We start from the raw sequence: 102,529 nt of genomic DNA on the forward strand, positions 1-102,529 counted from the left end.
ACTGTTTAATCCAATTTCATTGTCATATGTCTTAAAGCTTAAAGGTTGCTGGGCATATGGTAGTTGCCTGTACGTGTTCGTTAAATGAATATTTGTGCATATAGTGTTTTATAGGATTTATACTTGTGCTTTAGGGGAAAGGACATTCTTTCTAGCATTCACCAGCACGTGGTCTGGACAGAGAATACAATTTATGGGGCATGACCTCATTGTGATCCTGGGAGCTACCATCCCTTCAATCCCAGATATTATAACTGAAATATTCCAATACCTGGTGCTCTGAGGGCTTTGCTGATTGGCTTCAACAACAGAAATTCATCACCTCCCAGTTCTGGAATCTGGCAATGGAGATCAAGGTGTCAGCAGTGTTGGTTTATTCAGAGGGCTGTTGGGAAGGATCAGTCCCTTGGCTCTCTCCTAGCTTGTGGGGATTTGATGATAGTCTGTACCATACTTTGGCTCATAGGAGCATCACTCTGATTACCTCCTTTAGGTACATACGAATTTGTGCACCTTGAAAGGAACTGTGGGCGAGAAGCTGTGGTGGGCACAGGGACAGGTCTCGACCCATCCTCTATGCACTCACCCAGCCCCTCCTGTGGCAGCCCCTAGTCCCCTGTCTGCCTGCAGCCCCGCTCCTGCCGCTGCCGCTCCCACACACTGATGGTGCAGGCCCCACTTGCACCCACTGACTGTGCCAAGCGATTGGGACTGGTGCCAACAGTGGGTGTGGGAGGCATCTGCCAGCCCTGATCTCCCCACAGGAGCAGGGGGAGGTGGAGAAGCCTTGAGGGGCAATTGGGGCCTGCAGCCACCGCTTGCAGACACTGACTGCATCTAGCGACTGGGGCTGGTGCAGGGGGCCAGCAGGGGGTGTGATCAGTGGCTCCACTGCTGGCAGCAGGTGCAAGTGGGGCTGATGCTGGTAGCAGGTGTGAGTGCCAGGTGTGACCGAGGCATGCAGGAGCAAAGAATTTTCAGTAATCACCAGAGGCCCTCCCTAATGATAGCAATTGGCACTATGCCTTGTTCTGGTGCCCCCGCTCACCTGCTCCACCATCCCACCATAACCAACGCCCACCATGTTCTGCACACACACCCTGGTGGTCATCGCACGTCATAGCAACTGGTTGTTCTGCTGTTTGGTCTATTTGCAAATTAGCTTTTTATTAAATAGGATGGTGTTCTCCGTGTATGCATATCTGTGTCAAAATTCCCTTTGTAGCCTGGCTGGTGTGGCTCAGTGGTTCAATCCCTGGTCAGGGCACATGCCTTGGTTCCTGGCTCAATTCCCAGTGTGGGGCGTGCAGGAGGCAACCAATCAATTATTCTCTCATTGATGTTTCTATCTCTTTCTCTCTCCTCCCTTCCTCTCTGAAATCAATAAAAGCATATTTTAAAAAGTTTTTAAAAATCCCTTTTTTATAAGTACTCCTGCCCTTGGCTTAGGGCCTACCCTAATTACCTCATTTTAACTTAATTATTTCCATAAAGAGCCTCTCTCCAAATAAGGTCACATTCTGAGGTACCAGGCTAGGACATCAATTATGAATTCCGAGGGAATGCAATTCGACCCATAGCACTGTGTGGCCTTTGCTTCTCCAGACCTCCCTGTCCTTGGGGACAATGGCACTCCAGTGTGGGGAGGAGTGTCCCCCTCTGCCAGCAAACAGCTTTTATATTTGGGGAGGGGGCACTAAACATGCAGTGGCCTGGCCTTGCACTATTAGATGCTCTGATCCCTGTTTGAAAAGTAGCCATCTCCTTTTGGAGGAACTTTGGCTACAGTCTCCAGACCTAGAGAAATGTGGGCAGATGATAGAGTACTTCTCCCCTATTGCCCTTGAATTTTTCCCAGGGGTCGATTTTCCTTCCCTCATTCAAGACATAGATCATTCTCTGCTTCTCAGGACACCCCTAACCCCCTAAGTTAAGGGCAGTCTTCATTTGGTTCTCTAGGAGTTTGTAACTTTCCAAAATTCACAACCTCATTTTTCCAAGACCCTGAGGAGCTCTCATGCAAATAGACATCCTAGTAGCCTGCTGTGATACTCATGATTTCCCAGGGCCAATGTGCAAAGGAGGTATCATCCATCCAGCTCTCGGTATATGAGAAACAGCTTCACCTGCTCTTTGGAGTCTGTGCCCAGAACAAGCCAAGGAAACCTACCCCTTTCAGACATAAAGTAGATTTCTACCTAGACGGGCTGTGTTCCTAATTGCAGTGCTTCCAAAATTAGAGCTAGAGAGATGGCAGCTTCGGACTCATCTTCTCTTAGCTAAAGGGCGCCAGACAAGCATTAGTGCAGAACTTTCAGATATATCCCCGGTCACCAGACAATAGTAATAACTGCATGCTGAGACCTCAACTGCAAGAAAAGTGAGTCACCTGCGGGCGGAGACTGGATCAGGAGCAGGAGAACCAAGAAGAGACCCAGAAATCCCAATGGCACATCCCTGGGATGCGGTGTGGAAGGAAGAAAGTTTGGCTTGGGTTCACTCAACTCCAACCTAAGTCAGTGTCTGAGGGTGAGAAGCTTCTAAAGCCAGACAGGCTTGGGTTCAAATCCCACATGCCATCTCTTACTAGCAGTACAAGCCTAATGATAGCTTTACCTCAGCATCTTGGTCTGTAAAATGAAAGTAATAAGAAAACCTGCCTGACAGGTCTGCTGTAATGAATGCACCAGAGGATGTGTAGTAAGAAGTGCACAGCATAGGGTTTAGTACAGAGGATATCTTATATAATAAAAGTCTAATATGCAAATCGACCAAATGGCGGAATGACCCGCGGAATGACCAGTCACTATGATGCACACTGACCTCCAGGGGTCAGATGCTCAATTAACCTCTTTTCAATTGGTGGCAGCAGTGAGGAGGGGGTGAAGGAGAGGGGAGGGAGTGCAGCCAGTGATCAGGGCAGTGCCAGGCCAGCCAAGGTGGTGCCAGCGGCCACTCCCCCTCCCCAGATCGCCCTGCCAGTCACCCCACAGATTGGCCATGATCACCAGCCAGGCCTAGGGACACTACTTGTGCAGGAATTTCTGCACCAGGCCTCTAGTCTATATATAAGATAGAGAAATATGTTAATTAACCAAGACACCATAATGGGTTGACCTGGCAAGAAGGGGTTCCGTGTGCAGCACTGGGAGCGGGGTGGCAGCGGCCTGCATGCACCTGTGCTGGCAGAGGGCCTGATCAGCAGCGGCTGGAGCTGCTTCAAGGGCCGGAGAGGGAGGCAGAACCGGACCAGGAGAGCTGGGCAGGGCCAGACTGGTGACTCGAGAATGGGAGGTGCCGTGCAATTTCAAATCGCACGCTGGGCTCCTAGTGCTCAATAAATGTCATCATTGTTGTTGTATTAAGTCTGAGGTGCCCTCGTGTCCTGAGGCTCTGTTCTGGAGAAGAAACAAAGATAACTCCTTTGGCCTTGGATGCTGTGTTTATGTACAAAGAATTCCCTCTCTCTACACTCAAATGAGCCCCTTCCGGTCAGGGTGATCCTATGACACACAAGCTGGCACCTTCCCCCCAAAGGCCGGGGCAGAGCTGCTGAATTCCCCCGGCATTTTGTAAGACGGGAGGCGCGTTTCCCAATATTGCATTTCATCATCACCCCCTCCTCACACCTCCTGCAAACTCAGCAAACGATGGCTAGCTCATCCTTCTCCCCAGATAAAACAAACATCCACAAAAGTGGAATTGTATCCCGGGAGGCACGGCTGGAAGGCCCCGGAGCCCTAGCTCTCTCTGATTGCAGGTGCTGACAATGCAGCCTTTTCCTTGCAAGTCACAAGCCTGAAACTCTAGCTGCAGCCACCCAGGTCAAAAGGCCGTCGCCATGGTTTCTGAGGCAGGAGCCGAGGCAGAAATTCCATTTTTGTACTAATAGATAGAAAAGATAAGCGATCGCCCTGTGTGTCTTTAGAAGGGCAGCAGCAAGTGAAGAGAAAAGAGGAAATACCTAGTGAGAAGAAAAACAAATGCATTTACCCTAGGGACAAAAGAGAAAATTACTTATTTTTCTCTTAGGCCTAAATAATTCATCATTCTTACCAGAAAATCACTTGACGGGCTGGCAGTTGATTGTATTTGCCATTAACCTCTCTCCCTGACCGACTGGTTTTGGCTCACGCCCCAGGTCCCTGACTCCCTTCATGGGTGCTCCCTATGTGGGTGAACTGGCGGGTGAACCGTGCACCTTGGTTAATCAGCACGGTGACCAGCCTCAGCCTGTTTCCCTCTGAAGGGTATTCGTTCTTCCAGTTGAAGGAGCCCAGATTTATGGTCCCAGAGTGTGGCACGAAGTAAAAATCTTTAATCTGGGTTTGTCCCTGTTACATCAAAAATGAATTCGTTTAGGCAGGTTAGCTAAAGTGAGGATACTTAGTTATCAATCTTTTGTGAGTCTCAATTACAGTTTTAAAACATATATATATATATATATGTTTTAAAACTGTAATATATATATATATTGCCAGATTATTATGATCTCTGAACGCATAATAATCTGGCCACTCAGTGCATATCCTATATAATAAAAGGCTAATATGCAAATTGTCCCATCAACCAGGAGTTCGACCAGCAGGCAGGCTGGCCAATTGCCCATGCCCCCTCCCCCTGGCCAGGCTGGCTGTACCCCACCCATGCATTTGGCCTCTAATGTGTGTGTGTGTGTGTGTGTGTGTGTGTGTGTGTGTGTCTGTGTGTGTAGAGAGAGAGAGAGGCCAGATTATTATGAGTCCAGAGATCATAATATATATATATAATTGATTTCAGAGAGGAATGCATAGGAGGGAGAGAGAACCATCAATGATGAAAGATTCATTGATTGGCTGCCTTCTGCATGCCCCAAACTAGTCCACCATTCTGCCATGTGCCTGACTGGGAATTGAACCATGACTGCCTAGTTCATAGGCTGACACTCTATCATTGAGCCACGCCAGCTGGGTTCAGCTGCAGTTTTGACCCAAGAGGATGACACTACAAAGAAATGAAAACAAAACATGTAAAGTGGTGACTGATGTGTTTCAGTGTTTGTGCGTGTTGTTGGGGGTGGGGATTGAGGGGACAGGGAGGCTGAGGTGGGGTGTGCCCACTGAGTAATAATTGCCAGGCTGTTTTTCTTTCAAAGCCTCCCAGATACATTTTCAAGCATTTTGCCTTTCCTTGTTTCCTAAAGCTTGACTCCAAACAACAAGGTATTTAGAACCCATCTTTCGTTCATGAGCGTTAAAACCTCCATTCTGCTGTAGGAAACATAACTTTGACATGAGGGGGAAAGGACAGGAGACACTAAAATTTAGAGTAATTCCCCTGTGGTCTCAGCTCCACTTCTTAGGACGGCACCTACCACCCAAGACCTTCTTTCTTTTCCACGTACCACCCTTATGAGGTGTGTGAGTGACACGGAGGCAAGCTCTCCCTTTGTTTGCCCAATATCCTAGTGCACTTTGGCAATCTCCATTATTTTAGCATCTATGTCATCATGAGTTACTCAGAGTACCAGCGCCCTGAGAATCAAAGGAACCCGGACCCTGTCCCAGGGGCACCAATGCTCTCAAGGAGGGCAGGAGGGTGAGCAATGAAACAAGGTTGTAGCAGAGATAGAAACCCTCATGATTTCAAGTTTCCTTGGTCCTTCAGAGCGATGGTCATTCTCATTAGCCCCAAAACCCCTTCTTACAACAAACATTTTGAAACACCCCCTTAATATCCGGAAGTGGAATTCATAGATAATACAACCAGCCTACATACTTCCAGAACAATCAATATCATACCCTAACTGGAATATAAAAGAGAAAAGCAGGGAAAATAATCTAATAGGTCATATGTATTTTAACATGTAAATACCCCAGCACAGTTTTTCACTGAGACATATGAAAAGCCAGCTGCTTGTACCCACTACATTGAAAATATCTTACCTAATTTTTATGTGTTCATATTACTGTATTTAATATTTCATTTATGTATCAAAATATTTAATATATTAATGTATTTAATATAATAATGTGTTGTTATCTATTTCCAATAGTCTGTTTTTTTACTTTAAAACTATTTGACATTTTGAAATCAGGACTAAAATAGTATATCATACATATTGTGAGGTTTTATATAGATAGATAAATAAATGCATGTAGATAATGACTAAGAATGCAGAGAAATACAATGTGTTGATTTGGTGACTCAAATATCATGAATGGCTTTGTCATCTGTGATGTGATTGCTTTTGTTATGATGAACAAGCACTTAATAAAGCTGGAACACAAGGAAGACATTTTCCCTCAACTTATATCACAGAAAACTTCAGTGTATGTCAACAACCAAGCAAGAGAACGCTTTGTAAAGTTTAGCTTTAAACTCTACCCATTATAATTTGTCTTCATAAATTCCCAGCAAAACACTTTAAAATTGTGTGTGAGGCAATGCACTTCTTTGTTGAGAAGGACTGTCCATTCATTGCAGGATGTCCCCTATTCTTGTAACCATGCAAAATCTCCTAATAGCATCTAAACAGGCAAATAGCCCAATTGCCACAATGGTTGAATGTCAACCAGGAGGTCACAGTTTGATTCCTGGTCAGGACACATACCCATCTTGTGAGCTCGATTTCCAGTAGGGGGCATGAAAGAAGCAGCCGATCAGTGATTCTTTCTCATCATTGATGTTTCTATCTCTTCCCCCTCTCCTTTTCTCTCTGAAATCAATTAAAAAATATATTAAGCTCTAGCCAGATTGGCTCAGTGGATAGAGCATTATTAGTCTGTAGACTGAAGGGTACCAGGTTCAATTCTTGCCAAGGGCACATGCCTGAGTTGTAGGCTTGGTCCCCAGTGAGGGGCGTGCAAGAGGCAGCTGATCAATGATCCTCTTTCATTATTGATGTTTCTACCTCTCTCTCTTTCTCCCTTCTTCTCTGAAATAAAAAAAGAAATTATAAACCCTCCATAGGTTCCCAAAAAGTCCCCGAGGAGACACCATTGTTCCCACCAAGAATCCCTGCCCTAGGATCCCTGCTTGCCTCTGAAGTTCAGTGGATCTGTTTATATACTTCATTCTAAAACTTAATGTAATTAATTATATTGAATGTCTGATGTGTTCCTTGTTGCTCAGGCAGGCAAAGATAAACTTGTGTCTATTCCTTTACAAAGACTTTCAGATTTATCCCTAATGCCTAACACAGCTCCTGATATATACTAGGTGCTCAGTAAATATTTTTGAATGTATGCATATGCATAGGGAGGATGCTCAAACAATATAAATAGACATGAATATTTTCCTTGCATTTTAACTGGAGATGTCATACATTTCCAGCATCCTACTTGGGAAACTAAGAACAAGATGCGACAACAATAAATTATCAGTACAATGTAATACTTCATTAAGGGGTGCAGCTTACGGTAGAAGCTGTAAGCGCAATAAAGTGGTAAGAGAAATTGCTGATTTTAAGAGAAGGTAAGTAGGTGTAGTAGAGTCAGTGGAATTGGAGCAGGGCCCTGAAGAAAGGGTTGAACATGGGTGAGAAAGGGGGAAGGCTTCCCAGAGAAACAGAGAGGATGCTGGGCCCAGAGTCAAGAATGTGCAAGGTCTGAGTGAAGAGCAGGGCAGGGAGGCGCCTGGCTGGACTGGAAGTGCAACAAGGTTCACATTAATGAGGTGTGGAAACTCTGTGACTGGGTGTGCAGGGGCCAGATTTAGAAGGACTGCGAATACCAATTAGTTAAGACTTACTTGAAAGATTTTAAAGTTGTACACTATTTTAGAAACCCAAGCAAAATGCTGACATTGTTGGGGAATGGAAAAAATGTGTATGGCTGAGGGCAGAAGTGATAATGTGCTGAGGCCAGTTTATACCCACTCACAAGAGCTGATTATTACATTTTCAGGAATTTTGTTAGTTGGCTGGTAAACACAGCCATTATTAAAAATCAAGCTATATAGGCAAATTAAATAAATTCCATTAAAATGAAGGTAGTACATACTCAAAATGCATCACTTCCTAATTATTTTACCACATTTCACTATTTCTATGCTTTTGAGGTTATTTACCAGTACTTACCAGAATGGTGAAAATGACACAGAATGATGTGCAGCTTAAAATCAGCCGAGGAGGGAGTATGAACACTACAGAAATCAGAAAATGCTACATATCACAACCTGATTGTTTTGTTGACTGTGGACTTAAGAAAGTGACAGAGAAAATGTTAAGAATCTAGATGAAAACTTTAAAACTGTATCATGTCTCTACTGTTGCTTAGAGCATTCCACAAAAAAAACTTAGGAAATCATTTTTCCAGTATTTAGAAATCTTATAGCTTTATTGAGGTATAATTAACAATGTTATAAGGTATTTAAAGTGTATAACATGATTATATGAAATATATGATATGATTATATATATATATATATATATATATATATATAGAGAGAGAGAGAGAGAGAGAGAGTGAGAGAGAGAGAAAGTATTCTCCCATCAACTTAATTAACATATCCCTCATTTCACATATTTGCCTTTTTTGTTTTTGTTTTAATTTTTTATTAAATCTATTGGGGTGACATTGGTTAATACAATGTAAAGTTTTCCAGTGCACAATTCTATAATACATCATTTATATATTGTATTGTGTGTTCACTCCCAAAACCAAGTTTCCTTCCCTCACCATTTATCCCCTTTACTCTCCACTAGCTCCCATACCTCCTTTCCCTTTTGTAATTCACCAAACTGTTGTCTGTGTCTGTTGGGGAGCACCCAAGACTTGGTTGGAAAGTTTGTAAGGAGGGCATTCTGAGAAAAGGAAAACCTGCAGAAGTTTACCAGAATTCTGGGCTTAGGGGAGTGCCAAAGGCAGTGCCCCTAATTATTCCTTGACCTTTCCAAACAAGTCTGTGCACGTGCAGACCACTGAGTGTTTATTGGAATCCTTATGCTTACTCTTTGAGTGTCCTTGCTTAAAGAACATTATAAACACATGTGTCCTCCCAATATTACTTACCCTACTGATTGTATCTAAAAGATAAACTATCTCAAACTGCTGTTACAATAAAAGCCTAACGAGGCAGGCAATCAAGGCTGTCTAGTTCCTTTAGCCAGGCAGTCCTTTAGCCCTCTCTTTCACAGCAAAAGTGTCAGAGTAATCCATTCATAGCTGCTTTATTCACAATAGCTAGGAGACAGAAGCCACCAAAATGCCTATTAATGAGTGAACAAAAGGTAGTGTGTACATAAAATGGAATTTATAAAGGGAGGAAATTTTGACACATGCTACATGGATGAACCTCGAGGACATTATGGTAGGTGAAATAAGCCAGTCCCAAAATAATAAATACTCTGTAATTCCATTTACATGAGTTACACAGAATAGTCAAAATCATGGAACCAGAAAGTAGAATGTGGTTGCCAGGAGTTAGAGAATGGAGAGTTATTTAATGGGTGTAGAACTTTAGTTTTTCAAGATGAAAAAAGTTCTGGAGACTGGTTGCACAACAGTGTGAATGAACTTGCTATTGAACTGCACGTATATAAATGGTTAAGATGATAAATTTTATGTTATGTGTATTTTATCATAATTATAAAAGATATTTCATGCCATGTGGAACTCATAAAAGTGACTCATATTTATGTATAAAATGTTGACATTTGAGGTTGCTTTGAAACAGGATACTGCTCACACCAGGAATCAGAGCACTACACTGGGCGTGAGGAAACCTGAGGCTGCTCTTTTCTGACTTCATCCATGATCCACACGTGTGAAATGCAGTCATTGGACCTTTTGAGGGCTTGATCAAATGCTATTACTGCCTTCTAAAAAAATGTGTTTCAGGTATGGGTGAGGTAATCTTTGTAAAACCACAGAGGTTCTTTACCAAAAAGAAGACTAAATAAAGAAAATATATATCATTAGCATGGTTATGCTACTTCTGTTAAACATTGTTACATTGTTCAAATGAATTCTGTTCATTTTAACGGGTCAGGACTAAATATCTATTAATGATAGACCTTTTGTCACAGCAGGTAATATTTAGTTTCCTGAAACCAATCTTTAAAAGTCTGCTTTGTACAACTGTTGAGATCTATCATTACAAGAACTTATTTTTGGCACCAGGTCCTGGAGCTTTGGCTAATAGCAGTCAACTGAGGTAATTCTAGCTTACTTCTGCAAGTGTTCTAATGGCAGGAAAAATATGTTACCCATGAATCATCATGACACTCAACAGAACAGCTCAACATTTTACAGAGCCACAAGAGCATAGTAGCTGTCGCTCCCATTTTCCAAGATCCATCCATTGTTGGAAGTCTTTCTATTATTTGGAGATACACAAATAATTTGGAAAAAAAAAATCAAATTCCATTACAATTAATACCCACATAACAAAGATGTGTTCAATTTTGGAAGTTTTTGTGGTTGGCTAAGTAGTCTAGATTCAAGTCCCTGGAAGAGTTTTTATATTGAGATTTTGGTCCCTTTCCCTCCACAAAAAGAAAAACCCAAACCAAAAAACAACACAAAAACCACCATCAATAAACAATTTACAAGTGCAATTGTTTAAATTGACTTTCCTGTTTGAAGATAAAATGGCATGTCTTCGTGTTGCTTAGTCTATTTTCTTTTCTTTACCTTGTCAGTTAGTTTTCCTGCTTAGTACTTAGGCTGTATCAGTGGTGAAGAGAGAGGATCAGGGGAGTCATGTAGAAGAAACAAAAGTGGCTTTCTAAATCTTATAAGATTTTAAGTTATAAGACAAGTTAATAAGTAATCTTATATTTTAATGGAGATATTAAGAAAAGTGAGACTTTTAAAATTAAGGAAATTAAGAAAAATAACTTAAAATTAGTATCTAAAGAAACTGTTATCCACTTGTGCAATATATACAAGGTAGGGCAAAAGTAGGCTTATAGTTGTTTGTATGTAAAATAATACAATAATTAATAAATAATAAATTATTATTTACTGTGTTTTGTGTACTCACAACTGTAACCCTACTTTTATCCCATCCTGCCTGAGCAAGAGATGAATCAAAGTTCACTGCTTCAATGCATTACCTTCATAACAATACAGTAATATACTTTATAGATATGAATATATGCAAATCAATGTAATGTATGTTATAGTAAATATTTTCCTTTGTACAAGGCTTGATAATTGTTAGAAGCATTATAAAATAGGATCTAGTAATTTCAGAAGAATGTATTTAATGCTACCACCATATTTTTAACAAATGAATCACAATATTATTAAGCTAGAGATCCCAATGTTTTAGTTTTCTTAAATCATGCTCACAGTTGTATATCAGGAAAGTCCCAGAAAGTCAGAAAGAAAGTGACCGGGGCATCTATATTTTGGGCAAAGAAAGAGAGAACAGATGAAGAAGGGATATTTCCTATTCTTTCTTTGCAAGTCTTGTTACATGAGGGAAAAAAAAGTGTTCTTGGAATAAATCCTATTTGCGCTCCATTTCTATACTTACATGATTAATTTCCAGAAATAGAGCTGTCAACACTACTGGAGAAAATAATTTCAAGGGCTTGGTAGATCAGAAATGTGTCAGCATCAAAACAAATGATGATTTAAAATAGCTCAAAACAATTTTTATTTTCCAGTGTATCCTCACCGCACCCAGAAAAGCCACTGATGTGAAGTCAGTAAGACCTTTAGCAAGAACAGCATTTGAAGGTAACTCTATGTTATTTAAATAGATGGGGGTGATACAAAGATGTGAAGCCACAAAGGCAGAAGCCACTTCTTAAGAAGGCTCAGAGGTGGGGCCATGAGGTTTATTGCGACAGGAAAGGAGGGGGTGAGAACTTTCATCAACAAAGAGGCTAGGGTAGGCTGGCTTTGAGTCCCACACCTTTTTTCATTGACTTAATTGAGACATTTGTACTTAAAACTAGGCTTTGTACAGAGAGAATAGATAACTTAATTCCAGATCATCTTCATTGGTTAGCATATCAAGGGCTGGGACTGGAGGGCTGCTCACAGTTGTACATCAGCAAAGTCCCAGGAAGTCAGGAAGAAGGTGACCTGCCCTTTCATTCCAGGGGCACCGGGCATTCTGGAGTCCAGGAGAGGAGTGCTGTGCTAGGTGAGCACAGAGGACTTTTATTACACGTCTCGTGTGGTTTCCTAGAGGAACACTTCTGAGCTAGGTGCCCTGGAGCAATCCAGGATTGCCAAGAGGCCAGGCAGAGGGAACCTGCATTATTGTAGCTTCTCTGAGTGACCCTGAGTGGCATGAATGGAAGGCCCTGCAAGTGCCTGCGTCCCCTTGGGTGATAGAGGAGTAGTAGAGACTCAGTCTGGGAAGCTTGCTAGAGAGGGTCTCCAGGGCTATGCAAAAATAACTCTGCGGTCAAGGGAGATGAAGGGCCAATCCACAGTGTCAGATGCTGAGGCAGCAGGCAGTAATGCATCTGCAGGCTGTGCAGTGATGCTGCACAGGGAAGCCAGCAGGGCCCTGAGCCTGAGGGAGCAACAGGAGAGCAGAAGGGAAGAATATGGTCCCTCAACTCTCTCTGAGATCCGCTCCCCCACTCCTTCACCACAAAGGCACTGCACGCTGTCCACCCCTCAAGGAAGAAAAGGAAATGGAGAAGAAATCCAAGGGAAATAATTTAATCTTGGAATTGACCATGTTACCTGAAAAACACTGATTCTTTATATTATTGGGTAGGTTTAATTTACCAGATTGCACTAAGCATAGTTTCTCACCTCTTATCCAGAGAGTAGGACCTTGGGAGGAGACTAGATCAGATGCAGGGAAATAAAGAGGCTTTTCTTTGACTGAGTGTAGGGTACAAATTTACAACAAATCACCCCCAAGGCCACTGCTAGCCTCTCGTCCTCATCTGCTCCTCTCTTCCTGTGGAGCTTCTTCCAATCATTCTCATAATAGCCAGGGCCCTCTGGGCCCGCCATTCCCCTCCTGAGGCATCACTCTGTCAGAGAACACAGTTTTCAGCACTGCGATCTCTCACTCTCATTCAGCAACAGTCAGCCCAAGTATGGACCAATTCGATTGGAGTGTGGTTGGGGTGCTAGAGCAGGAAGCTGCAGGCCCACGCTGTGTTAGGAACTACCTTCAGATGCTATACTGTGTGTGGGTGTCTCAGGGGAGAAGAGGAGCAACCGCTCAGGAGAGCTACTTTCCAACCACTATGGGAGAATTTCAATATTTTAACAGTCAGCACAGCCAGACTGGAATGTATTAACTGGATATTAGAAGCTTCTATGTCTTCTTTCTCTCTTTCAATCAGAGTCCAGACTCTCCAGAAGCCCACTATTTTTCTTACTCCCTCCAGGTCAAGGTTTTTAACCTCTCTCCCTTCCTTCCTTCCTTCCTTCCTTCCTTCCTTCCTTCCTTCCTTCCTTCCTTCCTTCCTTCCTTCCTTTCTTCCTTCCTTCCTTCCGTCTCAGCCCCAACCTCATAGCAGGAGCTGGTGTAGGGGAGTAAGAGAAGTAACAACTGCAAGTGGGGGTCTGGAAACTCATCCAGTGTTGGATCAGGAGAAACCCTGTCAATTCATGAACCCTCTGGTACATCTGAGCACATTTCCAGAACAGAATAATAAATGGTAGATTCACATTGAAATGAGGACTGCTGTTACACTGCTAGGTAGGGTCATATGGGCTGACAGGAACCTAATTACCCTTTAGGATGTTGCTTGTACAAAAACAATGCATTTACAAGTTCCCATTGAGCAATGTGTAAACAAGCCTCTTAGACACAAGCTATTCTAACTTGGGTACTATCAGAGTGATGAAATCTCTCTGTGTTTATTCTTCACTAGAGGCCTGATGCACAAAATTCATGCAAGAGTAGGCCTTCCTTCCCCCACTGCCATCACCAGCTTCCCTCTGGCACCTGGGACCCAGGCTTCCTCACAGAGGAAGGCCCTGCTCACCTGCCACAGCCCGCCAATCGGTGGCCTGGGCCTCCCTCTGCTGGGCCCACAACCAATCGCATCGCATCGGCCTTGGCTTGCCTGGCCTGGTGGCAGTGGGTGTCACAGTGTGGTCATCTGGAAGGTCATTCAGTCTAATTAGCATATTATGCTTTTGTTATTATAGTTTAGCAAAAACATCAAAATATACATATAATACAATGAGAAAGACAGTTAAATAAAGAAATTAAGGCAAAGGGACACTAATGTTAGAATAAATAAATTAAAGCCATACTTTCTGGTTTTAAAATGCATGTCTAAAGGCAAGTGAAGATTACTGCTAGCCAATAGAAAGAAAAATTCACTGGCTGCATAATTCCTGAGATTTTGTTTTGGCCTGATTACTCTGGAAAATGCTCAGTGATGCCTAGTCCTGCAGGCTGAGAAAAATCTCTCCCATGGATCCTCAGCCGAGGACTCCATGCACTGCTGTTACCTAGCATCATAGCTAACACTTAGTGGGGACTATACAAGTACTTCTCTGCACTGTTGCCTTCACATCTCAAAAACACTCTCTGAGGCTCTCCTGAGGTGAGGAGAAGGTGGCTCAGAGAACTTCAGCAAGTTGGCCAGGCCGTGCAGCTCAGAAATGGTGGGCCTGGGACTTGACTGGGTCTGTTGGTCACTGAAGTCCCTGCTGTTGTACGCTGTTTTATGAACAGTGACCCTGGAGTGACATCAGCCCGTACTTTCTGCTGTTTCTTAAAATGGCCTCAATAGCCAATGACAAAAATGTGTGTCCACAAAGGAGCAAATGATCTTCACACAGGAAGCCTAAAGCATGACTTGTAACACTTAAATTTTTTTATATTAAATTTTATACTTTCCACTTAGTAGGAATAAAAAAAAAAAGAATGTTATTTTTCAAGGCTACAAATTCTCTATTTCTTTAGTAAACAAGTCGAATTTTCAAAGTTCCATGTTATCTCTTTTGTGTAGGTTGTAGCTCTCCCACAGACTCTGAAGGGTTTTTTCACTCTCTATGCAAAGTCAAGTACCCTTGTCAATGCTAGAAGATTCTTTCTTAGTCTGCCATCTTTTGTTTAATCTTGCAGCTCTGCGGAAAGCAGCTTTGTTCTTTGTCCTACTTGCAAAAGGAACTTTCCACTCACACCAACTGGGAATATGAAATAGGTTATGTTTCCATCAAAGAAGAGCTTATTACTCGTTTGTGTAGTGTTCTCCCTTTGTGTCGAAGGGCAGCATTAAGTGAAGGCCCACAAAGCACCTTAGAGGCTAAAGAAGGATTACGTGGAAGGCTAAACCCCGAGGCAGGTTTATGTTCCCTGTAGTGCACTTTCCTGGGGCTTAGCATCTTTCCTCCTGGCTGTCGAGGACACCGGAGGGCACCGTATCTGTCATGAAATGGGACTAATCACCTTAGCTGAGTTCGTATTTAAGGCCAGGTGAAGTGACCGAGGCAGTGTTTGCTGCAAAGATCAGATGTGCTTTCCAACCTGCAGGCAGAGAAGCGTCTGCAAGGTAAAGGCAGAAAGTCTTCAGATGGCTTTTCCATGAGCAATGTCAACACCGAGACGTCTTCCCAGAGGATGTGAGTACACAAGTCTGCACACTGGTTAGTCCAGACTGAGGCTAGTCGCTTTTACCAAAAACATTTGCGTGTGTGAAATAAAAGGACAATTTGACCTTAAAAGGAATATAGTTCTATAGGAGTCTAATGAAAAATAGAGAAGTAAGAAAATAATCTTGTATAAGAATCATCAATAGCATTCCTCCCATAACCACTGGTAGGTACAATATAAGAAATATAAGAAATATGAGAAATATATATATATATATATATATATTTTTTTTTTAACACAGTACACTTTGGAAACATAAATTTATATAAAGTTTTATCTATAAATGTATTGGCTCCGTTACCAGCAGTATGGTAGTTAATAAATTCTTATTTGTCTGAAATTACTAACAAGTAAAGATAATATACTGCTCCCGCCAAGTAAAGAAAGAAATACTACCTTGCCTTCATTTGTTTAATATTTTAAGTGAAGGCAAAAGGAAGTTTTAAAAGATAAAGTGGGTTTAAAGTTACATATAAATTTAAGTGTTTTGTCATCTTCAAATATATTAAGTATCTGCCTCTTTGTGTTACTGCTTCATAGTCACTAGACATTATTATTTTAATGGCTTCCCTCCCATTCCAAAAATTGTCATAATATATAGACTAGGAAGTGTCAAAGTAGATAATTTCAGGGGGGAAAACATTGAGGAATAAGCAATTATAATTATGATATTATTTATATATTTTATGTTACTATTTCTTAAATCATTCTCTGCAACTATCTAAAATACCTAAAATTCAGTTCAGCTATGTGAGTACTCCTAGAATTTCTTTAGTCTATGTATGAATTTATATACAATAGATTTTGGTTCACAACCTTTTGAAGGAGGTGAACATAATTTATACAAACTGTAATAGCACATAACATACATTAAATTCAAGTAGAAAGGGTATTAATACATAATTTCTACTTGTTTAATGATGTCAAAGGTTTATCTCTTGTGCCACAATATCTGCAAATGTGCCTAGAAGTTTAAGAAGGTGTGGATGGATCTACTGACAATGAGCTTCCAGAATGAAAAGCAGTAGTCCTAACCGGTTTGACTCAGTGGGTAGAGAATCAGCCTGAGGACTGAAGGGTCCCAGGTTTGATTTCGGTCAAGGGAATGTACCTTGGCTGTGGTCACATCCCCAGTAGGAGGTGTGCAGGAGGCAGCTGATCGATGTTTCTCTCTCATTGATGTTTCTAACTCTCTATCCTTCTCCCTTCCTCTCTGTGTAAAAAAAAAAAAAAAAAAAAAATCAAAAAAATCAATAAAATGTATTTTAAAACAAAACAGAATGAAAAGAAATAAGTGGTGAGGGAGCCATGCACATACCATTTGCCTTCAACGACACCTCCTGGCTATATTCACTGTGATGAGCTATGTTTAGAAAGTGCTAAAGCACATGCCTCTAGCAAAAGTGAAATATATTTTATGGTCACTGCCAAATGCTTCTGTATTAAGTGTCTTTGCTGGCAATGCTACAGTGATAACTCTTGTTTATACTGTGTTAGAATAACAGAAAAGGTGCTTATTGTTATTTAAAACCAAAATTGAGTCTAGCTGCCTTTTAAAATGGGATGTTAGTGACTTAATTCAAGTCAGTAGACAAGAACTCCCTAAATCTCCTGTCTTTGGAAGAGATGGGAAGGAAGGGAGTCAGTAGTGACCCAGAGTGGAGGAACCATTGAGGAGAGGCTCAGAGAGAGTCTGGGAGAGGGTCTAGAGAGGTCTCTGAAAAACAAACTGGGAAGAACTGGTTTGGAGCTGTTGGGGTACCAGCTGAAAGAAGATCAAAGAAAAGAACAAGAAACCAGAGCCCCTGATTTGTCAAAAGAGGAATGGAGAAATCAGATTCACTTTTAAGTTGTTTTTGACATCCCCCTCCCCCCAACCAACTGGCCAAAACCTCAGTGAAGTCGGCTGCACGCTGAGAGTGGTTTTATGTGGTTATTGAGAGAAATGGATTGCATTCTGAGTCAGTGAGGCATTGGGTAGACTCGGAGCCCCACAAGAGCAAAACTGTTTAGACAGCTTGCCCACAGGGATAAAGTCCCTGGGAACAGATAGAAGCCTTGTGGAAGATGAGGGACGGGGGTGAAGGTGGTATCAGTGACTCCAATTTTAAGGAGCAATATCATTTGTCCTGTTATAAATTACTGTGATGCACATTGGAGATGGAAATATTTTAAACTATTTCTTCCACTTGAAATGAGTGCTTGGATAATTTTAGAATTCCCTTGTAATCTTCTCAAGAAATATGTGATTCTAGAATTAGAACAATCAAATATTTTAGGCCAATTTATTCATCTAGTCTTACCTTCAACTTTACTTCAATTAACAAATGTATTTTGAATATTGATATAATAATTTGTATTTTATTGTATTTAACACAATACTTTATATAAACACTCTAAAACTTTTCCCATGTTGGATATAACAATAGGTTTTTCACACTTCTGGCTATAGCTATGAGCAAAGAGCATGATGGTCTCTTATCACAGCCAATTCTTCTGTTAGAAATGTTTGATAAAGAAATGCTATAAGGCAACTCTTTTGGCTTTCCAAGTTTTAAAAATGATTTCCCATGCATTATTTTTAAAAACTAAAATATACTGAAGGAAGTATGAAATATACTTTAGCATTAACATGCTTTTCAGAACTCACATTAATATAGGACACTTAGGACTATGTGAGGATTGTTTTATGCCTTAAACAAAAGACTTCTAAGGCTATCTCTTTCTAATTTTAATTTAAGAATTTATATTTTTTTTCAAGAATTGTAGAAACACTTGATCCTCCTAATCTTTTTTAATGTAAAAAAAATTACCAAATACAGCAGTTATTTTAAAATGTACTTATTTAGCCGAAACCAGTTTGGCTCAGTGGTAAAGCGTTGGCCTGCGGACTGAAAGGTCCCGGGTTCGATTCCGGTCAAGGGCATGTACATTGGTTGCATGCACATCCCCGGTAGGGGGTGTGCAAGAGGCAGCTGGTCGATGTTTCTCATCGACGTTTCTAGCTCTCTATCTCTCTCCCTTCCTCTCTGTAAAAAATCAATAAAAATATATCTAAAAAATAAATAAAATGTACTTATTTAGAATGTATGTAGCCTACAATTCAAGCATCATACATGCAACGAGTATTTTCTATATAACTGCTCAAAATCAGACTTGGCCAAACTCAAATTGCACTGACTTTAATGAATAGCCACTTCATTTTATGTCATTCCATTTCGGTAAGAAAGTGAAACAGAATCAAATTTGCAGCTAGCTACTGTGCACCAGGCAAGCGTTCAGTAAGTATCTGCTGACTTGGCAAGGGCTACAGTTCATGAAATTCATGTCTTACTACAACTGCCCTAATCAGTTGAGACAGAATTAGCACTAGCTAAGTCGCCTTGGTGCTGCCTGAAGGAGTTTGTTGAGGGTAAGAGTCTGAAGACAGAGATTAAGGAGTCCTCATCCTCCTAAAGTGCTGGGCATCCCGGCTTAGAGCCCTGGGTCAGAGAAATCCCGCTGAATGCAGACCTCAGCACAGGGCACTCCCGCTTTGGGGACTGCCAGACACGCTCCGCATTTAAAACGGATATCCCAGTCTGCACTTTGAATCAAGAGCATTTCATCTGCCATAGCAAAGTGACCTTGGCTCACAATTTGTCTACGTATGTGTGTGTCTCTTTATAAAGAGGATTCCTGGAAAACATGAAAATTAGTGTTTAAAGACTCATGAGACAGTAGCTCCAAAATAGTGTATGTACAGAAACTTAGATTTGGAGCTTCACGTATCTATCTGGCTGATGAAAGGAAAGATCTGGCCAATTCCAGAATATTTCCTTGGAAGTGTCCTGATAGTATTTGCTTTAAAATATAATTTGGTTCAGGGGAGTGAAACTGTCCTGTATTTTGGTGAATACATGTCATTATACCCTTGTCAAAACCCATAGAATGTACAACACTAAGCACGACCTCTAAGGTAAACTGTGGACTTTGGGTGGGAAGTGATGTGTCGATGTAGAGTCATCAGTTGTAACAAATGCACCACGCCAGGGAATTCTATAAATTGTGGGGGAGAGGTATATGGCAAATTCTCTGTGCTATCTACTCAATTTTGTTATGAACCTAAAAATAAAAATATAAATGCTACCATATATATATAAATATATATATACACTAGTGCCCCAGTGCACAGACTCATGCACATTGAAAGTAAATTAATTAGAAGGTGTCCAGCAGGGCAGGACTGGGTGAAATGGGCTGGACGTGCCCTGGAGCCAACCTCTCTCAGTCCCTCCCCGGCCAGCAGTACCTAGGGCCATGCCAGGGCTCTAAGGGCATCTGCAGAGTGAGCGGGTTCCTATGGCAGGGAGGTCCCTCAGCCAGGCCTGCGAGGATCAGGCCAAAACTGCCTCTCTGACATCCCCTGAGGGGTCCTGGATTATAAGAGGGTGGTTCTCTAGTAATACATCCTGGAATCAGGCTCCCTCCTCTCTAGGGTGCATTATCCTAGAACCATAGCTGCCAAATCACCGGAGCTCAGCAGCTCCTGCATTGAACGTCTGCCCCCTGGTGGTCAGTGCACATCATAGCTACCAGTTGGATGGTCGAAGGGTCGCTTAGCCTTTTATATATATAGATATATGTATAGTTTTGGAAAACAAAAGAAGACAGGCACAACCTGAAAAAACCGAAGCATCTTAGTCCATTCAGGCTGCTGTAACCAAATACTAGAGTCTGAGTGGCTTATAAACAGAAAATCCCCAGAGGCAGGAAGTCCAAGATGCAGGTGCCAGCAGTCAGTGTCTGGTGAGGACCTGCTTCCTGGTTCATAGATGAGCATCTTCTTGTTGTGTCCTCATGTGGCTGAGGGGTCAAGGAGATCTCTGCGATCTCATTTCTAAGGACACAAGCTCATTCATGAGGGCTCTACCTTCATGACCTAATAACCCCCAAAAGACTCCACCTCCAACACCATCACATTGGGGATTAGGTTACAATAGAGGAATTTGGGGAGGGGAAGCAGAACATAAACATTCAGTCTATAATACCAGGCAATGTTGTTGTTGTTTTTTAAAGAAAATCAGGGCAGCAATAGATATGATCGTGGTAAGTAAAGAAACACTCCCTCACCAAAGAAACTAGGAAACCCAAGTGGAGCCCAGAATCATAACACTTAGATATTGCAGATGCCAGTGACTCATTGTTCTCTCCAGAGACCTCCATGATATAGGAATATTTCCCTAGATATTGGAAATAAATTACATTTTAAGTAAATCTTGGTGGATTGGATTGATTAAAAAATAATAAACTACCATATCAAAAGTGTAACATTTTATAGATTACATTCACTTCCCTTGACATAGCATAAAGAGAAAAAGCCAGACCCAAGAACCATAGAATCCAGAACAGATATGGTATCAAGAAGGGCTTTAAATTATATTAAATTAGGTAAGACTTGTCTCTGGGGTCTCATTTCTTTTTCTCCATTAGCCTCATAGCCTTGGGTCCCCGCTTATTTCATTGAATATGTGACTAACAGGGGGGGAAAAATCCTGCTGTGTTGTTGCAGACAATGGACCCTGCAGAGCCTCATAGGTATATGCCTGTGCCCGGTACCGGTGAACCTGGCAGTCCAGAAGAAAGGTATCTGTGCCGACTGTCTAGTGGAATGACACTAGAAGGTAACCACTTTGTCTCAATTGCGTTAGACACTGTTGCTGCCCTGTCCCATATCCCCTTGGTCCACTACTGAGTTCACCTGCAACTATGGAGGTCATCTTCCATCTCGAGCACATGCATTGCTCAGCTTCTCAGTCTGAAGGCTTTCTTCTGCACCATAGGACTTTGCTGGATCAGGCTCAGGCATAACCCAGATGCGAGGGAGAAGTGTCCTGACAGAAATTGCTGGGTAAATAGCCAACTCTTTGGCTTTCAGTGGGACATTTCTGAGGTGTGTGCCACGTGGATTTTTAGAAGGTCCCAGCATCAGTTGCCCACAATAGTAACTCACACATAACTCACTCTTTATTGGCTTTTTCCTTCCTCCTTTTACTTTCCCACTCCCTTTTGGGAAAATCTCTTGTCTCAAAGCCTGCTTAAGGGGATCCCAAATAAAACAGTCTCATCTACTTTTGGTGACTAATCTCCATGGCATTTCCCTAAATTGGCATGTGTGAGGAAGAGGTCAATGTCGAGGCAATCCTTGCTCCAGAGGAATTCTGCACTGCTCCCTGTCTTCCTTCCCCTTCCTCCTGATTTGTCTCAGGCGTCCCATAAAATGCAAGATGAGCACTGCATTTTATAATTTCAAAGATTCTATCTCATTCATGGGTAAATTCAAAGTTCTTCAAAAGACAACTTGTGACAGAAATCGAAGTTCATAATGTTTCAAAATGAACCACCAGGTTGTATCCCACATCATTCTGTTGTGTACTGGATAGAGGGGAAGAAGGTAGCTGTGCACAAAATTTCAAATGGAGGACCTGCGATTTCAAGCCACAGGGCAGTGTCCCTGCCAAAACCACAAGCCATGTCTTACATATGCCCAGCCCACATTCTTTGTTGGCATGCTTACCATGGCTGGCAGGCACCTTGTAGATATTTTTATTCTAATCCTGACAGAAATACAGTGAAAATAAATCAACACAAAAAAATATTAAAACATTTATAGATATACTAGAGGTCCGATGCATGGAAATTCATGCAAGAGTAGGCCTTTCCTTCCCCTGGCTGGCAGCACTGGCTTCCCTCTGGCTCCCAGGACCTGGGCTTTTCTCCTTCGGCTGACAGCAGGCACCCAGGACCTGGGCTACTTCCCTCCGGGCCTGGCTTTGTCAGGAAGGATGCCCGGAATGACATCCAGAAGACATCTGGTCTAATTAACATATTATCCTTTTATTATTATAGATTATTATTATAGATGGTGAAAGCAAATGTTAAGTGACCCATGGACTAGAATTTACAATTTTGTCAGTAGGTTTCTCTGATAAAGAAGCTAAAGAAGTGATTGCTTATTTAAATACCATTATATTTTTAGTTATTGAATCATATGATTGTATTAACTATTTAAAATTTAAATCAAATGTACACACAAGAAAGGAAGAAAGAAAGATCACTACTTTAAAAGCAGAATTTGTCTTCCTAATTTCCTTTTTTTTTTTCAAACATAGTTGTAGGCGTCTTGGTTTGTTTATTTATTTTGAGTACAACTGAAGATGCAGGAGAAGCTAAAATAACCTGTTTGACCTATATTTATTTAAATTTAAAATTATCTAAAGGACATTAAAAATTAACAAGAAAATGTAAGGCAAAATATTATCCCCAAAATAACGAACAAGAAAATGTAAGGCAAAATATTATCTCTTTTTCTGATCAGTAGTCTCTGAAGAGAAAGTTATAAATCCTTGTGTTTAGGTATGTTTGAATATAACTTGGTCACTTGTATTAGTTAACTATAGTCTCATGCTTTTAGCCTGTATCCTTTCTAATTAGATGTATTATTAGCCATTAAGAAGATTTCCCCTTCTTCTTCTTCTTTTTTTTTTTTTAATCCTATCAACTACTAGGAATATTTTTCCAAAGACTGAACACAAGAAAGTATTTGCATTTTTACCTCTAGTAACACACAAATCAAATTAAGCTGTAAGAGTGGAAGCTGGTATTTCTGGAATCTTGCAGGGCTGGTTTTATTTTGTTATTGTTACCTGTGGACTCTAAAACAAGTTTCAAGGGCACATGGATCAAACACAGCTCTACAGTTGTTGTCTGGGTGCTGACAATGGAGGGGTTTTTGTGTAACTGAAAGCAATTTCCCCCAAGTGCTGGGAAAACACAAAAGGTGTTCATTGTGTTAAGAAAAATTCAAATTGTTCTCAAAAAGTAGAGTTACTTATTAACAGATCTATCTGCTTCTTTTTAGAATTCCATCAGTGGCGAGAGGTATTGATGATAAATCCCACGGTGGCCATGAACCCTTTACTGACAGCATCAGGGCAGCAAAGGATCCCACTGGTTCCCTCACCATTTGAACCTCTGCCCGTGGATAGGTATTTATTTCCAACATAATATTATGGTCGAAGGAGAACATGGAACATCCTTAAGTTTTTGGATGATTTTAACCTCGGCGTTGTCTTATGGTCCAATGTTATTTCAGTGAACAGTGGTGCAATAATTCACGTCAAGATACTCTGCTGTACCTTCAACACGCTTCCCGCCATTTCCCCTTTGAGGCCTTGACATACTCAGCAAATAGCTAACAAGCACTTTTACCATGCGACAGGAATTGTGCAGGGACGGACATTGGTAGAGTCTATGAGAGCTGCCGTAACAAAATATCACAGACTAGATGGTTTCAACAACAGAAATTTATTTCTCCCAGTTCGAAAAGCTGAAAGCCCTATATCAAGGTGGCAGCAACATTGATTTGTGGTGAGACCTCTCTCCCCTGGTCTGCAGACAGCTGCCTTCTTGCCAAGTCCTCACATGACATTTTTCTCTGTACTTGTGCACCCCTGGCATCTCTTCCTCTTCTCATAAGGACAGCAGTCCTGTTAGATTAGGGCTCCACACTTTTGCCTTCATTTAAACTTTAATTACCCCATTAAAAGCTTTATCTCTGAATACAGTCACTTTGTGGAGTAGGACTTCAGGATTTGGATTTAGGGGACACAATTTAGTTCATAATAATTGGGTACCCTGGATTCCCTGTGATAGAACAATTCTTTCTTTTCAGGAAAAGTGACAGTATTAATATTTATGTTGCACACTTTGGCAGTTTCTTGTTTTACCTTCTTTAGAATATTCTGAGGAAAGAGTAAACATCTATTATTTATTCTTGTTCATGAAGTAGGAGCAATAAAATTGACTTCTAGAGAGCACCGAAGTTTGGCAAAATAAATAAATTACTTATCCAGAAAGTCAAACTTTGGTTCCAGTTGTCAAAATCCAAGTTAAATGTCTCCAGTAAAGAATAAAAAAATGTTGTGGTCACAAGTGTATGTTGGGTAGCTCTAACCCAAGACATGGCCTCTCATCGTCCTCCCAGACAACATAAGCTGAGCACCTACTCAAGTTTCTCCACAAACTACCGAACCCTGGGCTCCATGCAATCACCCAACCACCAGCCAGGCTGGCCAGCAGCATGGCTGGCATCTATGCAGGCCCTGGGGGCTTGGGCTCCTGGATCTCTGTGTTCCTCTCCATGAGCATGCAGGGTAGCTGGGGATCCAGGGTAGCTGGGGATCGGGGATCTGATGGGCATAGGGGGCATCCAGAGCAAGAAGTAGACTATGCAATGCCTGAATGATCACCTGGCCTCCTATCTGGAAAGGATGAGGATCCTGGAAGTTGATAATTGGAGGCTAGAGAGCAAAATCCAGGAACCTTTGGAGAAAAGGGGACCTTTGGTTAGAGACTATCTAGGATGTGTGGCTCAGATCTTTGCAACTTCTGTGGACAATGCCCACATTTTTCTGCAGATTGACAATGCCAGTCTTGCTGTTAATGACTTCAGAGTCAAGTATGAGACAGAGCTGGCCATGTACCAGTCTGTGGAAAATGACATCAATGGGCTTCGGAAGGTCACTGATATCATTATCACTTGGCTGTAGCTGGAGACAAGACAGAGATCGAGACTCTCAAGGAGTAGCTGCTCTTTTTGAAGAAGGAACACTGTGAGGAAGCTGGTCTATGAAACCAAATTATCAACTCTGGGTTGACTGTGGTGTTGGACGATCATGGTGGACATCTGGACCCACTATCGCCAGATGTTTCAGAAGAACCAAGAGATCTAGACAAGTACTGGTCCCAGCAGATTGAAGAGAGCACCACAGTGGTCACCTTGCAGACCACTGAGATAGAAGTTCCTGAGATGACACTCATGGAGCTAAGACATATGATCCAATCCTTGAACTCTATGAGAAAATTTGAAGGCCAACTTGGAGAACAGTTGAGGGAAATAGAGACATGCTATGCCGTAAAAATGGAAAAACTCGGTAGGATTTGCTCCAGCTGGAGTCAGAGCTGGAGTCAGAGCTGGAGTCAGAGCTGGCCCATACCAGGACATGGGATAGGGGGGGGGGGGGGGGGGGAGGCAGCTCAGCACTAAGAGTATAAGACAATGCTGAACATCAAGGGCGAGCTGGAAGCTGAGATAGCCATCTACCACCCTCTTTCTAGAAGAAGGGAAGGACTTTGATCCTGATAATACCCTGGACAACAGCAACTCCATGCAATCCATCCAAAAGACCATCACCTGCAGGACTGTGGGTGGCTAAGTGGTATCTGAGATCAATGACACCAAAGTTTTGAGGTGTTAAGGTAGCAGAAGCAGGGAACTCCTTGAAGGCGGGGGGGAGGGGGGGAAGGAAAGGGGGGATTAAAAAGTTCAAAGATTGTTAAAGATTTTTTTTTTAAAAAGGAATATTATGTTGGTCATGGAAAATCAGATGTTTTCTTTCAGACAATCCTAAAACTTTTCTTTCCTATTTTCTCTGTTGTTGTCAGTTGGGTCAATCCTTTCTTAGCAGAGTCCTTCCTCCAATCTTCCTTACCCTATTTCTATTTAAACCAATAGAGAGTGCAGGACTTCTGTACTTCATTTTGGGAAGAGATGATAGAATCCAATATGGCAATAAAACAAAATCTCATTGCCTATGCAATGGAAATTTTGTACAGTTACCTTCTCATTTTATCTATTTCATATCTTTTTCCCCCCCTAGAGATGCATTGCCCTCCACTGTGGCTCCAACTGATCCAAGACAGTTTTGCATTCCATACCGATTTGGATCCTCTGTTCAACCAAATGTAAATATGCCAAACATGATGTCCAATCGTGTCTACTCAGGTATGAACAATGGATCTCGTATGTGGAGCCACTGTGAACTGGAGGCTGAAGGATATAGCAGTTATACTTGTAGTTTCTTCAGTTAGTACTTAGATTTAAATTATGGTTTCACCACTGTGTGACCAAGTGGAAATTGTTTCGCTTCTCCAACTATCAATTTACTGATAAATAACATGAAAATCTGCAATATTACTGTCTGTCTTACATATAAGGAACTGATGAGTTCAGGAGGAAAGGAGAGTTGAGAGTTAAAGGGGCCGAAGGAAGTTTATATGTGGCCTAATAGGCATAGTGAGGACTTACCTTTAAAAGAAAAATTATTGATTTTTTACAGATAGAAATGGAGAAGGATAGAGTTAGAATCAGCGATGAGAGGCAAACATCGATCAGCTCCCTCCTGCCAACCCCCTGCGATGTGCCTGCAACAAAGACACATGTCCTTTGACTGAAACCATTTCCATTTTATAAAACATCATTTTGTTGTACTTTTTAAAAGGATTGGTCCATGTTGGAGTGGAAATTTAAAAAGAAAAGAATTATCTCACCATAGATGGTTTGAGAAGCACCAGTATAGATGCTAGGTGCATAAGGAGTGCAGATAAAGAAAAAGTCCATATAGTGTTAACTTACTAGTCAAGAATAGAGCCTTGAGTTCTGATTATGCTGCCATTATTTCAAGACATTTTAGTAGATTGACACAAGGAATACAATTGCTACCCAACTCCGTTAAAATCATTTAGGAAAAAGTATTTTCCTCAGATGCACCAAGATGTCCAGATAGAGAACTACATATTTTATCCTCTTAGCTCATGCACTTATTTCCAGGGATTTCAGTGTATCAAGGAAACACTTAGTTACATTTTTTTAAAGGTAAACTAATTCCTTTTGTACCAAAAGTGTGTGGGGGGAGAGGGGCTATCAATTTTTACTTCAAAAGCAAGAGATCACAGGATCCACAGTTCATTTTATAGATTTCCTTTTGGTGGCAGGAAATGTCACCAATCATGGACCAACCTTAAAGAAAAAGTATCTAGTGTTATCATGATGCCCTCACCAACATGATTCCAAGGTGCTGACTGGCAATGGTACTGTTTCCAACATGGTGCTCAACTAGTGATTTTGCAATACTATTTTAATCAGTATACTTTATTATTTTCAAATGAATGTTGTTAATTTGTTTGTGGGGCGGGATGTTGATTTTCTTTCTTAAGGTTGGGGCATTTTACCACCGGAATCCGTAAAGGCCATGGCCAGGAAGAATGAAATGATCCAAAGGCAGCATACTGCTAGGTAACGTAATAATGCTGCTTTATTTATCTTTTATTCATTCACTTGTTTGTTTATTCATTTGTTTTAGATAGGTAAATAGAGTTATATATATACTTTTATATACGGTATACATTCATTCATTTATTGTATTTGTATATTGTTGTATTTGTGTATGTTGTTATATGTGCATATATATATATTCTGAATGAATATATGTATATATCTATGTATACATCTCTATATGTAGATACACACACACACACACACACACACACACACACACACTCTGATTAATTATGGTTACCTAGAAAAATACTTCAAGAATATTACAAAAAAAAAAAATCTCCTGAATAATAAAAGGCTAATATGCAAATCGACCGAACAGTGGAATGACTAGTCACTATGATGCACATTGACCATCAGGGGACAGATGCTCAACACAGGAGCTGCCCTCTGGTGGTCAGTGCCCTCCCACAGGGGGAACGCCACTCAGCCAAAAGCCCTGAGCTGGACTCACGACTGGCAAGAGCAGTGGCACTACCACCTCCATAGCAGCACTAAGGATTTTGATTGTTGGCTTAGGCCCACTCCTCACATAGAGCAGGCCTAAGCCTTCAGTCAGAGATTCCCCCAAGGGCTCCTGGGCTGCCCTCTAGTGTATGTGTGTGTGTGTGTGTGTGTATGTATATATATATATACTAGAGGCCCAGTGCATGAAAAACCCCCTCACAGTCTGGGAGGGCTCAGGGGTGGAAGGCGACCCAGTGATCAGGGGGAGGTGACGCCCCATCATACCTCTGCTGCTGCCATTGCTGGCAGCACAAGCCTCTGCCAGCCCTGGTTACCTGAGCCTCAGGCAGCCCTGGGAAGGTGGGCAGCCACCATCCAAGACTTGCCTGCACCTTGGGCCTGCCCTAGGCATCTGGGCAGCTGCCATCTGAGGTTTGCCTGTACCTTGGGCCAGCCCTGGGCAGCTGTGGGGCTGAGGGAAGGTCTGGCTGCACCACGCACCTGCCAACCCCCAGCCAAGGCTGAAAGGACTGGGTCCTCCAATGGGGCTGAGGGGACTGTGCACCGCCATCTTGTGGCCCTAGGCGCTGCCATATTTGTGATGGTGTGATGGTCAATTTGCATATTCCCTCTTTATGAAATAGGATACACACACACACATACACACACAAACACACATACAGGTTGGTTAAAGATAAAAGCATGATTAGAAATTCTGTAGTGAACCTAAGTTTACAGACTGTAATAGTTTGTGGATGTCTCATGATTAAAATGCCTAGCAGAGATTCCTCTGAAATTCATGCTGGCATTTTTAACTTAAATGACTTGAATTCTGCTCAAAAATAGAAGTCAAGGTTGCCACTCCCATTTCAGACAACACCAGCAGAGTTCAGGCAGCGCCCCCCCAGCCCCCACCCTTCAGCCCAGCAGTGCCCTTTAGCTGTAGCTACCAGGAGAAAGGAAATATAACAGTAATGACTGGGGTATGGCTGTGGGGAAAGAAGGCTTCAGGGTCAATTTTCTTACCACCAAACCTAAGGGGCCCAGGTGATAACCAATAAGCCATGTAAAGTAAGCAGAACACTCTCCTCTTCCACCCCAACTCCTGGAGTAATTTGTGACTGTTGAGACTTGCATGACTTACTATGGTTCTTGAGTCCCACTAAAATTGTATGGCGGGGTTTAAAAACCTCTTCCAGAACTTTAGTTCCTTTGAAGATTAATCTCTGGTAAGAAACGTCCCAGGGCTGCATTATTAACTTATAGTAGAAATGTATATAAATGTAACAGGCAAACTTGTTAAATTGGTCAGATCTATTAGAGTAAGTCTCTACAGACTGGCCTTGGACTACCATTGTGAGAGTCAGCCATGCCCTTCACTTTATGGGGGATTCGCATTATATACGGTATACATTCATTCATTTATTATATTTGTATATTGTTGTATTTGTGTATTTTGCTATATGTGCATGTATATACATTCTGAATAAATATATGTATAATATATACCTATGTATACATCTCTATATGTAGATATATACACACACACTCTGATTAATTATGATTACCTAGAAAAATACTTCAAGAATATTACAAAAAACTTCAGATAGCGTGAATTGCAACAAACTTCAGATCGTGTGAAGATTCACAAGAAAAACAGAGGTGCTAGGGAAGGCAGAGGGCCAATAAAATTATATTTAAAAAATTTTTTTAAATTATTTGGGCTGATACTGGTTAATAAATTATATAGGTTTCAAGTGTACAATTCCATATATACATGATCTATATATTGTATTGTGAGTCTCCTTCCATCACCATAAAATTCTATTTCTAATGGTTTTCTTGGGTTGCATAAAATACTTTGTTTTGCTTTAGGTTGGAAATGGAAATGCATGCCATCTACCAGCAAAGGAGAACAGACAAAGTGAATCCCACAGGATTTGCGGGCCTGGGGGTACCATTCCCCTATGGCTCCAGTATCTCCAGTGGCCCAGCCACCTGCCATGGCAGGAGCATGCTCCCTACCGGTGACCTGCATTTGCACAGACGCTCCCTGAGAAGTCTTCATGGAAACCCCATGCTAGTGGCAACTGGTCCACGCTATCTAGAGGGCTGGGGGCAGAAATGTCGTCATCTCAGGAGAGGTACCGGGAATCAGAAAGTTCTAGACAGTGATATTGAGAGTTCCAAAAGTCAAGCAGGAGAAAAATCCGTAGGCCAGGTTCATGTGATTCCCTATGAAGAGGATGAGTATGCCAAAGACCCAGAAACGGAAGCTCTCAGCAACCAGAAGTCAAGCGAAGCCAACGAGAAGCCAACTGCAGTTCTCACCAATACCTGTAGAGAGTTAGAGCCCACCCAGAGAGAACCCTGGGGAACTCATGATGCAAAGGCCTGGGATGGTGGGAGAGACAAGGTTTCAGAGCAGGTGTTTGCAGCCTGTGGTGAAAAGAACGGGGTTTACCCTCCAGTTCCTCAAACATCTTTGCCAGGTGGGTATCCATGAGCAAGGTCAATGGCAAATTCTCATGAACCACAGATCCTCAAGTCCTTAAGTAATTACATAGAGAATTAAAACCATCATGCTTCCTTTTATCCTTTATTTTCTTAATCCCGTTTAGAATGACCTCTTTTTGAAGTCATTTTATTACTTTAGTTCTAAGAAGCCATACCGGTGAAACTAATCTCTCTTTATACAGCTATGTAGAGAATTTACAGCAAAGGTTAGGTAGGCAAATATGAGGAAGATGGGGCAACCTACCAGAATTTTTCATTAAAAATTTAATTCAATTTGCTGTTAATTTCTTCAATACAAAATAGAGGGGCTTCTTGCTTAAAAATATGAATTCTATCTGTATTTACTTTCAGTATTAACTTTCAGTGCCCATTACTGTTAATGATACCTTCTGACCTAAAAATATTAATGCACTTTTCCCCTCCAAACACTAAAGTTCTAGTTTTCTAGAACTTCTTTAGATAAAAATATTTTAAACTACAGGAATTGGAGGGGATCATGATCTGGCCACCAGACCAACTGCTTCCTTACAAAGTGTGAATTTGCTGTTTTGATGAAGATGCGACTAAATCCCTACATTGCCTAGAGAGCATGATAAATTGCAAAACGTCATAGGACATGGTGGTGTTAGTCTCCAGAATGAAATCCACAGGGCATTTCTATTGGAATCTAAGGGAAGCTGCTCTGGGACTTCTTTGTTTACTTAAGATAATGTTGTCATTAAAGAGTTTTTAGATTTGCAGGGGTGGAAAACCTTCTTTTTGCCAAGGTCATTTTGTTATTTATGACATTATTTGAGGGCCATACAAAATTATCAACTTAAAAATTAGCCTGCTATATTTGGTCATACTCCCCCCACCCAATCTTTATTGTTGAAAGTATTACATATGTCCCCCATCGACCTCTTCTAGCCCACCCACCTCACTGCTAAGGCCTTGACAGGGCCAGATCAAATGATTTCGTGGGCCTTATATGGCCCTCGGGCTGGATGTTCCCCTTCCCTGTTGAGAGGAAGAAAAGAAAAGAGGCAGCTAAGCTTTTTAGAAAACACCTCTCAATAACTCTTAATATTCTTGAAGGAGTTCACATGTAGATCTCTACAAAAGGGCCACTTCATGGTACTAAAATTGATGTAGCTGTACATAAAACAGTGCTCTTAGTGTCCTCCTTTCCCCTGGAAATTTTATACCACCCAATAACTGTCTTTCCGTCTTAAAGGAACACATGTACTGGTTACAAGAGGGGAGACTCTGTCTGTGGGTGAGGATATTCAGAAGTGGAGTGTGAGTGATGTGCACAACTTCATCCGTGGCCTTCCGGGTTGTTCAGACTACGCTCAGGTGACCTGAATTTAAGTATTTTCATAGGAATTCATAAGATACTTTGAAATATATTTCCTTTATAATGAGTTCAGTCAAACTTGCACTTTTTCACCCTCAAGAGGATTCCTAATAATCTCATCCCTTTTGGGGCATTGGCTATTTTGGCACAGGAGCTTCTGTTTGGTGGAGGGATGGTCCCATGCCCACACCCCAGCTGGCAAAGTTTCTGTCCTATCAAGACTCCTGAGAGGTGGGAATTCTCCCCAAATTAGGAGATTCAGAGTCCAAAGATGGAAAAAGAATGAGAAATGTCTAGTATCTTCCCTGCTCCTCCATAAACAATTATCTTAGGAACATATACTTCTGTACCAGAAGTTTTAGGCTACTCATAATAGGTAACAGAAATATATACTTCATTTTAAAAGGACAAGACAGCCCTAGCTGGTTTGGCTCAATGGATAGAGCGTCAGCCTGCGGATTGAAGGTTCCCAGGTTCCATTCCAGGTGGGGGCACATGCCTGGCTTGTGGGTTCCATCCCCAGTGGGAGGACATGCAGGAGGCAGCTGATCAATGATTCTCTCTCATCATTGATGTTTCTATCTCTCTCTCTCTCCCTCTCCCTTCTTCTCTGAAATCAATTTAAAAATAAAAAATAAAATAAAAAGGACAAAAGCAGATCTGAAAAGCTGGAGATTAATTGTTCTTAAATTCGATATTCATGCTAGAACAATATACAAAACTGCACAGATAAATACTACTTTCTTAAAAATTCCATTAATGTCAGGATAGGTGGGAAGAAGAGTACTTTCATTCATATAGGAAAATCAGTGACAAAAATCATGGGTTGGCAAGTTTTTGAAGTTTATGTCAATGCTACATTTTCATGCATATGGTTTACTTTTTCAAATGATTTAATAACACAATTTCAAGCAACACTGTGCCTATTAAATCATGTATCATTGTCTTACTATATATGTTTATGTATTAAAGGGGGGAAAAAGCAAGAAAAGGACATTATGATTTAACAACATCATAATTAACTGATGTTAGAGATCATGGTGTTTCAATGGTGTGAGAATATTTTTCTTTTTTTTTTTTTTTTTTTTTTTTTTTAGATTTTAAAATTTATTCTTAGAAGTGTAAAAATTTCTTAATTAAAAAAAAAAAACAACAACAATAAATAAGGATGCCTATAATTAATATGTGATCACCCCAAATCACTCACTCTACTGAATTCTTTTTTTTTTTTTTTTTTTTTTTTATGCTCCTTTGACAGGTTTATTCTCTTTTTTTTTTTTTTTTTTTTTTACATATTTTAATGATTTTTTTTGCCCCCCTCCCTCCCTCCCCCATAGCCCCTCCCTCCCCATAGTTTTATGTCCATTGGTTGTACTTATATGCATGTATACAAGTCCTTCGGTTGATCTATTATCTCCCCCAGATCCTCCTCCCCTCCCCGCTGTAATTTGACAATCTGCTTGTTGCTTTACTGTCGGTGTGAGAATATTTTTCTTCATGTATTGCTGTTAAGTATTTTTCGTTTTTGGCTTTGTTTATGAGACTTACAAAAAAGTTATATGGAGTAGTAATTAAGAGTGTACTTATGAAACCAGAAACTGTAAGTTCAAATCCTGGCTTTTCCACTTTCTGGACATGTGATCTAAGATAATTTTCATCTCTTCTCTGTGTCTCAGTTTTCTCATCTGTAAATAGGGATAGTATAATATTCTCTCAAGGAATGTTATAAACAATAAAGAGTTCCTGGCATCTTGTCAATACTGAATAAGTGCTAATTTCATCATTATATCAGCCAGAAATAAGCAACCCACTATATAATGTACATGTCATTAATGACTTTATTTTTATGGCTGACTTCTGATGGATTGTATCTGTTTGAACTCTCATTATTATTAATCAGTCAGTGATTCAACCATAAAAGTTTAGTTTATGTCCAGCTGGTGTGGCTCAGTGGTTGAGTGTCGACCAATGAACCAGGAACTCACAGTTCAATTCCCTGTCAGGGCACATGACCAGGCTATGGGCTTAATCCCCAGTGGGGGATGTGCAGGAGGCAGCTGATTCTCTCCCATCATTGATGTTTCTCTCTCTCTCTCTCTCTCCCTTCTTCTCTGAAATCAATATAAAAATTTTATTTAAAGTGCAGTTTATAAAAACCACTCTTGTAAAAAATAATGTTACGTTTCAAACCTTATCATCCAAATGTTCTCTTGGAAGTTACATAGAAACCAATACCCAAACTTTGTTGACTCATTATCTCTCACCAACAGGATGTCAGTTCTCCCTTCCCCAGCCCAAGAAGCAGAAATGATTATTTCTAGATGTTTCTCAAACACGCTTAGGTCAAGTCCTGCTCTTGTTTTCTCATTAAAGCCCATTCCCTCCCAGGAACTACTGGCGAGGTCGATTACAAGAGCGCTGCTGCTCTCCTGGGTACGGCCCCAGCACGGAGAGTGACCGTGTTCTGTACAGAAATGGGAGAATTCTCCTGGATGCAGAAGACTGGGTGCAGTCTGGTTGCAACAAACTCCTAAGCAGCACTGCCTGTGCACAACTTTCACAAGTACCCTTGTCCAAACATGCCTTAGGTTTTTATTCACAGCCCAGACACTTGTCAGGGTTACAACCACTGTTCCCTACCCTCTTCTTCCTCACCTCTGCCTTAGGTATCTACTCAGCAATCTCCCTCCACCTGCCTCCTGCAGATAGAAAAGGAAATCCAGAAAAAACATAACCACAGCTAAAACCCAAGCCCCAATGTAAACTAACCCCTTTATTTATTTTTTTCCCCTTTCAAACGAACCCCTTCAAACAGGTGTAGAGAAAGAGTTGTTTAGGGACATCCAGGAGACCTGCAACATGTTTTGTTTGTCTAAGGAAATGAACTCAGCAGATACAATCTTCTCTCCCTAAAAATAACTGGAATTAGTAAAACCATGTGCACATTTAAAAAAAATATATATATATATTTTATTGATTTTACATAGAGAGGAATTGAGAGGGATAGAGAGTTAGAAACGTCGATGAGAGAGAAACACTGACCAGCTGCCTCTTGCACACCACCCACCGGGGATGTGCCCACAACCAAGACCGGAATTGAACCTGGGACCTTTCAGTCCACAAGCCGATGCTCTATCAACTGAGCCAAACCGGTTTTGGCAAACCATGTGCACATTTATATAGTGCTTTGGGCCCTAACTGCTCGCAGGAGAATGAGAATGAGACATCTGAGAGACAGTGACGTGTTCTGAGTCTTAGCCTCAGGCCCAGGGCTCATCTGGCAAGGCTGAGGGTTCAGGCCTCACGCATGTCAGTCCCTGGCGGCCACACTGCCTCTGAAAATGTACCCCTGTGGTATCTCTCTCTCTCTCTCTCTCTCTCTCTCTCTCTCTCTCTCTCTCTCCCACCCCTTTTTCTTTTTTCTTTTTTTCTTTTTTCTTTTTTGTGCTTTCTGATAGTCCCTAACTGCTCACTGGAATTCCTACCAACAGGGAAAAAATAAGCAAAATTCCCACCATCAATATACTTTACTATGTTCGTCAGCACTCCTTTTTCTGAATGGCAGTGGAATTAAGCAGGGGAAATCCTGGCTCAGAATCAAAAACTATATGCTATTTTGTAAGTTCTCTAACTGGCAAGCTATACTTCTTAGGCAACTCCCTAACCTTCTCTACATTGCTCTCTCGTTTATTAAAAAAAATAATAATAAGAAGAAGAATAATACCTATACTTTATTGGGTTGACTAGATGCGAGGCACTATCCTAGGCACATCATTTACAGATTAGCTTTTAAATTTAGTCTATAGCATAATTTTGCAAAAATAGGGGATACTAGCCCTATTTTTCAGTTAAATAAGAATGACATCAAGGTGGCTAAAAGAGTAAGTACTTGAAAAATGTGTATGTGACTACAAATCCAGCTCTTTCCATTCTACATTGAGGATATTGAGCCAGATGGTTTCTAGTCAAGAGCCCCTAGGAGTTCTCAAAGAGGTAAGAGACCCTTGAGTTATCCTTTATATTTCAGAAAACCTAAGGGAGATCATCCATTTTCCCAAGAGAAGGCTACAAGACTAACCTAAATTGCCAGTTTTCTTTCTTAGGCCTAAATGAAGTTAATTTATATTAGCCATCCTATGATTTGCTTAATTAAGATAAGAAGAGAAACAATTACTTAATAAACATATTTTTGCAAATAGCTACAATATGTTAGCACACAAAGTTCCTGGCACGGAAGCTTCCCAGGCAGATCCCAGTTTTTAGTTGACTCCATGGCATCCGGTCAAGGCCTGGACACACAGCGGAAACAAGACAAACGTGGTTCCCCTCCCTGGGAGCTTGTATCCCAGAAGAGGGACACTATTAAGGGGTTCACGTCAGGGCAAGACGTGCAGGGAGAGAGGGCAGGTATGCGCCTCGTGGCTTCCTGCAGGAAGAGGCATCAAAAGTGAGACCTGTCAATGAGCTGACCAGCTGAGGAAGAAAGTGAGGCAGCAGAGAGGCAAAGGAGGAATTTCTAGGAAGGACTAGGGAGCCAGAGAGAAGGTAGAGAAGTAACTAGTTGGGTTTTTGAGAGCAGTTTCTAGTGGCCCGCAGAGGGCCAGGGCCAAGGTGAGAGAGGAGAGAATGGCAAGACAGGAGACGGGAGTGGGGAAAGGGGCCAGGTCACAAGGAGCCTTGAAGACTCAGCGATGGACTTTATCCCAGAGACGATGGAAGTTTAAGAAGTTTAGGGGGCCTGATGCAGTGGGGGCCAGACATGGTGGGGATCTCCCTTTTCCACGTCCCGCATGGAAAGAGAGATGAACGAACCGGTTCTAAGTGGAGGTGGCCAGGGATTGAGAAATAATAGAAATAAAGAGAGAAGACACAGAGATATATTTTAAGCTGGGAGCTGGGTGGGCCACCATCCTGTCTGCTGGAGAGACAGGAAGACTACGACAACGACGACGACACTGGCCCCTCCCAGCGCATTCATTTTATACCCCCAATACCAGGAAGTAACACCAATTTATTTAGGCATTCTTAAATCTAGCATGCCTGGATTTACATATCTAGTCCCGCCTCTGCTGACACTTGGGCTGATATGAAGGCCAAGCTGACAACATGACCACCATCTTGGGGAAACATGTTCCCCAGGCGTGGCTCTGCCTACACTCTGAGTTCAGCTGACGATAATTAAAGAAAATTGCCCATGTGCCTTCCCAGGCGGCCCTCTACAAAGAAGTGGTGTGATTAGCTTTATTTCAGAAGGATCACTCAAGTTACTTTTATGAAAATAGGTTGAAGGTGGCCAGACTAGTGGGAGAGCCTCCTCAGAGGAGCAACAGTGAAATTTGATTCAAGGCTGAAACAATGGGGCTGGCTAATAAATACGCCATCTAAGAGGCAGAATTGCCATCATTGGCCTCTAAGTTAGATGTACATCGTAGAGCCTGCAGTGAGAGACACTCACGGAAGCCCAGAGAGAGACCGAAATGAATCAGAAACAACAAAGGGGACCTGGGTCAGATGCCTCAGAGATGCTAATATACAAGGATGGACAAGGAAACAGTTGCCACAGAGAGCCGAAACCGGTTTGGCTCAGTGGATAGAGCGTCGGCCTGCGGACTGAAAGGTCCCGGGTTCAATTCTGGTCAAGGGCATGTACCTGGGTTGCAGGCACATCCCCAGTAGGAGGTGTGCAAGAGGCAGCTGATCGATGATTCTTTCTCATCCATGTTTCTAACTCTCTATTCTTCTCCTTTCCTCTCTGTAAAAAATCAATAAAATATATATAAAATATATATTTATATAAAATATATATAAAATATATTTAAAAAAAATATATATATATATATTTTTTTTTATAAGTCACCACAAAGAGTTATTGAAGAGCATGAACACTGTGCTACTGGGGCACAGAAGAGAGAGTAACTGAAATAAGAAATGTTATAAAATGTTGTGTTGTTCCCTGGCAATGTTTCCTCCAAAACTAAGCTACCTGCACATAAAACGAGAACTTTTTAAAAAAAGATACCGAGACAGTGTTAATATCTTTTGTGTTTTCTAAGGTATTTAAAGATCATGCAATTGATGGAGAAACTTTGCCATTACTCACAGAGGAGCATCTTCGAAGCACTATGGGGCTAAAGCTAGGGCCAGCACTAAAGATCCAGCTGCAGGTATGGCCATTTTTTCATAGCTAGATATCTACTAAGGGTATGAAGCTTAGGAGAAATATGTTACTTTCATCCTGTTGTAATATTCCTAATACCTATTTAACCTCCTTCCCCTCTTTGGATGGGGGCATAGTAGAAGTGAGGGAACCTGAAAGCTCTGGAATGGAGTAGTAGCATGCATTCCTAGGTGTAGCTGGGAAGGCAAAATGCAATGGTGTGCTAGCAAATGTTTAACAACCAGCTCGCTTTAAAATCAAAATGAACCCAGATTTGTAGCACCTGTCAATTTCTACAGTGTAAATATTCACACCATGGCTGACAGACTCTCAGTGTCATGTCACTGGATACAGACTTGGGAAGAGATGCACAGAGCATCCCATTGTAGAGTGCCACGTGAAGAGAATAGACACAAGTAGCCTCAGCAGCAGAGATAATGAATGAGAAGAGAATTAGGTAAAGACAGTTTGGAAGTGATGAGTTTTAGGTTTTTATTACTTTAGTTTCCAATATAGAATTTTACATTGTAAATTTATATAATTTAATTTTTTATTATAGTCTACATGCACTCTTATAACATCATGTATTTACTTGTAAGTTTATAAAATTAAAATTTTAACAATGGCATATTTAAAATTTGCCAATTCCTGGCTTGCAAATTCCCTAGAGATGTAACAGTTGACTCTCAGGACTGGAACAAGCCAGCTCCAGTGCAACACTTCTCACCATCTCCACCTTCCACCATCTCCACCATTCATTCGGGTCTAAGGCTCCATCGTCTTTCACTGGGTTCCTGCATTCGCCTTCTCACTGTTGTCCCTGCTCTGCCCTCGCCCAGCCAGAGCCTAGTCACAAAGCAGTGAAGGATTATTCTTCTAGTACAGTCATGCACAGCTAACAATGGGGATACTTCTGAGAAATGTGTTCTCAGGCAATTTCACTGTGTGAATGCCATAGAGTGCACTACACAAACAGAGATGGTATAGTCTACTACACACCTAGATTATAGGCATAGCCTATTCCTCCTAGGCTACAAGCCTGTGCAGCGTGTCATTGCACAAAACATGGGATTAAAGCAAGCGGATGAGGAAACAGTAAATATGAGATGCATGAGGTTGCTGCCACCATAACACGGGCATACAGTTTCATAGGAAACTTTTTTCTATAAGTAGAAATAGTACACTCTAAAATAGGGGTGTCGAACTCAATCAGAGAAGGGGCCAAAATCTAAAATCCAGACTAAATCGCGGGCCGAATGGTTTACTGAACAGTCATAAACTGTCATTGTGATGGAAACGCAGCGGAGTGCAGTGATGACAGCGCGGTGCGGGCCACATTGCAAGGCCTGGCGGGACAGATTTGGCCCGCGGGCCTTGTGTTTGACACATGTGCTCTAAAATAATGCCAATGTTGTGGGTTCAATCCCCGATCAAGGTGCATACAAGACTCAACCAATGAATGCATGAATAAGTGGGACAACAAATCAATGTTTTTTTTCTCTTTTTCTCTCCCTCTCTCGCTCTACAGTCAATCAATAAATAAACATTTAAAAAATAACAGTAAAAATATAGTCAATACATAAACCAGTAATGCAGTCATGTATTATCAAATATTATGTTCTTTACATAATTGTATGTGCTATAATTTTATACAATTGGCAGCTCAGTAGGTTTACACCAGCATCACCACAAACAAATAAGTAATGCAACATGACAATGGCTTGCCATCCCTAGGCAAAAGGAATTTTCCAGCTCCATTATAATCTTATGGGACTAGCATTGTATATGTGGTTTAATATTGACTGAAACCTTTAGTTGTGCAATGCCTAAGACAGACCATGTTATTCTTCTGCTCAAAAGTTTGCAATATCTCCCCATCTCCTTCAGAGTACAAGCCAAGGTCCTATTTATTTTCACTCCTCCCCTCCCACCACCACCCTAACCTTCCTCATTCATATACTTTTCTCCCCCACAGTTACTGCTTCTGCTCACACACCACTGGCTACTTCAGCGTGTAGGCAGGCTCCACCATAGGGCCATTCTCTCCACCTGGGATGCTCCCCCTTCTGATAGACTCATGCTTTGCTCTCTCTACCTTCTCAGTGAGGCTTGCTTTGATCACCCTACTTAAAATTGCACACAGCCCAGCTCATGCATACTACTATTCCCTTTTTCTGCTCTCTCTTTTTTTCCTAATAGCACTTATCACCTTCAATCATACGATCTAATTTATTTATTGGTTATGTTAATGTTCATTGTTGATTTCCTTCTGCCCCCTCTAGAATTGTTTGAAGGCTAATGAAGGAATCCAGTGAGAGCAAAGATCTTTATTTGTTTTGTTGACTCATGTATCCTTAGAATATGAAAGCTCTGTAACAGGTAGAAAATTATTTGTTGAAAGAAGGGGTTTCCATGAAGCATCAACTAATTCTTCCCAGAATTTATACTGCATTATAAGGCATCTTTTTATACTACATGTTTATGCCAGGAGCTGAGATTTCAAATATTCTTCAAAAGCCATTTTTATCTGCCTAAAAAATTTAAGGTAAAGAATGTTGTTGTTGATAATGCAAATACTTTCATATTTCCATTGTTATTCTTTTTTTAATCTTTTTTTGGAATAATTTTAGATACAGAAAAGATGCAAAGATAGTACAGAGTTCGCTCAGCTTTTGCTAGTATTAAAATCTTACATAAATCTTACATTTGTCAAAGTTAAGAAATTAACAGTAGTAAATATAGTATTCACTTTTACGTGATTTCTTTTTTGGTGAGGATGCTATATCTCTTGGCATGCTTAAATGACACTACATGGTTTTTACTTTGGCTTTGATTTATTTCTTTAGAAAAAAATTTTTTGACTTTACAATGTGGCCAACTCCAAATCATTTTTAAGCTTCTCCTCAGTTGCTGTTAGCATTGCTCCCTATATAATTTTCAGGAGGCTGTGCTTGGATCTGATATGTATAAGTGCTTCCATGAAGCGCAGCTGAGCTGTTAGAGCCATCTGCCAGCATAACAGGACTGGGCTTCCACAGAAGCTGGTAAGATGGTGGGGGAGTGGAAGTCTAGCTGATCCCAGACATTCAACCAAACAGAATGGTTGTGGAGTCCTTGGGATTGGGAAGGCCCAGGGGTTCAACTGAAGCAGCAGAATTGTAAGATTCTGAGGAACCCCTGGAAGACCTAGGAGGTGAGCAGGCAGGAGGTCCTCAGATAAGATATCTTGGTGGATAAGATAAAGTCTCAATCTCCAAAATGGTAATCAACGGCAATATTGCATTACAGAGAGCCTGCTAAGAAGGAAACACTTTCTCCAGAATAGAGGCTTAGAAGGTGGACCTGAACTGAGCATGAAAGGGGTAGGAAGAAAAAAGAATTACTGGCATTTGAGAACTCAAATATTATCAGCATGGAGGATGCTGGGTTTGAGCTGTTACATTGTAAAAAATACAGAATCTCCTGGGTCCCATTCAGGATCAGGTTTGTGTAGGAGCCCTATAGTTAGTATTGGACACTAACTGTCATAACAGCTCCATTTCTGTCTCAACACTAAGCTTTGTGCTGAGATTGTCCAAAAACTTCCAGCTGTTAGCCAGGAGAAGGACCAGCTGGGTGTTAGAGAAGGTGGAGAGGGTTGCCTGTGGGACCTCTTGTGAGACCACTGAAAAGGGAGAGGTGGAGTGAACTCAAAGTGAAATAATTATGTGTGCAGATGAGCCACAGCAGAACTAGGGATGGGAATTGGAAAGTTGCTACCGCCTTGATAGCCAGTTTCACAGCAGTGGCCACTGTATGAATCTGAGAGAATGTGTCCCAGAATCATGTCTCCCACAACAATACAGATGCCCGTGCCTGAAATTACCCCATCTTCCCTGTCCTCTGTGGCCAATCAGAGTATGCTGGGTTATTGAAAGAACTCAGAGGCTTAATTACTATAATTATTTTGTCTTCAAAGGTATCTCAGCATATGGAAAGTACATTCTACAAGAAAAGTTTTTCACTTCCTACCCACACAAAACAAGCGTTTGATCAACCAGCAGCCACGTCCCTTCTTCTGGATTTTAATTCCTGGGGTGACACAGTGGACAGGACCTGTTCGCAGGATACAGTAATTCCTAAAGGAATGGAGCGAGATAGTATGAAAAACTAAAACCCTCAAGAAGCAAGAACAGTCTTAGTTTTCCAAAGTCTAGGGTATTCTGAAGGGTGTGTGAGGGCCTCCTGGGACCAGGTGGAAGCAGAGAGAGAGAGAGAGAGAGAGAGAGAGAGAGAGAGAGAGAGAGAGAGAGAGAGAGAGAACGCCCCAGTCCTCCCAAAGTTGTCTTGGAGGAGGCCTTGCCCAAGAGGACTCCGGAGGTGACCTCAGCACAAGGTGACTGAAGGCAAATTCCTGAAAGCCCAAGCTAAATGCAGGAGAGAATGTGCAAACACTAACAAAAACCACAGGTGGATGTTTCCTTAAGAAAAATTCTGAAGAAGCCAAAACAGCTGATACTGGGGGCTGGGGAATGGGACCAGCTCCTTAACCTCTCTTCACTCATTTCCCAGCTCCCAGAAAGAGACAAAGACAGAGAAGGCAGAAGAAAATGCGAAGTACAAAGTAGAGAAACAGAGAAGCTGACCACAAGCCTTCCACCGCAAAGCCTCTGCTTTAAGGTAGGAAAGGGAAGACCTTTCCACCTCAAAGTTCGGAGTCAGCGATTAGTCAGCATTTTCTTTCTATCTGCCATAAAACTACGTTTTGGCTAAAAATAGCGGGCAGGCTCCTCCTTATCTGAGAGGGCCATGAAAAGGCATAATGCCCACCTCAGGTTTCAGCCAAGGGGTGGAGTGCAGTTATCCCTGCAAAGCAGGCTGAACCGGCAGGATGGAGGGGAGAAGATTACAGTGGCTTTCTGCGTGCACCCTGTGGAGTTCCACGCTCATCTTCATGCCCAGCAGAGACCCTCTGAGAGGATGCACAAGGAACTGGCACAAGTTTGCTCAAGGCAGGGGGTGGGGGACCCGGTGACTTTAGTCCTGCGGGAGGCTTGCTTCTTACCCTCTTATACATTTTGAATTTCTAACTAATGCAATGTTTTCTTTTCTTTTTTTTTTTCTAATTTACATTTAAAATAAAGAAACAGTAGTAAGCAGCCTCTAAGGTGGCCCCCAATGATCTCTGCTTTCTGACCTTCATGTCCTTAGGCAATCCCCTCCTCTTTGGACTGAGCTGGACTTGACTCTTTTCTAATGAATGGAATATGAAAGGCATGATGGGAGGTTCACTCTGGGGGGGTTCTGTCTGGGGTGCTCCCTCACTCCCTGGAATACTTTTTCTTGAAGTAGCCTCTGGGCAGCCCCAGAGAGAGGCGCGGGGTGATTGAACTTGGAAATGGATCTTCTGAGGGCTGCCAACAGCCACAGGAGGGAACTTGAAGGTGGCTCTTCCGAGAATCAAGCTTTCGGATGACTATATGGCTCCTGCCCCCAGTATGAATGGCAGCCCTGAGCCAGGGCCCCCAGCTTAGCTGCTCCCGGATCCCTGACACATAGGAACTGTGAGATAATAAATCGGTGTTGTTTTCAGCCACTAAGTTTTGGAGTAAATTTGTTTCATAGCAATAGATAACTAAAACAAACGAATTACACCGATAAACATATATAACATGCTTTTCTATAATATATTGGAAGAAATCAGGCTTTCCCAGAGTGTGGGCTTTTTCTCTGATTTAAAGAATGGGTTCTTAAAGTCATTCTGCTACAAATCAATCTAATTTATTCGGGCTTTTCTTCCCTTTATTTTTAATATAAAAAAGTTTTTTCCTGCTTTTATATTATATTATACTATCAAATATGCATATGACTTGCTTGTTTACTCTCTCTGGAGATACACGTTTGCATGTGCGCGCGCACGCGCGCGCGCGCGCACACACACACACACACACACACAGAATCCCTTCAAATTTTAAAATTCTAAAGAAGTTTTGTCACATGACCTTTCAACTGCTGTAATTCCCAGCATACAGAAGTTTCACAAGAAATTGCTGTATACCAAATGTGAGTTAACAGATGCTATGGTGTGGATAGAAAGAGAAGCTTAGTACGTATTTTTAGAGGCAAAGAAGTCATGTGGTTCAGTACATAGAATGGCTTTTGAATTTGTTATTCCTGCTAGATGAGTCAATTGAACTGGTAACTGACTCATTTGAACAGATGTGTCTCCTTGTTGCTCTAAGAAAATATTCCGATATGCCATCCTGGTATGCACCATCACCAAAAAAAGCTCTGTGATTAATTTTAGGTCCTGCATCAAAAAGGGCCAGGGACACATGCAAAGAGGCTCTCCCTGGCTCTCAGCACTTTTCTTTGGAAGAGAGGGAGATTGAAATGGCTTGTCACACTAAGATTGCTTTCTTTCCGGGTTAATGATTTGTAAGATAACTTTCAACAAAAAGACACACGTTTGTAACAGAAATTATTTTGGAGGGTGAAAATTTCACTCATATGGAAAATTCCATAAATGCTACTTTAATCCTGAACATGCTCGGTACCCCTTTGAGAATTAAACAACAGCAATGCCAGCAACAAAAATCTCGCTCATGTTTGAAAACCAAACACAATAAACTATGTTTGCTAAATAGATTCTTCTGACTTATAAAATATTCTGTTTAGACAGACTGAATAAATGTGTGTGTGTGTGCGCGTGTGTGTGTGTGTGTGTAACAATATGCCTGCTTCTTCTATGGAAGTATTAGAGCTAGTAAAAAGCAGTAATAGAATTCAAATATCACCATTTTGCACCTTTAAAAAATAAAGTATCTAGACAATAATCACAAATGGTTGCTGACATCACAAAAAAAGAAACAACCAGACATTATATGCCTCCTGATGGAATAGTTATGAAATAGAAAAATGCAAACTCTGGGAAAATCAGGTAATAGTAAAAATTGCCTGATTTTCTTCAACAAATAAATTGCAAGGAAAAACAGAGAGAGGGAAAAGGAAAACCAGTAGATTAAAAGATATACTAAAGATTCAAATTACCCAGAGGTAAGTTTTGGAAACAGGAGTGATAATGGTTGCACAACATTGTCAATGTAATTAATGCCCTGGATTATACACTTAATAATAGTTAAAATCACAAATTTTATTATATATGTAGATATAAGTACTTATTACAATAAAACGTTTTAAAGATTCAAGTCACCCAATATAAATATTTGGATGCCTATTGAATATACTGTAAAAAATAAAACAATTGGAGAAAATTTAACACAATTAGAAATATTAAATTCTATTAAAGAATTATTGTATTTTTTAAAATGTGATATTAGTATTTTGGAGGATTTTTAAAATTTTAATAAGAACTTTAACATGAAAATTTTCCTCTTAACAATTTTAAGTACACAATAAAATACTGTTAACTGTAGGAACAATGTTGTACAGTAATTCTCTAGAACTTACTCATCTTACCCATGTTTTTTAAAAGTGTTATACATACATTCCAAGAGATAACACTTTTAAAAAACATGGGTAAGATGAGTAAGTTCTAGAGAATTACTGTACAACATTGTTCCTACAGTTAACAGTATTTTATTGTGTACTTAAATTGTGTACTCTTCAGTATTTCATCAATGAGAGAGAAAATATGTACAGATGCTGGATCTGGGATTACCTTACCAACAACATAATAAATTTACCACTCACTAGTATCATTTTTTGGAGGTTGGCAGAATACTCAAGACTCTTGGGTCAGAGACAAAGGACTTTATAACACACAATACAATAAACATCATGAATGTCAATATATTTCTTTTTGTCCTCAAGTGTCATGGGGGCAACACAGATAAGACATGAAGTGGGTTGCCTGCCCATGCAATGGATTGCTTCACAGCTGAGGAACACTGAGCTTGGGGAACCCACTAATTTTATAGCAAGCAGTAAACAAGCATGCTCTTTTTCCAGGGGTGGAGAAGGAGTGTGGAAGGGTGAGGAGATATTACCTCATTTCTTGAGGTTATCAGGTGCATAAGCAATAAAGCTAATTGTGACCCAATAGCCTAAGCACCTATTTTTAAAGCTAATTTCCCAGCCACCAAAGGAAAAACAACACTGACTCACACCTCATTTTTGTAGTCCATTCTTGGCCAGACCCTTTACTTTGACTCATAGGAAAAGAGAAAAGCTTATTATCATTATTATTACTGACCCAGTGCATGAAATCGCATGAGACCCATACCCTGGGAAATTGTGTGAGACTCGGGACCCCAAACCCTGCGATGCTGTGGGATTAAAGTAATTCATAACTGTAATTTTGCTACTGTTAATGAATCATAATTTTGTTAGTAAATCATAATTTTGCTACTGTTAATGAATCTACAGCAGCGGTTCTCAACCTATGGTTTGTGACCTACAGGTTGAAAACTGCTAGCAGGGTTGCCTAAGACCATCGGAAAACACAGATATTTACATTATGATTCATAACAGTAGCAAAATTACAGTTATGAAGTAGCAATGAAAATAATTTATGGTTGGGGGTCACCACAATGGGTCGTGGCAATAGAAAGATTGAGAACCAGTGGTACAGACCCTTAATTTTGTTTTTCATTTGCAATAACTCATCTCACCCTTTTGGTTATTAGCCCATTGAGAGCAGCAACTATGACTTCTAAATTCGTGCATTATTTCAAAGTACCACCAACAACAAATGGTCGGCAAATGGGATTAAGTTATATGATGTGATGATTATAATACTAATCTTTTAAATTGAGAAGTACTTTTAAAAAAATATTTTTTATTGATTTTTTACAGAGAGGAAGGGAGAAGAATAAAAAGTTAGAAACATCAGTGAGAGAGAAACATCGATTCAGCTGCTTCATGAACACTCCCTACTGGTGATGTGCCCACAACCAAGGTACATGCCCTTGGTACTTGACCGGAACCAAACCTGGGACCCTTCAGTCCACAGTCTGATGGTCTATCCACTGAGCCAAACCAGTCAGGGCAATACTAATTTCTTTTGATTAATTGTTCTCTAGAATCCCAAAATACATTGTAAAAAATATATATTAGCATCATAAGATGATGGTTTTCCATCACCCTTCCAGATTCTCTGTCCATCTCTCTCCACCATGCTCAGTGCCCCAAGAGGTGGGGTTGATTGGACTTCATCAAATGGCCTTCTTTTGCTCTGACTTTCACTTGGGTTTGGCCAATAGGAAATACCAATAGAGAGGGAAAGGGAATAGGAGAAAAAGAGGTCAGAGTATGTATTTCTTAGGTCCATTCCCTGCTAGGCTGCTTTCCTCAGGAAGGCCATAACTCCTGGCAGGCAGTCCCCTCTAGCAACCACAGCGATGGCTCTTCCCAAACCCTGGATTCTGGGAAGCCAACCTCTTCCCTTGTCACTTCAGGCCTAGCAACGGGAAGGTTCTATTAGTTTTTGTTGGCTTCCATTAACCCCACCCACACCTGTATTTAATTCTCCTTGATTGTCTTGTTTAATAAGTGTGCTCATTCACACACACACACACACACACACACACACACACACACACTTAGAAAACCCAACTCAAACTGGCTTAAATATCAATGGAATTTACTGAATCATGTAACTAAAAAAATATAGACATCTTGTTTCCAGCCAATGTAGTAGCTCAAATGATGACATCTGGGTTATGAGAACTGGGAGGGACTTCATTAATCAGATTGTTGCCTTAATTATTATATAATAAATCTGTGTGCAGGAGAAGCGAGAAAAAGCTTTCTTGCTCCATTTTGCTGTTAAGAACATTCTAAAGAGACAAGTTGTTTACTGCTTGTTTCTGAATTCGATCTCAGCACTCTAAATATTTGAAATAAATATAAGAACGTCAGAGGCCAAAAGCAAAAGCTAACTCCACTGAAATATATACAGAACCTAAAGGGGAAATAAATAATTGGTTCATCATCTACATCTTTGCACATTATTAACTTTTTTCATCTTTGATTCCCGGTATCTAACAATGTCCCTACAGGGTAGGTGTTCAGTAAATTGATGAATAATGGAAAATTCAAACTAAGTATTTTCTTTCATGTGATGCTGGAGATGGTATACCTCTCCATTCCCAAACATTTATTGGTTCCTCCTGCCAATTTTATATAATGGAGATTCTGAGAGAGACCAAGGGCACTATCAGTAAATGATGTATTAATTGTAACCAAAGACCGCAAAATGCACACCAGTTCTGATTTTTTCAAATGAAAAGGCTTTCACTGTGGGCACAATGTTTCTAATAACACTGTAATCTCAACGTTAAAAAAAACAAGATAATGTGAAGTGTGCTTAAAAGCGTCTCATTGTTCCAAACACTTTGTTTTTCCCTGGGGAACAATGGACAATTGCTCCCATTAAACTTTTGAAATACTTGTATGAGATACAACACAGCTGACCTCTCAAAAAAAAATTTTTTTAATATTTTACACTTTCTAAGTTAGAAAAATATTTTTTAAATGTTTTTGACTCATTAATCTCTCCTTTAGGTAAACAGTGAGTGTGTCTCTGTTGTCCCATGTTATTCCAATGACAGCAATTTATCTCTTATTAAGCACAGCCAGGTATAACAAGAAGAGAGTAAAGTGGCCATAAGAAATAGTGCAAAGCACCTGTTGCCCAAGAGGTGGAAGATGGGGTAAGACAGGCCGTGCAAATAGAGGAACAAGCCCGTCCTTGCCCATGTTCTCTCAGAGCCTCAGTTCTGGGAGAAACGAGAGACCACCCAGGGTGCCTTGGCCTCGGGCTTAAGAAAATCTAAGCACAGCCCCACTTGGCTCTCTGAAGAACTTAACAACTGAAGGAACAGAAATCCTAATATCAAAACAGGTTGAGACAGGAAAATGATTAGTAATTCAAGTGTCTGGGAGGAAAGGGATTATGAATTATCACCACCTAGCCATTCCTTCCCGCCAAGCTCAGAGCCATTTCCAAACACCATACTCATTGCTTGAGAGCATTTCAGAAGCGAGATGTTTCCAGCATGACCTGGGTTATGCCGACGTCTCCTCCCTGTACATGTCTCTTCACCCTGTCTCAGCGGAGGGTAGGTTAAACATGGGAAAGGGAACCACGCTTGGAAAACCTTGCTTCTAGAAGTTTGTCCATGCAAGTGCGCTGTGGCTTTGGAACAAATCACTTCCGGAGTGTCTGCTTTTTCCAAATAATCAATCAGAACAGACTTGAATGCACTCAATTTTTATTAATTTCCTCTAGATCGGGACACATGGCCCCCGTGCTTATAGCACCAGTGCTGGGCCAGCCTGGAAGTGTTGTCAGTGATTCTGGGGCCTAGGCCAGCCCTTGCTGTCCCGGCCACCACTGCTGTGGCCAAGCAGGATGTGTGATTAACTTAACAGCTGGACCCTCCAGTTCCTGCAGTGATGGGAGCACTGCTGCTTACCTTACTGATAGAGCAGTCTTCTGTCTTTAGCCACAGTCACTGCTGCCACTTCTCCTACTTCTTTTGCTTTTTAAATTTACGTTTTACAGTTTTAAAAAAATTAGTGCCTGCTCACGAGGGTATGCAGTGATAAACCTCCTGAACTCCAGCCACTAATTGCCCTCCCGTAATATTGATAACTAAAAATGAACAACTATTCTTTTACTATTTTTTTGCATGTTAACATACTGCATTTGGGAAGGGTGTGTGTGGGGGGGTGGGGGGAGATGTGTGTGTGTGTGTTTCATGTAACAAAGAAATAACACTGTCCCCAGCAATGAGTGAAGGTCTGTTGGGCCAGCTCTCCCAACACAGTTTTATAAAAACTTTTGATCTTTGTTTTTCTGGTAGGTGAAAAATATCAGTAGAGTTGTAATTTGTAATACTTCACCATAAGAAGTAGCAAAAAACAAACAAACAAAAAACCTGTTCATTCTCTACCTCTGGAAGAAGAGAGAACTGACTCTGAGTGTTTCCTTCATTGAGCCAGTCCCACCAGGAGGATCCTTCCCTCTGAGCAGGAGTCCTTGAGCCAATGGCATGCAGCTCCCCTGTCCTGGGATTTGGCTGGCAATCTCCATGAACTCTGAATAACTACCTGTTATTCTACATACCTTTGCCAGCTTCTGCTGATACTCTTCTTTCTAAGAAAGCGTTTGGTCTGTGTCCTCTTCTCAGGCTCATAGCAGCTGGAGCCTAAGCCTGAAAGGCCGAGGGTAGGGAAATGTTTCAGAACCCCCACTGAGAGATCTGAGTGGAAGGATCACCAGCAAGAACAGTGACCTTCAACCAAGGACACAGCCAGACCACTGTCTCCCAGCAGAGAGGTTAGCCAGCAGACTAAACAAATCTCTCCTCCCACCTCCTCCTCCTGCTGATGCTCTCCATTGGCTGAACATCACCAGAGCCAGAGGGGGAGGGAGATCACTTGTAGCCACTGAGGCATAAAGTAATGGCGAAGGACAGGGAGGGAAGCTGGGGGAGCAAACAGAAGAAACCCAGCGCACACCTAAATGGCAAGTCCTGAGTTTCTTTGGAACTGGTTCCCTCAGACTCACTTTGCCTCTTGAATTTTTCAAGCTCTGGGAAGTCAAAGGCTGATGGGTCTTAGGCTTGCAGTCATGACAGTCCATGCTTCCCCTCATGTAATATTTTTCTAGTAGATGGACACTCAGCAGCACATTAGCCATACTGCCGCTGGGTTACTTGTAAAGCTTTAAAAGCTGAGCATATGGATCTTGGATTAACATAGAGTTATATGGGGGGGGGGGGGAATACCTGAATAAAGTGGAGGCAGTTGTTATAATCCACTTACAACTAGCAGATAATGTTTCATGGAGAACTTTTTGTTTTACAGGTTGAAAATAGCTAATGTGTGTGTTCTAGAAACCAAGTACGCTAAGACAAATTACTGTTTTAAGTCTAGAATCCTAGTGTTTCACTATTTTAAGACCATGTGTGCAAATGAGACCCCATGGATATATATATATCTGTCAATAATACTTCACTTCCACTTGCTCAACTGTATTAAGAAGTCTAATTTTTAACAGTTCCTTGTTTCTGGAAATTTGCTAGAATTATCAGGGATTGTATATGTGCCCATGAGTCAGTCATGGTCATTATTTTCTAGTCTGGTAAGATGAACTAGGTAAGATGAATGATGGTTCCATAGAAGTATCACACAGAACTGAAACTACTCCTGTTCATGGCTGTCCCTGAGGACGAGTAGGGCAGGAACTCAACAATACCTACAGTTATGTCTAGTGTCATTGAGCTGGAGTCAGGCAGCTAGCTGGTGTGGTGGACCTGGACCTGTAATGAGGCCCAGGGGGTTAGGGGTCCAAATATTGATCTCACAACGTACGAAGGAGAAGAAAGAGAATACTCCTTCTAGGTTCCACTCAGGTTCGACAATAAGGTTGTATGGGCCCGAAGTATTAGAACGTTTAGTCTCACAGTTATTTTAAATAATACACTATGCAACTTTTACCCAGGGTCATAAGTACTGGCAGAGGTCTTTGTGGAGATAACTCCTAAAGTCCACACCCTTCTGAGGGGCGTGCTTTGTTTTGGGTCTGACCTGCTGGATCAGGCTCCTTTTTCTCTTACAAGGAGGTCCCATTATTCTCATGCCTCACACTGTTCTTTCAAAACTCTGGCGCTTGTGAGGCCGGTCCCTTACACATGCTGTGCATGTCTTTACAGAGTCCAGAATCTTTTTCTAGGAAAGATACTGGGTCCTGATATACATCAGTGGATGCAAACAGATTCATAGTGAGAGACGTTCCCTAGGTTCTTTCCAAAAAAATCACATGAACACTGGGGTGACATACTGAGAGCAGCACAGTGAGAGGCACACAGTTTATGAACACTCCCCCATTTCAAAAGATTCGGTTACACAGATATCCTCAAAGGGAACAGTTCTTTGGGGGAGGGATGGAGAGTAACCCCTGAGGGTTACCATGTTAAGTCTCATTCAAACACCATCCCTCAGGGATGGCCTCTAGAAAGGCAAGCCAATTTAATAAACAAACAAATTAATTAATTTAAAAAAAACAACTCTTTCCTACAGTAGTATCCCAATTAATACATGTAGAAGGAATGATGACGATAGAAAATAATCATCTGGCAGACACAACAGTAATACTTATTTTAGGGAGAGGCAATTAATATACACTAAAAGGAGCAGGCAAAAGTATGATGAAAAGCAGAACATTTACATAATTTCAAAGGCTCCCCTGATTAGATACTTACTGATTTTAAAGAGAACAGTAACTTTACAGTGATTAAACCTAGCAGGGGCCACCTTAACTAAGTGATCAAAATAAGCCCCACTGGTGATGGAACACACTGACTACGTTCCTTCTGATACGAAACATTGAAATGTTCTTGCAAAAAATGTGTAACCTGAATGTAATCATGAAGAAATACCAGACAAACCCAAGTTGAGCAACATTCTACAAAACAAACAAACAAACAAACAAACAAAAAACCCATACACACAAAACCCCACACACAACAACAAAAAACCTTCCCAGTACTCTTCAAAAAGTCAAAGAAAGACAAAGAAAAACTGAGGACTGGTCACAGATTAAAGACTAATGAACCAAAAAGGATCTCTTACCCTTTGAGACAGCATGGAGGGACCTAGAAAGTATTATGCTAAGCAAAATAAGCCAGTCAGAGAAAGACAAGTATCTCATGATCTTATTCATATGTGGAATCTAATGAAATAAACTGATTAACAAAATGGATCCAGAGACATGGTAGCATGGAACAGACTGAGGAATCTCAGAGGGAAGGGGGTGGGGATGGAGCTAGGGAAGAGATTAATAAAAAAACATATGCATATAGGCATAACTCATGGACACTGACAATAGTGTGGCGAAGGTGGGGGAGTGAAGGGGGGCAATGAGGGAAAGAAGGGAGCATCTGTAATATTTTCAACAATAAAGATACATTTTTAAAATATATATTTTATTGATTTTTTACAGAGAGGAAGAGAGAGAAAGAGCTAGAAACATTGACCAGTTGCCTCCTGCATACCCCCCACCGGGGATGTGCCCGCAACCAAAGTACATGCCCCTGACCGGAATCGAACCCGGGACTTTTCAGTCCACAGACCGACGCTCTACCACTGAGCCAAACCAGTTTCAACAAAGATACATTTTTAAAAAGACTAATTAAACAGCCTTGGCCAGTGTGACTTATTTGGTTGGTTGGTTGGTTGGTTGGTTGGTTGGTTGGCTGGAGCATCATCCTTGTACAACAAAAGGTGTCAGGTCCGATTCCCAGTAAGGGTATGTTTGGGAGGCAACCAACTGATATTTCTCTCTCATATATATATTTCTCTTTCCCTCCCCCCCCCACCCCCAGTTTCTCTCTCATTCTAGCTCTCTTTCTCTCTCTCCTCTCCCTCCCTTCCTCTCACTAAGGTATTGATAGATTTTAAAAAATACTAATGAAAATTACTTACAATGCAAGATCTTGGATTAGATCCCGAGCAGAAAAAGTACATTAGTAGGACATGATACAATTTGAATAAGGTCTGGAGATTACTTTTTTCCAATTAATTTCCTATTTTGAAAATGGTGCAATGGTAATAAAAGATAACATTTGTAGAAACTGGGTGAAGAATACTATATAGGAACTCTTTATAGTATTTTGTTGCAACTTTCTCATAACTGAAAGTATGTCAAAATTAGTAGTTGGAGAAAATTAAAAATAAATTTTGCTATGGCTAAGCAAAATTTACTTATTACAATATTGGTATGTGGGCAGAGTAAAAAAAAATACATATTAATAAAAGAAATATCTTTATTCTTGAAGTTAAGATTAGGCAAGCAAACCTTGCCTTTGATTAGTCATGTGCTAGATTATTCAAGCATTTCTTAAAAGCACAGTCTAAGCTCTCAGCATTTATTTTATTACCAAAAGTTGAAGGTCAGAATAGTAATTGTATGTGAAAATATTTAGGTGATCCTGTTCTGTTCTGAAACAAAATGAATAGACCTCTGCTGGGAACTGTTTTAGTATAACAAACACTAAATACAATGGCCTTTCAGGCCAGCAATTCCCGGGTGGAAGGCAGGTGGAAGAGGAAAGTTTTCCATTTGATTAAAAATCAAGACACCCAAATCCCTCTCCTTAGAAAGTATATGTTAGGGAAGGAATATAGTATAATACTTTTCCCTGTTTGGTCTGAAAATATATATCACCTCTAATGTAGTGAGTTCATTTCCAGGGTTAATGAAGAAATCCTGCAGAACTCAGAAGCAACATGTTGAAAAATAATTGGAGCCACTGGAAGAAGAACATTTTACATGTCGCATAAGAATATAAAATGTTATACAGTATTTTAGTAATTTCTTAAAGAGATATACAAGAAAAAATAATTGAATAACTAGTAGCTTTTTTAAATTGGGGGTTAACCCATATTTACCACTACCTCTACCAAATTATTTAATTACCTAAAAGTTAAAATACTCACTCCATAAAATTTACTGGTATATTGTTCTTTTTATTTCAGAGAAATCAGCATTATTGAACTAGCACTTGAGAACAAGAGCTGTCTGAAATTTATTTGAGGCCAATATGAGAAGGAAAAATATTAGGATTTTTCTCCCATGTCCATATCCAAATCTAGAAGCCCTGGTTTTCCTTTGGAAAAAGAAAGAGGGGCAATACTCCTCGTTCAGAAAAGAAATAAAAGTCAGATGACAGGAATGATATTCAAATTCAAAGGAAAATCAGAGCAAGAAGTGGCTAGAAGAAACTCTCCACCACCACCATCAAAGATACACTAGTAAATGGGGCTTTGTCAAGAGTATTTGAATCATTTTATATAAATACTAGAGGCCCGGTGCACAAAATTCACGTGCAGATATGGTCCCTAGTCCTGGCCTGTGATCAGGACCATCTTCCCCGGCTACCTGCAGCCAGCCGTGCCCCCACCACCACCCACCCTCCGCGATTGGAGCCTGATGGCCAGGGGAAGAGGGAACAATAGGTTGGCCATTCTGCCTGCTCACTGGCCCTGCCCCTCCCCCTCCTGCCACCACCATTTACCCCAATTCCCCATTTGCCATCGAGCAATTGGAGCCTGCTGGCCAGGGAAAGGCACCAAGAGGTGGTCAGTGCACCTCATAGTGACTGGTCCAGAGGTCGTTCTGGTTTTTCTGCCATTAGGGTTAAATTTGCATATTACCCTTTTATTATATAGGATAGAGGCCTGGTGCATGGGTGGGGGCTGGCCTGGGCGAGGGGCCATGGTCATTCTCGTCTCTGGTCATTCTGGTTGTTTTGTCATTTCAGTTGCTGGGCTTTTATTATGTAGGATTAAATGGAAGGAGGATCCAGAAATTTGACACTTGGGTGAGAACATTAGCCATCCTTAATGCTGCTGTGCACAACTGGGGAGTAACAGTGGGTGGGAGCAGTGGTTAAACAAAGGGATGGAAGGTAATCTAAAGTGTAGAGTTGGGAAGAATGATTATGAGGCTCTTGTAACAATAGTTCAGGTAGGCACTGATAAAGACCTGATCAAAGCAATGGCAGTAGGAGTGATGAGGAAGGTTAGAATGCCAAACATCTCAATTGTAAAATCAATAGGACTGGTGACTCCTTGACCGAGAAGCATGGTTGAGATACTTCCAAAGTTTCTAATCATGAGTAACTGAGTGAACAATGCTGCAGTGATCAGAGTTTTAAAATAAAAGGGAAAGGTCTTGTGGGGAAAATGGTGATATTTAGTTGGACATTTAGGAGATATCCAGAACACAACTGGAAATAAACATATATGCAGTATTTTGGAATTAAGCTGTAGGATGAATGAGAATTCCCAGAATGCATAGAGAAAAGAGAAGGGAAGAAGCTGAGCAAGGAAGCATGGTTGCCAAAAACATGTGAGAGCTGGGTAAAGAGACAGGGGCCCAAAAGAAACAAACAGGAAGGAAGAACTTGATATAAATGCCAAAAAAGAAGACTAAGTCAAGAAATGAATAGTCACTGTTGTCAAGTGCTTACTAAGATAGTAGTAAAAAAAAAGAAGCTATTGGATTTGATGGGAATTATTAATGAACTAGAGGCTCAGTGCACAAAATTTGTGCATGGGGCGGGGCCTCAGCCCATCCTGCACCCTCTCGCAATCCAGGAACCCTCCGGGGATGTCCAACTGCTGGTTTAGGCCAAATCCTTCAGGGGACATCCCTCTCACAATCCAGGACCGCTGGCTCCTAAACGCTCGCCTGCCTGCCTGCCTGTTTGCCCCTAACCACTCCTCTGCCTGCCTGATCACCCCTAACTGCTTCTGCCTCAGCCCCCACCATGGCAGCTTTGTCCAGAAGGACATCCAGAAGGACATCCAGAATGACATCCGGAAGGTTGTTTGGCTGCCTGGTCTAATCAGCATATTATGCTTTTATTATTATAGATGGTGGAGGTAGAAACCAAATTGTTGTAGTCTCTAAGAAGTAAATGTCAACTAGAACATGGGGAAAGTAAATCAAAGCTCTTAGGAAGAAAAAGGTGATAGAGTAGTAGCTTGAGAGACAGTAATTGTCTACAAAGGACTTTTGTTCCCCATCATAGCTCTAGGCACTATCTATTCAATATTAAACACAGCATTTTCATTTATAAACCAGCTCTCTGGTGTACAAAACAGATGCATCATTTTGGATGGGAAGAGGGCCTGAAGGAAACAGACATTTCATAATCTATATTATGTTTTGGGATCATTGGTAAGAATCATCACTTTTTCCCCCCCTCCCTGACCACACACACCCTAACTATAGATTACAGAGGGGAAAGGAACTAAATGGCTGGCTGGTCCTGTCCTGAGTGCAGCAGTGCATAATCCAAAACAGAACTTTAGCTACCTTACTTTACAAAAAGATGCCGCTACTTGCCTTAGTTACAGTTACACATTTAATTTTTATTAGGTTACATATTTAATGTGGGAAACTTGAAAAATTCTGTAATGATATAATAAATGCTTGCAACAGAACATAAAATGAAAAAAAAAAGGCCACCATATTACATATACAGGGGAAAGAGGAAAATGTATAAATATAAAAACAAATACACGCACAAAATAGGAATACATACGAAAAGAAAACAAACTAAAATGATCATCTCTTTGAGTGGCAGAATTTGGGATTTTTGTTTTCTTCATCTTACTTTCCTGTGTTTTTCTCAATTTTCTGTAATGAAAAATGCCTTAAAATCTCCATCAAGTCCTGGGAGTTTCTAAACACTTAGTAGCAACCTAAGCCCATTCTCCTTGTGTCTAAAATAATAATAATAATAATAATAATAATAATAATAATAATAACTCTTTGCAATAGTAATTCACCAGACGTAAAGAATCCTCAGTCTTCTTCCCTCGCAAGTTTTTTCTCCTATTCGCCTTACTGGTTGCTTCTGCTGCCCTGGGTTCTCTCTGACTCTTGCATTCTACAGGTGAGTTTTAAGAAGCAACCCGGAAAACAGAATGCAGAGAGGTTTGTTTTAGAGGAGCCCTGCGACCCGGTCCACCCTCTGGAAAAGAGTTGGCTTAGGTCTCCGCTCCGCCAGGGACCACCTGTGGAGCATTAGAGACCTCCCTTCAGCTCGCCGCCCCGGCCTCGGTTTTCCCATCTTTGAAATGGAGCCAGGGGAATTTGCTGAGGGGAAGAGGGGGTTTGGGGGGGAAATACATGGAGCAGGGCAGTGGGGAAGACAGTGGGTGCCGCAGGTCTCTGCAAATCGCCCCGAGACAGGCTCCCCGGCGCTCGCCCTGACTCCTAGGGGCGGGGCCCGGGAACCTGTATTTGAGCAGCGATTCCGGCGCTCAGACAGTTTCGACCGCCCTCCCGCGCTGGCTCACTTCTCCTCCTCCTCCTCTTCCTCCTCCGGGCCCCGGCCACTTCCCGCCCCGCCGCCGAAGGCGCCGCGGGAGGAGGGGAGGGGGGCGCCGCCAGCCCGGCCCCTCGCCCGCCCGCCCGCCTCCCCCCGGCGGCCCGGCCCGCGGGTTACATAACGGGCCCGCGGAGGGCTCTCGCGAGGTTTCCACCGCCCCCTCCTCGCTCCACGTCAGAGGGAACCGGGCGGAGCGGCCAACATGGCGGAACGCAGGCGACACAAGAAGCGGATTCAGGTAGCAAAGCCGAGGCTCGGGGCCGGGGGCTCCCGGGCGCCGGAGGGCGGAGGGAGCGGGGGAAGGAGCCGCCCGGAGGGGCGAGCTGAGCGGGCGGCGAGGCGAGGCGGGGCGGGTCCTGCCCCCGGCCGCGGGCCGCGCGCGGCGGGGCGGTGAGGGGCCCGGGGGGGGGGACGGCGGTGCTGGCGGCGGCGGGGAGCGGGGCGGCCGGGGGGCCGAGGCCGCGCCGGGACGGCGGCCCCCTCCCTCCGGCACCCCAGGCCCTCGCCTTAGCCACCTCGGAGGGAGGGCCGCGGTAACGAGGGTGGAGGCCGGCGGAGAGGGACCCACAGCAGCCGGGTCTTTGTGCGCAGACGGGGCTGTGGGAGGGGAGCCGTCTGGGTCTGGGCAGCTGCCCCCGCAGGCCCGGGCGCCGACCTGCCTGCAGCCCAGCTGTTCAGTGGCGTGTATACCCTCCCTGTTCTTCTCCATGGCGGCAGCCATGGGGGAGTCCGGCTGGAGCTCCCCGGCTTTCTTTCAGGCGACACAGTGTAAACAAACACAGCCCTGCTGGCCCTGCGGCGAGCCGGTCGCGCCCAGAAACCTCACAGTGTGTCATCTTCGTAACCTACATAGCATCATCCCTCCCTCGTCCCACACGTGTGTCACCTGGGCCTTTCATCCCTGCGGTCCCCCCCTCCCGTCCCTCCCAGCCCTCTTCCTGTTATTCTTGCTCTTTACCAAGAGGATTAGCTATATGGCACCCCTCAGCCTGGGGATGTTCCTTGTCTCACCAGCTCCAGTGCCTAGAAACCTTCACAGGTCATCACAAATGGATAGGATGTGTTGCAAATGGTGAATGTACTCATCACAGGTTGTTACACTTGTCTTTCTGTTCCTTACTGTTGCATTGCTTAGAATGACTTTTTCTGTCTAATGTTTTATCTCCCCACCACCACCACCCGCCCACACGCACACACATTGAAAAAATAAACGACCTCTTCATTGGTCTCCATCACAGGTGACTTGAGCCTTTTTGCAAGTTAGAATTCTCCTGAAAACTTTGGAATTTTGGAGTTGGGCAGAAATGCAGAAGGGTCTATAAACGGTTCTCTCCCGACTGCAGGCAGGTCATGAAAATCAAGGCTTAAAGTTATGGAAGAAGTTTCTAATTATACTATTTGTGGTCTTTCACAATTGAGTGTTATTGATCAGGTGTAAATATGGAAGATTTTTATTAGCATTTGTCTCGAATTTGTCAAATTTGTGCCTACTAGGCTCCTTGTATTTACACATATGCAGCATTTTATGCCTTTTCATAAACCATGTTTTTACTGTGTCAGTTTTTGTAAAAGTGGTCTTAATTCACTTTTTGAATAGCTGCTCTATTTCGATTGTGATTTTTATCTTAAATAGAAAGGTAGATTAAGAAGCTGTGTGGTAGTGATTAGTGGTGAGGAACTAAAACTTGAGCCAGACTGCCTGTTTGTACCCATTTCACAAACTGTTAGCTGTGTAACTTTGGACAAGTTACTTAACTTTTTACCTCAATTTCCAAATCTGTAAAAAGGGAATATGTACCTTAAAAAAAGGGGGTTGTGGGGGAAACCTCATAGGGTGGTTGTGAAAAAATGCATTAAAAGAGTGTTTGGCACAGAACTCCTTCCTTTGCCCTCTTCCCAAGTATGAAGGATTTATGATCCTTTGTTTTGGTTTTTATTAAGTAATCTGATATGCTAAAGAAAGATTAACTCCTGCTGATTCATTAAGTAAACCATTAGACTGTGAATAATGTATAGGTTTTTACTTCCTATTGTGTATTTGAAGACCAGATAAGTATGTGAGGATCTGATTGTTAAAAATCAGCTTGGCATGCTGCTAAATCAAACTAATTTTTTTCATTATAATTTTTTTCTAGATGTAGTTTGCTAGAATGTTGTGAAGATCTTGGGAGTACTACTTGGAAGACTATTGTTCAGTCTTAACAAATTAGAATAGATAATACCTTAAACAATTTCTTATTTATCCAAGAGACTCAGAAACTATACTATTAGCATCACTTTAGACAGAGAAGCATACTCTCAGATTCTGTATCCCATCAAAGTTGGAAGCAAGAAGACTATTTTGTCACATTTTCTTCTTGGATTCACTTTACAGGTCTCTGAACACCAGAAGTAAACTACATGTATGCATTGACATTATATTGGAAAATGTTTAATGATTGGGATTCTCAAATGAAAGTGATCTCAATCTAAGTTGATGAAACATTTAAAAATAATTTTGTTCCTTAATGCAATTACGTAAATTTTTAACGGCATACAGTAAGTGCATTTAGGTTAAATGAAAGTGCCGCTTACCAGAAAGGTTTGATTTAGAATCCTAGTACAGTACCATGAAATGTTAGAGTTCAAAAGAATTTTCAAATAGTAGGGTTTGTTTGGAATCCTTTTGCACAAATGTGGTTCTTATATAAAAGCAGAGTGATGGCCCCAAAGCCCTATCACTTAAGTACCTCACTACTGTCACCCCTACATCCCACTGTCCTTTAATCTATTTTTAGGACCTCAATCAAAAAATATTACTAGGTATACACTTCCTACTCTAAACCATTATACTTATTTTACAGATAAACTGAGGTATATTTCTTCACCCAGGATCACTCATCAAGATAGTAAAACCAGATTTAGACCAAGTGTTTTAATTCTCAGTTGAATATTCTTTCCATCTCACCATTGATAAAATAAAAATAAATTGTTCTGAAATACTTTAATCCTAAACTTTATATTAAATTGTATAACCTACTTACCATGACTTGCCCATGCTAATGAGAGAATTATCCCAACTAATATTCTGCTTATGGAAGTATCTAATTGAGTTTTAGAAAATGAAATGGCTTACTAATTCCTATAACTTTTATCACCTGCATCTCAGTTAATTTGGTTGCACCCAACTGTACCCTGGAAATAAAATTCTGCCTTATCTTGGGCCAATAGGCTTAATTTCAGAAAAGAGAAAGTTTAGGGATATATAATCTGACTCCCCAGGGCCTTCTGAAGAAAGAAGAAACCCAGGAAGTAGGTCCTAAGTGAGAACTATCCCAGAAGTTCAATGGAGGGCTTACAGTAGGAGTGAAGCAAAGAGGGTGTTACAGAAGGGCACTGTCAGAGTTAAGATACAGAGACTTGTCAAACTTTATTAATGTGCTGTGTGACTTTAAGCAAATGATTAATCTAAGGTCCCCTCCAGCTTTCAAATTTTATTCTGTTAACCTCTGAAATTTTGCATTTTCACCAATATTTTTATAGTACTTGTATGAAGATACAAATTCTGTTTGTGAACTAACCTTTTTCTTTTTTGCTCAATTCACTCGACAATTCAATTCAGTTGGTTTCTATTGACTAGCAATTTTTAAAATTCTTCTAAATTAAAACTTATGCAAGATTGAATGAAGCCTAAGGCTTACTGACTTGATCTAATTTTTTTTTTTCTAAAAAAGATTACCTTAAGTTCTTAAATACTGGCTATCTATATTAATAAAAAAGTAACATGCTAATTAGACCGGATGTCATTCTGGGCAAAGCCGGGGTGTGGTTGGCCTGCAAATCACTGGTGGCCCCTCATCCCGGCCAGCCCCACCCCCAAGCGGGGACCCCCCCTCTCCGATCCAAGGCCCCCTTTATGGTATGCCTGCTGGCCCCCAACCGTGCTCCAGGCCTCTCTCCTATATAATAAAATGGTAATATGCAAATTGACCCTTACAGCAGAATGACCATTGGACCAGTCACTATAAAGCACACTGACCATCTCTTGATTCCTTCCCCTGGCTGTCAAGCACTGATACCCAATAGCGAATGGGGGACTGGAGGTGGATGGTGGTGGGGGTTGGGGCTGGCTGCGGGCAGCTGGGGAAGATGGCCCCTATTGCAGGCCAGGCCTAGGGACTGTACCTGTGTGCCGGGCCTCTAGTATATATAGAAAAAGTAATTCTTATCTCATTATAGTATTTGAGTGTTGATGTAGTCCAAAGTAAAAATAGCCACGGGAGCAGACTCTGCCGACCTCCTTGGCTCTCAAAGAAGACAGGGGTGAAACAGTAATGCAGTTCTGGGGCTGGGGCTGGGGAGGTGGAGGGATTGAGCAAAAAGAAAAAAGGAGAACTTTTGGACATGACAACAGTGTGGTAACTGCAGGGGTGGTGGGAGGTAAGGGGGTGTGGAGAAGGGCATAGAGGGAATAAATGGTGATGGGAAAAAATAAAATTTAGAAAAGAAAATTTAACAAAGTAAAAATAGTATTTGTTAAATAACTTGAGAGTGTTCTAACCAGACTTTCAATTTATATAATTTTGGATTGTGAGTTACAGCAGCTAGCATCTTGGTATTTGATTGCAAAGATGATAGACCAGCCTCAAAACATTGGTTTTTCACTTCCTCATTCTAAGACATTTGAGCTCATTCATTGAGCTATATAAAGTTCGTTTGAGGTTTGATGAGTTGGATTCTCAAAAGGCCTTCACTTTTTGTTAGGTTTCTAGAAAAGTTACAAAATTTTCTGAAGCTTTGTTCACATCAAAAGGGAATAAAAGGGGACATGCTGTAGTCTGTACATAAACAGGAAGAGGGTAAGACTTTTATACTCTTCAGGCTGCAGTAGGGGAGCAGTGGGAGTGAAACCTCCATGGCAGATCTTCGGTATTACCAGCTTCATGGGCATGTCCCAGGGGCATGTCCCCTTGGCAAATAGCACTCAGTCTTTCTGGCTTCAAAGCCTCAGCAGGTGGCACAAGTTCTATACTTTCATTAAAGACAGCCTAAAATATGTATAACTTATATGTGGCGTAATGAACATTTATTTCATAATTCACAAAGGAAAATAGAAACTTAGAATTTGAAAGTTAAGGAGCAAGGAAGGTGTCAGTTCTATTAAACCAATATCTTGATAGAATTCACTAGTTACAGTTTCAAGCGAAGGTTACTGATACTTTTAAGTATAAATGGATAAGTAATTGTATCTAGTTGGGATAGATTATCCAAACCCATGTTTTCAGGGTCTGTTGTGTTTATTGTTGCTTAGTAGTTCGTTGTTACTTTATTAAGGAGGAAAAGGAATGAAAATGGATTACAGTTGACTCTTAAACAACATGGATTTGAATTGTAAATTCAAAAACGCAAATCTTTTTCAATAAATATGTTTCCCTGGATTTCATGTGTGTGGATTCAAGCAGTGGATCCACAGTTTTGACTGTATGCATTTATTGATCTGTGCCATTTAATATATAGAACTTGAGCATCCAGTGATTTTGGTATCCGTTGGGTTTTCCCCCATGGATGCCATGAGACAACTGTAACGTTTTGGGGTAGTCAAAAATTATATACAGATTTTCAACTGCACAGGAGTTCTACCCTAAGGCTGGCATTATTCAAGGGTCAACTGTACTTAAATCTGTTTTGCAGTGTGGGAATGACTTTGGTGAACTTTAAGTTAATTGTTAAAATGAGGTTTAAAAATGTTGTGAATTCTTGTAGTATCAGATTCCCTATTGTATAAAACTATAATAGAATGGACTTTTCAGTTTCTTGTGTATCTTAATATGAGGTTTTACATGTTGATGCTCCATCAACAATCAGTAGATTAATGCATTTATGCCTGTGTTCAGTAAATGAGTGTTAGCAGGAGTGCCTAACTTGTCATGCCTAAAGTTGATAATGAATTTTCCCCCCAGAATTACCTTCCTCCCCAAATTTCTGTTATTGGAAAACTGTGCTTTCAGATCAAATTAGAGGTCTGACATCTTTGATTCAGCCATTTCATTCATCCTTTATCATAGAGTTTTATCTGCTCTACATTTCAAATGTCCTCAATTCTTCTCATTCCTAGTCTAGAACGACATCGTGTTTTACTTGAATACTAATTAGATGAAATTTCTCAAACTGTCAGGAAGAATCTTTAGCCCTGTTCTGCTTTAACTTACTAACATACTTAGCCTCACAATGCTTCCTAACTTGTTTCTATTTGGAGCCAAATTTTGTGCTCATTCTCAGCCATAATGTTTATGTTGTCTGTTCAACTTACCCCAAACTTGTTCTTTTTTGAAAATCAAGCTCCCTTTTCCAAAAGGTCTTCCATAGATATTTTTATCCACTTGATAATCCTACTTCTAAAACATTTTTTTCCTACTACTTATTTTGAAAAATAATAATTGCTGTTTTAGATAGTTGTAACAAAGTATAGGTATCATGCTTTACAGAATTTTGGCATTAAGTGTAGCACCCAAAGATAACATAGGGTAAACACTCAGGAAGTATGTATTTGAATGATTTTTGTTTATTGAGACTTCTCATCCACAATAATTTTTTTTTAATATATTTTATTGATTTTTCACAGAGAGGAAGAGAGAGGGATAGAGAGTTAGAAACATCAATGAGAGAGAATCATTGATCAGCTGCCTCTTGCACACCCCCTACTGGGGATGTGCCCACAACCAAGGTACATGCCCTTGACCAGAATCGAGCCCGGGACCTTTCAGTCCCCAGGCCGACGCTCTATCCACTGAGCCAAACCGGTCCCGGCACATCCACAATAATTTTTAATGAAGCATATCCTGGTAACAACTTACCAGTTAATTAGATAAACCTTTAAATTTTCAAGAGATATGTCAAATTAGGGGGGAAATGAACATATATGGATATGATTATAAAATAGAATTTTTTATAAGCCAATTATAGTATCTCATTATTTTCAACTATTTATAATAATACTTTTTTGATTGTATCACAAATATACAGGATATTAATTACTAATCCATGAGACTTCTGGAAGTGCAGTGTATTCCACAGGCATAATTAAGTACTATCATTCAACATATGAAACTAACATGTTAGTATATTTTACTGTGATTTCAAAAATTGCAGTATAGAATTTTCACTGTTTAGCATGTCAGAAATGTATTTTGTGATTAGGCTCCAAACCACATCATTATGAACCTTATAGATATTAGTAAGCTTAGAGTGTTAGATTTTGAATTTTAAGATTTTATTTTTCTGTGATACATATCTATATTAATAATAGAGGAATATGCAAATTGGCCAGGATGCCATCACTCAATGACCAAACTGGATGGGGGCAGGGCCATGGCAAAAAGCTCTCAGCACGCCTGCCTGGGAACCCAAAGAGCGTGGAGAGGAAGTGAGAGAAGATAGGCAGTTAGGGGGATCAGGCCAGGGGGGGAGTGCAGATAGGCAGTTAGGGGAATCAGGTCAGGAGGGAAGAGCAGTTAGGGGCATCAGGCAAGCAGGCAGGAGAACGTTTAGGAGCCAGTGGTTCCAGATTGCGAGAGGGATCCCAGATTGGAGAGGGCGCAGGCCAGGATGAGGGACAACCTTCTCTCCCCCCACTCCGTGCATGAATTTTGTGCACCAGGCCTCTAGTTTTTTATATATAAAGCAAAAGGTTTTGTAGTTCTATAAATATTTGGGTTTATCTCTAGTCTTTATTTGTATTGAATAGTTTGTGCTTTTAATTTTTATTGACACAAATTATAACCTACAAATGGGGTAGTAGCAGAGTGTAAGAATCATACACTGACAGTTGGGCTACTGGAAGTAGAGCTGGGAAGTTCAAAGGAAGAAATATGAGAAGTAGCTGCCAGGTGACTCAACTAAAGCACAGGCTTTTACTTCATCTAACAAATCACCCCTTTCCAGGATAAAATTAAAGCTGAAACCTTGCTTGGTTACTTGTTCCTTAGCATCATCAAACATAGCTGAATTCAGTCTTATCTGTAATATGTGGGAAAACTGACTCAAAAAACAGATGGTTTAGGTAATTTATTTTTTTCTATTGTATGTTAGTTGAATGTCTTGCCTAAAATATAGGTATCTTTAGCATTAATTGTTCTCAGCATCCTAGATTTTTAGCAAATAATTCTTTACTATTATTTGGCTCTTTATTCATTCAGAAACAGACTTTCCTAAAATTAGTCACATTTAGATTATATATTGTTTAGAAATATTGTTTGTGTGCTTTATGCTTAAACATGTATTTAAAGACTACTTTTTTTTTCAATAGCTTACAGCAATAAGATAACTTCTAAACGTTTGTGTGTGTGTGTGTGTGTGTGTGTGTGTGTGTGTGTGTGTATGTATCTACACTAATAAAAGAAAGGTGCAAATTGACTATACCTCTGTGACTGTGACATCCACCAGCCAATCAGGAGTGAGTATGCAAATTAACCCAACAAAGATAGCGGATTAATTTGCAGGCGCCAAGCAGCCGGGAGTGGGGTGGCATCATGTAGCCTGGGTCCCAGGAATGGACGCTAAGCCTGCAGCCTCCTGGAACCATCGCCACCCTGGGAAGCAAGGGTGACTGCGCAGCTTGGCCACAGTGACCTATGAACAGGAAAGCAGGCCCACAGACAGCATCCAGCAGGGCCTTCTTGCCCATTGCTGTGGTGTGGAGCAGGCAGGCCCCTCAGAGAGTAGAGAACCATGGAAAGCGGGCCTAAGCTATCAGTAGGAAGCAGGCTGAGGGACCCCCTCCCCTTCCCCACAACCTATCCCCTGTTGCAGGAATTTCATGCACCGGGCCTCTATATGATACAAATGTAGACTGCCTTCATTTTCTTCAGAATATGGGTGGAGAGAATAAGTACACAGAAGGAATTATCAAAGAAGTAGTTGAGAATGTAAGGAAATAAACGGAAGATGGGGAGTGATAAACAATGAAGAAAGTAAGAGAAAATTTAGAGGGAAAAATGGAAGAAAGAAGAGAGGGAAGGATTAAAACAGCCTTTCCAACACTCTCCATGTATTTCCATGAACAGTTCTTCAAATAAGAGTGTAATTTATCTATTGCATTTTTATATTTGCTTTAACCCTAGAAGGGGAAAAAAAGAAGCAGGACAAAGTGAGAAAGGAGTCCCAGACAGTATCTGGGATTTGGAATCACAAGAGGAAAGGGAAGGAATTACAAATCTTCAGCATCTCAGACCTCAGATAATTCTTATGGCTACCAGTCTGGGGCAGCTATCTTTGTTAATCCGAGAACTGCTCCTAAGGTCTGTTGTTCATTGTTCAGAGTACATGGCTTTGGTGGTTATTTAATATTTATTTATGGCACTTGTTTCTACTTTGACATTTGGGCAATCACTGTTAGCATCCGCTTAACCTTTTGAATTATTGCTTCGTGGCTTATTAAAAAAAAGAGACCAGGCAAGAGTGAAGGTGAACTGGTACAATGTAGTTACCATACTGGAAAAACAACTCAAAATAAATGCCTAAAGCTGAGGCCAAAAGGCAGTCAGGTTTGGGCTCTGTCAACTTGTATTTGAAAGACATGCAATTTTAAAAATTCTCGTCTTTTGTATAGATTACCACGTCTACTCCAGAGAAAGTTTGAAAGAAAGCCCTATGCTCCACTTAAAAAGATTTGCAGAACATATCTGTAAATTATTCTTTAGTACATGGATTTCTCAAGTAAATGGTTACATTAAATTAATATTCTTACTTTGCAGGAAGTTGGTGAGCCATCTAAAGAAGAGAAGGCTGTAGCCAAGTATCTTCGATTCAACTGTCCAACAAAGTCTACCAATATGATGGGTCATCGGGTTGATTATTTTATTGGTAGGATCATATGAGTGTATACATTAGTGTATATATCTTATGAAGATACCTAAATTTGGGATATGTAGATGTTTTAAAAGTGTTTTCCAAGTGTGATTAGGAAAGCTGGGTGATGACAATTGATTGTCCTTTTCCTTCTTTTTATGATTGAAACTATCAATAATAAGATAAAAGAATATGCTTTGTAATACCATTTCTTGGAAATTTTAAAAATAGAGTTTATTTTGAGTATTAATGCTACCTTTTCAGATAGTAAATGTACTTAAAGATAATAATTTTGTAAAACTCTGAAATGGAATTCAGTGTGAAGCAAATCCTGTTGGAACCAATTTAGGAGTTTTGGATCTTCTCATAATCCAACACCCTTATTATAAGCTAATGTTATCTATAACATAGTCCCATAGCTTATAAAACAGTTGAATTTGCCTCTTTGATCCATTAAGATTGAATTGCCATATAGAAAAGAAATATACTAGCCTTTCTTTAATATAATGACTAATTCTTATAGTCATTAAGAATTTAGAAAAATTGATGTGCTGTTTGCTTCAGAACTAATATATTTAGCTGCTTCTAGCAGTAGCTTGTTCAGAACTTACTCCTCAGTGGGTCACAGTTAAAAGCATAATGACAGAATTTGTTACTGGGGGAGGGGAGGATTTTTGGTTTCTTTAGCCTACATTTAATTGTAATTATTCGGTGAGTGATATATTTATTTTGAAATATTTGTTTAGAATATTTTCCCATTAATTTATCTTGCTTTAGTTAATGTTTTAAAATTAATTTATTACCCAGCATTACTTTAAAAAGATGCTTACTGATATTCTTCATAGGTTGAGATTTTGAAGAACTGTTTATCATGATCATGTCAGACTTAAATTTTCTATTGAATTTGGTTTTATTTTCTGATGCCATTATGTTGAAATTTGCCTTAGAAAATATTATTTAGTTAGGCATAAATTTCTGTGTATACTAAATTTAAAATAATAAATTTCTTCTTTAGCTTCAAAAGCAGTGGATTGCCTTTTGGATTCAAAGTGGGCAAAGGCCAAGAAAGGAGAGGAAGCTTTATTTACGACAAGGGAGTCTGTGGTTGACTACTGCAACAGGTAGTGTTTATTTCTTAGTGAAGGATAACTAAATACTGTAGTAACTTAGTATTATTCTCCATAGTTCTGAAGCTTCTTAACCATTTTCATTAATAAACCTAGTGATATTAAAACATAGCTCAAACATAGCTTTTACATGCAAACTGGATTTCTTCAGTACCTCTAGAAATACATTTATTTGGAGTTAGACTATCATTTTTATGATTTTGATTTGTGTTCTATTAACATTTGTACATTTGCCAGGCAGACTAAACCAAAGAGGTCAGCACTAAAAATCATACAACAGGGCCTACAGTGAACAAAAAAGTCTTTCTTTTCTAGAGTAAATGGTTGGGAGGTATTTTCTAAAAATTTGGCAGGGATTTCTAATAGACCTGTTGTTCCTGGGGTTTTTGTTTGCTTGCTTGTTCTTAGAGTGCCTTCACACTGCGTATTTGCCAGTACCCTTCCATATTTTGTTATAGCGATGGCTAACTTATTCCTTGTAAAATCAAGGCAGCTGCAACATCTATTTTCTTGACTCCAAAATGAAGAATAGACAGTTCAGTAAATATTCATGTTTTTCATAATAAATACTCCTTTGGGAAAAACTTTTGATGGTGAATGGTATACAAAAATCAGTTTCCTCTTGGAAATAAGTATTGTTTTTTCTTCTTGTTTTTTTTTTTCCCTTTGGTTTAAATAGTAATGCATATTTATTGTATTAAGCTGTTGATAAACCAAGTTGTTGTTTTTTTATGACACTATAGTTTATAGTAGGTAGAAATTTGACATTTTAGAATATTTTATATGTATGGTAGGGAGGTACACATAGCAGTTTACTAGTATATTGTCTAAAGACACTTAAAGTATTAGCCACGTGAGGCTCCTCTAGAAAACCATTATTTCACAACATTTCTAAAGCTGTAAAGTTAAGGAATTATTAAGAATTTCTTAAAATTGCCCTCGCTGGTTTGGCTCAGTGGGCAGAGCATTGGACTGTGGTCCGATTCTAGTCAAGGGCACATGCTCAGGTTGCGGGTGTGCAAGAAGCAGCCAATCAATAATCCTCTCATTGATGTTTCTATCTCTCTCTTCCTCTCTAAAATCAATAAAAACATGTTTTAATTTTTTTTCTTAAAACTTGTAGTTGTTAAAAACTAGAGTCACAAATGAACCTTTCAGAAGTAATAAAATTTTCATTGTTGGAGCAGAGATGAGCTAATAGTGATATAGTTGGTATTTTTCAGTACAGCCATTTGTATGTTTAGCACTCCAAAGTACAAATTTCCCTGCCTTGCCTCAAAATAGATTTTTATATATGATATAAAAATTAAGTGATGTAATAAACACAAAAACAGAGAATGTTATGTAAATTACCCAGTGTCACACAGCTTATTATCAGAGCCAGAATTCTAAATCCAACAGTCTTGCTCCAGAGAGGAAGAGAGAAACATCACTGATGAGAGAGAATCATTGATCAGCTGCCTCCTAACGCCCCTGCCATTGAAGATCGAGCCTACAATCCCGGCATATGCCCTGACCGGGAATTGAACTGTGACCTGGTTCATAAGTCAATGCTCAACCACTGAACCACACCAGCCTGGGCACAGTTCATGCTCTTAACCACTGCATGCTATACTGTCTCCTCCAACAAAATGATGATACGTTTAATGAAGTAGAAATTAAGATGAAGGATTCACCTATCAATGCAGGTATCCTCTGCTTTCTGAAAGTTCACAAACGACCTACATTATTTTATTTAAAATATATTTTTAATGATTTAAGAGATGAAGGGTGCGGAGGGAGAGACAGAAACACCAATGATGAGAGGGAATCATTGATTGGCTGTGTTCTTCACACCCTCCTACCAGGGATCAAGGCCGTAAACTGGGCATGTGCTCTTGACCAGAATTGAACCGGGGACCCTTCAGTCTGAAGGCCAATACTCTGTCCACTGAGCCCAACCTGCTAGGGCAACACCTACGTTATTACAGTAACAGATTTATTTGTAAAAGCAAAAATCCTCTTCTGAGTTCTTTAACAAAAATAGGTACTAAAGTGAAGTGACACAAAGCAAATTTTTGAAAAGCAAGATATATCCTTCTTTTGCTCCCTTTCAGTTTACAAAAGGTTTCCTAGGAACTCTCTTAACTTTCAAATAGCAGGGAAAATAGAACTATTTGAATATTAAATCTATAAGCCCAAATCTCTGAGGAGAGCAGCCAGCATTATTCCACATCTGTTGGCCTTTTAGGAGTATTGATACCTTGTTATATGAAAAGCCCAAAAGATCTGATTACAGAATACACTCATTTTTCATTGTGTATGTATATATTCCCATTCATGTCAGATTGTTTGTCTTTTCTGCACTAAAATGGGGACGCATAACTACTTAAATTACTCATAGCCACTTCTAATACAACCATGGAGGCCTCATGATGGCCAGCCCTCATGGATTCCTGCTTGCTATAGACAAAAGTACAAAAGGACACTTATCTAATCTCATTTTCTGAAGCTGCTAAATGGGCTTGAGGGAGTCTGAAGACAAACAAAACAAGAAAGTGTAGGATAATACACAAAACAACCTTATCTAATATGACCTAGTGCTTCTTTATGTCCTATTTCAAGTACCAACTCTTCAGCCTTTAATCTAGCACCATCCTGACTCTCCCAGTGACTACATCGCCAACCCCTAGTCCAGTAATGTCCTTCCGACTCCTCTTCATATGCTGCACTCATTCTCTCTTCTGGTCTTTACTTAATCATAACCTGCCACTTTTCCCAGATGGTTCTCTCCCTCTCTCCTGTCTGCTTTTCAGTATAAATGTCCCTCAAGTTCCATCTCCACTATGTGATATTCCTCAGGTCCTCCAGCCCATATTAATCTTTGTATCTAAAGTTCTACAGTATTTATAAAGCTGCTATCATATTATTTAGCCCTTAACTATTTTAGAATTGTTGCACATATTAGTGTTTGTTTGTTTTTAACTTCTTGGCAGCTAAATCTGAAGGCAATTGCAAGACTCTTATACTTTACTGTTATTCCGTAGCACAATGTGGGCATTTGATGAAATCTCACCATTGTCACATAGGTGAAAGTCCTGGACACATATCTGGCATCTATAAATGTTTGTTAAACCTAAAGAAAACTTTCTTAAAAAATTAAAAGGTGAGGAAAGCAATTTAATAACTTGCCGCCTTTAATCAATTTATTCAACAAATACCTATTATATACCAGGCCCCGGAAATACAAAGATGACTGTGACTTGGCTCCTGCCTCCAAAGCACCTAATCTAGTCTGTTAAAGAACATTCATGACTACTGCAGTTCAGTGTGTTCCGTAAGGAAGACAGAGATGGGGAAACTTCAAGAATGGCTTCACAGGAAAAACGCGTCTTCAAATTTTGAAACATAGATAGCTGATTGCCCAGCAAACGATAGGAGAAAGGATATTTGTTCCTGGCAAAGGGCACAGAACAGGGAAGTATGGGGAAGTAAGATAGGGAAGTATGAATAGTTCTGTGAAAATGTCAGAGAGCTTTGTGTAAGTGATTTGTACTATGTGATGAACTTAAAGCTTAACTAAAGGAGGCCCTGATATTAAGTAGTAAATGTCATCTCACATTTGAGGCATAAAGTGAGTTGAAGTAAATCTATCAAGGAATAAGTAAATGATTCTACTTATTACTCTTACTACTTATTATAGAGTGGAATGATGTTAAAATTAGTGATTTGTGAGACCAAATGTGTTTGTATATGTGTAGTCCATAACTATTAAAGAAATTCAAGGTTTTGTTATAGGTGGCTAACTGAGTACATATATGTCAGGCACCATGCTTCTCATTTAGTCCTAGAAACCCTTATGAAATAGCTACCACATTTAAAAAAAATTTCTATGTGTATTTTTTTAAATTGATTTTAGAAGAAAGGAGGAGAAATAGATACATCAATGATGAGAGAGAATAGTTGGTCAATCGGCTGCATGCCCCCTACTGGGGTACAAGCCTGCAACCCAGGCATGTGCCCTGACCAGGAATCAAATGTGACCTCCTGGTTCATGGGTTGATGCTCAACCACTGAGCCACATAAGCAGGGCTAAATGTGAACTTTTCAACAATTTGATGCGTTATAGTCTATTTTTCTTTTATTGAGGTGGGTCAACTGTGCAGGAATGATGACAGAGCTGATTTTTCTACTGGCTCTGTGCACTTCTGTGTCTACTCACTAAAGGAAAGATTTTTTTCTCTTAAAATTATTTAATTTTTTAAATTATTTATTACTTTATTAAGAATAAATTTTTCCACTTAAAATGATATAGAAGAAAATCCAAATTAGTTATATAAAACACATTACCATTTAAGAATGTGTACTCAAGAATCTATGAGTATATAGATGTGCTTTACATATGTGGAAACCTATAATATGAAATGCTGGTTTGTAACTAATATACAATGAATAGGATGTATTTTCGTTTTCATATTAAGTGGTAATGAATATTCCTGATAGAAAATCTGGAAATCACATAAGTACAGAAGTAAATAAAATTAGTATATGTTCATTATAAATTTTTATAAGAAATTCTGGAATAAAAATTTGAAATCCCCCTTCATATTCAAATACCTACCACTACTCTTATATCTCACTTTCTACTCATACATAGTTAATTATTAAGGGACTCATTTCAATTTTTTGTTGGTTTACATACATATGTATATGTGTAACAGTTATTAATGGTGGAGTCTTTGGGGATATTTCAGACAGTTGCACATTTTTTGCAGTATAGATCTTCTGAACAAGTAGAAGGCCAGGTGAGGATACTTAGAAGTTTGCTTTGTGGAGATGTGCATGGGATGTACTAAGTGGGCTGCAGAAAGAAGCCCAGCCAGCCAGGTAAAAACCAGTGCTCGGGAAGGCAGAACATACCGTATTTTTCGGACCATAAGACGCACTTTTTTTCCCCCAGAAGTGGGTGGAAAAAGTCCCTGCGTCTTATGGTCCAAATATAGCCTACACATATACTTTAAAAAAAAAGTTTTTTTACTTGCCCGGCTATATGTGGTCTCTGTGTGCTTGCCCGGCTCTAAAATGGTTCTAAATGCTGCTGTTTACTTTACAGGGTTGATTACATGTGTTTATGACTGTGATGTTGGGTTTTAATGCACATAAAATATTTTAGGACACTATTTGTTTCAGAATCTTTTTTTCTTCATTTCCCTTCTCTAAAAACTGGTGCGTCTTATGGTCCGGAGCGTCTTATGGTCCGAAAAATACGGTAATGACCAGAAATAAGTGATCATTTGGCAGGAGAGGGGCATCTAGTTAACAAGTGGTATGATGTGCTTGAGCAGGTCCCTGTAGGGGTAGAAAGATGGGTAATCACCATTAATAGGCACAGATGGTGGTCTTGAGTTGTGTTTTGGTGATTGTACTTTATTAGGCAGAAATGAAGACAAATCAGAAACTCTGAAACTGGAACATAAGATTTGAAAAGATGGCTTTTAGGTGACAAATGTAAAGATTTTTCAGTAGGATTATAAGGTTAGAAATTTGAGACTTAACATTAAATAAAGCAGTGTTGGTTACTCTTAATGAATGTAGAGAAATTTCATAAGGATAATTCCAAACCTATATAATCTTGTGTCTAAATTATCTAGTTAAAAAAATGAAAATTAGATTGACAACTTTTATATACTCAGATTGACTATACAGTGTTTTTTTGTTTTGTTTTTTTAATTAGAGGTGGGGTTGCTAATTGTAATTTCTCTATGAGTTGCCAATGTATGTCTTCCCTTGCTCATTTTATTTAGGTCTTGATATTTTTGCTTTTCAGTCTGTATCTTATAATTGTCATACCTTTTTTTCTAAAGGCTTTTAAAGAAACAGTTTTTTCATCGGGCACTAAAAGTAATGAAAATGAAGTATGATAAAGACATTAAAAAAGAAAAAGAAAAAGGAAAAGCTGAAAGTGGAAAAGAAGAAGATAAAAAGAGCAAGAAAGAAAATCTAAAGGATGAAAAGACCAAAAAGGAAAAAGAGAAAAAAAAAGATGGTGAAAAGGAAGAATCCAAAAAGGTGATTTCATTTAAGTAAACACAGGATTACTGGCATATGAGCAATCTTGAAATACTATGTAACAACCATTTAAGATAAGCATATTCGGGTTTTTATAAATACCATGGTTGAGAATTTTTACTTCTGTATCTTAAAGATTAAGATTTCTTTACTACGTGAATGCCATAGTGCTGTTTGCTTGTTTGTAAGTGCTTTTTCTTTTATTTAACTTGTGTTTTAATAGGAGGAAGCTCCAGGAACTCCCAAAAAGAAGGAAACTAAGAAAAAATTCAAGCTCGAGCCACATGATGATCAAGTTTTCCTGGATGGAAATGAGGTGAGAGTATCTAGTTGATAAGTAGAAATCCAGTTTTCCATAGGAAAATTTAGAATTATCTTTAATGCTTTCGCTAAGAAAATAATTTAGATAAATCTAACCATGTAGATATAAAATTTACTCTCTTTAAAAATCAATAATTTATCTGGCCCTAGCCAGTGTGACTCTGTGTTGGAGCATCATCCATATACCAAAGGCAGGCGGGTTCAATCACCAGTCAGAGCATGTACAGGAGGCAACTGCTGGATGTTTCTCTCTTTCTCGCTCTTCCCCCCCCCTCTAAAATCAATAAAAAACATATTTTAAAAATCAATAATTTATCTGAATTAAGACATAAAATTTATGAAAAATCAGTTAGAATTAGGTTCAGCTGTGTATGAGTGATAGGAAACCTGAAATGACAGTTATTTAAAATAAATGCTTATTTCTCTATCATCAAGGAAATCTGAAGGATAAGCACTACAAATAATTGTAGATCTGAACTCTCCCTTCCATGTGAAGGATAATTCCCTCATGGTCTCAAATGACTGCCAACCTTGTAGCTGCATCCAAAGGAGGGAAAGAAAATGAGAGACCTGTGTCCTCTTTAAGGACACCTTCCTGGAAGCTGGCAGTTTCTTCTCTTTTTGTACTGGGTGGTCATTTAGCCAAACATGCAGGATTTCCATTGCTATCAAAGGGAAAAGAGCAGAATGGTTAATTTAGTCATTAAACTAATACAAAAGTATTAGTTATATTCTGGCCATTGAATTGTTGTGAATTTCAAGATCTAGCTCTTCTTCCTATACCTAATACAAAATTAGAATGTGCAAAGTAGAAGTAGTGATTCTGGTGGTTATGAGTTTGAAATTCTAGGAAACCTTTTCAGAAAATATGTGCCCTAGGCTCATTTCAGACACAGTTGCATGAGAATCTGTGTGTGTGTATGTGTGTGTGTGTATGTGTGTGTGTGTGTGTGTGTGTGTGTGTGTGTGTGTCTGGTTCTGTAATGTCTCCAGGGTGATTCTGATGTGAACCCATGCTTAAGAGTCACACACATAATTGAAGACCACACATCAAGCATTGGCTTTATGCCAAATATATATATATATATATATATATATATATATATATATATATATATATATATTTTTTTTTTTTATTTTTTATTTTTTTTTTCCTTTATTGGTTATGGTATCACATAATTGCCCTCATCCCCCTATTCCCATCCCAAACCCCTCCCCACGTATGCCCCTACCCCCCATGACCACTAGTTAGGCTTATACAAGTCCTTTGGTTGATCTCTCCTCCTTTTCTCTACCTTCCCATGCCTTCTCTCTGAGGTTTGACAGTCTGATTGATGCTTCCCTGTCACTAGGTCTGTTTTTGTTCTTCAGTTTATGTTGTTCATTATTTTCCTTAGATGAATAAGATCATGTGATACAAGAAATACACTTACAAGAACCAAAAATGAGACAAGCCGTAATGGTTACTTGCTGAGAGGCAAATGAATCAGTCTGTAGTGAGTTTTTTTCTAGGTCAGCAGTTCTTTTGAGTCCCAATTTCAATGTCGAACGTCTCCTTGTGTGTACATGTCAGCAGTGATATTTCAGTTCTGGGTGGTGGACAAATGGTAGTGATGCAGGTCCGACCGTCTCTGGTTTGGTCGTCTTGGGCATCCTTCAGCGGAGCACAGCTTCTGGCTGCTAGTATGGCGAGACGGTGTCAGCGTCTTCCATCTCTGGACTGTTTCTCTTCTGTCTTCATGGCTGGAGCATTTGTCAATTCCACTCTATTGCAGGAATCCACGTGGTCTTGGAGTTATTTTCTGAAAATATACAAACATATTCTCGACCAAAAGTTAGTAAAGGAATATTTTCTATAAATTTGACTTGGGATCCTTTTTCATTTTTTTGCCCAAATGATTTTCCTCTGGCTTATTTTGACACCATGTATTTTTTTTCATGGCTTTCTTGCTGTTAGCATTACAAATGAAACTTAATTTTCTAAAGTACAAATTTTCTAGATGTAATTTACTTAATAGGACATTTTTCCTTACATGATATTCTTCTATCACCCCCCTTTTTTAAATGTAAATATTAGGAGGCTTTGGGGAATTCTATAGTGTAGTCTTGATAGCTTTTACATATTAATTTTTTGCTCTAAAATATGACTGCTTTAGGTTCATTACATGTTATGCAATTTTACCATGAGATAAATTGGCAATCACAATTTTTGTTAACACTTTAAAACAGCTTTTGGTACAGTATATTCAGTTTTTCTAGAATATTCGCTTGTTTCAATTAGCCAATTTAAATTACTCTGAAAACTTGACTACTATTCTTCTGTCAAACTCAACACTCTAACAACAATCTTATTTTACCCTGTGTATATTAGTGGAAAGGATTATTTGCCTTCTTGAGTAGGCCCTGAGCATTCTTGGATATCAAAAACCCACTTCCCCACACCATGGGTACAAGACAGCTCAAACAAGTCTTGTTGCAGTGAGATGGCATCTGCTGTCGGCCAAGTCTCTGTTGCCTAGGTCCCGATTTGAGCTGGGCATGGAAAGCAAAGCAGCCAGCCATGGGGACAGGAGACCTCTCTCAGAAGGGGTTCAGGCCCCTGCAAAGTTGGGGGGGGCCGGTGTAAGGATCTGTGCCCCACCTTTGTGACCCCCAAGTTCTCTCCTGATGCCCTCTGCAACTGTGCCTGTCTTAGGTTGTTCCTTCTCTGAGGAATCTTACCAGTCTCTGGCTAACCAGCAATTCTCCGGGGCCAAAAAGGGTGATGTGAGGTTCAGTTCTGTCTCTTTGGTATCCTATGCCCCCGTGGCCTCCACGCCTTGGGATCCCCTCTCCTGCTGGCGAGGCCCTGGCACTGATCACATATCTTGGAGAACCCAGGTTTCTTCTCCAGGGAGGGCCCAGCTCAAAATATTTTTTATAGATTTCTAGGAATAGTATGATACATATTCTCTTCTTAGATGCTCTTATTGTCTAGCAAATGTACAAACTTTGAAACATGGTACTGTGTTACAGTGTATTAAGTGTAATGATGTGAGAGTACAGATGAGAGATAGTTACTGTAATCAAGAGCATAAGGTAGTTCTGAAGATCCTAAACACTTGAGCTGAGCCTTGAAGGATGATTAGCACATTACCAGGTGTACCAGGAAGGTGTTATAAACCTGTTAGGCAAATGAAGTAGTTTGAGCAAATGTATTCCTGAAAAAGCTAGATTTTATTCTGTAGAAAGATGTAGGAAAGAATCATGCTTTCGAACGTACAGAGGTGGGAAATGTCTTAAAAATTGTTTTTTAGAATTCTAACTGGCAGAAGTGATGTCTGGATCTGATTCCCAGGGGAAATGTGCAGAGTTAAAGAAAAGAAGAATGGAATCCCCAGTGTCCCATTCAAGAAAAGTAGAACCAAATCGAAAGACAGTACCAGAGTTCTGGTCAAAATACAACCAGGAAATGGAAGGAGTATTGTTGTTTATAGAAATTAAGAGAGAAATCTAGGAGTTTTGTGGATATGATTATGCAGAGTTTGATTGTTCTGAATGAAGTCAGTTTCTGTTCTATAAAGTAAATTAATCTTTAAAGCAGTGGTTTCCAGTGTATGGGCACAGACCTTCCCTGGGAAAGTAGGCAATGAAATTATTACAGGGGGTCATAGCATCTTTATGTTCCCTAAGCATGATATTTTAATAATGGTTTTTAGTATCTTATCCATGGGAAAGAAGAGGGTGGGGTTGAGAGCTGCCAGATCTGTGCTAGAGCATGGCTGGAATCTATTTAACTGTGCTCTTAACCTAGACTATTCTGCTCATGCCAGTATACATAATTATATTAAAGAAAAAAAGGTAAATTTTTGGTCTTCAGGTTGAGTAAGTAATAGTTTACACACATGAACAAATTATTAAAAGCATGTAAGTATGTAGAAATTTACTTAAATGCATTACAGAATTTATAGTTTTTTTTAAACAATGTTCTTACAGGAGACAAAAACAAAACAAAATACTACTTAAGGGGAAAGGTGTTTGAAATTTAACTTAAAAAGCAGTTCTCAAATGTGAAGAGGTTGGAAATTACTCTTGTAGTCCTAAAACAGAATTGACCTTAACTTTCTAATGTGACCATAAAACTTAAAGCACTGTGGTTTCTTGATTCCTTAAGGTATTCGTGTGGATCTATGACCCAGTTCACTTTAAAACCTTTGTCATGGGACTAATTCTTGGTAAGTACAGTCTCTAAAATTCAGAAAGGAAAATAAAAATGCAGATGCCATAAAGAAAAATATTTAATACACAAGTTATTTTTTTAAAATATACTTTAAAGTCAGATGCTAACTGATAAAATGAAGAGAGTATTTGCAACACATTAAAGCAAAGATATTTAACAGATTAACAGCCTGATAGAAAAATGATAAAGATAGCTCAAAGATAGAGAAATACGTGACCAAAAATCATGAATGATATTTAATCACTCTCATAATAAATATAAAGTAAAGCAGCAGCAATTAAGAGAATTTCAGAGTTTGATAATATCTAGTCTTAATGAAGTTAGTCTAACTTCATGGGAAGCACCAACACTCTCCAACAATTGATAATACCTTTTCAGATTTTAAATGTATATACACTGACCCAGCTATTCTACTTCTCAAAATTTATCCCATGGCTGTTCTTTTTTTTCTCTCCTCATCCGAGGATGTATTTTTATTGATTTTTTTTTTTAGGGGGAGAGAGACAGAGAGCGAAAGAAACATTGATGTGAAAGAGAGAGACATCAATCAGTTGTCTCCCATATGCACCCTGACCAAGGATCAAACCCACCACCTTTTGGTGTATGTGACAATGCTCCAAGCAACTAAGCCACTCAGCCGGGGGCCATGGCTGTTCTTAATACAGTTGCACAGAGAGTCTATTCAGAAATGTGCATTGACACTGTTATCTATTCAAATCCAAATCCCTCAGATTATATTTAGGAGGGTAATTAGCAACTATCTTTCAAATTTTAAATACCTATACCTTTTGACCTAACAATTACACCTCAACTAATTTATCTTGTGCTGTAATCAGTTGCACAAATCTATATATAGTTTGGTATTTGTTGAACTGTTAGTATACTAGGATAAAACTAGTAATAATTCATATTCTTCAGTAGGAAATTACTCAGAAGGAAAATGATGAAACTGCTCACTAGAATACAATACAGCTTTTAAAGAATTAGGTAGAATGTACTGGTAGATATCTAGAATCAATGAAATGAAAAAGAAATTGCAAAAGAGTAAGACTAGTATAAGCTTATTTATGTAGAAAAAAATTTCATGTAGCAAATTTAATTTTATATAGGCAGTCTCTCTTAATTAACTTCTGGGGAGTAAACCAAGAATTGTGTGAAGACCTCCCTTTATACCTTTTGCTTTGTTTTTATTTGTGTGGATTTTTGACCATGGGTATGTGTTATTCAGGGTGGGGGCATGGGTCGGCTGGGAGAGAATGATTTAACAAGTAAAAAGAAAAAAGCAGTCGATCAATAAGGTATCATAGGATTCCATTCAAAAAGTTGAAACTCAATTCCAACCCAACTATCTGATGGCTGTTGATCACCTACTAAGTACTAATAATGTTGCTAAATATTTTATATGCATTATTTCATTTCATCCTTATAGCAAACCTTAAAAAATAGGAACAGATACGTATTAAATATAAAATAATCTATAATAGCTTCAACAGGGTTAAATAACTTGCCCAGGGTTACATAGCTTATAAATGATATAGCTAGAATTTAATCCTGATCTTTTTGTTCTAAAAACCTAATAACCGGACTTCTAATTTTTTACAATTATTCAGTGTGGTCCCACTGTACTTAGAAAAAAAAACTGGAAATACTTGTATACAGTTTCCCTAACTACCAAATACTTCGATACAGTTTCCCTAAATACCATTTTTTGGTATCACTACCTGAATGCACCTCAATATAAATAGTGGTGATAGTTATGATTTGTATGTTATTTTTTTATACTTGTCTGTATTTTTAAAATACACATATATGTTATCATGAAAAAAATCCAACAAATATTGTCTCTAAAGATTTTCCCACATAGGATGGATAGGTCTACTATAATTTTTCAATTTGGGAAAGAAGTAGGAATTTTCCTTAACTTTCCAAAAAGTTCACCACAAGGTGACCTTTTCAATTTGTATTTGTCAGAGCTCCATCCCAGAATCAGAATTTCTAGAGAGGATCTATTGAATTTTTTTGTTGTTGTTGGGTTGTTTTTTTAAGCTCCCCTGCTCAGTAGACAGATATAGTCAAAAATAAAGTAGACATTGCTGGAGAACAGTAGCAATTGATCATTTAAGGAGCTAACCATTTTGCATTTTTTGACAGCACTTTTTTTCTAACTATATGTAATTTATAGTAGAAAAATCTTAACCTAATTTAGGAACAGTAGTTAAAATGTTAAACAGAATTATGGGAAATGGTTGATAATTGACCATATTTTACCTACAAAAATGGCAATTTTTAATATATCCTGTATAATGAAAGGCTAATAAGCAAATCGACCAAACGGAGGAATAACTGGTCATTATGATGTGCACTGACCCAGGGGGTAGATGCTCAACGCAGGAGCTGCCCCTGGCAGTCCATGCACTCGCACGGCAGGAGCACCACTCAGGCAGAAGCCGGGCTCATGGCTGACAAGCGCAGCACCCAATGGCGCTTGTCAGCCATGAGCCTCTCCCACCTCCATGGCAGCGTTAAGGATGTCCAACTTTTGGTGGCGAGCAGGCCTACGTCAGCAGTTGGACATCCCCCGAGGGTTCCTGGACTGCAAGCGAGTGCAGTCCAGGCTGGGGGACCCTCCCTAACCCTCCCAGTTTACAAATTTGTGCACTGGGCCTCTAGTTTTTATATATTTATGTTTCAGTTTCTCCCCCCCCCCCGAAATATATTCACTGTTACATCATCGTGCCATTTAAAATTTTAATCTAAAAGTTATCTATGTAACTTTGTCATTTCTTATTCCAGTGATTGCAGTGATAGCAGCCACCCTTTTCCCTCTTTGGCCAGCAGAAATGAGAGTGGGTGTTTATTACCTCAGTGTGGGTGCAGGCTGTTTTGTAGCCAGCATTCTTCTCCTTGCTATTGGTAAGTATTGTTACTAGTAAAACTGACTTCAACAAGGTAGATATTGAGTATTTAGAACTGTAGTCTGGAGCGTTATAATTTTTTTTTTTTTTTACATTTCTGGATGTCTTTCATAACTAAAAACAAAACAATATGAAAACCCAGTTTAAAAGAGGATATTAAAAATAAGTGATGAATAAATACATGAAAAATGCTCATCACTAGTAATCAAACTATAATAAAATAATGAAGTGGGGTTTGTCTATTTAATTAGGAAGATTTTTTTTTAAATGAAAGCACTCAGTGCCAAGAAGGGTTTGACTGGAAGGAAATGTACATCACTATAAATAATGGTGATAGTTATGAGTGATTTTAATGGTATTTTTTACACTTGTCTGTATTTTTTACAATGAGCATGTTACTTACCATGAAAAAAATTCAACAAACATTATTTCACTTAAAATCCTAGTCTTTGAAGATTTTCTGACACTGGGTGGGCAGGTCTAATTTAATTTTTTGCTTTGGGAAAGGAATTTTTCTTAGTTTATTCAAAGTTATCTAGTGATTTTTTACTTATATATAATTCTTGAACCATCTAGAGCACATGTGTCAAACACAAGGCCCGCGGGCCAAATCCGTCCCGCCAGGCCTTGCAATGTGGCCCGCACCGCGCTGTCATCACTGCACTCTGCTGCGTTTCCATCACAATGACAGTTTATGACTGTTCAGTAAACCATTCGGCCCGCGATTTAGGCTGGATTTTAGATTTTGGCCCCTTCTCTGATTGAGTTCGACACCCCTAGTCTAAACGGAGTTTGATATGCTTGAGTTTATGTTAGCATGTGGTACTGATTTCTGATTATTTTTTCCAACTGATAAATCAGCTTTTCCACCAAGACATATAGGAGTACTTCTGTATAAAAATTAAAAACAATACCCACATTATTGATCTAGTACCTATTGTTAGAGGACATAATTTGACCAAGAGTATCTGAAGTGAGTGCAAGTTATTCTGAGGTTCTATGATAATTATAGACTCTTACGTTTATAAAGCATTACTCCTACAGCCCTAAGCAATTTCCTTCTGTATATGCCTTCATCCTAGACATCAAGATAAGTTTTGAGTTGGTGCCTCCATCCATGGGCCCAGGAGCTCAGCTAGTGTCTTCGCTCAAGTGGGTTTACAGGCCTCTTTTCTATCAGATCTCTGACTGTGTGAAGCCTTTCCACCCGCCTTTCATTTTTTTCCTTCCTCTAGCTTAGTCACTTTGAGAAAATCCCCTGATGCTTTGCATGTAATACAGCACATTTGTAGACCAAGACATACTGTGAAGCAGTAAATAGTGGTAGTGTATCAAGAATGAGAAGCCATAACTTTAATCTGACATTAGATATAATCAAATGGTGTCTTCTGGCACTATTCTCAAACCCTTGAAAATTGAGAAGCCTTTGAAAATTTTCAGCAAAGGTTTAACTCCACTGAGTAGAATTAATCCACTTGGTTATCATTTTATTTTTTTAATCCTCACAGGAGGAGTTGTTTGTTTTAGAGAGAGAGAAAGAGGAAGGGAGCGCGGGGTGGGTGGGCAGGTAGAGGGAGCAGAGAGAGAAAGGAAAAAAGAAAAGAAAAATATCAATGTGAGAGAGACACATTGATCGGTTGCCTCCCGTATGAGCCCCCAAAACTGCAACCTGAGTTCATGCTGACCAAGAATTGAACCAGCGATTCTTGGGTGCATGGGACAATGCATTAACCAACTGAGCCACACTGGCCAGGGCCACTTGCTTATCTTTTACTTAAACCACTATTCACAATAATTGATGATGATTATGTCGTTTTGCATTTTTTTTATTTTTTTTTAATATATTTTATTGATTTTTTTACAGAGAGGAAGGGAGAGAGAGAGAGAGCTTGAAACGTTGATGAGAGAGAAACATCGACCAGGTGCCTCCTGCACACCCCCCACCGGGGATGTACCTGCAACCAAGTTACATGCCCTTGACCGGAATCGAACCCGGGACCTTTCAGTCCACAGACCGACGCTCTACCACTGAGCCAAACCGGTTTCGGCTCGTTTTGCATTTTAAAATACTGTTTCTTGCCTGGCTGATGTGTCTCAGTGGTCGAGTATCTACCTATGAACCAGTTCAATTCCCAGTTAGGGCACATGCCTTGGTTGTGGGCTCGATCCCTAGTAGGAAACGTGCAGGATGCAGCTGATCAATGATTCTCTCTCATCATTGATGCTTTTATCTCTCTCCCTCTCTCATACTCTCTCTGAAATCAGTAAACATATTTTTTTAAAGAGACTATAAAATAATGTTTCTTCAGTGTATTTTCTATAATTTTTTATTTTAAATATACTATGGATTTAAATAGGATGTATTAAATAATCTTGTGAATTAAACCAGGAAATAAACCCAACATTTTGTTGTTTTTGTTAGAAAATACAATTCCAAACCATTTAAAATAAGACCTTTTGCAATTTTCTAAATGTGTCCATCTTAGTGTTAGAAACACTATGACAATATATGTGACAGTGATTTTTCCATTAGTCTTCTCCTTTTGACCCTAGTAATTTGAGGTCACATAGAGAAAAACCATAACACATGTTAGAATTCTGCTATGCCCAGTTTAGATATGGTGAGAACTTAGATTTTATTTGTGCTATATCTATATTGCTTTTTCTTGGATTTGAAGGAAAATTTCATACTGTGAACCATCTGTCTTACAACCCTATAAAGCCTATCATAGCATCATAATTATATTTGGAGAAAAAATTGTGTACAAGCCTTCTTAAAAGATGTTCATTATTTTTTTATTACTAAAATTTATTCTTAAATCATAATTTCCAACATATTTGCCTTTTCTGTTTGTAGCACAGTCTTTTAGAATATTTATATTCTTTTGTGAAAATAGAAATTACTGCCTAGCTGGTTTGGCTCAGTGAATAAAGTATCGGCCTGCGAACTGAAGGATCCCAGATTTGATACCAGTCAAAGGCACATGCTTGGGTTTCAGGCTCGATCCCCAGTAGAGGGATGTGCAGGAGGCAGCTGAACAATGATTTGCCCTCATCATTGATGTTTCTCTCTCTCTCTCTCTCTCCTTTCTATCTGAAATCATATATATATATAAAGAAAAGAAAAGAAATTACCACTGCATAAAAGTCAAGGCAGCTAAAGCCATTTTTTTTTTTTTAATTTATCCAAAGCAAAATAATGGAAGAAGCATACATGAGCTTTTTTTAGGGCTTAGATGAAAATAGTGATATTATTGTCTGTAGGGGTGTCGAACTCAATCAGAGAAGGGGCCAAAATCTAAAATCCAGCCTAAATCGCGGGCCGAATGGTTTACTGAACAGTCATAAACTGTCATTGTGATGGAAACGCAGCAGAGTGCAGTGATGACAGCGCGGTGCGGGCCACATTGCAAGGCCTGGCGGGACGGATTTGGCCCGCGGGCCTTGTGTTTGACACATGTGCTGTAGACAGAGTAGGCAGGTGGCCTTGAATTCAATGTTTTCATTTTTTTTTAAATCAGAAGTAATAATATGTATACATATGTATAATAATGAATCTATGCAATATTATATTTGTATTTATGCCAATATGGACATAAAAGTATAATTTTTAATTTTTTTATGGAGAATTGCTGAAGTACTTAAAGTCTAGGGAAGTCATTGTGCAGCCCTGCTTTTTCCTTTTTAGAGACTTCTTAAATACCTTCATTCCTTACTCACATTTATTTTCTTTTTCTTATACCATGTTCTTGTCCATAATTACTGTGCAACTGATGGTTGTGCTTCTTAAACTATAACATAGCAAATTGCATAAACCATAAGAAACAGCACCCATCTGGAAAAGACATAGAAGTAACTTTTTGAATGGCATGTAGCATTTTGCCCTCAAGTTCAGAACAGAATGTTCTGTGCCTAGAATACTGTGATAGCTGCTAAACTAATCAGAATTTAATTGTTTAATTGAATCTAGGGTACATGTCAGGTGCAAATAATAACACTCTGAATGTCTTCTCAGTTTTATCTTAATAACTTTTCCCTGCTGTCAGTCAATGTTTGAATTATTTAATTAGAGAAATTTTTCTCCCACAGCTCGTTGCATTCTATTTCTCATCATTTGGCTCATAACTGGAGGAAGGCACCACTTTTGGTTCTTGCCAAATCTGACTGCTGATGTGGGCTTCATTGATTCCTTCAGGCCTCTGTACACACACGAATATAAAGGACCAAAAGCAGACTTAAAGAAAGATGAAAAGTCTGAAACCAAAAAGCAGCAGAAGTCCGACAGTGAGGAGAAGTCAGACAGTGAGAAAAAGGAAGAGGAGGAGGGGAAAGTAGGACCAGGAAATCCTGGAACAGAAGGCTCAGGTGGAGAACGGCATTCTGACACAGACAGTGACAGGAGGGAGGATGACCGATCCCAACACAGTAGTGGAAATGGGAATGATTTTGAAATGATCACAAAAGAGGAATTGGAACAACAAACAGATGGTGATTGTGAAGAAGAAGAAGAAGAAGAAGAAGAAGATAATGATGGAGAAACAACTAAATCTTTACATGAAAAATCATAATCTGCCTAATTTGGGGACTAAAAAAGTGCAAGAGGTTGGATTTTCTATGTTGGCTGATCATCATAATGCATAACTGATATTTGTAGTATTCTTTAAGTCCACTTACTGAAATGTATTTGTCATCCAGGGACTATTCAGTCCTTCATTTCATAGAATATTGGTACAGTCAAAAGCCATTTATAAGTTTTATCTTTTTGATAATTTTACAGTACATTGATCTCATTAATTTTGATAGTTGTCAAAGGTGCACTTTCCACAATGACATTTAGATTAATGGCATTTTTGATAGTTGTGTGGCTTTTTACTGTTAGACTAATCAAAATAATTAAGTGGGTAAAAAAGAAAATAAAATTTCAGATTATGTGCAGTTATGTAGCCATTTCACAGTTTCATTGAGATGAAATGCTTAAACTCACTGTTTTTGACAGTTAACTTTTGTTGATTATAAAATTACATCAGGAAATTTCTAGGATTCTGAGTTAACAGGGTTCAAAAGCATTCTGTGGAAAAAGCCAACTAGTATACTGAAACAGCACTGGCAGTTTAGCTACAAATTCTCCTTTTCCAGCTTAGGAAATCCAGACTGGTTTGTACATCGGATTCAGAGAGGGTGGCTATCTCCAACAGAGAAAGCAAGCAGCGCTGGGTAGGAGGTGATGGCTCTTCTCCCCATTTCCTTGTCGTAAAGTAAAATGTATTCTGTATATAATTTACAAATAAACATTTTATTTTAATTGTTACTTATTATTTAGACATTTTCCTAACACTTAAATTTGTAAAATTAAGACCATTTAAGGGTATGTTTTTAGAGAAATGGAAGTTCCAATAACCCTCAGAACATCTGTGATCTTTCTACAGCAGCTTCAAGTTTTGTGCCAACATTCCATGTATTTGAATGAGTTAAAACAATCCTTATTAAATAAGAACAGACTTAAATTAGCTGTTTGTACGCCTTAATGTTCATTTTGATTTATCTTAAATCTCTACATTCTGAAGTGGGTACTGTATTATCAGACCTGGAGGCACTGCTATGAAAGATAATTCACTGTTCTAAATTATCAATTTAAAATAAAGAGCATACAAGAAAACATAAAAAAACCATTGGACTAATTGCTTTGAACTAGTTTTGCAGTTTGATTTTGTATCTTGCATATCTTAGTTACAAATCTTTGGGAAAATCTTGAATTTATAAGCATAATCATTCCTTGGAGTTATACTCTTACAAACTGATAATGAACATCAAATTATTTTCCTTCAATCACAGTTGAGAGCATTTTGCTTTATACTTTAAATAGGTGGAGTGTGTAGGTCTTGATTTTTCTTTAGCCTGTTTCCATCTAAGTGTTTAAAGATATTAAATTTTTCTATTGTGAAAAAATATACTTCCTGTGAACTGACACATTTTATTACACATAGCTTTATTGCCTTTTTTTAAGCTTTTTTTTTTATTTTTAATATATTTTATTGATTTTACACAGAGAGGAATTGAGAGGGACAGAGAGTTAGAAACGTCGATGAAAGAGAAACATCGACCAGCTGCCTCTTTGCACACCCCCTACTGGGGATGTGCCCGCAACCAAGGTACATACCCTTGACCGGAATCGAACCCGGGACCTTTCAGTCCGCAGGCTGACGCTCTATCCACTGAGCTAAACCGGTCCCGGCTTTTTTAAGCTTTTTAATACTTCTTGAAAGTAGACAGAAGTGTGGTTGGTTGGTATTAATGTAACTATCAAGGCTGCAGTCATTTTAAGTTTTCTCCTAGTAAATATTTATTGATTTAAGTGGGCGTTTTCTCCTCACATTTTCAGAGCTCTCCATAATTTCCGCAGTAAGAGATGCATAATTATACTTCTGAACTTCTTAACTACCAGTAGCATTAATACTATTTTGGGTTGTGGTAATGGTACCAAAAGTTTTTTTTCAGAAATAAAAATAACCTTTACTACTATGACAATACTCAATATTTATCTTAAATCTCTTTATAATATATGCATTATATCTCCTCTTAAAAACCTTTGTTGCATGGCAGGAAAGTCAGATTCTTAATAATGTTTATGTTCCTACAAAATGTTACTATAAATTTTTATAAATATCTGGTGGGTCCCTGGGGGAAATGTCATTCTTTGTTAGAAAGCGAGTTAGAAATTTCAGCTTGGTGTCTTACTGTTTAAGGTTGTATCCTTTAAACAAATATAAAAATCAAAAGGCTGCCACTGTTATACCCTCAGAGTAGGTGGCTGTCTTTGTTGGCTAATATTAAATATTCTTATGCCAGAGCATGGAGAACTATTTACATTAGCCAATGAAATGGTGATTTTTTAAAAAAGAACTTGAGGTTTGCCATGCTATGAAAAGTCTAAGGCGTGAAGCTTTGGGATCATGTAGGATTGATTTATTGTGGAGGGAGTATAAATAGGCCTCACTAAGCAGGATTGACTTCACCAGCGGAGTCCACATAAGAACAGTGCATTTTGTTAAATACATTGTTTTTCTTTTTACCTCTATTGATTTCTTTAGTTTGCAGTGGTGATGGTTTTTAATATTTCTCCCCTTTCTGATTTTATATTACTAGCTGCCAACTATAGAAAAATGATCTATCTTCTGTAAATTGATTTTTTTTTTAATCTTTATTAGGAACTGGAAAATAACAAGTACAGTTGATTGTCATTAGTGGTAGGTTAGTTCTGTAAAGTCACCACCAAAATGCAATTAACAAATACTTCCCCAGGCTATTGTTCTGTGAGCATCTGGTCACATTTTCATTAGCCAATAATAAACTCAAGGTGTCTTTCCTATTGATTTATTAATGTTGAACTCATGGTCAATAGCACTATAACTTCATGCCTGGGCAAAGCTTATATAATTTGTGTGTTTTCTGCATAAGGCATTTCACAGCCTTTATTCATTAGAAATACTAGACAGCACTACATTGAAGGGCCATTTTAAGCTGCAAGATCATAAAAAATGACAACAAAAACTAACACCAGCCTTGACTGGTTTGGCTCAGTGGATGGAGCATTGGCCTGCGGACTGAAGGGTCCCAGGTTCGATTCCAATCAAGGGCATGTACCTTGGTTGTGGACACATCCCTGGTAGGGGGTGTGCAGGAGGCAACTGATGGATGTTTCTCATCAATGTTTCTAACTCCCTCTCCCTTCCTCTCTGTAAAAAATCAATAAAAATATATATATTAAATAAATAAATAAAAAACTAACACCAGCACTAAATAGAGCTAAGGACATGGTTAAAATGAGCTGGAACAAGAAAAGGGTATGTCACCTTGTCAGCCTCAACTTGGGAACATAGGCATTGGGCAAGTCAAATTTCTCACCACTACACATGACCATGAAAGCACACAAAACATTTTAGAGTGGGCAAACTTGCAATCCGAATCCACGAATAATGAGAATTGACTGTACTTTATTATAAAGCTGTGACATACCTACAGAATAGAATTTATTGCTCATGCGTGCTCCAGTATTTCTGGAACATTTTAAATATCCACTCTGAAAGTAAATACTTCGTTCCTAATTGTGTGTGGTAGTTTGCTTTTACTTTTTCAACAATATTTCAGTTTCACTTACTCAGTAATGCTGAGCACTTAACCGTGTGCCAGAATTTTACTAGGCATGGCCATGAATAGAAATACAGTTCTGCCCTTTTAGACCGTCAAAGAGCGTAGTAAGCGCTCTAGTGGGGATTTGACAAACGTGCTGGGTATCTCTCAACCTCCAGCTCCTCTCTGTGCCCTGTCCCATGAGGCTGATGAATGGACCACAGCTCCTTTGCCTCCTGACCTCTGGATGGGTTTGGCCAAGGAATGACCAGTGGTCTGAGGGTGATCAAGGTATTTATTCTTTTGCCTCTCACCCAGTAGAGCTGTATCAGCAGGCAGAGGTCACTACTTCCAAACTTCCCTTCACCAGTTCCTGTTTTCTTTCCTTCTGGGGTAGGGATAAGGTACTAGCATGGAGTTACTGAAGCTACTATGACTTAACCCTGTATCTCCCCTCCCCCTCATCTTTGTTTGTGTCTCCTCAAAGTATCTTAATGTAAGAACCACCTGTTTCCTGTTAGAACCAAGGCCAATAAACCAAAGAACAGGAATTCCAATGAAGAGTTTATCTCTGACAGGTCTTATCACCAAAATCTGCTAGAAAGCGTCATACCACCTTCATTACAGAGCATGTCCTAAAGGTTTTGATAGCCAAAATCCAGCTCTAGTGCACATCTATGCAGATAACTACACAAAAAATAATTTTACTTCTTTGATAAGCCCTTAAGCCAATGTCTGTGGCATTTGGTTGGGAATTTCTGAGTAGATCCGTTCTTCAAACATAGCCCAGAGACCCTTGTAACTTAAATCCCATGGCTTTTCCAACCAGATAAAATTTTGAGTGAGATTTCTGTCATTTGGAACTGAAATATGACTGATTTGCACAATATAAGTATAAACAGTGACACTGAGGTACCTTTAGAGGGAATTGACTCAAAGCAGGAAAGTGCCATAATCAAATTTGCATCTTTGATTACACTAACCACATTAAAATGAGCAAGTGTAGAAGGAAGAAGAATGATATAGTGGCCATCAAATTTTCTATTTCTGATGCTTTTTTAAAAATATATTTTATTGATTTTTTACAGAGAGGAAGAGAGAGGGATAGAGTTAGAAACATCGATGAGAGAGAAACATTGATCAGCTGCCTCTTGCACACCCCCTACTGGGGATTTGCCTGCAACCAAGGTACATGCCCTTGACCAGAATTGAACCCGGGACCTTTCAGTCCACAGGCCGATGCTCTATCCACTAAGCCAAACCGATCTCAGTCTCAGCTATTTCTGATTCTTAGATTTACATGTTCTAACCACAACTTCCCTCTTGTTGTTTTCAAATAATTTTAATTTTTTTCTTATTACGGACGACTTAAAATACTTAAAAGTGAAAATAAGGAAACATAAAACCCCCAAATCTATCCTTCAGGAACAACCTCTGTCAAAAAACTCATGTACATATATATGGCCTTCTAAACCCTCACATGTCTGACTGTGCATCCAGTGAGGAGGGAAAAGGTATTAAGTAAGTGGGATCATACCATATGTACCTTGCACTTGGAATATAAAGAATTGATGGCCGAAACTGGTTTGGCTCAGTGGATAGAGCATCAGCCTGTGGACTGAAAGGTCCCAGGTTTGATTCCAGTCAAGGGCATGTACATTGGTTGCGGGCACGTCCCCAGTAGGGGGTGTGCAGGAGGTAGTTGGTCGATGTTTCTCATTGATGCTTCTAGCTCTCTATCCCTCTCCCTTCCTCTCCATAAAAAAAAAATCACTAAATTAAAAAAAGAAAAGAAAAGAATTGATGATCTGGAAAAAGAACATGCTCTTTGAAACCATAGTATAAACATTTTGCATAATAAATCATTGACCAGCTTATTATATTAAACCGGAGGCCCAGTGAAGATTTGTGCACCAGTGGGGAGTCCCTCAGCCTGGCCTGCACCTTCTTGCAATCCAGGCCTCTCAAGGGATGTCAGAGAGCCGGTTTTGGCCCAATCCCTGCAGGCCTGATCCAGACAGAAGAGAGCCTGATCCTATGTGTTAAGCGTCTGCTCCCTGTTGGACAGTGCACATCATAACAATTGGTCAAACAGTCACTTCAGCTTTTACATATATAGACTAGAGGCCCGGTGCATGAAATTTGTAGACTCGGGAGGGGGGTCCCCTCAGCCTGGCCTGCACCTTTTTACAGTCCAGAAACCCTCAGGATGGCTTAGGGGAGTGGGCCTAGGCCAGCAGTGGGATATCTTTAGCACTGCCACAGAGGCTCTTGCCACTGCTCCTGTGCTCGCCAGCCGTGAGCCCAGCTTCTGGCTGAACGGCACTCCCTGTGTGGGAGCTCACTGACCACCAGGGGGCAGCTCCTGCGTTGAGCAACTGCCCTCTGGTGGTCAGTGCACATTAGAGCGACCAGGCATTCCGCTGTTCAGTCAATTTGCATATTAGCCTTTTATTATATAGGATAGAGGCCCGGTGCATGGGTGGGGGCCAACCAGCCTGCCCTGATGGGGGCCACCAATCAGGGTGGGGTCCCTGCTGGGCGGGGGGGGCGGGCAGCAGAGGCAAAGGGCCAGTCATTCTGGTTGTATGGATCATTCTGGTCATTCTGCCGTGTCAGTTGATGGGCTTTTATTATATAGGATTGTATTTCTGCTCATCAACTTCAAGCTTTGAAATGTAAATTGATGTTACATTAGCTCTAGACTAAGAATATGCCAAATTCATGTTACAGAGATTTCACATTACAGTGTCTTTGATGATCAATAGAAGAGGGGTTACAAAAGGAAGATTTTTATTATTAACATCCCCATATCTTCAAATATACACCTACCCTGTTTCCCCAAAAATAAGACAGTGTCTTATATTAATTTTTGCTCCCAAAGATGTGCTAGGTCTTATTTTCAGGGGATGTCTTATTTTTCCATGAAGAAAAATATGGTACACATTTATTGTAAAATGAAAATAAAGGAAATTTATTACCTGTATACAGTACGGTAGTGCGGTAGTTGTCAACACAAACCAGACAAACTGTGAATCCTACAGTATCAAGAATTTACTCATTTATTCAATGATAATCATGTCATCATCTTCTGGAACATCATCATAACAATCCAATTCCTGAATTTCCTGGTGAATTTCTTGTGACTCCATTCCTTTCAGAATCAGTGGACCAAATCTCTCATGTTTAGAGAGATTTGGGGCGGGGGGTGGGGGGGCTTATTTTCAGGGGGATGCCTTATATTTCACTCAGAAGGAAACCTGTAAGTAGGTCTTATTTTCGGAGGATGTCTTATTTTCGGGGAAACATGGTACAAGCTCTTACTGTAGTGGCACTTCCCACTGCAAAGGAAAAGTCACTGACAAGCAAATTAGTCTATAGCTGAGGAAAAGAGCAGCAAGTGGGTAGAAACTGGTCTGCATTTATAGGGTCTCTGTAATACCTCTCACACTTCACCACTGTGAAGAGCTGTTGGATGCTGCACAAAGTAACACATGACCTCTCTCCATCCCTATTCTCTAGCTGCATGTACTCCACAAGATTCACAAGATGGACCTTTAATAAAAGAAGCCTCGGAGTCCTCCACTTCTCAAATCTCTATACACTTTCTTCTACCTCCCCTGCCATCCTACCTACCCCCAATTTAGTCTCTTTCCAAAGGGTGGATTGCAAAATTGATTTCCTAAAACAGCATATTGCAAGGACTCTGCAGATGTCTAGTGCTTCCCTCTGTCTGTAACCAAAGTGACTTACTAAATAACAGTACTGGAGGGGAGCGCCATGGAATGTTTGTTTTAAAGTTTCCATCAATGCTGAGCCACAATTATAAACACACCAGGGGCCTGGCGCACAAAATTTGTACATGGGGGTGGGGTGTCCCTTCAGCCCAGCCTGCTCCCTGTCACAGACTGGGAGCCCTCAGGGGGTGTCCTTCTGACGGCAGGACATCCCTTTGTGGGAGATGGTCAGACTGATCAGGGGAAGGCACCACCCCATCACCCCGCTGCTGCAGCCACTGCCAGTCACCACACACGGACTCCAGTCCCTTCACCAAGAAAAAATGACAACTTTCTTTAGGCACTTTCAAGATGTGTCTTTCATAGGATATGACATTTCTTTTTTTTCTTTTTTTAATCCTCACCTGAGTATATGTTTCCATTGATTTTTAGAGAATGTGGAAGAGAAAGGGAAAGACAGAGAGAAACACCAAAGTGAGAGGAACACTTTGATTGGTTGCCTCCTGCATGAGCCCTGACCTGGGCCCAGCGGGGAGGAGCCTGTAACCTAGGTGCATGCCCTTGATCAGAATCAAACCCAGACCCTGTGGTTGGCAAACCTAGGCATTATCCACGGAGCAAGGTTATGACATTTCTTAGCCCTCCAGCAGTGGACCTTTGTTTTTTTTTTTTCTCCAAGAGTGTGGTGGAAAACCCTAGATCACCTTTTTAGATTCTTATACCCAAGTTATTAAGAATATTACCCAGTAGTATACACGGAGTGTAGCCAATGAGCAATCAAAAAAGGTGTTTCCACTGTAGTTCATACCTATCTCCTCCAATCTCCGGCTCCACCCCTGCCAAGGCCTAAAGCCTTGGAGACTGGGCAGGGAGCCCCCCCCCCCCCAGTTCCCTTCAATCACTGCTTCGCCCCTGCCAAGGCCTAAAGCCTCAGACCCTGAGCAGGGGACCCCCAGCTGGCTCCAGTGGCCCAGCTTTGCCCCTGGCCAAGGCCAGCAAAGGCAGGCAGAAAGCTTGGATTCCTCCATTGACAGGGAAACCCAAGCCTCCCTCCTGCTCTCTGTGGCCATAGCCATCTTGGTTGGATTTATTTGCATATTCACTCCTGATTGGCTGGTGGGCATGTCTTGTGGGTGTAACCGAGATGTGGTCAATTTGCATACTACTCTTTTATTAGATTAGATGATTTCCCTAACAGGGGAATCAACTCCTGTAAAATAAGCTCAAGTGTTTAGCCCATTGATACCTCACCCCCCACCCACGTACATATTGAGAGGAATGTGGTGATCAGTAGGGACAACAGGAATGCCATGTCCCTTTTGTCCCATTAGATTGATTTCCCAAAAGGCAATTACAGTTTCCACAGCACTCAGGAGGCAGGTCTTCTGAAGGATTTTGAAACCGGGAGATTTGACCCACCATCCCTTCTTTTCTTCATTCAGCCAACACTACCTGAGTCCCTATGATGCACAAAACAATGAAATACAAACATGAGCAATCAGTCCTCCTTCCCCCAAGCTGCTCACAGCCCTGGGAAGGAGCAAACAGCCCGCTCTTCCCACACAAGAAAAAAACACGATGCGGAAGGAGATCCATCTATCCCAAGAGCTGCAGTCTCTGCCACCTGTAGACTGCCAGCCTGGCGGGAATACAGCAACCACAAAGAGGAACCCTGTGTGCCACAGAGACAAAACTTTGGTGCTGTGGGGCTTTGAGAGAGATCGTAAGGGAGATTAAATGGGAATTTTAGGGGAATATAGGTAGGTTTAGGGAATTTTTAGATTTGTGGTCCATGGGAATAAAAAACAACAAAGATAGGGCTACAGACTGGGAGAAGGTACATCTCCATAACACAAGGAAGCCAGGTGCAGTTGCATCTCCATAAGACAAGGGAACTGGAAGTAGCCAAAAAGGGTCTATATTCACAAAATAAAGAAGAATGAAGAGCCAAAACCGGTTTGGCTCAGTGGATAGAGCGCCAGCCTGCAGACTGGAAGGTCCCAGGTTCGATTCCGGTCAAGGGCATGTACTTGGTTGCAGGCACATCCCCGGTAGGGAGTGTGTAGGAGGCAGCTGGTCGATGTTTCTCTCTCATGTTTCTCTCTCATCGACGTTTCTAGCTCTCTATCCCTTCCCTTCCTCTCTGTAAAAAAAAAAATCAATAAAATATATTTTAAAAAGAAAAGAAGAAGGAAGAAAGCTCAGAAAGAATAGGAGGACAATGAGGGAGGAGGGCCTCAGGAATCACTATAGAAATCAATTCAAAAGGGAATATTGACCAATCAGAGGGGCTGTTAGGACATAAGAACCGCAGCCTTTTTAAACTGTGGAACAGGACCCTTTCCCCCTCCCCATGTGGGAGTCTGTACTTGTTCTTCAATAAATCTCCACCTTTACTATACCATCTTCTGTCCGTAGGTTCATTCTTTGACTCCAGGAGACAAAGAATCCAGGTACTAGTCCAAAAATTCTGCATCAGAAAGACTGGGGAGGCGAGAAGATGAGAGAGAGCGCTCACCAACAAGCAAGGATTTATACAGCTGCCATCACTCCTCCCTGTTTCCTTTTTACCATCAACAAATAAATTCCAAAATTGGGAATATTGCCCTCCCGGAGTTTACAAAGCCAACAATTGGAGAAGAAAGGAAGGGAACAAAAGAACATCTTGCTCCTCCTTGGGACAGAGGCTTCCAGCAGAGCCTTCATATCGGGGACACTATCTCGTAAGTGTCCTGTGTTTATCCTAGTTCAAGTTAAACCTGCTTAAAACAAGATCCATCAAGATGCTCATTTCTGTTTACCGCCCCCGCCCCCTGCCACATTACAAAGAGGAAGCCACCCAAGACATTGTTCTGTATAGCTGAGAACAATTTCATTTCCTTCCTCTTGGCTGTTTTTTTTGTGTGTTTTTTTCTTGATTCAAGTAATTATAGAAAAATTTCCCAACAGATTTGTGCTATAAAATTCCATCCCTCCGCCGGGACCGGTTTGGCTCAATGGATAGAGCGTCGGCTTGGGGACTGAAGGGTCCTGGGTTCGATTCTGGTCAAGGGCATGTACCTTGGTTGCGGGCATATCCCCAGTAGGGGGTGTGCAAGAGGCAGCTGATCGATGACTCTCTCTCATCGATGTTTCTATCTCTCTCCCTTCCTCTCTGTATAAAATCAATAAAACATATTAAAAAAATTCCATCCCTCCAAAAGCAACATAAGATCACACACACACACACACACACACACACACACACACACACACACCAAGGTGGCCAAGAACTATGCGTTTGGAGAAGGTGGCTTGCTTGCTTTGATGTTGTGTGTGATCAACTTGCTGCTGTCCTCTGCCCTGCTACCAGAACAGCTTCATTGGATAATTAACTTACAAATGCACAACAAATATTTCAAAATAAAATGTAGCATACCTAAAGAAAGGTGCACACTGTAAGTGCATGGCTCTGTGAATTACCACAAGGTGAACACATTCATGCAACATTAGCCAGACCAAGAAGCAGGACACCAGCACCTAGAGGCCCGTGCTCCTCTCAGCCACGGTTCTCAGCCCGTGGGTCACGACACAAAAATAATTTTATGGTTGGGGGTGGGGAGTCACCACAACATGAGGAACTGCATGAAAGGGTTGCGGCGTTAGAAAGGTTGAGAACCACTGCTTTAAGGAGTCCTGAGACCAGAAAGTGCGACAGCTGCCATTGGGAGGAGCTCAGCATGTATATAAATGCCTTGGACGTGGATGATTAGAATAGGACGGTTGTGTGACACAGAGCCATGTGGTTAAAATGTTTTAAAAGACGGAAGGCAGGGCTCTAGAAATGGAAGCAGACAGAATGAGACCACAGTGTCTTACTCTGGAGGTTTATTATACAAAACGGAGGAGGGGCAAAAGCTTTGAGGAGATTGGCTCAGGCGTGTAAATCATTTACCTGCTCGCTGTGGACCAGTTGTGCCTGGCAAGTGTAATTGCCCGGCAACTTCAGCGATTGTTTGAGACACAGATATGATGGCAGAGTGTGGCTGCATTTGAGAATAATGCCACTGGAACCACATCGGGCCAGAAATGAACCTGGGACCCCCTCAGTCCGCAGGCCGATGCTCTTTGAGCCAGACCTGATGGTGAAAATCGAAGCTTTTGGGTTTTTTGGGAGGTTTTTTTTTGCAGCCTTTGAGTTTGGGCATGCTTGTTCTACCCTGTCTACAGAATTCTCCACTGGGGATAAAGGTCCTTTCAGTCACACTGGCAACTTGCTCGATAGTACGTGCCTTAGTGGCACCTTCCTTTCGGTATTAGTTTGCTAGGCCTGCGGTAACCAAGTCCCACCGACTGGGTGGCTTAAATGGCAGAGATTCATTGTCTCCTAAGTCTGGAGGCTAAAAGTTCAGGATGAAGATGTCCGAAACGTTGGTTCCTTCAGAAGACTGTGAGGAAAAATACCCATTTTATTCCTCTGCCCTCGCTTCTGGTGGCATATTTGAAATCCTTGGTAGAAGTGCCCACTCATGCCTAAACCGGTTTTGGCTCAGTGGATAGAGCATCGGGCCTGAGGACTGAGAGGTCCCAGGTTCGATTCCAGTCAAGGGCATGTACCTTGGTTGCTGGCACATCCCCAGTAGAGGGTGTGCAGGAGGCAGCTAGTCAATGTTTCTTTCTCATTGATGTTTCTAGCTTTCTGTCCCTCTCCCTTCCTCTCTGCAAAAAAATCAATAAAATATACTTTAAAAAACAAAAAAGTGCCCACTCAGATCGCTGCCTTTATTTTCACATGAAGGGTTCAAGTCTGTGTCCAAATGTCCCCGTTTTGACAGCCATCAGTAGTGTTGGTTAGGGCCTTCCCTTCTCCATATGACCTCATTCTCACTTAACTAATTGCTAAGGACCCATGTTGAGGGGCTGAGGGTTAGGAATTCAAAGTATGGATTTGGTGGTGGGCAGGAGGCGCAGTTCAACCCATAACATCTTCCTTGTTTCACTTTCCTGTTCCCCGATTCACGTCTCCTGAGATCACTGCCCAGGACACAGCATGTACCAAATCCTTATCGCAGGGCCTGCTCCCAGGCCAGCCTGAGCCAGGAGAGGCAACCCAGCGGGACCTAATGAGATTAAAAGGCACAGATCACTCCCAGGCCCTCCAATCACCCTCCCCACAGGGAGGGAACTTCCAGGGACATTCACCCTCGCAGAGAGGGCCAAGGGCTTGGACCAGAAATATTAAGTCCTTGGCTACTTTTCCCAAGAACTTAATATAACTTGGAAATTCTAAGGGTGGGAGACTCTGTCAATCAAGCTTTTGCTGTATAGTTGATGATACTTTCAACTCATATCAAATGAGGTAGGTAGAACAGAAGGAAAGGTTTCTATCGAAATCACGGAGCTTGGCCCAGCTGGCGGGGATCCGTGGTTGAGCATCGACCTATGAACCCGGAGGTGTGGTTCCATTCCCAGTCAGGGCACAGGCCCAGGTTTGGGCTCCATCTCCAGTTGTGGGGTGTGCAGGAGGCAGCCAACCAAAGATTCTTTCTCATCATAGATGTTTCTCTCTCGCTTGCTCTTCATTCGTCTCTGAAATCAGTAAAAATACTTTTTTTTTTTTTTTAAACAACCATCGCGATTGACATGGGTGCTGTTATTTCAAGTGATTCCCAGCTTAATCTCATCAGAGAAAATTCCAAGACCTTCTGGGCAGCCGACAGTCCAGACGAGGCTGGAGGCCCGGAGCTCCTGGCAGCTAGCTTGCCGCCAGATGGAGCCTGAGATGATGTTCACGTGGAGAGGAGCAGACAGGGGAGATGGAGAGAAGCCCAGCACGGGGGACATTATCGAATTCCCGGATCACACCATGCCAAACCCTGCCAGTCCCGTGTCACATCAGTGTCCCCTGCCAACGGCCTTCGTTTTTTTTATGTAACTCAATTTCAAGTGGTTAGTGCTTTTTTAAAACGAATCTGGAGATCGAAGCCTGGCTGGTCCCATGAGATACAACTTCCCGGGCACACGCAGGGCAGCTCTCCTCCCCACTGCACGGGTCCCACAAGGACACCAACCCTGGCCTCCCTGCCAAATCTTTTCTGGGTAGAGCACGTTGTTAATTAGCCTCATAAGTCAACGTTCCTCTTCTATTATAACCTCAAACACAGATCCCCTAATGTTTTAGCCAAAAAACTTGGGGAATCTAACATCGTTAACAGTGTCTTGTGCTTACAGGGGATGTTCAATTTAAAACATCTCTAGGTCTGATTTTAAATATATATATATATATATATATATATATATTTTCCACAGAGAGGAAGGGAGAGGGATAGAGAGCTAGAAACATCGATGAGAGAGAAACATCGACCAGCTGCCTCCTGCACACCGCCTACTGGGGATGTGCCCGCAACCAAGGCACATGCCCTTGACCGGAATTGAACTTGGGACCTTTCAGTCTGCAGACCAACGCTCTATCCACTGAGCCAAATCGGCTTCAGCCTACGTGTGATTTTTTGCTTCTTAGGATCTAGAACTGTAGAACTTGAGGGGATTTTAAACATACAGAGTCTGCCGCGCCCTCCCCCCCTCCTCCCCATTTTACAGATGAAGAAACATTTGCAAAGACAGGTTCAAGGGCATTGCAAAGGTCACACTGCAGCTTACGGGGGAGCCAGAGGGATAAAACGCAGGCCTCCCAATTCCCACCCAGTGCTCTTTCTACTCCCAAGCATCCAGTACACTGCTCAGCACAGGGAAGTGCCCAGTTAAAGAAGAAATGATTGATCCCCCACAGGGCCTGCTGCTCACCTCAGGCCTGAGAGCGCAGCTCAGTTGCGAGGCTTCTCGGCAAGGAACTGGGAGTGTCTGAGGAGGGCCTTGCAGGTTGGTGTCCAGTTACAGGACCCTGGAGCTTAGTAGGTCTGCCCCAGCCCCCTTCATGCCTTCGCAGCTCAGATCTCAAGTAAACTGGTTTCCTGCAAGTCAGAGGCGATTCCTCCAGGGTCGCTGTCGGCAAGAACAAGCATCCTACATGTGACCTGCGTTAACTGGTGTTGCCCTGAGCCACTGTATTTTATGGAATTTCTGCAGCGCTAGGAGGTTTAAAGGGCCGGGTTTCCTGCTCTGAAATAGTAACTGTCCTGTCTTTGGGGGAAGTCACAAAACCACCTTTAAGAGTTTGGGAGTCCATATGGAAAACAGACATGACGTGTGCCGTGAGTCTCCCCAGGCTGCTGTAACAAAGCACCTCCAGTTTAGTTACAGAGCTCTGGCGGTGAAGTTTGAAGTTGATGGGTGGGGGGAGGGAAGAGATAAGAGGGAGCTGAAGTCAGGGGTCAGCAGGGTTGGTTTCTGGCAGCTCTTGCTTTTTCCAGGTAAGAGGCTGCCTATATTGCTCCATCTTCCAAGCCAGCACTCGCATCACTCCTGCTTCTGTTTCTGTCCTCACCGTCTCCTTCCCTGGCTCTCTGGCCTCCCTCTTTCACTTACACAGACCCTGTGACTGCACTGGGCCACTCGGATAATCCAAAGTAACCTCCGCACCTTCAGATCCTTAACTTTTAAATAAATAAATAAATAAATAAATAAATATATAGATAGATAGATATAGATAGATAGATATAGATATAGATATAGATATAGATATAGATATAGATATAGATATAGATATAGATATAGATATATAGATAGATAGATAGTTTTTTTAAAATTTATTTCAGAAAGGAAAGGAGAGAGAGTAATGGCTTAGAGACATCAATGATGAGAGAATCATTGATCGGCTGCCCCCTGCACACTCCACACTGGGAATTGAGCCTGCAACCCAGACATGTGCCTGACCAAAAATTGAACTGTGACCTCCTGGTTCATGGGTTGGTGCTCAACCACTGAGCCACGCCTGCTGGGCCAGATTCTTAACTTCTTCACGTCTGCACCGCCCCTTCTGCTGCTCAAAGCAACACAGTCACAGGTGGTGGGGATGCCTCCTCCTCCCCCCATTTTGAGGGGGCCATTATTCTGCCTACCACACCCTCCGTAGATTATTTCCTTGTTACCTTCTTTATTGTCACACGTAATCATTTCTAAAGGTTATGAAATTTTTTCCCACTTGTTGATCATTCCTTCCTTCTTCCCTTCCTTTATTCATCAACCATATCCTACGCAAAGGCTATATGCCCCATGCAAAGCACTCTGCCAGGCATGATGGAGAAGCAGATAGGTGTCCAGACTCTATCTTCAG

General features: G+C 40.6%; 2 protein-coding genes and 1 pseudogene across 4 annotated transcripts; all 3 read left to right on the forward strand.

Annotated features, from left to right (window-relative positions):
• Positions 1-15,360: 15,360 nt before the first annotated feature.
• Positions 15,361-42,717, forward strand: SAMD7 (sterile alpha motif domain containing 7). Of its 3 annotated transcripts, none has more exons than XM_036444494.2 (9): positions 15,361-15,494; positions 21,077-21,188; positions 23,426-23,552; positions 26,226-26,350; positions 27,562-27,640; positions 30,005-30,621; positions 31,863-31,984; positions 38,039-38,149; positions 42,101-42,717. In XM_036444494.2, exons 2-9 carry the CDS (start codon positions 21,080-21,082, stop codon positions 42,293-42,295), a joined length of 1,485 nt encoding a protein of 494 aa, XP_036300387.1. In that variant the 5' UTR covers positions 15,361-15,494; positions 21,077-21,079; the 3' UTR covers positions 42,296-42,717. The 3 variants fall into 3 exon arrangements, with proteins under 3 accessions (XP_036300387.1, XP_036300386.1, XP_036300389.1); XM_036444493.2 differs by having other exon boundaries at positions 15,367-15,494; positions 21,077-21,150; XM_036444496.2 differs by lacking the exon at positions 21,077-21,188 and having other exon boundaries at positions 15,409-15,494.
• LOC118724760 lies at positions 24,837-25,823 on the forward strand (annotated as a pseudogene).
• A 15,363-nt stretch (positions 42,718-58,080) lies between the features above and the next one.
• Positions 58,081-87,755, forward strand: SEC62 (SEC62 homolog, preprotein translocation factor). The gene is made up of 8 exons (XM_036444498.2): positions 58,081-58,236; positions 67,730-67,838; positions 68,839-68,944; positions 74,794-74,998; positions 75,222-75,314; positions 79,473-79,533; positions 82,332-82,451; positions 86,543-87,755. Exons 1-8 carry the CDS (start codon positions 58,201-58,203, stop codon positions 87,019-87,021), a joined length of 1,209 nt encoding a protein of 402 aa, XP_036300391.1. The 5' UTR covers positions 58,081-58,200; the 3' UTR covers positions 87,022-87,755.
• The last annotated feature ends 14,774 nt before the right edge of the window (positions 87,756-102,529 follow it).

Source organism: Pipistrellus kuhlii, unplaced genomic scaffold (genome assembly GCF_014108245.1).
Source record: "Pipistrellus kuhlii isolate mPipKuh1 unplaced genomic scaffold, mPipKuh1.p scaffold_m20_p_2, whole genome shotgun sequence".
NCBI lineage: Eukaryota > Metazoa > Chordata > Mammalia > Chiroptera > Vespertilionidae > Pipistrellus > Pipistrellus kuhlii.

Coding starts and splice junctions, on each gene's coding strand:
- SAMD7 (XM_036444493.2), top strand. CDS start 15,457: ATGAGCAATGTCAACACCGAGACGTCTTCCCAGAGGAT. Junction 23,553..26,225: donor GAACCTCTGCCCGTGGATAG/GTATTTATTTCC, acceptor TTCCCCCCCTAG/AGATGCATTGCCCTCCACTG. Junction 27,641..30,004: donor CAAAGGCAGCATACTGCTAG/GTAACGTAATAA, acceptor GTTTTGCTTTAG/GTTGGAAATGGAAATGCATG.
- SEC62 (XM_036444498.2), top strand. CDS start 58,201: ATGGCGGAACGCAGGCGACACAAGAAGCGGATTCAG. Junction 58,237..67,729: donor GACACAAGAAGCGGATTCAG/GTAGCAAAGCCG, acceptor CTTACTTTGCAG/GAAGTTGGTGAGCCATCTAA. Junction 79,534..82,331: donor TGTCATGGGACTAATTCTTG/GTAAGTACAGTC, acceptor TTCTTATTCCAG/TGATTGCAGTGATAGCAGCC.